Genomic DNA, 144179 nt, shown 5'->3' with positions numbered 1-144179 from the left:
AGGTCTGGAACTACTCCACCAGCTCCAAGTGGTGGGAGCACCTGGTCATGGGGGAGTGGGACAATGACCAATGGCCGTGGAACTTCTGCATGAGCCCCGAGACACCAGGACACCCGGATGCGGCATGCCCTCCCCATGGAGAAGAGGGTTGCAATAGCTGTCTGGAAGCTGGCAACTCCAGACAGCTACCACTCCGTGGGCCATCAGTTTGGCATAGGCAAGGCCACAGTCAGAGCTGTTGTGATGGAGGTAAGGAGGCCCAGGCATGCACCCACTGTGTGTGGGGGGGGAGGGGGCCCTGAGGGGGGCAGGGTGCACTCTGCACACCTTCACAGGCACCCATGTCCCCTCCCTGCAGGTGATGCGTGCACTCAACGTCCTGCTGCTGCAAAGGGTCATCCGAGTCAGGGACCAGGACATGGCCGTCACGGGATTCACCACCATGGGGTTCCTGAACTGCTTTGGGGCCCTCGATGGGACCTACATACCCATCCGCGCCCCAGACCACAGTGGCTGGCGCTATATCAACAGGAAGGGCTACCAGTCCATGGTCCTGCAGGCCACAGTGGACAGCCGCGGCCACTTCCAGGATGCATATGTGGGCTGGCCTGGCTGCACCCATTATGCTCACGTGTTCTGCAATTTGGGCCTATGCCGCTGGCAGGAGGCAGGGATCTACATCCCTCAGAGGGAGATCCCTCTGGGGGACACCACTGTGCCCCTCTGCCTTCTGGCAGATGCAGCCTACCCACTCCAGCCCTGGCTTATGTGGCCATACATGGGCCACCTCGACGCCAGCCAGAAGCGCTACAATGCCCGACTGAACCATGCCCGGCAGGTGGTCGAGTGGGCCTTCGGGCACCTCAAGGGCTGGTGGCAGTGCCTCCTGGCTCACCTGGATGTGGGCTTCCCAAACATCCTCCCAGGGTGTGGGTGCCTGCTGCATTCTCCACAACCTGATGGAAAGCAAAGGGGAGGCCTTCATGCAGGCCTGGGTGCTTGAGGCCAAATGGACTACCCACAGCCAGCCACCACCCCTAGCCGCCAGGCCCACCAGGAGGGGATCCAGGTCCAGGAGTACTTTGATCGGGGGTAGGGGGGGCAGTAAGTGCCATCCGGACCATCCCTGGTGGGCCCCCTGCACACCACCTGCTCACTGTCCCTACGAAAAGCACACGTAACATGGCGAGTTGTGGAAAAATAAAACTGATCACTTGTTAAACAACCAAAAAGCTCACCACTGAGTATGGAACATAACAAACACCACTATAACTAACTATGTATATTGGTGGAGGGTAACTACATACACGGGGAGGGGGGGGTAACTATTTACATGGGAGGGGACGTAGACCAGCCAGCTATTGGCCCATCACTCTGGGGCAGGGGTGGACCAGCACACCCCCGCCCCGCCGCATGTCTGGGTCGCTGGGCCCGCCTCAGCCAGGGTCCCCAGTGAGGCTGGCTGGGGGGGCCGAGAGGATGGGGAGATATGGCCAGGGTGGGTCCTTGGCCTGGTCATCGGCCCCAGTGGGCTCCTGCCCTGAGGGGCTGGCAGGCGGGGCAACTAGTGGGATGTTGGGTGGGGCAGCAGGGAGGGCAGCACGGAGGACAAAGGGTGGGGGCAGCTAGTCCACCAGCTCCTCAAAGGTGGCGGCCACCTGGGTGAAGGTGGCCATGAAATCCCACCAGGCCTGCTGGCACCAGGCAGCCTCCCACTCATCGAAGTGGAGCCTCCGCTCCATGACGTCCACCTGACACCAGAGGACAGCAGCCACCTTGGGGTCCTGGTGGGGGCAGGCCCATCCTGGCACTGGCAGTGCCCTTGGGCAATCACGGTCCAGGAATCTGAGGTGGGGGGTGGGGGGTTGGGTGCAGCACTGTCTGAGGGTGAGGGTGCTGGTGGCCATGGTGCTGTCCCTGGGCCGTGGTCTGCCAGGGCCCTGTCTCTGGGGGTCTGCTGGGGGTGTGGGGGGGACCCTGGTCATGTACGGTGCCCCGCCCCATGCCCTGGAGGTGTGTGCCCTGTGGGGTACGTACCTGACAGTCCACCTCCATGGTCAGGGGAGGCCCGTCCGCTGGATGCGAGGCTGGAGCTGTGGGGGTTGGCGGGGGGGGGGGGGGGGCGGAATGTCCAGCACCACCTCCTGCTCCTCGCTGGACTACTCAGATGGTGTGACAGATGGTCCCCGCTCCAGCCCTGAGGCTGCGGAACTGAGCTCCGGTCCTGACTCCAGCTCCATGTCCTGCTGGGGCTCCTCGGCTGCAGTGTTGAGGAATGCTGGGGGGGCGGGGGGGCAAGAGGAGGTGTCCCATGGCCCAGGATGGCCCTGAGCTCCTGGTAATAGGGGCAAGTGGCGAGGGGAGCCCCAAACCGGCTGGCCAAGTCCCGCACCTGGATGTAACCCTGCCCCAACTCCTTGACCTTACTCCTGACATGGTCAGGAGTGCAGGCAGGGTGACCCCAGGTGCTCAGGCCCTCATCCTGGATCTCATTTCTGCGTGGGGAGAGGAATCAATGCGGAGGAAGCTGCTAGTCAGCAAGTGAAATGTGAACATTTATGAAAAGATTTTGTGGGAGGATGAGCACAAAAGGTTAGGCCTGGATAAAAGTAAAGGAGCTCTGGCAGAGCCATCGAAAAGTCCGAGAGGCCAATGGGCAACCTGGGTCATTGCCCAAGATGTGTCAATACTACAAGCAGCTGGCTATCATTCTTGCGAGGGACCAACCACAGTCCCAACTCTTAACTGGGACTCTTCAGGAAGCCATACTCAGAACTCCCGTGAGAGCTGAGAGGGGAGCAGGAGGTGGATGCCAATGAAGAGGATGCCGCCAACAGTCATCAGCAGACACCCACTGAAGCTGATCCTGCCCACCTGGAGCTTTTTGTCGACCTTGAGCTGTCCCCTCCCATCAACACCTGAAGCTCTGCAGTCCACCAATGATGTAGAGGGATCTTCTGGTGAGTAATTTTTTAGAATGCTATAAGCGGGGTGCAGCTGGATTTAGGTATATTTTTACCTCTGTGGAGCACATTTTTTTAAACTGCTACAAGCGCATTGAGGCTCAAGGGGAGTGGGTCTATGCCCTTTAGAATAGCTTTTTAATATTTCTGGGGATGGAGTGCTTATCTGTTTTTTTGGAGCTCTCCATAAAGGTCTCAGCATTTTATTCTTCACACAAGGTTTTTGGGAAGATCCGACTTATTGTGGCTTCCACAATAGCACACTTTGCAACCAGTAAGTAATCTGGTATCATGGCACCACACATATTCTGGCAAATTTTCCGGCCCTGTGCTTACACAGGATGAGCATATTTTCTTTCACATGCTCAGTTACTCTTAAGAGGCTTGATGTCTCTTTGTACAACCTAGAAGCAGCACAGGAATTTTTATTAGAGTTTTGTGCACTACTTCCTTGCCATTTACATTTCCCAGGCCTGCGCTGGTGCACCATGTGGCTGGTGGGTTCTCAGTCTCCCCACTCCGTGCAGCTGGCAGGTTCTCCTGGCCTTCTCCTCTCGCATTACACTGCTGGCTTTTTCCTTGCACAGGACTGATGAGGAGCCATTGAGAAAGATTTTTTTCTGTGTTTTCCAGTTTACAGGGATCAGCCCCTGCCAGTCCACCATGCGGCTGGTGAGATTGACCCATTCCCCCATCCTGTGGCTGCTGGGTTGTGTGGACCTTGCTCCTGGACATCAGCATGTCCAGCGTGGGCTTTCCCTGCTCTAAATGGCTTTTTCCCTGCACAGGATTGATGAAGAGCTGACAAGCAACCTTTTTTCCACACTTGCAATTTACAGGGATGACCCCCCTCCCAGCCTGCCATGTGGCTGGTGGGATCGACCCTTCCCCCCCCCCCCCCCGCACCATGAGGCTGCTGGGCTGTGCGGACCCTGCTCCTTGACCCTGGCATGCCCAGTGTAGGCTTTCTCTGCTTTAAATGTACAGTTTACAGAGCTTTGGTTAAACTCCATCCCCATTTGTAAGCCATCAAGATCTTACCGTGTCTGCAATGAAATTGTCTGGCTAAGTAACAGCATCTGTGCTGCAGAGGTTGATTCATTGTCATCCTTCAGAAGCCAAAAGTGGCTTGGAAAACAAAAGTTGCAGTGGTTGTCAAACAGAAGTATCTCAAAATAGCAGCTCTGTGGCTTTTCCCAATGCTCGAAAGATCAGCACTATTCTGAGTGTGGTATTCTGGTTCCACTCCCTTTGTCATGAGAAGAGTAACAGAACCTTTGAAATAAGGAATCTCAAAATAATTAATGCAATTTTCCTTGCACAAATTCTGTGAATTATTTCAAGACAAAAAAGCCATCCAAATGTAGCCCTACACAGGAAGGCCAACTGATTTCCAAACAAAAGCTTTCCCAGGTGGGTTTTGGATTGTACTGGGACTTGTTATAAGAATGCAGGAATGCACCCCTTTCAAGGAATGTGACAACACATTCTACTAGAGCTCAGTTCATGTCTATAGCTCTGCTGGAAGATGTCCCCACAGCAGAGATCTGTAGGTTTACGACTTGGTTTTCAGTCCCTGTCTTTGCCAAATGTCATGTCATCTTATTGGCTTACAGAGCTCATGCCATCTTCTGTGATGCACTCTGTTAAACTATCCAGGTCTCACCTCCTCAGTACCCACCTCTTTATTGAGAGATTGCTTGGGAGTCTCCTACAGTCAATTACCAATAGGGAGGTATACTTTTAGAAGAAGGAGATGTTACTACTACGCCTCTTCTGTGCAGTTAGGCTTCATAGTCGAGAGGGAACTGAGTGGTTGTGGGCTTGTATCTCCTGATATGCCCTTGTCCAGAGCATGAGGCACTGCTCACTGCAGGCCCACAAACGCTACTTTCAATCTCTAGTGAAAGGCACAAGGGAACATGGGACCACACTATGGCTGCTGTTGGGGGTAGGCGGTCCCACAAGACTCGTCATTGTTTTTATATAGCAAATTATACTAGTTTTGCAGAGGTGACCAGAAAAGACTTACTTTTATTGGACAGCCGGAAGTCTTCATTCCATCATGCTTCCAGTGGTGACATTTTAAAATAGAGAAAGAGGTAGGTTAATAACTGAAGTGTGAGGGAACACTGATGAATGCCTGCAGATCCTATAGCAGGGAAGTCAGACTGCTACAAAGCTTGTTGCTTGAGACTTTTTTCTTTACATTATTTATCTTGGCAAAGGCACATGCAGCAAAATGTATGTTTGCAAAAAGGACATAGACTGTGGCCACACTTGGCTAAAACTTCAAAATGGCCATATCGAAGAATACCAATGAGGCATTCAGTTGAATATTCAGAGCCTCATTAGCATTCACACGCTTCCGGCTGTGGCTCTTGGAAAGCACCACTTTCGAAAGCGCATAGAGTGTCTACACAGGGGTCCTTTTCCAAAGGACCCCACACGTTTCGAAATCCCCTTATTCCTCTCAGCTGAGGAATAAGGGGATTTCAAAATGTGTAGGGTCCTTTCAAAAAGGACCCCTGTCTGGACAAGCTTTGTGGGAGCAATTTTGAAAATCCGCGCCCAGCAGCATGCTAATGAGGCTCTGAATATGCATTTCAGCGCCTCATTAGTAATCTTCAAAATGGCCATTAGCATGGCCATTTTGAAGTTTTGTGCCAGTGTTGACACAGCCATAGAGTCTTGCATTGGCCAGACGAATTGGATTTGTTCAAAAAAGGTAAACAGTGGAAGAAAGCCTGAAATGCTTGATGTTCAAGAGATTCCCATTAATATACTTGGAGAAATTGTTCAAGAACAGTTTATCCTTATGAAAAATGCTACCCCAAGATGCTGCTAAGGACAGTGGAAGTGTGTGTGATTTCTACCTTGACTATAAGCCAAACTTCCAGTCAACCTCTTGGAGGGAAGAGCTCATTTGGATTGCTATACCTGGTGGCTTATGGCAGTTTCTGACTCTTTCACTGTGAAATCAATTGTATTTTGTTTCTAAAAATTCCTCTCACCAACTCGTCATCTGATGATCAGCTCTGAGGACCAAATTCAGAAATGGGTTGTATGGAGCATAAATTGCAGATTAGTAAGAGTAGCTTTCAGAAAGTACAGCTTGATATAACTTACCCAGTAAGTAGCTGAAGCATCGCTACCAGCTTGGCACAGAGCAGCTGTATAGCCATTCTGCTACTTCAATAGCAGCAGGGATGTTACTATATCTCTATGTGGTGTTAGAGGTGGAGGTGGTGGTTAGCTACGTGGATCAGGTTTGTAGCTCTACATAGTGGTGGATCAACCAGCAGCTCCCTGGCAATGCTCTTACCTTGTCACCAAACTCCTCTGAAGCCCCATGCACTGCCTGCCCACGCTGCAGAAATTAATCATGGCAGTTTGGCTGAGCTGAGTGCTCTTGAGAGCTTGTGCTTCTGTCTGCAGATTCAGCCTGGTCACCAGTCCAATTCCCTAGAGCCTTTTTACAAGAACAGATCCTTTCAGTACATTGTTAGTTACAAAAGACACTATTCACTGCCCATGCAGTGGTCTGTGAACTTTCCCGAGGAAGGAGTCCCTATCTTGGCAGGAATTCAGAGGCTCTTAAGATACAAGGCTTTTGCTGTAATGTTCCCCACTCCCACCGCAAAAGAAGGATTTGCCCCTGGTAGACCTAATCAATCACTTTCACGTTCCAAAAACAATGGGGTGTTTTGAATCCTTTGAAAAATTGTGAAAGGATTTTGGCCTGGATGCTTCAGTCTCTGTCTGGTGAAAAAAAGGCTCTGAAGTTCTGTGAGGGACTTAACTCTTCACCAGACTTTCCTTGCCAATAATATTCTGCCACTGCCACCTTCTGGAAATACATATTGCAGCAGCTGTGAAATCTAAAGTACTTTGTTGTACGTAAGTGGATATTATAACTAGCTGGCAGGCGAACACTCTGTAGAGGTTTACCTACAAAGTTTCTTTTCTGTATAAGACTTTACACAGCTGATGCTGACTTGGCTGTGAGGAGGCTCAGCTGGCCCTCATTTGGTATTTTTCACCCTTGCCATACTGGGGAAGCATCGAGACCTAGGAGAAGTAAAAGCGACAAAGTGCCTCCAGTATGGCCTGGGCAGCCCTAGTTCATTGTCTAGGGCTCATGGAGAGCAGCAAGGACTTTTCCTACCTTCAGCTATAGGGCTAGGAAGCACCACTGTCAGTGTTTCATGTGATTGTTCTCCTGGGCCTCGCTGTACTAGGCTTCCCAATATGCTGTTCCCCTGCCATTTTCTGCAGGTTTGTATTTCACCCAGTACTGTGCCATTCAGATCCCACATCATTATGCATAACACAGCAGCATACTAAAGGCAAACAAGAGGACAGCCAGAGCCAACTGGTCTGTAGGTGCAGAGCCAGCTCGTCTCTAGGTGCTACTGATTTAAAGTTGCATTGTGCTAGCCACTGTACAGACAGGCAAAAAAAAAAGTCTTTGCCCCCACGAGCTAACCATTGAAAAGACAAGCAAGTGAAACACACAAGCAGGGGGAAGGCATTTTAGCACAGGCTAGCTGTACATAAGTATAGTAGGCCCATCTGTGTCAGTAATAACAATAACCACAACTTGTCCTCCTACGAATTATCACATGGCAGTAACCTGTAGGAATCACAGCTGTGGTGAGGTCTAAAGAAACATTTAGAAGGTGGGTACAGGTTGGACCTCCCTGGTCTACTGTCTCTGAACCTGATTGGTCCTGAATGAGGGAGTTTGCTGGACCACTGGAAGTCAATACTAGACACCACGCCCCCCCCCGCCTGGCTCTTTCCAGCCCCCAGCTGCTGTTCCCCTCACCCCTTCCAGTTCTGCTTCTGGCAGTTTGCTAGCCCTCCTGCAGCATCCCCTGGCCTGGCTGCTGGCCACCACCCCTGTTCAGGTTGCTGTCCAGCTGCCATCATCCCCAAGAGGGCTCAAGGCCCCATGCCTTCCGCCACTTGGCTCCCAGCCACCAGGGCTCTATGGTCCAGGAATATTCCATGACCTGCCAGACTCCATATGTTGCCAGACTCCATATGTTGATTGGGATGGGGAATTTTTCCTTTGCATAGCTGGTAGTGCAGGAGAACATGCAGACAAAGTGGTCTAAAAGATGGTAACATTGCTGGCAGAGTGAAGAGCAAGGTTGTGCTAAGGCCAGCTAGGAAGGGCTAAATTGTGAAAGGCCTTGAGGGTAAAGACAAAAACTGTGGCCAGTGCATTGGAGGAGGCGTCAATGGAAGCACCGAAGGAAGGGGGTGGGCATTAAGTTAATCAAAGAGACAGGCCAAGAGGAGGAGCTGAGAGCATATTGACTTGGCTTTTGGATGAGCAAGAGTGAAGACATGAGATAATCAGGATGTGTAAGAAGTTTTGGTGGTGTGAGGGGGTGGGGAGGAGGTAGGAACATGGGAGAGGGTAGGTCAGAAAAGAAGTCTGGGTGAAAGGTGAAGCTCAGATAATAGGCAGGCATGAGTAGCCAGATGGCCATGCTGCTCAACTGTGGTTAAAGAAGTTGGGGTGGGGGGAGGGGCTCAGGAGCTCTGCTTTGGCCACATATAGCTATCCAGCTGTCAGCTAAAACTTTAAGGTGATGCTGGAAAGAGAGGCCAACCTGTGAGGTTGACTAGAAATATACAGTGGTTTTATATTCTAAACTGAGCTGAATGAATTTCGCCAGGTACACATATACCTGGTGCTGTTGCAGGATTCTGACTTACATAAACTGGCTCCTTACAAAGCTTTGTGTTTTAAACATCTTTTAGAGCTTTTTTAATTACTCCAGAAGCCTTCCCTTTGCTGAGACCACTTACCAGCCTCACCTTCTGGACACCTTTAATGTAAATCTCAGCCATCCCTCTTTAGAACAGCCAGTCCCTGCTAGTTAGCAAAACAACATTTTCTGGTGTTGTGGCCTTTTTAAAGCAGCGATGGGCAATAATTTTTGATGAAGGGGTGAGGGGGGGTGCATGCCAAGCTTTTGGAAGGGCCACACTTTTCTATGGAGGGGGTGAAGAGTCTGGGATGGTGGCTGGGTGCAGAAGGAAGCTCAGTATAGAGGACTGGGGCATAGGAGAGGGTTTGGGGACTGAGAGGTGTTTGTGTGAAGGCAGGGTTTGCGACTGGCGTAGTGTGTAGGAAGGAGAAGCAGGCAGGAAAGGATTCTGCTCTATGGGAGGGATGTAGGAGCAAATACAGGGTCTGAGAGGGAGGTGTGAGCTGGGGCGAGAGGGAAGGATGCAGAGTTTGGGTGGTGAGCTGGGGAAGGGGATTGGTGTGCAGGGTCCAGCAGGAGGTATGGATACAGGAGAAGCATCTGGCCTGAGGGAGGAGTGTAGGAGTGTGCAGGGTGTGTGAGGGGGTGGGGTGCCAGAGGCAAGCTCTGGCTGGAGGCGCTTACCTAAGCAGCTTCTGGCCAGCTGCACCCTCAGGCAGGCTGCCCTGCTTGCCAGCAGCCCCAACCTACTGGCTGTTTCATGTGGCTCTCTGCGCTTGGGGGCTGGGGAGAAGACTTTAGGTGCCCCCACACCCAGCAAAATCGCTCAGCTCCCATTGGCTGGTTGGCTTTGAGCAGCACTACTCCGTGCAGCAGGGGCAGACTGCAGGCTGGATTAAAAGGCTTGGGAAGCCAGCTCTGCCCTGTGAGCTGCATCTTGCCTGCGCTTGTTCTAATGCGTTTCACTGGTGGTAGACAGTGTGTTCCTATTTATAGTTTCAAATATTAGCAGACGTGCACACAAAGGCCCTGATGAGCCAGGCTTTTGTTCTCTGGCTGAAGAAACATTGACATAACACAGAATTCTGCTATGATTCTTCCAGACTTTTTCCTATACCCAAGGTCAGAAGGAAGAACTGCATACGTACTGCTGACTCTTAAATGTTCCTCTATTCAAAGCATCGGGAACGCGTTCAATACACTGTAGTATTTCACACCAATGTAGCTGGGCACTCCTGAAGACGACCCATAGGCTAGGGTCTTCTGTTGGGGGAGGGGTTAAAAATTGGCTTGTGAAACACATTTGGCTCCTTTACTGTTAAAGTGCATTGAGTGGAGCTCCCCCGGCACCCCCCACCATTTTCAGCTCACCACACTGGCGTTGGAGGAAGGCTCAGGACCTCTGCTTTGCAGGTTGACGTGGTAGGGGTTTCTGCCCACCAGGGAGGGGGGAAATCTTAGAGTGCACTCATGACCATCTCAGAGGGGTGCAGGGCCTGGGGCACCCCTACCCCATGTGCAGAGCCTGGAGCAACAGTATCCCCACCACTGGCCCCTCTCCACACCCTCTCCCAGGCAATGCCACCCAGAAGATTATGGGGGCCTGGTGCAGTGACAGGAGGGGTCGCTCTCCCTCCCCACCAGCACCACACGGGCAGTGGGAGCCAGAGTGGCCCAGAAGCCTGTTCTGCTCCACTGCACCACCCTCCCGGCCCACCATGCCTTGCTTCTCTGCAGCAGCGTGAAGGAGCAGCGCCCTAGGATTGGGGCCCACTGCCAGCTGAGTGCAGCAAGCTGGGAAAGGAGTGGAGCGGGGTGGAGCAGAGCAAGTTGCCATGCTGCTCTGACTCCTGCCGCTTGCATGATGAGGAAAACCTCCAATGCCCCGTACCAGGGTCCCAGCCACAGGTAATCCCATGGGACCCATCCATCAGATGCATGGGACGGCCACCATGGAATCCCCAAAAGAACAGGGCTTGTCACAACCACCCCAATTCATTCTGTGGCTGGGACAGCTCTGGGTGCAACTGCCCTCACCTGTTTCGGGCTTCAGGAGGAGCAGGTGTGCCTCAGCTCTCAAACCTTGTGAAGATTGTTGTATATGGCTTGGTCGGCCTGTGAGTCTGAGCTACAATAAACATAGCTGTGTTAGACTCAGTATATTTTCTTCAATCTGCAGCTTTCCTTTGGATTAAAAGATCTGCTGCAGGTTTAACTCAGCATCCTGTTTTGGCTTTAAAACTAAGTTCTGAATCGGAATATGTCAAGGCCAGATTTCAGCACGTGTAAAGTGGTGCAGCTCCCCTAATGTCCATGCATTTGTGCCCATTCAGACCAGCTGAGAAGCTTGTCTTCACTGTTGGTTTTAATTTGCATTTTGCTTTTTACTTATACCACTGCATATTAACAAAAACTGAAAAACTAATAAAAAGAAATATTAGCATGAAAGGGAAATAATACTGGGACAACAGTGTGTTTACTTTTTCCTTTAAATAAAATTGTGTTATATTTTAATATTTAATATCAGGATTTACTTTATGTTGAACAATTATAATTCACAATTATTCAAATACATGACAGAAATATTGATATCTTATCCTTTAAAATTACTGCTTCCTTTGAGGAAGTTAGAAAAAAGAGTTCTGACTTAGAACTGATATCTAATATATTTGTCCTGAAAGGTTTAAAACAATGGACAGAGTGCAGAATGCCACAGTATTAATGGGAGGAAGAGCATAAGTAAGAAAGCTTAAACATCAAAAACTCACTAAAGGAAAAGGGATGAACTTTTTCAGGAAAGGTTTCAACTTAAATACTTTTTTTGTTAAATATGCCAAATAATATTCTTGATGCATGGGCTTTACTTCATGTCATTCCAGAGCACCACTTCTTTGGGATCCCTTAATCTGGAGGTGAGATTTGCCTTAAATAGACAACAATAACATAGATAACTTCAGTTTTCAGATGATATTGATATTCTACATATTTTCTCTACAAATTCAAAGAGAGAATAAGCTAATGTAGATATCCAAAATGTTTAATTGATCATTTTCAATTTTTTTCTCTAGCAGTTTTAAAATTACGGAATTTGTTTACAGAAAATTTTAAATAAATCTTTAAAATAACAACAAGGGGTGCTGACAACTATTTTGTAGTTTGGTTTAATGCTTCATTATATAGTGCAACTGAATCTACAACCCTTCCTTGCTGGTAAGAATCCTGAAAAGTCAAGTCATGAAATTCAGTGGAATTAAGTTGGAAGACTTAGTGAATAGCTATGTATGAGAAATACAGTTATTTATTTAAGGTCAAACTTCAACTGTTCCTTAATTAAATAACTGTGGCAGGCACACTGTGAGACACAGATTGATCTTAGAGGAGTTAGTCTGAATCTGTAAAAACAAAGAGGAGTCCTGTAGTGCCTTAAAAGCTAACAGATTTATTAGATAGGACATAAGCTTTCTGGGGTAAAACCCACTTCATCACAGGAACTGTAGTGAAAATACAAAAGCAGGTTATATATGTAAGAAAGCTCGTGCTTCTTCCTTTTGCAGTAAGTTTATTACATATATGCCTAATCAGGCCATTATTTTTTAAGGTGCTATAGGACTCCTCATTGTTTTTACAGATAGTTTTGTGTGTGGTTGGTTGGGTTTTTTGTTTGATTAGAAAAAAAGATAGGCCTTTTAATACTCTTTAAAATGTTTTCCTTCACAAATTCACACCCCCTGTACCTCCTTTCATAGCCTTACAGAACACTGCAGATGGAAATTTCAAAGAAAATATCTGTGCTAAATGTTTGTAGCTTCCTGCCTACAAAGGATAAGTATCTGTCAATAAGAATTGTCAAAAGAATTAATTATGCCCTTTACTGTTCCTCTATAATACATAAAGGTGCCCAGACATTTGTTTATTTTCTTCTGGAATCTGTGCTTGGCTTTACATACAAAAAAGTCAGTTCCTCAATTTCCCCTTTTTTGAGGCTCAATTTTTCAAACTTCACCCTGGCCTCAAGCTCATAAAGTACTTAAAGCCTGGTACACACTCAAGTGGCCATGGCCCATGCTGCTGCTTCACTGTTGTTTTTTCTTGATTTATCCTGATCATAATTTGGGCAATCACACCTACTGATAGAAGCACTGAGGTTGTCTTACCTTTACAATGCACTTTACAACAGGGGTGAGCAAAGTTTTCGCGTTAGGCCCCATTTTCAATCCCTGAAATTAGTAGGGCCCCCTCAACAGCCCCAGAACTGAGCGGAGGTTTCCTGGAAGTGATGTGCCATGCTCCCATGGAGGCCAGGGTGTAGGGTGGGAATGGAGTAGGCCGCAGAGGCTGGGGAAGCCAGCCAAGGCTGTGGGGGGAGACAGGCCAATCACATTGCACCTCCTTATGAAATTTCATGCCTCCCCGCTTTGCGCACTGCTGCACTAGGATGTTCTGGGCATCACATTAAGCAAGGCTCGCACTGCAAGCAATTCTTCACTGCTGACATTTGCCTCAAGATCCTGTGGATGAATTTGTCGTCTTCTGCTTCTCTGCTTGTTGGTGATTATGTTGTGTGAGATATGTCAGAACATTTTTGTGGATGGTATTCTACCAGATCAGTGACAGAAGAAAATTGAGAGGTGAGAGGAATTATCAAGGCTGATCCCCACTCTGACACTCCAAGTACAGATGGTAGGTGCCTACCAGAGACTTAAAAATACCTAGTTTCTATAGGCTTCTGCTTAAAAGTTTCTGAAGGTCCCTGAACTTGGGAGGTAGCTGCCACCACCCAAATGAGAAAACTGCTCTTTAAAACCCAGGAACACACTTAGGATGTCTTATGGGGGTGGGAAGGAACCCCAAGCTCTTAACCCTTAAGAGAGAGCTTGTAAACAAAGAGGAAGAAATGAAGGTGCAGTCTAATAGCTGACCTTTCATTCTTAGGCATGCACGTACACAGACCCTTCTCTAGGACACAGGAATCAAATTGTTGCCTTAAAAAAAGGTGATTTATTAAAAAGACAAAAGATGTATGTGACAAAGTGTACTTGGCTGCTAGATGTTACAGAGCAACTGAAAAAAAAGTAAGTGAAAGCACAGAGAATTACATCCTGGGATTTAGTTTGGGCATTACAGTATACACATAGGTACGTCAGCCAGCCTAAGTCGTCCCACATCAAACCCAAAACAAAAAAAAGAACCTGATCATGTCTGACTAAACATTTCCTTTCTACTTACATACCTGTATGCCCAGATCTCCTTGTGGCCTGGATATTTACTGAATTCCTGAAGCCTGCTCAGATCTAAAAATCTCTATGTCTCTCTCCTCCAGCCAGATAAAAGAATGACTCCTCAGCAGGTAACTGCTTCAATACAAGCATCTCCCATCTCTTCCCATTGGCTCACCTGCCTGTATGCTGACAGAGAACCCTCTGTTTCTGGGTTTAACCATTTACAGGCATTCATTCATGACATGGGTATAGTCACAGATCCTTTCAGAGGTTCCACTCCTTTGAAAACCAAAAGTTTGTCTTTTTACCAGGAAGGTTTGCATAGTGGTCCTTGTATGCATGGATCTGGCTGTAGGAGAATGCTAGGGAAGTAGCCTGATATATATTTGTGCAACTGAATCAACTGGAAAAACAGATTAATTGTAAAAATTGTAAACCTAGAAAAACTTGGAAGAGGACTCAGGGCCAGATGTAATATATTAAATGCTAATTTAAAAAAAGCTAGATTCAATCTGGCGTCTTTTTAACAAAAGACTTCTGAACATTACATTTGTTTGATAAAACCCACATTGCTGTTCTGTCCTTTTTTTTCACCTACAATATTTTTATATGAATACTTTGAACTTACATAGCATTTACTGTGTTCAGGGCCAGACCAGGCCATGGAAGAGACATGATCTAATGGTCTAAACATGGGACTTGGAACCAGATCCCCCTGAATTCTAACGCCTCTTTTGACACTACTCACTCCCTTTTTGGTTTTGGAAAATGTCACCTCTTCTTTCTACCACATTATTTTTCTCCATCCTGCCTCACAAGGGTGTTGTGATAATTAGTTAAGAAGACAAAAAAAGGCATTCTATAATTTAAATAAAGTTTGGAAAGAATAGTCTATTTAAAACAACATATCTGTGTAGACAGGTAGAAGAAAAGAAGTAGACTGGCTTGCTTGAATTGAGGAAAGGCTGAAGAGGATCTCAGATAGGAAAATGCATTGTTCTTCCACCCAAAGTACTTTTTTCAGAAAGCAGGAAAAGAAATATTCTAAGCCCTGAAGTTTATAGCAGTTTTGTGTTTTGAATCACATCAGAACTATGAGAACAGAGAAGTGTGCAAAATATTTATAGACTACCATTTAAAAGTAATTGACTACTTCATCTTCCTTTTCTGTTAAAGCAATTAAATAACAATTAAATAAATAAGAATAAATAATATCTGACATTTACAGCGAGTAAGATCTTATCAACATGTTATTTCCTCTTAAAGGTGGGTTCTCAGGAACTGTTAGCTTAGAACTTTTCAGGTAGCTTATATGAAAACATTAATCAGCCTGTAATGTCCTTAATGTTGAAAAATATACAGTATTTTTGTATATAAAGAACTGATTTAAGTGCTCGTATTAGGGATGTTAATGGTTAAATGGTTAACTGGTAAGCCTTACCCTAAACGGATGAGGCTAATTGGTTTCAGTAAACTGGTAGGGGCAGAGGCCACTGCCACTGACAGGGGAGCTTCAGCTCACCAGGAGCAGCCCTCCTCCCTTGTGGGGCTGGGAGCAGACCCCTGAGCTGCCCACTTTCACCTCCCCGAGTTTAATGGGTAACTGGTTAAACATAATGATAAACCGGTTAACTAATTAAACAGGATTTTACATCACTAGCTTGTATTTTAGGTATATAACTATACACATTAACAAAAAGAGGAACCAAAATTCACTGTCCTTTAAAGTTTACTTTCCAATGCTGGAATTTTAAGAGGAAAAATTAATCTAAATCACAAATTTTACAAAATGTCTCTCTTCTCTTCATGTATACTAATCAGCTCTAAATAACATATGAAAAAAAACACTGCAGAAAACCTTCATGTTACATGGGGCTGCATTCCTGTAGCCTCTCCGTAATCCAAATTTCTGCGTGAGTCAAGGGAGACAGGAACCAGGCTGCAACCTGGTTCCTGGCTCCCCTGGGCTTGCAGGACATGGGAAACTGACCAGCCCACCAGGGCTGGTCAGTTTCCTGGCTCTGGGTAGCTGGTGACATGCCTGTGAAATACCATTAACTTTACAAATTGGTCCCAATTTAGCTTAACTACCTTAGAGATAAAAACAAAAAAGCAGTCCAATATCACTTTAAAGACTAACAAATAAATTTATTAGGTGATGAGCTTTTGTGGGACAGACCCACTTCTTCAGCCTTCTCCACGCATGCCTCTTAAAGTACTTCTCACTTGATTAACCCAGGATGTTGCTACTCAGCTGGGGAAAGCCTCTTCTCTCCAAATAACAAAAGCAAGCCCTTACAGCAGCCTCCTCAGCACTTCCAGGACAGCAGGAGTGCCAGGGTTTGTTTTGCTGCTGTCTGATGCCTGTGACCACAATGGAATTTCTCACCAAGATTTTTTTGTCCTTACTTCTGCTGTGCACCCACCAGCACAGATGTAGCAGGTAAGGGTGGAGGGTCCAGTGTTTTTACTTATCCATCTTTCCCAAGGATACTCTGAGTCCATGAACTGCTGCGGACCTCTGTGCCCTGCTCTTGTTATTAGGAGAGAAGCGGCTTTCCGCAACTGAGCAGCAGCATCCTAGGTTAATCAAGTGAGAAGTACTTTACCATTCCTCCTGTGGTAAGCTGAGGCTCAGTCTGAAGTAGCATATTGTTGCCCAGCAGCAGCAGCCCCCACAATCTCTCCAGCACCCGAGAGACATGCAGGCAGGGCAAGGTGGGGAGCAGGGTCAGCCCTCCTCAGCTCCTGGGCTGCACCTAGTGCCCTTCCTCATACCAAGGAGAGCAGAAATGGCATGCCAGCAGTGCTGCCCCAGGATGCCAAGTCCATTCATGGGTGCTTTTCAGAGGCTTCTTCCAAGCAGACCTTCATCTGTGCACAGCTGGTTGCCAAAAATAACCCCCACAATTACAGGTTGAATCCTAACAAGTGTGGGAGGAGGTGAACTACAAATGCTCCCCCCGGACTTGACTTGCGTTAATATGAAAATGTGTAAGCAAGGGTCTACTGTATACGGAAGTCTTATTGGTGGTCACTTGATAATGAGTAGGATGTCTTCATGTCAACCTCCTATTTGTGAACCCATTGATGGCTGATCAGCTCAACTCTGGAGCCACAGGTCTTATCACAGAAGAGGTAGGTGTTAGTAGCTGTTGAAGGGGCATTGGGCAGTTTTTGATGCTCTTTTCTTCTTCTCCACCTGTTCTCATCTGCACTGTGGTGGGACCTCTCAAATTGTGCCACCTGCTCACGGATTACTGTTCACCACTGGGGATGGTCTTCGGCAAGGTTCTCCCAGGTGTCAACCCCGATGCTGCACTTTTTCATGTGTGCCTCCAGCATGTCCTTATATCACTTCCACTGACCCCCAATGTTCCTCTGTCCTTCCTCCAATTCGGAAAACAGAACGTGTTTTGGGAGGCACTGATCAAACAGCCAAACCACGTGACCAGTCCAACAAACTTGTTGATGAATGATAATGGCTTCAATGCTGGTCATGTCTGACTCTTCCAGGAGTGCGCTTATCCTCCCAAGAGATATTTAGGATTCTCCTGATATTGTTCAAACGCCTTCAAATGATGCATGTATGTTGTCCAGGTTTCACATGCATATGGTAGCGTTGCATGGTTTACAAGGAGCTTTGTCTTGGCATAGATGTCCTGGTTCTCGAAGACCCTTTATCTCAGGCGGGCAAAAGCAGAGCTTGCACGGCTCAGATGATGCTGGATTTCTGGATCAATGTCGACTTTAGTGGAAAGATGACTTCCAAGGTATGGGAAGTGCTCCACATTTTCCAGCAGTTCTCCATTAACTTCAATAGAAGGTGCACGAGATTGTCCCATCGGTGAAGGTTGGTGGAGCACCTTGGTCTTTTTGATGTTCAGTGTGAGGCCAAGATTCTTGTATGCTTCAGTGAAGGCACTTAAGATGGTCTGAAGGTCTGCGGGAGAAAGAGCAACAACCACATTGTCATCCATGTATTGGAGCTCCATGATCAAGGTTGTGGAGGCCCTGCTTTTAGCCTTCAGTCTCCTGAGATTGAAAAGCTTCCCATTGATTCTATAGACAATCTTCACACCATCTGGAAGCTTGTCGTCAATGAGGTGAAGGGTCATGGTGATGAAGATGCAGAACAGTGATGGGGCAATGATGCAGCCTTGCTTAATTCCCATTTTGACCTCAAAGGGGTTGCTTTGGGATCTGTTGTTGCTCAATACTGTGGCAGTCATGTTGTTGTGAAGCAGCCTTAAAAGGCTAATGAATTTATTGGGGCAGCCAATCTTTGAGAGGATGGTCCACATGGCGCTACAACTGACTGAGCCAAATGCTTTGGTCAGGCTGATTAACCTCATATATAAGGCTTAGTTGTGTTGAGGACATTTTTCCTGCGGTGAAGATCATGTCCGCTGTACCTTGGAATGGTCAGAAGCTGCACTGAGATTCTGGGAGCATTTCTTTTGAGAGTGGCAGGAGTCGGTTTGCAAGGATTTGAGCTAAGATTTTTCCTGCTGTTGCCAGGAGGGAGATGCCATGATAGTTTCCAGAGTCCGACTTGTTGTCCTTCTTGAAAAGGCTGACGATTGGTGTGTCTCTGAAATCTTGTGGTATCTGCTCCCTATTCCAGATCTTGAGAATCGGGAGATGGAGCTGTTTGCGGAGCTCTGGCCCACCTTCTTTGAAGACTTTGGTGGAGCTTCCATCTAGTCCGGTTGCCTTGTTGCACTTCATTGCTTTGATGGCAGCTTGGATCTCATTCAAGGTAGGAAGTATTGCAGGGTCATCTCTAGGCAGTTGCTGAGGGACTTGATCAAGGGATTCTAGGACCACGGTGGAGGGGCTGTTCAAGAGCTCATTATAGTGCTCCTTCCAGTGAGAAGGAATGGCTTTGTTGTCTTTCAAGAGTTGGGTACCATCCTTTAATCTCAGGGGATTGATTCTGTGGTTTCTCAGTCCATAGACAGCTTTGGCAGTATTAAAGAAACCCCTTATATTGTTGATGTCTGCAAGACGCTGGAGTTCTCACACCTTCTCAGTCCACCCCTTGTTTTTCAGAGTCTTTGTTTTCTGTTGCACTTCTGCCTCGGCATGTGCTTCTCTCTTTGTTGTTCAATTATTGTCAGTTTGCCAAGCCGTAAAGGTTTTCCTTTTTGCCTCAGTCAAACATTCAATTTCCACACTGTTCTCATCAAACCAGTCCTGATGCTTCCTGCTCTGGTAACCAATGGTTTCTCCACAAGCTCCAATGATGGTATTTTTCAATTGACACCAGTGTTCTTCTACATCTTCAGGGTGTGCTGTCAGCTGTTTCCTCTGGAGCACTATCTGGAAGTCACTTTGTCTGATGGGGTCCTTCAAGCCTTGTACATTAATCTTTCCTCATAGCTGTTTCCTCTGACTTCTCCGTTTGGGGACAATCCTAATCACCATTGTGGATCGAATAAGGCAGATATCGGTCCAGCAGCCATTAGCACGAGTCATTGCGCTGTGAAAAGGACATCACGGTGAACCTGAACATAGATGATGACATAGTCTATGAGGTGCCAGTGCTTCAATCGAGGATGCTACCATGAGGTCTAAAATTTGTTTTTCTGGCGGAACAGGATGTTTGTGATGACTAGCTTGTGTCCCACAAATTTTGTAAGGAGGAGCACTCCACTGGAGTTGCTGTTGCCGACATCTTCTTTCCCAATGACAGTCTGCCAGAGAGCCGTGTCTCTTCTGAGCCCAGGACTGAAATTCCGCAAGAAAATGATCTTGTCTTCTTTGGATATATGTTTCAGAACTATGTCCAGTTGGGTGTAACTTCTCCCTCACATCATCTTCGGCATCTAGAGTTGGTACATAAGCACTGATCATAGAATCATAGAACACTAGAACTGGAAGAGACCTCGAGAGGCCATCGAGTCCAGCCCCCTGCCCCAGTGATGACAGTTGCTTTTTGGTTTTTGGCAAGCTTCCAGCGGAGAGTCATGAGATGCTCACTGATGCCAACAGGGACTTCATATAGGATCTTTGTCAGTTTGTTTTTGATGGCAAATCCTACTCCAGGAATGTTTTTCTTCTGTTGGGGTTCCTTTCCACAAAAATGTGTAGCCAATGCCTTCTCCTCTTGGTCCTTCTTCTGGCCTATGTGCTTCTGCCCAGGCAGCGATATCGATGTCGAATTGTCACAGCTTGTGAGCGATAACTGCTGTGCATCTTTCAGGTTGCTCACTGTCTGGGCTGTCATTAGAGTCCAAATATTCCATGTTCCAAAGTCTAGTGTTCGATTTTGACTGCATGGAGGTGAACCCACTGGACTCGGTTATCCAATCAGGGGGATTGAGGTGGACTATGTTTAGGGTACCTTTTCTAGCCCCCTCCCCATGTGGGGTGAGCACAGTGGATCTTAAATAGGGCTGCTCAATCATGGATGCAGCAGCCAGCCCGTTCTACCACCTCCGTCATCGAAACAGAATGTAAGGAAGTAGACAAGCACAAGTCTACCCCCTCGGCTCCACAGAACTAATGAAGTCAGATCATTATATTAATAATCACCTGCCCTCGTCTGAATTAATGGCACTTAGGTAGTTGACATGAGTAGATGTTGGTACTGTGAAAGACAAAGTTCCTATCAATCAATTACAGGAATCCATCTGTACTCAAGAGAATTAGTAGAAATTGATCATCAGTATTTTTTCAGACTAGTATGGCAAGCACAAAATTGGACAGGATTGATACTTTGTGGAGGTGAAAGCTTTGGTGCAGCATTTCCATAAAGACTTGACTTCTATCACAAAAAGCATCAATTAAGGTTTTACTATTGAAGTAGTGGGTTGCTGGGGCTGTTGTGTGCTGGAACTGTTTTAGTAATGTACCAATGTCAGAAAGATAAGATCTGTGAAGCTCCCATGGCTTAAATGTTTCTCCATCCCTGTGGGTCAGCTAAAGTAGGGCTGAAATTTTGTAAGAAGAGGTTTTCTGGTGAGCTTTCTATTGCTTTCTCCTTCCAGTCATCTCCAAATATCTCAAGAATAGCCTCATAACCTTCCAACTAGTTTTCCTGTGCTTATGCTTCCAGGAGGAACTACAAAATGCAGACTTAAGAAAATTGAAGCTAAGTAAAATCCAAACTTTTTAAAACGACATTAATGTTGTTTTTAAAAGCTCTGTGAGTGTCAATCTCAGTTCAGATGTGAGAAAACAGTACAGACATCCCAAACTGATGCTATGGTCTATAATTATATTTGTACCAATCCGATAACAACTGTGCACTCCAGGATCACAGCCCCCTCAGACTCTCCTGGCCATCCTGCCACCCACAAAAAAAAAGGGGTGGGGGCGGGATTTAGTGATAATAGTCACATAAACCAAAAATCACATCATGTCAGCTTTCTTGTAGTCCCAACAGACCAGTCACTTACCCCAAGTCAGCTGGCACTCTGGATCTCACATCAAAGACAATGCTGGCCGCCGATTCTCTTGTAAACTAATTAAAGGGTTATTAGTCAAGAAAAAGCAATTAGTTATAGAAAGGCTAAAGCAGGTACATTAACAGGTTAGTTAAACTTTGTAAGTCCAAAATGGGAGAAGAGCTATAGCAAGCTGCCAGTTTTCCAAGAGTCTTACCAAAATAATTCTAGGGATCTCCATTTTCTTGTTCAGTTATTCCACTCTGATAGATCCAAACAGGCCAGAGATAGAGGATCTCTCTTTGAATCAGTATATATAAATTCCTTTCACAATCTGCCAAGCATCTGTGCCCACACAGTGACCAATTGCCTTTAATTTTGCACTCCTCTTCATTTCCATTCAATGAGTTATCTGACCACAGGGATATACATAATTAAACACCTACCATTCGATGACACTAGGAATAGATAAGTGAAAACAATTCAAGTAACATTTCATTTATTTTCATGAAATTCTGGCACCTGAATGCATTCTCACACACTTTGATCTAAGTTTATTTCATTATCAGGCACGCATACTACAAATATAATGTAGTATCAATAACAAGGATCTAGATAGGTGAAAAAATATACAATTAACATCTCCTTTAAGCTCTGCAAATCCATAAGTGACTTGGCCTGAACAATATAAGTACATTTAACTCTGTTGATATTCACACACAAGTGAATTGGCCTATTGCTCTGGCCTGATCTGGTCTGTTAGGCTATGTCTATAATAGCAAGTTTTTCTGAAAAAGCCAGGGCTCTTTTGAAAAGTCCCATGGAGAATCTAAACACGAAATGTATTCTTTTAATATTAAATTGGCAGAATGCAGCACTTTTTCTGGCAGTCCTCTTCCTCTCCCAGATGAGGAAGAGCGCCTTTTTCCAAAAGATTCTGTCAGGGGGAGGGGAAAAAGGTGTAGGTGCCCTGGGGGCCTGTCTTTTGAAAGAGCAGTTGAATGTTAGAATTTTTCCCGCACTCTAAAATAATTCAAAAACAGTGCCAGGGATTTGCATTTCAATTTTCAAATGCTGAGTATGAGCACTTGCAACCCCCAAGGTAATTTCTGAAAGAGTTATAAGCAACTGGAAACTCCAGAATAACATGTCAGTGACATCTAATTGATAACCAAAGCATTACTGCCAAAGCAAAAAATGAACTCTTCTGTAAGCCACCTACTGTACTATGATTCATACTGTGAGCTAGTTGTATTTAAAAGGTGTAACGACATCCACAGAAAGCTGAAATAATGACTGAACCAACTTTCCATGCTTTTTCACACTACATAATATATGAATGATCCGAGACAGAAGGACTCAGTTTTACTAGGTCTAAAACATCAGTCAGTAGATACTATCTGATCTTTTAACACTATAGACCAGTGAGTTAAAATAGTTTATCTACCAGTTATACTAGTAAGCGTAACCTACATGCCTGGGTGGCACATGACTCCTGCATTTGGGGAGAGTGGGCTTGAGTTTCAGAAGCTCCCTAGAAGAGGTGTGTGTGTGTGGGGGGGGGGGGAACAGTGGTATTCAGATTATGACTCCAGCTCCTGCGCCACTTTAAGGCCTGCCCCTGCTCAGTTTCCACTCCTGAAGCATTGCCCATGCTCCACCCCACACTCTGCCCCACTTTCACTCACCCCCACACTAGTGCTGCTTGCTGCCGTCTCTTCTGAGCATACTGCCACTTGCACCTCTCTTTGCCTCCACAGCTAAGTGCCCCCTCCCTGCCAGCTCCCTCCCAGGCAGCGAACAGGCATGAATGTCAGATGGCAGGGTGTGGATGGGAAAGAGGCTGGGCGAGGATAGGAAGGCATGGCATGAGAGCTGGACCTCTGGGGGAAGTGGTGGACTTGGGACAGGAAATGGAGCAGCAGGGGCGGAATTACTGAGCAAAAACAGGATTTGGAAGCAGACCTGTGGGTCCCATTTCAGTGGCGGTGCACCAAGGAGGCAAGTCAGCAGCGTGCTTCCAAAGGAAGATGTACTGCACTCTGTTTGGGGAGGCTTAGCCTTCCCTGCCTTATTACACCCACCTCCCAGGCCTGCATGTTGCTGCCCATCTAAAAAGCAGTGCTTTAAACTCTGTTTTTGAAGTTTTCAAAGGACCTCTTTTTAACACCTAATATTACTATGTGTTGTTTTCAGAATCCCATTGCTGTTAAGGTAGCATCTATATTTTAGTAACAGGGTGCTTCTCCAGTTGCCAGTGTCAGTTCCAACCATTTAATGGGGACTTCTCATTAGCCCATAGGTGCCCAAGTTCTTGCTAACCCCCTTTTGGAGATTCATGGCAATGCATGCTTCCCTCTTTCTAAAGAGGCCTGGGCTGGAAGGGGATGTGCAGTAAATCCACAGGGACACTGGAGGAAGGTACTCTTTATGTGAAAGATGAGATAGTCTTCTGCGCCTTTCTGTGGCTGGGTGGTCTTGGTTGCAAGGACTGCATGGAACCAGGCTCTGCTGGAGGCAGTGAGAGATAAAAAGGCATCTTTTAAAAAGTGGAAGTCAAATCCTAGTGATCAAAATAGAAAGGAACATAAACACTGCCAAATTATACGTAAAAATGTAATAAGAAAAGCCAAAAAAGACTTTGAGGAACAGTTAGCCATAAATTCAAAAAACAATAGTAAAATGTTTTTTTAAGTACATTAGAAACAGGAAGCCTGCTAAAAAAGCAGCGGGGCCCCTGGACGATAAAGACATAAAAGGAGCAATCAAGGAAGACAATGCCACTGCGGAAAAACTAAATGATTTCTTCGCTTCAGTCTTCATGGCTGAGGATGTTAGAGAGATTCCCAAATCTGAGCCTTCCTTTATAGGTGACAAATCTGAGAAACTGTCCCAGATTGAAGTATCATTAGAGGAGGTTTTGGAACTAACTGATAAGCTAAAGAGTCACAAATGTCCAGGACTGGATGGTATTCACCCAAGGGTTCTGAAAGAACTCAAATGTGAAATTGCGGAACTCTTAACGGTGGTTTGTAACCTATCCTTTAAATCAGCTTTGGTACCCAATGATCGGAAGACGGTTAATATAACACCAATATTTAAAAAGGGCTCTAAAGGAGACCCTAGCAATTATAGACCGGTAAGTCTAACGTCAGTACCGGGCAAATTAGTAGAAATAATAGTAAAGAATAAAATTGTCAGACACGTAGAAGAACATGATTTGTCGAGCAGAAGTCAACATGGTTTCTGTAAAGGGAAGTCATGTCTTACTAATCTATTAGAGTTCTTTGAAGGGGCTAACAAGCATGCGGACGGGGGGATCAAGTAGACATAGTATACTTAGATTTCCAGAAAGCCTTTGAAACGGGCCCTCACCAAAGGCTCTTATGTAAATTAGGTGGTCATGGGATAGGAGGAAAGATCCTTTCATGGATTGGGAACTGGTTAAAAGACAGGAAACAAAGGGTAGGAATAAATGGTAAATTTTCACAATGGAAGGGGGTAACTAGTGGCGTTCCCCAGGGGTCAGTCCTGGGACCAATCTTGTTCAACTTATTCGTCAATGATCTCGAGAAAGGGGTAAGCAGTGAGGTGGCAAAGTCTGCAGATAACACCAAACTGTTCAGGATAGTCAAAACCAAAGCAGACTGTGAAGAACTTCAAAAAGATCTCAGCAAACTGAGTGATTGGGCAGCAAAATGGCAAATGAAATTTAATGTGGGTAAGTGTAACGTAATGCACATTGGGAAAAATAACCCCAATTATACATACAATATGATGGGGGCAAATTTAGCTACAACAGATCAGGAAAGGGATCTTGGAATTATAGTGGATAGTTCTCTGAAAACATCCACACAGTGTGCAGCGGCAGTCAGTAAAGCAAATAGGATGTTAGGAATAATTAAAAAAGAAATAGAAAATAAGACAAAGAATATCTTACTTCCCCTATATAAAACTATGGTACACCCACATCTTGAGTACTGCGGGCAGATGTGGTCTCCTCACCTGAAAAAAGATATATTGGCGTTAGAAAAGGTTCAGAAAAGGGCAACTAAAATGATTAAGGGTTTGGAACAGGCCCCATATGAGGAGAGGCTAGAGAAACTGGGACTTTTCAGTCTAGAAAAGAGGAGACTGAGGGGCAATATGATGGAGGTACATAAAATCATGAATGGTGTAGAGAAAGTGAATACAGAAAAGTTATTTACTTGTTCCCATAATATAAGAACTAGAGGACACCAAATGAAATTAATGGGTAGCAGGTTCAAAACTAATAAAAGAAAGTTTTTCTTCACACAGCGCACAGTCAACCTGTGGAACTCCTTACCAGAGGACGCTGTGAAGGCCAGGACTCTGTTATAACAGAGTTTAAAAAAAGAGCTCGATAAATATTTGGAGGTTAGGTTCATAGATGGCTATTAGCAAGGGGTAAGGTATGGTGCCCAGCCTTTTGTCGAAGGTGGGAGATGGATGGCAGGAGACAAATGGCTTGATCATTGTCTTCGGTTCACCTCCTGTGGGGCACCTGGCATTGGCTACTGTCAACAGACAGGATACTGGGCTAGATGGACCTTTGGTCTGACCTAGTATGGCCGTTCTTATGTTCTTATGAGGAGGGACACAAAAAGCTGCCTCCAATGAGCATCTGTGCACCCGCTATACAGAGCCTAATGGAGGTTTGCTTATTTGTTTTTCTTCTTTTAAAGAAGTTGTTCTAAGTTTTTGAGAGCCAAAGGGTGCAACAGGGAGTTTGCTTTATTTGGAGCAGTGGGTCTCAACCTATTTCTTTTCCTGTAGCTTCTAAACCCCCACCTCCTGCCCAGAGAACCCTCCAGAGAGTGGGACCCAGAGTGAAACCTGGGTGGGGGACCACCAACAACAGTGTGGTCAGACACCCCATCCGAGGATGCCGGTGGCCAGGCAGTTGCCCTATGCATAGGCCCTCACGATACAGGACTGGCTGCAATTCCAGAGTCCTATGGCACCCCAAGAACCTCCCTGTGTAACAGCCTGGGACCCCAGAACCCTGCAGTTCAGACCCTAGCTACACAGCCGCCCAGAACCTTGATGTGTGGGAAACAGCCAGGACCTCTGGCATGTGGACAGCCATCCACTAGATCCTCGCCCCCCACCATCGTGGTCAGCCACCTGCCAGCTCAATTCACAGACCCACAAGTCTGGGCAGCCTGGACAATGCAGCACGGGGCAGACAGATGGGAACTGGGACCCTGCCCGGGGCCCACTGGTCTTTAGCACAGGGATGGGCTGCAGTTGTGTGCTATTTGGGCTGCATGTGCCTGCCTGTTTAGAAGTATTGATCTGGAGGTTGCCTAATTGGGCTTCACATTAATAGATGGCTTCACCACAAAGTTATAGTTTAAAAATTGTTTTGATGATTGATTGGGATAAGTACACCACTAGTCTTTCAGAAACCTACCCCACTCTCATCCAATTAAGAAAACACACTCAAATGTGTGAACTTTCTGGCCTGTCCACTTGACTCATCCTGTATTCCATTTTTTTGTCTCACCAGGACATATGTCAACAATTTAGCCTGAGGATGTACCTCATTGAGAAAGAGTCCATGCATGTTAGAAAGAGCAAGGATGGTCTTTTAAATAATGTAAGTAAGCACAACTATATTTATATGTAGGTTAATGTACACAACAAAACTAAAATGCCTTAAGAATTTGGAGTGGGTATTAACATCCCCACATCTTCCTCATGAAATGAGTTGATGCTTACTGTGAAAAGGCTTGGGTTTGAAAGGCAGTGCTAGTTGCTTTCTTTCCTTCTGAGGTTTCACCCCTTCCTGATCCCAGGCCTTCTGGGTGGCTCTGTCCAGGAGACATGCACTGATGGGCCAAGCTCAGCAGGGATTTCTGGTCACTATCCCTGCTGGACAGAGCCCCTCCTGACCCCAGCCCCACCTGGCCCTTGGGCCCGCTCCCCAGAGCCAACCTCAGTCTCCTCCCACGTGCCCAAAGAAACTTGTACAGAGCAGGAGCGTTTTGACCCACCTATGTAATAAATAAGGTGTCACCGCCCCGAGCACTTTCACGCCCGCGTCCCCGCGGGAGAATTCCACCTCCACTGTGCTCCATGCACCCCGGATCTTCTGCGCCCCCCGGCGGCCTCTCCCAGGAGACAATAGACTCCGCCCCCTACCGCCAAGGGACGGTGCAAAGGAAGCTCCGCCCCTCGTGACCCGCAGTGCCCTTCCCACTAGCAGTCGGCCTGACGCTGAGTCGCGTGACGTAGGCTGATTCTGTGCGCGAGCGAGGGGGTGGTCGTGGGACGTGCTGCGACGCCGGGCCGTTGGTTTCTATGGAGCAAAGGCTGGCGCAGTTCCGAGCCGCGCGCCGCGCCACCCAACCCGCAGCGTTACCGGGCAAGGCCGCGGCTCCAGCAGCCGGGCGGAGAGTCGAGCCGGAGGCGGGTCTGGGCCCGCGGGACCGTCCTGCCCCGGTGAGGGCTCGGGCCGAGGCTCAGGCCGAGGCTCTGCCCTGCCACGGGCGGCCCGGCCCGGCCCTCCGCTAGGGGGTGGTTCGCGCTCTGAGGCCCTGCAGCGGGGTGAACTCTGAGCAGGGCCTGCGTGTCTGTGGCTCGGCTGGAGCCGGCCCCCCTGCTCCAGGGCTCTGCCGCGGTGCTCCCGCCTAGCCCGGTTGTTTTTCCCTCCCCTCAGGAAGGTGTTGGCGAGCCGGGACCCCCGCAGGACAAGGCTGCCGGTGCCACCGCCCCGTGGGGCGCCCGGACACTCCTGAGCCACGTGGCCTTGTTGAAGTTCCTGCTCTGGCTGGTGCTGCTGGGGCTCGCCGCGGAACTGCACTTCGGGGTGCCCTGCTTTGTCCTGTCGCTTTTCTACTGGCTCTACGCCGGCATGCGCGGCCCCGGCCAGAAGCGGCCTGGGGAGTGGAGTGCTTACTCCGTCTTCAACCCGGGCTGCCAGGCTATCCAGGGGACGCTCACCGCGGAGCAGCTGGAGCGAGAATTGCACTACAGACCTGCGGCCCGGACGTAGTCAGTGGCGCCAGGGACCCGTGGGTGCATGTGTGCGCGTTTCCCGCTCCGGCAGCTGGCGCTACCTTACCTGCTCGTTTCTCTGCTCTTCCCCTGCGCTAAGCCTATAAACACTTGCTCGCGTTTGGCTCAAGCCACTGCTCCGGCTCTTAATGAAATCCGGCAGTGAATCTAGTGCTGCTCTGTACCACTTCGAAACCAATAGTTCTCTCGCAGGCAGGGCTGGGGGCGTGAAACGGGTGGTTCAAAATAAGAATGCACAGATCTGTTCCAGGTGAAGTGCCTTGGGTGACCACTGATTTTATGGCCACTTTTGTAAAGCGATTCCAGTTCTAATTTCTGTTTAAAGCAGTCTGCCCCCTGGGTACTGATACTGATTTGCACATAACTTCATCACTCTAATAAGGTTTCTTGGTATTTCAGAGGATAGGGCTGGTTGTACCTTGTTACCTGCTGCCCCACGGATGAAAGCAGTTAACATATTGAAACTGTCAAGTGTAATGTTAAGTATCCTAATGAAGTATCAATGCCTTGCCTGTCTTTCAGAGTCAGGATGCCATGTACTCTGGGACTAAATTTCACATTAATGCTAATTTATTCTACTGCTGCAGAAATAACCTTCATTCTTCTCCTTCCCCCTTCCCCAGATATTTAACTGTATCATACCTGAAAATATTCAGGGATTTATAATCTGTCCTATTTTCAACAACTTTTTTGGAGGAAACGTTTTTTTATTTCACCACACAAGAGTGGCTGGATCCCACTTTCATGGCATCATTTCTTCTCTTACTAAGGGGAAGTAGGAATGGCTAGTCCCCATCACCTTCCTCCATGTAACAGGGAAGTGCAGGTAATCTACATATCTCCTTACTTCTCTGTTCAGGGAAAAGCTGAAGATCAAGAGGCAGCTGCAGGCATGTCAATGGAGGCAGATGAGATATTGGGTATGTGGCTGCAATGTAGAAAATTCCACTGCAAAAATACTGAATGTTTGTATATTGGGAGAAATTCCACATTACAGGGATGCAAACTCCCCCAGCTCCTGATTGCAATGAATAAGGGCGTTTACATGCCTGGGCACTGTCAGGCTTTCTACACCTTCAGGAGGACAGCACTGTGTTACATTCAAATAATGTTTTCAAGGTTCTGTCTGTCAGAAATCTAACCTGTTTTTTAAATGAAAGTTCAAATTTGGGAAGACAAGGTGCACATATAGGTTCTGGGGAATTTCAAACAGTGCCCTGCTTATTGATAACTAGTAGACATTTATTTAGCTATAGCTAGGCTTTTAACAGTTTGATGAATTATGATTTCTTCTCTCCCTTGTCACTGTAGCAGCCTACTGAAGTGCAATTATTGTTGCTATTTATAAAGGGAATTATGTTAAATGTGGCACAGAATAGGTGATGGTGGGGGCCTACTGCCTTAAGCTGTGTCTGCACTATGAGAAAATTGATTTAACACTGGGTTTTATCATTTTGATTTTGAGCACCTTCACCTTCCCACATTCCTCACAAAATTGACTTACTGCTGGCACACACAAGTAGCTTAAATTGAGTGCTGCAGAAGTGTATTATGGAAACTTGTTCCCTGAGCCCCACTGCATTCTGGCCTATGAGTAGACGTGGGTATGTGCCAACATCGTCCCACACTTCATTCCCTTCTTTCCACTGCCATGTTAAGTATGTTTAAGTAGACAGGGTTACTACACCAAAACGTGAATGGTGTGTGATTAATGGCTCAGGGTGGCTAAAAGAGAGTATATTTTGACAGCCCTGAAAATCATGACTGCCCACAGAGGTGCTTTCTGAATCTTGTATCTGTATTTAGGCCTACCACAAAAGATCCTTATGTCTAAGCAGACAGGGTTGCTACACAAATTCGAATGGTTGATCAGGCTGAAAGACCTCAGACTACAGTCCGGTTTGGACCTAGGAAAGAAGACCCTAAGGACAAGACTATTCCCTGGTGTAAGCCTTACTTCAACAACCGTGGTAACTGTATAGCTAATACATTGCTGTCATGGACATACATATGGCTCAGTGTGGCTACAGGACCCCTGGCTACAGCCAGCCCTGAAAATCATGACTGCCAAGGGAGCCATCCCCCAGGTGGCTGAAAGGCCCTTGGCTACAGTCAGCACCCAAAAATTGTGACTGCCCAGGGAGATGTTCCCTTGGGCAGCTAAAAGACCCCCCGGCTACAGCCAGTCCTGAAAATCGTGACCCTCCCGATGTGCAAGCTGCTTGGCACTTTGTGCCACATGTCCTTTTATTGGTTTGGGGTAAATGTTACAGATTGTGGCGCCTCCAGGGAGAGGGAAGGGAGGGGATGTGGGGATCAGAACAACATGTAAATGGCTGAAAACAAGTTTCTCATAGTACCAGACAAGCATGAGAACTGACAGCCTAGCTCACACATGGTACAGGGGGCCAGCAGCTGGCTCCAGGCAGTGCAGCACAAAAAAAAAAGCCACTAGCAGGAGTATAGACAGACGCACAGACCCCCCCACAGCTGCGCTACCACCAAAGAAAAAGAACATTTTTCAGTCTTTCATGACCCTACAACCACGTGCTTGCAGGTGCTCAATTGTAACAGTCTTCCCCTTGCCTAAGTTCTCCACGCTTCAGAGCAATGGAGTACTGTGGGGCACATATGGGACATGGGTGGAGGCTAGTGAATTTGATTTAAAGAGATGAGGCATCCTCACTACTCGTCATTTGGAATTTTAAATTCAAACTGAATATTACACCTGTCACAGGTTACTTCAATTTTAGGATTTTGATAGTATGTTAATTTCAGTAGTCCATAAATTGAGCTAATGGAATTTAGTGAGAACAGGCACTTTGAAAAAAATCAAGCTAATTTATTTAAAATAGATTATCTCCTAGTATATATGCAGCCTTAGTGTTTAACATTTTGCTATAATAGTTTGAATTATGCAGAAGAGGAATACACTCTTCAACAGAGAAATTTTATATGCCCTCGTGACAAAGGAATGCAAATGAGGGAACCCAACACTACAAATGGAGTGCCAGTTTACAAATCTCACACTTCATTTGCATAATCTCACACGATCACAATGCCAGGAGAGATTTTGGCAAAAAAATCAGCTGTGTAGACAGGGTTTTATCAGGTAAAACCGCCTTCATACCGCTTTTTTTCTCTTTGCAACAGTGACATTAGTATGTTTGTCTCCAAATGTATATAATGATAGGACCAACCCCATAAAATAAAATCCAGCGTTTTCAGTATTGTAATTTATTCCCTTTGTATAACAAGTTGGCTATAGTATAATGACTCTAGTGTCCAAGGCTATGTCTAGAGGGGAGGGATTTGTTGGCAGATTGCAGCCAGACCACAAAAGTGGATCCGCTCTGTTGGCAAAACAGCCACCCAAAAGCATAGCAGACAAGGTTGTGTGGTGTCCTAGAAGCCTCTTCTGTCAACAGAAGGCCTCCTGGAACATCCAGAGCGGCTTTTTGTCAAGAGGCGTTCTTCCTCCTAGTGAATGAGGTACGGCTGTCAACAGAAGTGCTGTGTTCTGTTGACAGTAAGTTGACTGAACACTGCCCCTGGGAGTCTGGACGCTCCATGGAAGTTGTCAACAAAACAGCCATTTTGCCAACAAATCCCTGTATTCTAGAAATAGCCCAGGTTATCAGTGGGAAGGGGATACAGAGAAATGCTTGAAGCATTCTGGTTTGTGGAAGAGTGATGAGTTCGCACTGGCTTAATGAGACAATATTATATAAAGATACCAACCATGCATGTTCTGAACGTCTATTAGTAATTCTCCAGATAGTGATTAGGCTTTTAACAATGGATTGTTTGATTTGATAATTAGAAGACCGATTAGATTTGCATGACATTTTAGAAATTTTTAAAGACTGAGGTGTCAACACGCAGAGAGCAAGTAAAATCTTTTCTGATGTACATTCTTCTATTCAAAACACTAATGTAGATGCTTAGTTTGATTCAGTAAGGGTCCTTATTCAGCATATATTCTAACAAGAGTAGCTGTACCTATGTAGGAGATCAAGAAAGTTATTAACACAGCAGAAGTAGAGCAGGGTTTTTAAGTAGATATTTAAGTCTTTGCTGAGCATTTGTCCACTATCTAAAAAGGCTCTTCTCTTTCTTTGACTTGTAATTTGTGTCTCTCTTAATTCTCAAAAATAATCCACCAAGTACATAAAAAGTAGATGAAAGAAACAAACATGCCAGTAATAAACAGATGTATGTCCAAGCAATTATCTTTCAAGGAAAAGTAAGGAAACTAAGCATCCATTTAATGTGTACTGGGAGGTTATATGGTCTACACATCTTCTATAGTTGCCTCTTTATTTTTACATGCAGAGAAATCACATTCAGATACAAATGAACATTTAAAACATTTAGGAGAGTATATATTCTTTACAGCAGCAAGACTAAGCAAAGCTTTCATTTAAAAACCCTTAGTTACATAATCACTATATGTGCATTTAAAGTCTGGTTTGAAGTCTTGACTGAAACAAATCACAGAATGAGCATATTGCTGCAAGGCACAAAAATAACATTCACGTGGCTCAAATGCAAGTTAAAAAGATTCTGAATCATAGGCAGCAGGCATAAAAGGACAGGAAAAGGATTTATTGAAAATATTGATCAAATGTCTAAATTTTCCAATGGATAAATTAGCCTAAATATTCCCAGAGTTGCATTATCGAGAATCAGGCTTTCATAAGGAATTTTTTTTTCCCCACTAACTTTTTACCATCTACTTGTCACAAAACTAACATGCATTTGCCAGGTGATCTGCACAAAAGATTGAGCTTTTTTAAAAAAGCTCAATTTTATGGCAAATAGGATGCCTGAAAGTTCCCCTGCAGATTTATTTTTTTTCTTATTTGTTCTACTGTAGAAGTATCGGGCGTGCTCCCTGGTATTCTTGGAGGTATTTGGGGGCACTCTCTTTAATAGCAACAGGTAGAGAAGTGGCTGTGGAACTTGGAACGGGTTCTCCATCCCTAACTAAAGCACATGACTCCCATCTGTCATCGTTTTGTGCTAAACACAAATCTCTGCATGCCTGTAATCAATCACTGTTTCTGGACCCTTTCCAGTTTTGCTATGTATCCTCCGAGAAGGCTGAACAGAAAAAAATGCAATTTTTGGGCAGGTATACTACTGGATTAGAGCATGGCATTAAAAAATTGTAGTAACAGGTTTTTATATCCAGCTTTGTAGCTATCCAAACTTTTCTTTTAATGGCTCTTGACTTGTCCACAGTAGGAGCCTGGGTTTTGTCATGAGATATAACAATTAAATGTAGAATCCAGCCATGGGAGTAGTAAAATTATGCCTTTTGCTGTACAGCATCTTGCTTTTGTCCTTTGCCACTTTTACCTATGGTGATGCTCTACTTTTACTTGGCTCACACAGCTTCGCCTTTGATATACAGAAATGGATTGAAATGAAAGTACTTAAAAGCATGTCCTTTGCTGAATTAGCGCCTTTGTTAGGTCTCTGAACTCGTCTAGAGTTGGATGATGGAAAGAAGGGCTGCTCAGCCTTCCATATGAGGAGAGATTGAAAGGATGGACTTGTAGAGTATTGAGAGGATTAAAATAAGAGGCCATGACAAAGGTATGCAGAAGGTATATTGGATACTTCTGTTTACCCTTGCAATAGAAGAGCAATAACCATCAATGAAATTGAAAGGCAACAAATTTAAAACTGATAAAGTGCTCTCTTTTACACACAGTACATAATTAACCGATGAATCTAATTCTCACAAGATAGGATAGAGGCCAAGAGCTTGTATGGTTTAATTGGAATAACCAATTAGTTACTTTTTTTAAAAGTTTTATGTATTATATAATCATACAGTGTAGGCTAACCACTATGTGATGGGAATTAGGAAGAGTTAGCTTCACAAACGTGTATTTAGGTGCGGATGGCCCCAGTTTTGGCTCAAGTGTATGTCACCAAACCCTTGTCTTATTGTCAGGGGGTATGTAAATGTCAAAATTTCCTGAGGCATCTGTGGTTCAGCCTCAGAGCACACATGCTGCCACAGGCTTCCTGGTGTCCATTGGAAATTCATGATCTTCCTGTTACCTAATTCCTGCGCACCTGGAGAGCAGGGGCCAGAGTGTAGCACTGTGGGGCATTATGGGTTACATATGCGACACCTCTGGAGGCTAATGAATTTGATTTTAAGATGTGGCGCTTCCACACTGGCTTTTATTCAAACTTTTAAATTCGAACTTGCTATTATACCCAGCAAGTACTGACAATATTATGATATCGATATTAGTATTCCCTATATTGGGCTACTGATATTTACAATGAAGACAGTCATGTGGTAATGTTGAGCTAACTGCCTGAAATTGGAATTTATCTTGTAGTGTAGACATAGCCTAGGAGAGGGATTCCTGGCTGTGGATCACTAGCAGAGGTAGGTGCCTAACACAGTGAAAGGATCCAGGGTTAGGCTATACCCCTATCATCAGCATCTCCCATTAGAGAGCTTAACTTGCTCCCTACATGCTATTTGTAAATACCAGTTGGAGGTGCCTGTCTCAGACTATTCATTGTGTATCAAACTCAGGTTTTGCAAATCAGAAGTTTTGTGCCTAAGCTTCTGTAGGCATCTGAAAGTTGGGTTTGCTGTATTTAATTTTTTCACTGCATGGCTGTAGATGGTTGATTTATTTGGTCACACAAAGTGTGCTTATCTGTTATCATGCACTATTGATATGAAACTGAAATACAATTAAATGTTAACAGTTTGATTCATGTTAAATTATAAATTCATTTGAGAGTACTTGGTAAAATCTGTAATACAGTGAAGATCTCCACTTCCTTTGCTACTTTCAACTGAGGGAAAAAAAAATCAAATGAATGGGCTTTCCAGCATGTCCTACACAAGCTAAATAGACTTATTTGCAGACAAGCAGTGTTTGAGGGCTAGATTCACAGAGGACATGTGTCCAACTGCCACTTTAGATGTCAGTGGTGTTCACAAACCTTTTCAGCTGCTGTCTAAATTTGTAAATGCCTACATTTCTACTAGTGGCAGCATATGACCCCCGTAAGGCCTGACAAAGCTAAAGGTTTGGGTTCCCCCCCCCAATTCTGTCAAATAAGGTGCATGTCTACTTGCCCAGACCTTGCAAAAGTGAACCAACAGTTTAAGCATTGTAGCTGCCAGGCCTGTTTGTGTGTCATTATACTAAATGGACCACCGAGTAAGGAGGTGGGATATCCAGCTCTGAATCCCTGTTCTGCCTGATTGATTTGAGGTAGGGACATGAATCCAGGGCTCCTGCATTGTAGGTATGTGCCCTAACCACAAAGCTGCTAGAGCTTCTGAAATGGGTCTCTCTCAATGTCTCCTGCTGAAGTTGTTCCACTTCATATGAGATATTTATTGGAGCCAGGCTCTGAAGCTGACGCCTATATGCCAAGAAGGACATGACCTAACCAATCACCAGCCCCCACTCCCCCCAAATTCATTCTCTCATGCTCAATAAATATTTATATACAGCTTCAAGAGGAGAAAATGCAAGGGCTACCCTAAAAACTTAAATAGATCTAGATTAGCTTGACTTATAGCAATCTTACTAACTACTGCAGTGGTGCATTTGCACAGTACCCTCTTTGGATCAGTTGTGTGCATGTGCATCAGGAGCACTTCCGTTGGCCAAAGGACAGAAGTGCTAGGAGCTAAGATCCTGGGCCCTCAGCTCCGTACCAGGACGCCAGTTGCCACACATGGTCCCAGGCTACTGCTGGACTGTAAGGAGACCTAGATTAGATTCTTTCCCTATCTGATGTTGAGCAGAAATTTGAATTCAAGTCTCCCACTGAACTTGTCTTGTAGAAGCTGCTCCATTTTTTTCAGTAAATAATTCATTGAACCAGAGAGAGAATGACTTTATAACCCTGTGATTAAGGCAGGAGACTCAGCTGCACAATTAGGCAGAGGGGAGGGTAAACCAAAAAGGTAAAAAAAAAGGAGAGTGGGCCTCCTTCACCAGAGTGGGCTGCAGCAACCCATGACTCACTGGGGTTACACCAGTGGAGTCTAACCCCCTTCCCCTGCCCACGTGCCTCTTAGGCACCAGAGTCCCATGCTTTCTACTTCTTTCCATCCCTCCCAGCATATTAGGAGTGCTTTGAATTCACTGATTCATACTCCATCCCCCTCTCTCCCAGAATGGGAATGCTGCAACTAAGTTGTTTGTGACGTTCCAGCCCTGGGAGGAAGGAAGAGGACCGCAGATAGTGTGAATCAGTTGACTTGCACTGCTTCTAAAGTGCTGAAATGGAGGGGAAGAGTAGAAAGTATGCGGCTCTAGTGTCCCAGTACACAACAGGCATGTAGGGAACCGAGCAGATGGGGCCCACCAGTGCTCTAAACCAATAGGAGAGAGCTCTCCTATCAGTTTAATTACTCCACCTCCATGAGACAATATCTACGTGAGCTGGAAAAGTTGTCACAGACATAGCAATATCTACATTAAGGGGGGTGGAAGGTTAAGGTTGTTACAAATACATTGCTCATGGCTATAGATTTTTTAAAATCCCTGAGCAAAGTAATTACACTGAGGGCTTGTCTACACTACCGCCCTCCTTCAAAGGAAGGATTGTAAGCAGAGTGTTGGAAGTTTACTAATGAAGTGCTGCGCTGCATACACAGCACTTCATTAAGCAAATTCTCCCTCCCCCCACTGCAACTTCGAAGTACCAGCACACATCTAGCCACGGCTCACCTGCTGGTACTTCGAAGTGCCAGGGCAAATTCCAAGTCCCTTTACTCCTCAAAATTTAAAACTTTGAAGTTGCTGCGCTGGGGTGGTATTTGCTTGATGAAGTGCTGCATATGCAGTGCAGCACTTCATTAGTAAATTCCCAACACTTTACTTACCATCCTTCCTTCGAAGGAGGGTGGTAGGTGGTAGTGTATAGACCTGGCCCAAGCAACCGGAGAACAGGGTATTAAGTTTCTCTTGCTGTTCTCATGCTGGCTCTGACCATCAGATCAGTCACCACGCATTTCCTGAAGGCCGTTTCTACACAGGCCACTTCCTTTGGAAGTGGCATGCTACTACACGGAGTGACAGATGCTAATGAGGCGTGGATGCAAATTCCCCGTGCCTTATTAGCATAACTTCATGTGATTTGGAGTCCAGAAGACTGTTCTTCCAGAGTCCAAAACGCCATGTAGAAGCATGGCCCCGGGGGGCCTTCCAGAAGGAAGTCCTCCTTTCAGAAGCTCCTTCTTCCCAAAAATTTTCGGGAAGAAGGGGCCTCTTGAAGAAGGACTTCCTTCCGGAAGCTCCCCCGGGGCTGTGCTTCTACATGGTGTTTTGGAGTCTGGAAGAACAGTCTTCTGGACTCCAAATCACATGAAGTTATGCTAATAAGGCACGGGGAATTTGCATCCACGCCTCATTAGCGTCTGTCACTCCGTGTATTAGCATGCCACTTGCGAAGGAAGTGGCCTCTGTAGAAATGGCCTTAGACTTCAGCAGGAGTTGAGGACAATTAGTAACTTGAATGGGCCTCTGGACTGGTTTCACTCATTTAGAAAGAATTGGAGTTCACATAAATATTTCCTTTCATCCTGCAACACTGTAAGTGGTGACATTCTTAAAGCTCATTGAAAGCATAAATGTAAATAACTCCCTGCAACTGAAGAAAAGGTATTGTACGGAGCTGTACCCAGTGCTGAAAATGTAGTTGCTGTGTAAACTCTTTAACCCAACTCAACATTTTAGTTCCTGGCATCATGAGTAAAGAGCCTTGAAGATACGGCATGCCAAAAGAAAATGAGACAAGGAAACAAAGTACACTAGAGAACTCCAAGAATTCTGTTATTTCAAAGAGAAGATAATTTGGCAAGATGTGTATTGACTACAATATATCATCTTTTGCAAGTTTGTGCACCCGCAAAGCAGAGCATACTGTTTACAGAAAACATTATCCATTGTTATATTCTGAGATGCAACTCATTACAACTTAATATTTGTGCAGAGCACTGTGTAAAAGCTTAAGGTTCAGGTGTTACACTATCAAAGTCAACGTTAACACAAATGGCACACTTTAACAGTAGTATAGACCCCTCATACACCCATAACATATGCCTTCAAATGAATCTAAAAATAATTCCCACACCTCTGCACTTGATTTTGGGATGCTCTTTTCATTCAGCTTTTGTGACCCAGTGACTGCACCACAAAGAATTATGTTCAAACTCTGCTAACGTATCTTTCCCAGCAAAAGTCCAAACATGGTTTATTGTCAATAGTCATGTTCTGTGTTCTTGTAATTTAATCGGTGGATTTCAGCGAGCCCACCTACAGTAATAAGCCATTGACCCTGTGGTTTGTGACTGGATCAATGTACTGCTTAAGTTTTGGACACCTGGAGGCCTCGTGTACTAACAGGAAGAAACTCTTTAAACTTACTTTAGACATGCTCAATTTGTTCTCTGATGTGCTGATTACATTAGCAGACTGCTTTCCTTAGAAAACTTTATCCAGCTGCCCGCGGCAATGAGCAACAGAAGGTTAAGTCTCTGGGTCCAGGCATTTTTAAGCTGCTTGCTTGGGTATTCAAGGGTCTGCAGGCACCTCCTACAGTTCATTTTGGGCCATATGGGTCATCTGTGTTTTCATCTGCAGAAATCCTAGCTGACTGCGGCTTGGCAAGTGGCAGCATAGACACTGCTGCCCACTGTGCCCCCACTGCTTAGGCTGTTGGCGGGACATTTCAGTGGTTTCATACTGCTATCTCTCTGGACATAAAAATGTTCCAGTCTCCAGCGTTCCCAGCTTTTCCGAAACTCTGTCTGAACCTTACATGAGCAAAGAAGGAAACAAAAGCATTTAATACGGAAATAATAAAAGTCTTGAAACAATCTCAGTTTGGGACAGAAAAAAATACAATGCATCACGTTATTGAAGGATAGTACCAAGGTTTTAAGGCCCCCTTCTGATTATGTCAAATAGTTTCCTTAATTACCTTATCGGTCAATCACACATTATTTCATTAGTAAAATCGTGACAGCACTTACTTCTATAAATAAGCCTGTTTATGCTACACAGTAGGTACCAGCAAGCCTATTCTATTTTACTTGGTTCCAAGCTGTGCTCTGCTGCAGTTTAGAAACTGTTTAACTGTGGTGTGGCCCTATCTGTACTTACAGTTATTTTTTAGCACCAGTGCAGCAAGCAGGCGTTGCACATACCCTCTGTCAGGGAGGAATACATTTTCTTAGTGTAAACACAGCCAGCATATCCAATTCAGGATTTACTGAAGATGCTGCTCCTTATGCCAAAAGGAGAGCCTCTCCTTTGATATAATTACTGCCCCTTCCTGAGAGGCAGCAGTTATGTCAATGAGAGAAGCCCCTTGAGTTAGCACTATCTGCACAGAGAGTTTGGTATAGTTATGTTGCTCAGGGGTGTGGCTTTGAGAAACAGCTCTCATAGACCAGGAGCTAATTTTCCTTTCACATATTATGAGTGCAGACACTTAACAGATCTGAGGTCAATCATCAATTGTACCCATCCCTGTGCAATTCCATGTTCAAGTAGTATTACACCTTTGATGAATGTGGCCCTTTGGATTTTTACATTCATTCCACATGGCAAAGAAATAGCAACCATTTAACTCAGAATTAAAACTTCAAACAGGTTCAGGGATTGCATTAATAAAAGACAAATTGAATGGAAACACTAATCTAAGCTTTGAGCTTCTGATAGGTTCTTGACAACCATAGTGAGTTAAAGAAAAATGCCAGTGATGAGAAATACCATGACAGTGTCCTTCCAACAGTGATACATCAAATATTGAAGGACATTTCACAGTACCTTTGATTATGCTGTGCAGTTATGCATAAGAAGCAATCAGCATAAAATAAACCACTGTGCCTAGTACCTGCATACATCAGTTAAGAATCATGTCTTAAGCCTGTTCATACTACATGGGATCAGAATATGTCATACCCACATGTGGAAGCTTAGCATGCACAAAACTTGCCACCCCACGTCTGTTGTAAAGGGCTAGTTTTCTGTGTTTGAATGAGTCATGTTGTCCTCTAGTGGCTGGGTCACAGAGAAGATAAACATATTAGAGGGGTTAGTTAGAAGAGCTGTTCTCTGAGCAACCAACTGTGCATGTACTGAGTTTTTGGAACCAAAGGAGGAAGTTACCTTGTGCAGTAAGGATGGTTCTTCATGATGTGTATCTCTATGGGTGCTTCACTGTAGGAGTATATGTGCTCCTAAGCCTTTAATTGGCGATTTTTGGTAGCAGTGACCTTTGAGTCCCTGCACGTGCTCTCCTTCCCATGTACTCTGTCTTGAAGATATCTAGCACTGCATGGGTGAAATCCCCTCACTTCCTTCTCTACTGCAGAGCTCGACAGTGACCTCCAAAGTAGAGGGGACGAGGGTGGGTTGTGGAGCAGAGTGGCTCCAGATGTGAGGAACGCAGGAGAATGTTTTTCAAGTAAAGAAAAGAAAGAGGAGAAAATCTAACAGCTAGTCTTCTAAACCCAGGGAAGGGGCAAGCACCCAGACAGGAGAGGAAAGAAACTAAAGCTTTCTTTTTTTAAACTCCGAATGAAGTTAAAAATGGGAAGCATTAACTAATTATCTTAGCCTATAAAGGAGAACAAAGAACTCAAAACAGCTACTCTTTATGCTAATGATAAAGATAAGGACAACTACTTTTTTGTCTTTGCCCATGAAAGTTTATGCTCCAAAATATTTGTTAGTCTGTAAGGTGCCACAGGACTTCTTGTTGTTTTTGTGTTCTCAAAATTAGTTGAGAAGGAAGTGAGGGACTTCCCCACCCACTCTGCTGGATAGCCTCAATGCAGACCACATGGGAGGGAGAGCACATGTTTGGGCTCAATGGACACTGCTACCAAAAATCTCTGATTAGAGGTGCAAAGGTGCACATATAATTACAGTGGAGCACCCATAGGGACACTACTCGAAGAAGAAGGCAATGGTTCCAGTTCCAAATTCCTCATTGAGCCCTGCTAGGTTCAACATAACTGGAAGAAAGGGGAAGTTGATTGTAATGAATCAAGCTAGGAATTGTAGAGCACTGATAAGAGAAGCAAAGGAACACAGGGAGAAATTGATGTCCAGTATTAAATAAGAAATATCTTTCTTACTATTCTTACATATATTAGGATCAATAAATCCTAATGACGACACTGGTCCATTATGTGAAAAATGATCAAATTATCAATAATAGTGAAGAAAGTTCAATAAACATTTCTGTTCTGTATTTTAGAAAAAAATCTCAATGTGATCATATAACACTTTCAATTTTACTAATACCTCAGTAGGATATTAAATAGCAGCTACTGAAGCAAGATATTTCAGCAGGCCTGGATAACTTGTATCCAAAAGTCTTAAAAGAACTGGCTGAGGAGCTTCCACTAGTAATGTTGCTTTTCAATAAATGGCACTGGGTTCCAGAAGACTCGAATAAAAACTTTTGGCAATATTTTAAAAGGGTAAACAGGCTGTTCCTGATAATTATAGGTCTGTCAGTATGACATCGATCCTGAACAAGGTAATGGATTATGTGTGTCGGAATGATTTCAGATTCAATAATAACTTAAAGGACAGAAATATAATTATTCCCTATCAACATAGGGTTAGGGTACAAAAGATGTCAACCTTAATTTTTAATGAGATTACCAGTATGACTGATGAAAGTAACAGTGTTGATGCAATATATCAAGACTTGTGTAAAACATTTGTCTTGGTGCCACAATTAATTTTGATTAACAAACTGTATCAGTATTAACAAGCCAAATACTAAATGGATTAAAACCTACGTAAGTTGCAAAATGTATTTGTTAAGAATGAATGATCATTGAATGAGTGTGCATCTGGGGCTGGGGAAGATGTAGTCATACAAAGATTATTTTTTTTAGTTTTTAACCCTATACTATTTAACATTTTTCTTAATAATGCTGCAGAAAACAAAATCATCACTGCTAAAGTTTGCAGATAGCACAATAAATAAAGAGGGTAAGTCACTGATACAGAGCAATCTGTATTGCTGGGTAAGCTGGGTACAAGATAACAATGTGTGTTTTAAAATGGCTAAATGAGAAACTACATATCTAGGAACAAAGAATGTAGACCTTTCTTACAGAATGGGAGACACTATCCAAGGAAACAGAGACCCTGAACAAAAAAGATTTGGGGGTCATGGTGGATAATCAGCTGACTGAGTTTCCCAGCTTGACACTATGGCCAAAAGGGCTAATATAATGCTTGAATGCATAAACAGGAATCACGGGTAGGTGTAGACAGGCTATTTTACCTCTATATTTGGCAGTGATGCAACTACTGCTGGAATACTGTGTCCAGTTCTGGTGTCCATAATTCAAGAAACATTAATAATTTTAGAGAAAAGTCATGAGAATGATTATAAGGATTAGAAAACATGCTTTATTGTTATATATCAGTGGTTCCCAACCTTTTCACTAGTGCGGCTCCACAGTCATCCCGCCCCACCCCACCCCCACAACCATTCATGGACCCCTAATCACTCCTCCTCCCCCAACCATTTGCAGAACCCCAAAGGCAATTCTAGCCATTATGTACACTTCATTATATCAAAAAAGAAACCACAACATAGATTTTTGGACAGTGATTAATAATGTTATTGGAAGTTACTTAATTTAAAAACAATAATAATATAGTGTAATTTTGCAATTTGTTTAAAACTTGTTTTCTAAAATCATTTTTATATGCCTTTTATATTTTTTTCATGGACTCCCTACAATACTCTCGGACCCCAGGCTGGGAACCACTGGTATAGTTTCAAGGAGCTCACTCTGTGTAGCCCATCAAAAAGGTTAAGTGTGACTTAATTACAATATCTAAATACCTACATGGGAAACAAATATTTAAAAATGGCTCTTTAGTCTAGCGGAGACAGGTATTACACAAGATAATGGCTGGCAGTTGAAGCCAGACAAATTCAGACTGTAAATAAAGTGTACATTTTCAACACTGACAAATTAACCACTAGAACAATGTACCAAGGATTGTGGTGGATTCTCCATTAATGATAATTTTTAAATCAAGAGTGGATGTTTTTCTAAAATATCTGCTCTAGGAAACGTTTTGGGGCATTTTGTGGTTTGTGTTATATGGGAGTTCAGACAAGATGATCTGAATGGTCCATTCTGGCACTGGAATCTATGAATGTATGAAAAGGTTGAATCAAGGAAACTAACAAGACCCTGCCTACAATTACTACTCCAGAATTATGCAGCCAGAATTCCTTCCATGGTCTGTGTGATGAGAAATCACCCTTTAATATCCTCTAACGGATCACTACTGTATGCAGGAAACCTAGAACAAACCTGAACTTGTACAATTAACAGTTCATGTCTATTTTTTATTTCTATTTTCTGTGATGAATGTTGATATGGCATGTTGGAATTGTTCTGGTTTCTCTCTTACCTCATTGTTGATGAAGCAGTAGAGAATCGCCACCATTAGTCCCTGCAATCCAACAAGACAACAGAACAGCAGTCAGAAAAACAGCCCCCAGAAATGCTCCAAATTTTGCTAAGCAAACCTGCAGGAGGAGAGAGAGTCTCTCATTCTGAACAGAAATACTCCATAATTAGAAATGTGTGTTTATTGCTCTCCTCTGAGAAGAGTCTTGATGGACCCAAACGGCTCTCACAGGACAGGCACATTTTCAGGTTTCCCCAACCCTTGCTTCTTAAAACCCTCACCTCTCCCTGACCACAAATTAGTAATACTCCATACATCAGCACTTCAAGTGGACACCGAAATCAAGGGTTGTAGCTGGCAGGAAGTTTAGAATAATAGTCACCCACTACAAATGGAGAGAGTCCTATAAAATGGTCACATGTGAAACACAGCTGAAAAAGAATCACCACAGATCTACCCACATCTTTTCCATCTGTATTGCTTACCTACCTCCATGCACCTTTATAAGCTTACAGATGTGGCTTTCAAGGGTCAGATTTCTAAAGAGGCATCACAGCAAACATACTTTGGTCAGGGCGAGTGACACTATTACACTTTTACAGGAAACGCCGGACAATTTCTGTTTTTAGGTCTCAAATATAAAATAAATTAGCATACAGATGCAAAGGCAAGACACTGCTGGAGATGTAGGAAGCACTGAAGAAGACAGTGTGTGGCATACCAGAAATGCGACTCCAATCACCGGTTTTAACCCTCTGGCAAACATACTTCTCTAAAGCTGAATTAGGACATACATTTAGGGAACCTAATACACTCATTCCTCACAATTGGTTCCCAACTTTCTGCTTGTAGGAGAAAACTCATAAGAGGGAAACTAAATTACCATTAAATACACTTTAAAGTCTCTTATTGGTTCCCAGTGCTCCTACATTGGGGAAGGAGTGGCAGCATGTGGTGCTGCTTTTGAAAGGTAAGTAAACCTTGGGTTGCAGGGGTGTGTTGGAGAGGGTTAAGGGCTGGGGTGCAGTTTGGGGCCATGAGCGGATGGGAGGGTTAAAACCTGGTGGTGGCTCCAGTGGAGGAGGTGGCGGCTCGTTCCCTGGGGCTGCACCAGTGGTACCTGGGGGTGGGAGGTGCGGTGGGCCAGGGAGTTTCGGGGACTGGGCTGGGGTGGGTGTTGGGAGTGGGCCAGGCCGGGCAGTGCATGGGGAGCTGCAGGCTGAGGGGAGAGTTCAGAGTGGAAAGGGCTAGGCTGGGGCATACTGCAGGCCAGGGGAGTGTGGGGAGCAAGTCGGGCTGGGCCGGAGGGTTTGGGGGGAGCTACAGGCTGCAGGGTATGGGGGGAGCTGCAGGCCGGGGGGAGGGTTTTGGGAGCGGGCTGGGGTGAAGGGTGTCAAGGCAGCTGCAGAGCATGGCTGGAGGCACCTGACCGCATGGCTGTGGGCACCCCGCCGTGCGGCTGGAGCCACTTTGCAGCTTGCTGCTGCCCCACCATGTGGCAGGGGCCACTTTGATGTGTGCAGCTAGAGGTACCAGCGGCTCCTCCGGGCTGCATCAGTGATAAGTCAATCCTTAACTTACCTGGCGCAGGGCGGTTAGGAGACCAGGCCAGGTGGGTGTTGGGAGCAGGCCAGGTCATGGGATGGGGAGAGGGGGGAGTTCAGGCTGTGGCAGTTGGGGCCACAGAGCCAATGGGCAGGAGAGGGGTCAGTCAGGCTGTGGTGGGTTGCAGCCCTGGGGAGGGGGTAAGGCTCGTATTAGTGGGGGGAGTTCACTAGTCTAGTGAACAAAGGTAAGTATATGTGGCTCTCGTTTAAGTGAGTACTCATAAATAAAGTACTCCTTTAACGAGGGATGAGTGTAATATGGCCTCCAGCAGCATTTAACATATAAAACTGGGTTAAGTATGTGTTTCCTGGGCATTACCTGGAAAGAGGTGAAGGAGAGTTCACAAAGGAGCTTTACAAAGCGTAGCATTCCTCTGGCATGCTCATCAGTAACAAAGGCAAAAATGACCTCATGGGTTCCCAGCAGCGGGATCAGAGTCAATGTAGACTTGGCCAATCTAAAGTAATAAAGAAAAGGAAGACACAGCATAGTGGCTACTGATGTACCATAGATATCTGCAAGTCAGGATTCCTCAGTTCCATTTCTAATTTATTGAGTGAGCTGATGGCCTCAGGCAAAGTTTTTAATCACAGCATGCCTCAGTTTCCCCATCTGAAAAATGAAGATAATGCTTCTGCATGATACATGGGATAAAGTCAATTGCTTTTTTTCAGGACTTGTGGAAAGTTGTGGATTGACAGCCATAGAAGACCAAGACCTCTGTTTGTCCAAAGAGCAGGTATAACAAAGGCACTGGCAGTTTTTCCATAAGCTCTGCATCCACGAATGGGCTTCATCTAGCGTCAGTTGTTGTAGAATATCATACTGATGTGAAATGCCTCTTACATACCATGCAATACCTGAAATCTTAAATCTCCAATGGCAATCCATTCATGCTTGCATCTCCTTTTACAAAAGACACAGAAAATGGTAGCTCACCAAATAACCTACCTGCATTTTGTGTCAGTTTTGCACATCAGATTTGCTTGTAGCTTGGAAATGATGATGCATATCACTCTGATAAAGATGAGGAAATTCACCTGGAAAAAAAGAAAGATGTAGCTGACATTATCATTCAGAAGTGTATGTGCAAGATAAGGCATATGGAAGAATACACATTGTGTGCATCAAGGTCTCTATGTATGGGGCTGTGTATTCCATGATTCTAGAGCTGCACAATTTGTTATGGAATTCAGCTCTTGCCCCAGAATCTGTGTTTCTAGCTTTTATAATTGGATCTCTAATATGTAAATTGACAATCCTCAAACAGCTGGAACCTGGAGTTCGAAGTGGTATAAACTGTCCTGTTTATCTCCGTGCCCTGTGGTCTCCACAATTCAGCAACTGAGGAATGCATCGTTTTTCTAACGTAGCATGGAATTTGTCATTTTGCCATAGCCAGGTATCTGGTACAGAGCTTTCTACTTCCCTGCTCTGATCTACCCGCAGCTGCTTTTTGCTTTGTCGTTTTCCTCACAGGAGGGAGTAAATTGGCGTACAGTGCTTGTTCCCTGCTCTGTTCCATGAAGTCAAACAGCAGGGGCTGGGGAGTCACAGCCCAAATCCAGCTCATAGCAAGAGATCGGGGGAGCCTGAAGGGTAGATTAAGTCAGCTTGGCTGGTTGGAGAGCAATGCCTTAGCTGATGCTCAGGTTACAAGGGAATGAGCTGCTGAAGACACTATGAAAGTCTTTCCTCTGGAGCACAAGGAAAAGGACATTCTGTGAGGGTCACTTAGATTGTGTCATGGCACCAGGCTTGGAAAGCCAAGGAATTTGACTGGGATACTTAGAAACCATCTCAAACACCACATCCTGAACAATAGCTATTGTCAAAAATAATCAGCAATGTATTTTACATCAGATATGCTGAACTCTGAGCCATAATTATATGCACTGTGTAAGGACAGAGGAACAGGAATGGAAGGTGACAAGTATCAGAGAGGTAGCCGAGTTAGTCTGTCTCTTCGAAAACAATAAGAAGTCCTGTGGCACCTTATACACTTACAGATATTTTGGAACATGAGCTTTTGTGGGCAAAGGGTCTTTGCTCCAAAATATCTGTTAGTCTATAAGGTACCACAGGACTTCTTGTTGTTTTAGGAATGGAAGGGTAATTTGTGGTGACAGAAAAGTCACTGTTGCTGCAGAATTTGTTGCCAATATTTTTGAGCACACTTAAACTTCCTCTATATTTAAACCAGTTCATGATAAGCATTGAACATGAGTCTGATTATTTTCTAATTTGTATTCTAGAAGCCCAGCATGACAGTACTTGTAGCAGGTGGTCAAATTAAAACAGAGTAACATAATTGTGGTGTTTCTTTGCCGGAAACAGAATTGGTTTCACATGATCATATTGCTGAACTGAAGTGAGAACCAGAAACTCCCCAGTTTTCCTATTGGACAGTAGTCAATGGGCATCACTCTTATATCTTTCATACTCTCACATTTTCTCTGAGCCATTAATCCATCCACCATAAAGTCTCTTAGCTTTGGCTCCCCCGCCCCCAGTAGTTTTCTCCCCACTGTGACATGTGAAGACCAGACTTGCTGTATGGTAGCTTTGTTACTAAGCATACCCTCCAGCATCAGCCTCTCTAGTCTCTCCATTGGTTTCATTACATGTATGCTGAATCTTCTAGTCACTCACCCCAATAGCAATTAGAATGGGCAGTCTGATGATCAGCCAGTAATTCATGTTATGGTTTCTGGTCCAGCAACTGGGGAGGCAGCATGGAGGTGAAAGATAGAACAAAAAGCTTAGGAATATGCATAAAGTCCTTTTTCTCATCACATTTCAGCAATGTAGATGATAACTAGATACCAAAGACCAATATCATGCTGACATGGAAACAGATGCAGCTACTTGTGATTCTTAGAAACATTTGAATGCTTCACACTAAATTGCAGTACCCAACTAGACACTGTTAACCTGTCTTGCACTCTGATGACTAATCTCTCTGCATAATTTGCTGTAATTGTGAAGACTTACATCATTAAATCCCAGGTCCAAATACGTCCTCTGGCTAGGCAGGAATGTATTTAAAAAAGAAAAATCAAACAGTTTACTGCCTGGCAGCTACCCTAGTCCTTCATTCAATACTTCTCTCTTTATCTTAAAAGTGCCAAAGTCAAATCTTCTTGTGACTTGACTGCTTATGAATATCCTCTAGAAGTGAACTGTGTTGGGTTGGTGAAATTTCTAGCTTCTCTCTCTCTTCTGTCTCTCCATCCCCCACTGCCCAGTGCTAAGATTAAGGATCTATATTTTATAAAAGAGCACCTGTTCATTCACTCCAACCTGGGTATTAAATGGAGATCAGGACAAAGGGTATCGCTAATTTTTTCAGTATAAATATAGGTTTCAGTCCCAAAGATACTTTAGAGAAAGTTATGACCAAGCAAACACAGAGCTCCTAATGTGCATCAACAGGTGTTAATAATTTTATTAATCTCTTATCAAACCATTATATATTATTCAAAATTGCCAGTTGTTATTAAGCCCAACAGATTAAAACATGGTATTTCTATACCACACTGTTTTTGTGATAAGACAAGCCACAAAAAATATAAAAAAATTCCTAACAGTTTTATTACACTTGATTTTTTCCCCCAAAATCTAATCTGCCAAAATCTACAGTAATCTCTTCATCCTACAGTAGCCACTTCCCTTACCCTTGGCATAAGTACATGCCAATTAAATCGGAGGTGTCAGGGTTGATATTTAAAAAAAATAAAAGAGGAGACTTGCAATGAAAAAACTAGCTTCCACTTTAATCATGGAGATCCTAGCAAACAATAAGATGGGCAGTTGCACATAAACGTTATAGTGATGGAGACATTAAAATAAGACATAGAAATAAAGGAAGCAGATAAACTTATGGTACCACAAATGTCCCTATCTGTCAGGTGTACTAGGTCTCTACATCAGAGGGCTTGCTGTTTTTCAGTTATATTTCATTCTGATGCACACAACAAATATTTTTAACCCATTTCATTTGTTCTGTCATCGGACCCTGTTCCGCAATACTTTAGCCACTGGTGAACAGGAAGGGTGTATTTTGAAAAGTCAGTGCAGCTCAACTGGAACCCAGTTTAACAAGTGAACCACTTTATTGACATGCGTGACAGGAAACCAACTTCATGTAGCCTTTAAAATTTAATTTTACATGGATCCTCCTGAGACATGCTGGATAACAGGCCTGTCTGGAAGCAGAGTTTAAATTTCTCTGCGTAGCTGTAGTAGAAACAAAGACAATTTAAAAAAGTTCCTAAGTAATGGCAGAGATTGAGAGATGGCTCTTTACATGAACTTTGCTACATGTACACATGCATTAATTGGTTTCCACAGCATGGATCAGCTTTAACCATTTTAATATTTATATAAATTCAAGCAATAAAAACACTATTAAAATGCAATTAAAGTACCAGCACAATTAAAGTGACCAGAAAATGAAAATGACATCTGTACATGATTTCTTGTCTATTTGTACTTTCAGGAGTTATTACAGTAATAGAAACAACATCTATTGTGACTTGGATCTATTTGCTAGCAAGTTGAGTAAGCTCACTACTTCTCAGATCATATTTATCAACTTTTAGTATTGAGTCCTGAATGGCGAAGTGATTCAGCTAACTGAATACAGCTGTAAACTCTGCTTTTGCATCATAAGTTTGTATTGAAAAAAAAAGAAAGAAAGGCTTCAGTGTATCCTGTCTCCATTTAGTGCAACTTAAGGGCCTCATTTTTTAAAAAATCTGCAACACAGTCACTACATTTTGCATCTGCAATTAATTAGTGGTGCACAGTTAGGTGTGTGGGATGAACGTAGGCACCAGATTTGTGTGTACAGTCCTATAATTAAGAAATATAACTTGTTCTCTCTTCCACCCAAAAATAACTGGAGCCACAAAAAGGGAGAGAAAAAACAGGGGAGCTGAAAATGTCTTCTTTTAATAGATAATTCTTTTTAATGAATGACACTTATTAAGGGAACTTTACAGTTGTAACCACAATTGTAGCAATCCTGGTTGGGCAGAAAGGAGGCAGTTTGCAAACAGACTTCCTGTCCTCGCAAGGTACAATCCTTTATTCTGAGTGGTTACATTCTCAGGATTGCCTAGAACATTGAGCCACTGTAGCTCTGACCTTACTTTTTTCTAGCTATGCCTCATAACTAGGAATATAGTTGAGTCGCAAATGAAATTTACAGTCTTCTGCACCTCTGCAGTAGCAGCACTATAGCAAATGGCATGAAAGATATCCCTAGACACACTAACATATGCCACCCTGAGGCCCAAAGCATAGAAATCTTGCCCTTCAGAGAGGAAACTGCACAAGATGATTTATTAAAGTATTTTACAAATATTTATACAAGGTTTAGAAAACCTAATAAGATGCAAAATTGCCCCTTTTAGGATCCGCTGAAGGCAGCAAGCAACAGTTTTCTTTAATAGCAATCATATGTCAGCTCTGAGCACTGCATAATGCAGAAGGCTCAGGGAGAGCCCTTTGAATACCTTTTCCACACCAATGGAAAGATAAGCCTGGGGAATGCTGGCCATTTAAGTTCTTTAAAGCTATACTGATCATCTGGACAAAACTTGAAACAGAGCATTGGAGCCAAGGTCTTATTAACAATACAGCTCAGACAGCCCTGGAAACAATATGAGAGAATTGCACCTGTCGAGTACATTGCATGAGGAAATGCTGTATAACTTTGAAATACTTGTTTTTTGTTAACTTACACCATAGTAGCTCATTTGAAAAATAATTTTGCAAACTCTAGTATTATTCTAGCCTGGAAAGGAGACAAGTTAGAGGTCACTTGGGCAAGCCATTTTGTATTGAGAAAGACCCAAATAGAAACTGATTCCTGATATCCCATCCCTTGAATATTCAGTCAAAGGGAGACTTGACACAATATTGTGCCTCACTACAGTGAATTTTCACAACTTATTGGTACCTGTCTTGCAAAGTTTAGTGTTTTTTGGGACTGTGCCAGTGGGGTTTGAGCACTGAATGGCAACAGGGCTTGATGGGTAGCACGCAGAATAAAAAATAAATAGCGTAAAAGAGTTTATCAGCATAGAGCATGTTGGCCCTGTGTTATGTTATTTCCATACTCCCAGTCCAGTTCCTATTCGAGAAAAGTGGCTGCTCACCTTTTGCTGGGAGCAATCTTTGGTGAAATTAAACGATGCCACTGATTTTTCAAACTAGCTGCTATGGTGTAAGTTAAGAGAAAACAAGTATTTCCTCATGCAGCGTAGTCAACATGGGCAGTTCTCTGCAATGCAAGGGCAGCCAGAGAACATGGCTGTATTTGATAAAGGACTGAATAATGGAAGCTAAGACAAGAATGGATAAGCAGATCTCTGCTGCAAGACATAAGCTGATCGCTACAGTGGTCAAAAAGGAAAAAACAGAGAACAATGTGGGAAGTTTTTTTAGTTCCTCTGAAGCATCCAAAGGCCACTGCCACAGAGGCTATTACCAGAGGCAGACTATCAAAGATAGTCTCATCAGACATGATGACCTCTACAATGGGTATTGTAGCTGCTTAAAAACAGATACAAATATACTTTGGTTTGATCTGGAGAGGAACAGATAAACTTAGACATACAGAATATTCTGACCAGGAATGAGCTTGTGTGACTTTCAGAAATGTTATGCAACCACGTCATACACAACACAAGCAACTACATGGGATTACAGCACATCAGACACTGCCAAAGCAGTCAAACCAAATCAAAAATGACCCCGCAACACAAACACACACACTCGCCACAAATGAAATATCAGCTAGATATTAGAACTGAACCAACCCCTCATCTTCATAAAGGTACTTGATTATTCCCCAGAGGGCAACAAACAGCATTGGTATACCTGAGAAGAGAGAAGACAAGACAGATACTGACAATCAGACACAGGGAAAAGCAGGAAGGACTAAAACCTCATATGATGAAGAGCAACATAAGCATGAGGGTTGCAGCTCCCATCCAGTGTTCCTACTCATCACTGCTTCAGGTCAGCAATGCTGCTAACTTACCATCCTACTGCTATTTAGTGGCCTATATAAAGTGAGTTAGGTGTATCAGTCTTGCGCCTGGTGGACTGGTGTTTGTGTGGAAAAAAAACCCCTCTAGAACTGGCACTAATTCTCTCTCTTTTTTGGCAGCTTTTATTGAATGGGCCAGGGAGACCAAATTCATGAGCTCCCTCTATGTCAGAGTGTATACAGAGCGGGAGGTGTTTTGTTAGGTAAGCTTGCAGTGCTGTTGTTATGTAGTCCTAAGGGCCATCAATCCAACATCTTTCACTTCCGTTAAATTCTCTCACATTTAGATATGCACTTTAAAAAAGTACATCTGATAATCAGTGCTGGAAATATCCAGAAATAATCCAAAGGTGGGGAGTGGGGAATGTTTCTTTAAACTAGACAGAGATGAAACATTGTGCTAAGAGTGAACAAGGTGTCATATTTCCACTCTCTGTGAATCTGTCCCTCCCTGCATACCCCTTTGGTTTCTTCACCCACACTAGTACCAAGTAAGTGAACCAGGAATGATGTTTGTGTTGCAAATGCAATGATTAGCTATCTTCAGCGTTACCATGAGGGATCACTGCTCTACGTCCATGGGAACAATGATATCCAGTACATTCTGGGAGTAGTGGCATTGGCTTAGTACAATCTTTTGATGGGTAGTATTGTGGAGATACAGGAATGCTGCTCTTGACAGTAAGAGCTGCAGAGGAGGAGAACCCTGGATAAACCATGATAAGGCGGCACAGAGAAACAAATGCTATGCAAGTAGAGAAAACAGACAGTAGGGGCAGGAGACACATGGTGAAGAGATAAGATGGACAAAGCTCTCCAAATCCACAGATATGTACATCCGCAGATGTCAATGCAGATATCTGTGGCTCATCTTTGGAGATACAGATGTGGACACAAACTTCGTATCTGTGCAAGGGTCTAAAGATGGAGCAAGTCCATGGAGAGTATTTAATAATGTGTGGGGAGGAAGAGTAATAAAAGTATTATGATCTGCAGTTGTCTGGAAATCTCAAAACAATATCTGCAATGTGAATTATCATGTAATAATTTTCAGTAGCGTTGCATTGTATCCTCTCTCAGCCATCCAGGAGAGCAGGCTGTTAGAAACAAATGGTCAGTTATCCTCACTCATCAAGGAGGACAGAATGAGAAGTAACAGGCCACACCAGCATGGAACCCTAGAACTAGAGTAATCCTAACAACAATAGGGTAAATTGCTGAATCACCATCACTGGAGGTATTCAATCTGGAGATTGTGCAATCATTTATCAGAACAGGCTAGTGAGAACTGGCCCCACACTCAGACAATAAAGCACCTCCTGGACTATAGGGGAGTGAATTACACTGTACATTAAAGTGTTGCCCTATAACTTCCACATATAGATGCTGTGGACACAAACAGAAGATACCTGGTTTGCAGAAACACAGTCCTTTTCAAACAGGACTGCATTAATGTCAAGTTGGCACTTGTTTGTTTGCAACCATGGAATCCACATAGTGGAAGGTACCATGAATCATGCTAATGTGTGATGCAGTATGTACCCCCCGCTGCCCCCATCTGAAATGTGGGCTATAATGCCCAGGAAGTGGATTAAGCAACTTACTACAGATCACTTTCAACCCCAAATGAGTGTTTGATTCATGGAAGCTATTAAATTAGACTTTGCAGGGAATGAAGGTTGGATTAAAAGTCACCCCTAATATGAAATTTACAAGATGGGACATGAACACTGAGAGCACAAGATATATTTCAGTAAAGGAACAGATGGTTGGACTGATTTGTGCTGTGATTTGTGGAGATCTCCATAGCCTGAAATGCATCATAAATCTCTCTATATTTAATTGCATTACCTGATTTTGGATTCAGTGAGATTCAACTTATTAATTATATATTTTATGATGGCCAAACTACACAGTTTGTCATGGCTGAACAAATCCAGTATTCTAATTAGAAAGTACTAAATGAATAAAAAGTAATATGGTGACTGGCACCTCCTCTTCCTCCCTTGCTACATCTACACTACAGAGATCTTTCAAAAGATGCCCTTCCAGATGTCTTCCAAAAGAACCTCTTTTGAAAGAGTGCATCCACACACACACAAAAAAAAAAAACAGATCAAAAGAGTGATCTGTTCTTTCAAAAGAGTGCCCCCACAGCTCTCACTCTTTCAAAAGAACGGGGCAGGGATCGAAAAATCAGGCCCCATGAAAACTGCTCTTTTGAAAGAAGGGCCCTGCAGAGCATCTACACATGCTTTCTTTACAAAGAAGCTTTAGAAAGTGGGCGCTCTTCCTGAAACTGGAAAGGAAGAGCAATTTCAAAAGGAGCACTGCATTCTTTCAATTTACCTTTGAAAGAACACATTTTGTGTGTAGATGCTCTGTGGGATCTTTTGGAAACAGCCCCCTTCATTCAAAAACTCTTTCAAAAGAACTTGCAAGTGTAGACGTAGCCCCAGTGTCTATGCTGCTATAAAAGTCATGTCCACTGTCACTGCACTTTAATCCAAGGCCATGAGACTTGGTAGTAGGGTGCATATTTATGAGTTTTAATTGATATTGCCAGTACTTTGTGGAAATGCATGCAATACCAACCAAACTTCCAAAGTTCTGTTTCAGAAGAGGTTAGACTCAGTATATAATCTGGGACAGACTTCCAGGGTCGGGAAGGTTGTGAGGGACAGAGTAGTTTATTGTTCTAAAGTCCTAGTCAGGGCATGTCCCCACAACAATGTGTAATTCACATAAATCCTATTTACATCAGACTGTATAATCTGAAGCAATGGCCATGTCTACACTAGCCCCAAACTTCGAAATGGCCACGCAAATGGCCATTCCGAAGTTTACCAATGAAGCGCTGAAATGCATATTCAGCACTTCATTAGCATGCGGGCGGCCGGAGGCACTTCGAAATTGATGTGGCTCGCGGCCGCACGGCTCATCCTGACGGGGCTCCTTTTCGAAAGGACTCCAGCTAGTTCGAAGTCCCCTTATTCCCATGAGCAGTCCTGGAAGGACTTGAAGTCATCCGCCGCTGTTGGTGGTGAGGGAGAGGAGATATGGGTAGGTAAAATGCTGTCCTACTCAGGTTTCCTCTTCATGTTCCTCTGTTGCTTCTTCTGGGTCAGGCTGGCAGGAAGGAAAAGGAAAAGTTGGTCGAGTTGGTTGGTGTATGGCAGGCTTGGGAGGAGGTTGTGTTTATGGCTTTTATTGTACCCAAAGGTCTCAGGATGGCCACAGGGTTCCATCAGTACCAGGAGCATCCAGGGATCTGGGGACCACCATTGCATCAGTACCAGTGAAGGCAGTAGAGGCTGCTTGTGGGAGGAATGCCATGGCATATATGGTGCCAGTTCAAGGTTTTTGTCTTCCTCTGATAGGTACAATGGTACTGAGCGAGCCAGTGTAGTGACTGTCATCAGTGCATGGCGTATAGGAGTAGTATTGGTACCAAAGGGAGAACTAACTTGGATTGCATGGTTAGCAGGGGGTAGTATTGTGAAGGCTGGTACCATTGTTTAGGATGGAATCAGTAGTGGAGCACTGGGAGCTACTGGTACCGAATGCTGGCAGTGGCCAGTACTGACAGTGTTGGGGTAGCCAGTTCCAGTGCCAATTTGGGTTGTGGTGTCCTGTGAATGCTCGATGCATATTTTTTTGGTGCCAGAGCTGGGAAAGTGGCCACATATTTCTTTGGCTGTTCATGGGGGTAGAGAGAGGCTTGTCTTTAGACTTTTCCATTCAGGCCCCGTAGATTATGGGCCTGGTGTCTTGAGGTCTGAAGTGGACTGTGACTACTGTACTGAGGCAGACTTTTTTGCTGGAGAACATTTTTTCTTCGGCCTTTCTCTCTTGGGCGAGGCTGACAGCCTGTACTTTGAGGTAATCTTCTGTTTTGGTGGCCCTTGTTTTGAAGTGGCTGCTGGTGATGACTTTTCCATTAATATCAGTTTTAATTGGAGGTCCCTGGCTTTCAGAGATCTGGAGGAAAATTTTTTTACAGTGGGCCCATTTTTGGGGCACATGTGCCTCACCCAGGCATTGAATGCACTATGAACGGCCATCAGAAACTGGGATGGAGAGAGGACATGCAGAGCACTGTTTAAAGCCTGGGGAGCTTTGCTTGGCTGACAGTGACTGGCACCAATGGGTGCTGAAGAAAAATGAAGAAAGAACGTGGGGGATTTTTGGTTTTAAAAAAGAAAAAAGTTATTAGATGAAAAATGAGATGAATGCGGGCATGAGGACAGTAGGAAAAAATCATGCTAAATGGGAGCTGCTGAGGTTCTGGCTTAAGCCAAAGACGATAGAGAAGGAACCGAGGGATGGTTGATGGCACATGCAGGTTAATGGCTGCTAAAAGCATGAGCCACATCTCTGCCACTGGGGGTACTGCAACTGAAACGTTTCCAGCTTGAAGCGGAGGGTGCCTAAACACCTTGCATGAAGCACTCACTGGGACACTCTTCTCCCTCTCCTTTTTCTCCAATATGTCCACTGGGATCTAGACTCCCAAAGGACATACTGGACAAATCTGAATAACATACCATAACAGCAAATCAACATTTAACAACCATCTAGTCTCAGTTCAGAGGAAAAACTATGGTATCTCTGATGCTACGACTTTTGCAACCACAAGATGACTGCAAATTATATTTAAACGAGATAAAAAGATCAGTGGTATCTTTTATTAGAGTCATAATTACACTTTACATTGCTATCTGCATTGCTACAGATCCAAAAGTAGTTCTCTAAAAAAAGACCTCATAATTTGAATAATACAAGTGTGGCTCAGTTAATTTTTCTTGCTGAACTATATCCATCCACTTTGTGCTCATGAAAGTGAGGGTTTGTAACACTGGGCTGAGTATTCCTTAATTATTTACATTATATGGCCTAGGTGCACCAGTAAATTATCAGGTGCCTTTGTACTAAGTGCTGTAACGTATGAAAGTTTCTTACATATATTTCTATCAATTCACTCTCAGCCTGACCATCCCACCCACCTCAGCTAATCTAGTCTTGAATTCCACCTTATCCTTGGCCTGCACCCAGCTCCACCCCCAACCCATGCCTCTTACTTCAGGCCAGTCAACAAGCATCCCAAAAATCCATCTTTAAAAACTTGTACTTCAAGCTCTTTTCCCCTCTCCTCAGCCATTTCTGGACAAAAAACCCTGGGACAGTACCCTTCCCCTACCAGAAGTCTGGAGGCCTGTCTGTCACAAGTTTGTAACAATAATAACTAATTTAATTAGTTCTACACCAAATTTGGAGCAAGCGATACCTTGCAATAATCTGTATAAGGCTGTACCGTCATGTTGCCTGCAAGTTGATAATGGACTGAAAAAAGTGAGCGCTTCACTTCTGGAAACAAGATCTGTCAAGTGCGATAGGGAATAAGCATGCTAATGGCCTGAGGAATAAATGTCAACTTCCAAATGATGGGGCTGCAACACAATGGGCTTCAGAAGAAAATACTGCAGCTGATGAGAGAGATGCCAAATCCACAAACATTCCATTCAATAAATGCACATCTGGACCCACTGATTCCACTCCCTGTCACACTCAGAGATGTTCAGTCATTCTGGAGAAGTGAAATTCACACCCACTCAGTGCATGGTTTGAGACCTTGTCTATATAAAACAGCTATTTTCCTTTGGGCTCCTGCTAAATGCATGTACTCCAATACCTTGAGGCCAAAGAATAGCATGTCAATTCAGCATTGCTGAAATCAGTTTCCTTGAAACTATTTCAAAATATGTTGCCTTCCAGTTTAATTGACTATTGCCTTGCTTTTGCATTAGTGGAGAAGGTAAACAAAAGTACGGGAAATAAAGGAGGTGGTTAGGGGGAAGAGGGAGGAAAGAGACAAATATCACACACTACTTTCTGATAGAATCATTTCCTGTCCCTTGTTTTCATGTCTTTTTAGCCCTGGTCTACAGTAGGAATTTACTTTGACATAGCTACATCTCTCAGGAGCATGAAAAACCTATACCCCTGAAAGATGCAGTCAAGCTGACCTAACCCCCAATGTAAACAATGTTAGATTGGTGGAAGAATAACCTGGTTACCGTCTCTTAGAGAGGTGGCTATTCATGCTGATGGCAGAATAACTACCATTAGTGCAGGCAATATCTACACTGAAGCACGACAGCAGAGGGGTGCAGTGTTTTCAGTGCAGACATGTTCTTAATCTAAATAAAGACCCTTCTGATATAATTTCCAATTACTCTGTGTAGAGGAAGAAAAAAGAAGTCTTGGTTTCAAAGTCAACCAGAGGACTTAGACACACACAACTTCAGTGTGTCTAAATACTGTAATCTGTTTGGAAAAAGTCTCAAACAAGAAGAGTAATGATAAAAAATGAAGCAGTGTTGTGTATTGCAGGGTTTGCAGCCATGAGTGCAGAATGCCGCCATATTTTTAATAAAACTTTTAATATTCCTGGTTCTACAAAAGTCTTTCACTGGCAGATACAAATTTAAAAAATCAATGGCTAATGGAACAAACACACCTAATTCCTATGTTGAGTTTATACAAGGCTTTGAAAGAAAATGTTCCTCCTGGATCTTTTCCAAAACAGGTATTCCTTGTAATCTAGCTGTTGACACTAACAGCTAGGTCTACCTTCATTTCTTCAGCTTCCTTGTTGTAGGTTTGAGTTGTTGGTTATTCTGAATGGTAGCTTCCCTGCTGCAAAAATAGCTGGACATAAAATTGCTGCAGAAGCTCAGAGAATCTGTATGGCTGTTAATATATCCCTGTTAGTCTTTAATGCTCTAATTGCCTCATTGTGTCATTCTCCCTGCACATAGTAATTATGAGATATTGCTCAGGCATCATCACTTTCCTCCTCTTCCGAATGTAAAAATGTTCCCTGTTCCAGTAGCTGCCGGTGGGTGTATGGGTGGGTTGAAGAGTAATCTGCTGTTCTCAGAGGCTATTTTATACAGTGCTGATGTATGCTGGTCAGAGTGAGTTGGGTTCAATACATGTTCTCTCAGATTCTGAATAAAAGAACAGTGTCTTGCTGCCCTGAATACTGTAACTTAGAATAATGTAGGTACTTTAAAGAAACAAAAAAAACCCATCGATGTGTCGTCACCATGATCACTTTACCTGGCTGGGGCTCCTTTACCCCTACGTGACATGTCTGTTTTGTCTCTTGAAGAACATAAGCACTTTGGGGCTCTTATGTCTGTGGAGCAGTCCACTAATTGTGGGCAGTAAAGGAATAAAGAGCTGCAACATTCTCTTTTTCCACTGCAAATGTAACTGCTGCTTTTGAATCAATATTCCACTGAGCTACAGCTGTGCAGCCTTCTAGATGGATAGGAGTAATTCATTTATCGGCCTTGCCTGTTGCTCAATATGGCCCAAGAGAGTTCCTTTGTTGTTGGTACTGCTTCTGTTCTGTACATAGTATATAATTTTCTAGCAACTTTGCACATAATAGTGACAAGGGAAGATGTGGGCTTTGGCTCACATAGAAGGCAAAATACATAACCTCTGCTTGTGTGAAATCAAAGGCACCATGTTTTGCACAACTCAGACTTCAAACCCATTGGGGTCAAGACTGTCCTGTTCTGTTCTCTTCATATGGAGAAGCTCAAAGACGAGCGATCACACATATGTAAGAAAAAAGTTAGTGTTATGCAGTCAGAAAACAGGACAACTACCACGAGGCTTTTCTGATTGAGCACATGGCTCAACTATAGTTATAACTAATAAAGGGAGAAGCAGTTAATAAACAAATATTCCCAAGTTTGTCACTGAAATTTGATGTGTGAGGTGTGATAAATCTGACCCAAAACAAACACGTTTTTTTACCAGAGCTGGTTGCCTAATTTATTTTCCTCTGCTAATTTGTTCATCGCTTACCATAGGTTCAATGAATTTTTTTATATCAAATTTCAAAGTTGCCGGACAAGAGAGTGCTGGACTACAGAGGTTCAACCTGTAGAGTTTTGTGCAAAGTTCCCACAGTTGTAACAGTAAAGGGACTCCACAAACCAGGTGCCAAAATTGTTGACAGGAAGTTTGGATGAAGCCTCAAAATTCAATACCAAAAACTCTGGCATCGTCAGACATTTTTACAAACTCAAAGATTCACTCAAAAATTAAACAGACAGTAGTAAACTTGAAACACGAGGAAGAACAAACAGGGTTGTGTCATTTTCTTCATGATTTTCATCTTCTGTTCTTGCAAGAGTCTGAACTGCAAGCAAATTTTTTTCAGACGAACTAGCCACCTCCATGTCATTTCTTACATAGAATCTTTGGCATTTTATGGAACATAAATTTCAGTTCTGTTTTGTTTCCTCTGATGAGTTGCATGTCTTACGACAGGAGAGTTTTATAAGGATTTGAGCTATGCATGATTTTAATAACTATTACACAGTGTATAGGTGCTGTTCCTACGCACGGTTAGGTCACATATACATTAGCAAGTTCTTTTGGAAAATCAGGTCTTTTTTGAAAAGAACACATGAAGCAACCACACACAAAATGTGCTCTTTCTATCTGAAATTGAAAGAATGAGACTCTTCTTCCAGAAGCCCTCTTCTGCTCTTGGATCAGGAAGAGCACGTCCTTTTGAAAGCCTCTTTTGAAAAAAGCATGTGTAGACACTACACAGGCCTTTTTTCCAAAAGAGCGGTCTTCATGGCACCAGATTTTTCGGTCCCTGGACCATTCTTATGAAAAGCAGGAGTTGTGTGGATGCTCTCTATCGAAAGAGTGGATTAGTCTTTCAATCCACTTTTCTGTGTGTAGACACGCTCTTTTGAAAGATCTTCCTGAAGGTCATCGTTTGAAAGATTGCTGTAGTGTAGACATGGCCAAGGATGGTAAAGAAAAGGATACGGCAAGACTGATTTTTTGGCTAACACATTACAGCAAGGATTTGTTATTCCTCAAATTTATTTATTCCCATCAACATACTAGAACACTTTCACCTTTCATATATCAATGTATATTCAATACAGATAAATTAAGATGCAATGGATTATTTACATGACTCTTACCAGCAAACTTATTTGCTAGCAGAGTCACAGAAGGCAGATATAGAAAAAAGGGGAATCACACTGTCTTCCCATAGCAGTTGTGAGAGCAAAACAACCTAGCCACTATTAAGATGGAACTTGATAAATTTATGAACAGGAGTTCATAACAATTAAATCAAATTGGGAACAATCAGAGTTGTCAATAAATGGAAAAGGTTCACAGACAAGCGGTTAAAAGCATTAGAACACATGCCTTACCAGTGCCAGGCACAAGAAGCTCAATCTATTTTGTTCAACAAACAGAAATTTAGTTGGAGAGAGAAAGACTCAGAGCTTTAGCATTTCTACTACACACAGCTTGGGATGAAGGGACCTGATTCTTATCCCTCCCATCACAACCCCCAATCCCTCTCATGCAAGAGCACAACAAACATTGAACATTCCTTCTCCCTCTACTTGTTCTACCCATAGGGTAGACCTGACCTACCATTACATTCATTTAGTAATCCCACTAATATTCCACATAGTTCATTCGAACAGCAACTATAAGCCTGCATTGGTGCAAGGAAAGCCACTCACTTGCACTGAGTGGAGTGGCTAGCATTTCCTCCCAAAAGTGCTGGTGTCTTCAAATGACAAACAGCTGTTATATAAAGTAAGATGCTTGATGTGCGGGCTGTTCTTGATTGAGCCGTTCCACCTACCCCACAGCACAATGGTCTTTTACTTTAAGCAACTGGCACATAGTGGTAAAGCACTGTGTGCCTCTCATCCAGTTTACAGGAGTCTGAGTATTAGTACATTTTACAGGGTCTTGGTAAATTTATTGAGTTACATAAATGTTCCATGAAGCCTGTCATAGGTATTTATGAACACTCATTGTTTTCAACTAAAGGCTCTCAGATGAAAACCTAAAGTAGTGTACTATCCATTAAAGGTTTTTAATGCATTGGTTCTGATAGTAGGAACAGAAAAGGAATTGGAAGCAGGATTTGATTTCAACAGTTTTAGAACAGAACATGGTTAGACAGCTTTTCCTATTTCACCTGTCCCAAAGGATCAGAAGACAATCACCACAGTGCCTGTTTATGTGAGTGCACCAGCAACCAGTAAATAATATGAGAAAGAAGACAAAAGACTGACTTACCCCAGCCAATGCAGAGATAAAGCCGAAAAATTCTCTGTTCAGAAAAGACCGACAGGACCAGCAGTGTGTATAGGTACATGCCTTCCACCAACAGCCAGTAGTAGTTTGCGGCCACACAATACTGCATCATCACAAAGACCAGGCGGCAACTGAGTGACTCCTGAGAGCAGATAACACAGGTCAGTTAATGTAGCGAGGTGGTGAATAAAGACAAAACTCCAAAAGTTCTAATCACATGAGCAGAAGAACAAGATTAATTATACACCCCCTCACCTGTCAAGAACTATCTTGATTAGATGGATCACACCTAACCAGTGAGATGACAAAGGGTCAGCTACTATACTTTAAAAAATACAGCACGGGAATTCCAAAGCAGAGAACTATACAGATAAATATTTACCCTTGATTCTTTATGCATCTACTGTTCCATATCTATTGCAATTGGTAGTCTGCCAGTACAGCATAAAAGAAAGGAAGAGAAGAGTAGCTACCAGCTTGTCTCCAGTTACCGAAATCTGTCACTATAAAATTTCAGGTCCACAGGCAACCCCAGGCAACCTCGTATAACTCACATTTTACACAAGTCGGGGGAGCTGGGAACTATGTGGCAGCGCGGGTCAGTTTTCTGGCCCCTGCAGTGGAAGGGAGCTGGGGAGAAGCCGCGATGGTGCAGTTGTCTGTTCCCCAGCTCCCCCAGTTGGGGTAAGCCAGGGAGAAGGCATGCTGCCACAGCTGTCTGCCCGCCTGGCTTCCCCTAGCAAGTTAAGTGCGAGTTCAAATCATGTATATCAGGGGTTTACTGTACTAGTATATTCTATAGATAAGAACTCCACTATTCCAGAAGACACAGTTGACACCACAATGCTGCTAAAGGTACATGAGGTGACACACCAGAGCAATACTGCAGTGATGTATCAAACTGGACTGCAAATTTTCTTGGAAGGGACTGACTGGCAATCCAGGAGGTCATTGCCAATCCTTGCATTTATGTTTCTATATCAGCTTGCCAGTGTACTCCAAAGTCTGCATGTTACAAATCACAAAAAAACCTGATCATCATATGGCATGCATCCATCTGGTCCCAATAAGTGCTTTCCATTCAGTGGAAGGTGAAAAAGGCCCAAGGTTCCTATCACAGCGCTCAAACACAGATTAAAAACCTTTCCTGATTTTACTTTTTCCAGTGCCTTTACCTCATGAACATGTCCCAGAATCACAGTAGTTAAGTATCTAATCCCCTTTAACTTCCAAATCACCTTCTCCCACAACTTGGCTATACTTTACCTACCAACTCTGAAGGGGAAGAGAAAGCAGGTCTCTGGTTTCAGCAATGTCACAGAATATTTGTATTGTCACCACTGGAAATGAGGAGTATGTAGTTAGGGGGAGAGGTACGGACACTTACAAAGACATGGCGGGGGGGAAGCCCTGCTCTTTGTGTTCTGTGTTTGATGGGGACAAACCTCCAATAGGACAAGAAACATGGTCAGGCAGAAATTATTCACTGGTCACAAGGCAGGGATTGCATGACTAGAACTCTATTAAATGTGCTAAGGGACTCGAAGGAAAACCCTGTGCAAATGAAGAAAATAATTCATCCCAACCCCAGTACAAAGTGAAACTATAGAGTTTCTTGCCACTGATGGACCACTGACCTCAGAAACATCATGGCTCCTGTCCCTACCTGATAGGAAATAAGTCCTTCCCACTGGTGCTTATGTGTAGCTGTGCTGTACATCCACTTCAGCACAGAGTCTTTAATGAAGACAGATATAGCACGTAGGATAAAAGAGGTGAAGAGATTCAGGTGAATGTAATTCCTAGTGCAGTGCAGATGCCTGTAACAAGAAAATAAAGTCTGATTCAGTGACCGTGTATCAATGAGGGTGGAAGTGATGGACTCTATTCAAAATCAGTGGATACCCATGCAGATGAGTCACTGGTAACCCATTACTTGCAAATCACTATGGGAATCTCAAACTCTCAGAAGGGCTACATCTGCACGTACCGGGAACGTTGACAGCTGCTACGCAATTTTAGGAATGCCAATTGCGTACCTAAAATCCATTTTGCAGCCATCAACATTGGTCCCTGTCCTCACTGCAAAATGTCGATGGGAGCATTCCTCCCACTGACAGTCCTTTACCCTTGTGGCTCGCTAGGAGTTCCAGGGTCAACACTAACCCCGGAATGCGTCATTTCATGCATGCAAAATGGTGTCCCAGGAGATCAAACCTAACCATTTGATCTTCTGCAGCTAGTGCAGACCTAGCCTTTAAGAAATATTCACCTGGAAAATTTCCGCCCCAAAGGGGGTATTTCAGAACAAGGGAAGTGTGTGAAAAATAAGGGGTTACAACAAAATGCAATTTACAATCTTAGTTACAGTGATTGTACCTGAGTGATATAAAGAACTGGACTCTTTATATAATGTTGCATCTAAACTATTTAAGTGAACCTCCAGCAAAGAAAACAAGAGTACAACAGGGATACTTTGGAAGGGTTTGTGTATTGGTACAAAGCATAGCAGTAGATTATATTAAAATATCTGCTCCCAGAAAGGGTAAATGACCACACACATTATCATTTCAACAATAAGAGAAGACTATATACATCAACAGCATCCTGAGAGGATCACAAACACCTTCCCTGCATCTAAAAGACACGATTTTAACTTTTGCGCTGATGAAAAAAACAATGAAAGATCATCCTCTTTGCAAATTTCAATAGCCAACTAAACAGACAACGAAATTGCTACCTGTCAAAACGTATTATGGGCAGGCAAAGGAAATGGGAGTTCTGCAAATGAAACTTGGCAATGAAGTGCTGTCAATATTTTGCCAAACTTCTCCCACTAATATTTCCTCCCTCAGCTTGTGACAAGTGCTCGTGTAAGAAGCACACATGCTGCAGAAGTGTGAGAAGGGGGAAATCCAGTAATTCGTTTTTCCATCTGAACACAGACATTTTCTCACAAGTACGATCAAGACTGTAGCACTGCCACATGGAAAATTCATGTTAAACTATGCTCTGCTGGAAATGTTTCATGCCTGAAAAATATATTTAGCGTATTACAGAAAAACAGTTGTTCTTAAATCTGATTGAAAATTCATACATCAACTATATATATGGGTTGAATCTCTCTAGTCCAGCACTCCTGGGACTTGCCCAGTACTAATCCAGAGAATTTGCCAGCCCACAGGAGGTCAATATTGTCTATAATATAAGGCGCTATACATATCTCATAGAGCTGGAAGGGACCTTGAGAGGTCATTGAGTCCAGTTCCCTACACTCACAGCGGGATGTATCACCAACTCTGATAGTTTTTTTTTTTAATCTATTTGCTCCAGATCTGTAAGTGCCGCCCTCAAGGCACTCACAACCCTGGGTTTAGCAGGCGAATCACAAACCACTGAGCTATCACTCTCCAACCCCTCCCACTTCCGAAGCAGTATCTGTGTCCACTGCTTACTTGGCTCTTAGGGGGCATTTAGGGATAAATTAGAGCTAAGTAACAGCATAGAATTTTGAGAGTCAGGACTGGTGGCTATAAACAAACTTTATGAGACTGGGAGAAATTATATCTTATACACAAATGAAGAAAATAGCTTGTAAGAAAATACAGTTACTGATTATCTCCATTGTAAGTAGTTTAGGTGCACCATACCGCTTCCATTGATTTCAGTGGAAGGTATGGGCACTATTCTGCTTCCATTGCTAAGCACAGAGGATTTCTACCATTGATTTCAGTGGGTGCAGGACTGAACAGTGTGGCTATATCTACACTAGCATTCCCCGTTTGAAAGAGGCATGCAAAGGAAGGAAATCAAAAAAGCACCTCATTTGTATATTCTTCTTTCTGAAGAGCTTCTTTCGAAAGAAGAAAAGCAATGTTGATGCAACTCCTTCGAAAGTAAACCCCATTTTTGAAAGAACCCTTCTCTCTCAAAAAAAATAGGAAGAAGGGTTATTTTGAAGATGGGGTTTACTTTCGAAAGAGCTGCATCTACACTGCTTTTCTTCTTTTGAAAGATGCTCTTTCGAAAGAATATGTAAATGAGGTGCCAGATATGTAAATCTATACCTCACATGAATTTTCGATTTCCTTCATTTGCATGCCTCTTTCAAAAGAGGAATGCTAGTGTAGATGTAGCCTACTAGTTTGTGAGTACATTGCTCTCTGTTGTCTCGTTGCACCTTAGAATTAACAGAAGGGATGTTCTAACAGAAAGCATCATATACTTAAAGTGGAAAATGTGTGTTATGGAACTGCTGAACCAGGTTTCTACATCCAGTTCTGTAAGCACATAAGGTAGTTAGAAGCTGAAGTTGCAGTCAGAGTCCAAACTACAATGCAGATGTTAATTCTAAGGAAAAAGAAAAAAAATGCTTCCAAACTAGAATTTGTTCTAACAAGTTAAATATATTTTGAATTTTAAAGACTTTAAAATGGACCCTTTTTGGTATTTTTGTGATGTCTCAAACATTGTTGCTATTTGACTTTTCATTTTCTTATGTTACAGTGCTCAAGTTTTATAAATGATTCAAAAGGCAAGTACATTTATCATTTAGCACTTTAACTGTTTTTAATATACTAAAGTTATTTTTTCTAGGATTCACAGTAGAACATAGTGTTCTGCTGATGTGCTTTGAACTGTGTTTGGGAGTTTTGGACACACTCCCTAAGACGATATTGAAAACACTGGCCATTTTGGCACAAATTGCTCTATTTCAATAGCAAAATAAATTGCTCCTCAGAACTACTTCATGGATTCTTGGGAGAAGTCATCTCTGGCAGGGGTGATTTAGTGATAGTTTAACCTGAACCAATGCCTGAAACATGGGAATCACAATAATCCTCCCACAGCATTGACAGAGGTTGAACTTGTCTTTTTAGATTTCCCACAAAATTCAATTAATCTCTAGTCACTTAAGCCCTCTTTGACATGAAAAGAGCAGCGATCAGTCCTATATTCCTCATCTGAAAGAAAGTAAAATACAATAGCCTGGGATCATCTCGCTGCATCTCCTGCACAATGTTATTCTGACTGTCCTGGATTTGCAACTGCTGTGCTCTGTATCCCCAAAAATCAGATAAACCAGGCTAAAACATCAGTGAAATTGCAGCAGGCTTGCATAGTGCATTTATAGAAATATTTTTGATCTAGATCAAGCTCCCAGAATTTTTTGACCAAACCTAAGCAATCTAAAGTATGTTCCAGGATCCTTCCAATGGATTCTCAATCACTAGATTCTGTTAATTTCTACATCTTTCCACAGAATTTGATGGAGCCACACCTGGAGGAAACTAATACACAGAGCCAAACAGACCTAATACACAGAGTTGAATTTCTCTTGAGTGGCCACATGGCTGCTTCCACTCTGATTTCAGTGGCACTGGGATTACCTGAATCCAAGGAGGATGGCAGTCGCTATTACAAGGGCAGAGAATGAAAGAGCATATCCAAAGGTGTAGATGACTGACATGTACAGGAGTTGTTCCTCTGGTGCATCCTGATAGCATCGAAGGAAAGCAAAGAGAGCAACTGTTGGACATGTTTCTCTTTTCCCATCTCCCCATTACTTTCTCTCCAACCTGCCTTTGATGACACCTACTATTTTTCCACACGTTTGTTAAGTATACAGAGGCACACATTACAAATCAGAATATTCCATCTTTCACATTTCTCAAACAAAAATCCCACCACAACTTCCCATTCAAATATATGGGTTTTTTCAGCAAGCCCAGAAGGTCAATAAAATGGGGTTCTCACAGAACAAGTCTGAAGGAAGAAGGGAAGGAACAAATTCCAAACCTAAGGGATATATATTGTCCCTCCTATCTATATTTTCATTCAAACACATCAACTCATCAATTCTGCAAGAGCAAATATAAATTCTGAAACCAGCATTTTCAAGCAGGGCACTGAAAGCTACGCTCCTTAATGCCTTATTTATTGGCCCTTTTCCTACTCAAGTTTGAAAAATCAGGTCCAGATCTTAGAAAGAAAAGATTTTTTGTAAAACACGGAATAGCTAGAAATACGACTGAACTATGATGTTTGAGTTGTGGGGCAGGATTTAGATTCTGTATTTTGATTTTTGTTCATCTCTAAACACAGACTTATTTTTAAGACTCACCCATTTTGTCTCCCCACTTTAGGTTGATGACACAAAAATTCTTGAGCAATGCGTGCTGTGTTGTGCAAAGGAAGACACTCTCCTGGCTTCAGAAATAGGTCAAACCATTCAGAGGGAAACCACACAGCATGTTAGAGTTCAAACTGAGTGCAAAGCAATGGCTGACAAGTTTTGTGGAAGAAGAGTGTTTTAAACGGAAGGATTTGAAGACTGCTTAGTCCACTAGGAGAGACCTTGTCAGAAGTTGTGCCAGGCTATGACCAAGAGATTCAACAATATGAAACATTAATGAAGTCCAAACTGCTGTGTAAAGGACATAATGCCCCATCTCTCGTCTTGGAGGATGTTACATTAAAATGACCCTTAGTGTGATAGCAAAATGCTGTCAGCTTGTGTGGAACCTCACTCCAACATTCCTAGAGTTTTGCATTTGGAGGATGCCCACAACATGATACAGTGGTATTTATGCAAACCAAACCCTTTGTGGCCTGATGCATCTTGTAGTAACTGGGATTAAAATTTTACCTTAACTGTGAGCTCAACTGTATAAAGTACATGAAAGTTCATAAGGGCTACGTCTATACTATCCAAAAACTTCAAAATGGCCATGCAAATGGCCATTTTGAAGTTTACTAATGAAGCAGTGAAATACATATTCAGAGACTCATTAGCATGGGGGCGGCAGCGGCACTTCGAAATTGACGCGGCTCGCAGCCGCACAGCTCATCCAGACAGGGCTCCTTTTTTAAGGGACCCCACCTACTTTGAAGTCCCCTTATTCCCATCTGCTCATAGGAATAAGGGGACTTTGAAGTAGGCAGGGTCCTTTCGAAAAGGAGCCCCGTCTGGATGAGCCGTGCGGCGGCGAGCCGCATCAATTTCGAAGTGCTGTGCCTGCCCCCATGCTAATGAGGCGCTGAATATGTATTTCAGCACTTCATTAGTAAACTTTGAAATGGCCATTTGCATGGCCATTTCAAAGTTTTTGGCTAGTGTAGACACAGCCAAGATGTCACAATAATCTATAACAACATGCACTAATGGGAAAAGATACAAAAAGAAGACAAAGATTGATTTAATCCAAGCAAAAAGGCATACTGATATAACCCAGACTGGGTTAAGACTGTGCCTGCTAAACACAAAAGCATGGAATCAAAAATCAGTGAATCAAAACTTGTGTGTTGGAAACAAGTTAAATTGGTGGACAAAATAACGAGGGGATAGACCGCTTCATCCACTGGATCCTTAAAGAACAACTTGGGATGGGGGGGCAGAAATGGACTAGTGGGGCAAACTTCACCATCACACCCCATCACCGCTTCCTGGGACCCCATGACTTCATCCTGATCCTGAGATATGTCTTGAGCAGAGTGAGTTCAAGAGGAGGACTCAAATGACATTGCCATTCTTACGCACTGCAGCTGAGTCCCAATCATCATCCAAGACGAATACGATCAGACTTTAACACAAGACCAAAATAAAGGCCTGAGCAGGTAACAACAAACAACCATCTAGCCTCAGTATTGGCCATTGCCACATGCTTCAGTGGGAATGAATGGAATAGGTAATCAAGTGATCCATCTCCTATTGCTCATTCCCAGTTTCTGGCAAAACTGAGGCTGGGGACACCATTCTTGGCCACCCTGGCTAATAGTTATTGATGGACCTATCCTTCATGAACTCATCTAAGTTCTAGTTTGATCCCTCTTTCAGTCTTGGCTTTCACAACATTCTCTGACAAGGATTCCATAGTTGACTGAGCACTGTACGAAGAAATACTTCCTTTTGTTTTTAAACCTACTGCCTATTAATTTAATTTGGTGACCTCTGGTTTGTGTCTTCTGAGGAGTTAACAGTTCCTTATTAATTTTTTCCACACCAGTCATGATTTTATAGACCTCTACCTTATCCACCCTTATTCATCTTTCCCAGTTGAAAAGTACTAGTCTTTTTAATCTCTCCTCCTATGGAAACTGTCCCATGCCCCTAATAATTTTTGTTGTCCTTTTCTGAACCTTTTCCAATTCCACTATATCTTTGTTTCATATGGGGGCACCCACATCTTCCTATAATATTCAAGAGGTGGGTGTATCATGGATTTCTATTACAGAGGCAATATAATATTCTCTGTCTATTTACCATAACAATGATTCCCAACATTCTGTTCAATTTTTGATTGCCTCTGCACATTGAGTGGATGTTTTCAGCAAACTATCCACAATTACTCCAAGGTCACTTTCTTGAGTGGCAATAGCTAATTTACATCCCATCATTCTGTATGTTGGGATTATGTTTTCCAGTGTATAATACTAGGCATTTATCAACATTTTAGGTGTAGTTCATCGGGCCCTGCTAGCTTGAAGACATCTATAAGCAATTCTTAACTTGTCCATTTCCTACTTTTGCCTCAGGTCCTACCCTATTTATACTGATGTTTGCTCTGTTTGTCATTCAATCATTATAAACTTTTTTAGTGAAAACTGATATAAAAAAGCATTTAACACTTTAGTCAATGAGAAAAGAAAGGTAACAGAAAACACAGATATGGCCAATGAGCCTACCCTGTCCTTGGTCTTCCTCTTGCTTCTCATGCATTTGTAAAATATTTTCTTCTGACTTTTAATATCTGTAGCCAATTTAATCTCATTTTGGCTGTGTCTACACTACAAATTAACTTCGATGTTAACTTCGAAGTCTACACATGCTTTTCCTTACTCAAAGTTAACATCGAAATAAGGGAGGCTGACTTCAAAGTCACTACTCCATTCCTGGGAATGGCGTAGTGGCTCACTTCGACCTGTAACTTCGAAGTTAATGTGTGTAGATGCTCTGCACTTCTTACTTCAAAGTCCTCCAAGGAGCCCCGCTCCCAGAGGATGGAGACAGTCTGGCCAGCCCAGGAAGGGCTCTATGGTCCCTGCTGGCTGCCTTAAAGGAAGCAGCTCCCTGGCAACCCCAGGCAGGAAGCTGAGAGTGTGCCACAAGCAGGGGCAGCATGAGCTCTGCCCTGGACTGCCCCTGCTCGAAGCACCTGCCACCCTCCGCAGCCCCTACCCACCATGGCTGCACGATAGGACCCCTCCTCCTCCAGGGGCTCCAGAGAAGGGGTCCCAGGAATCACAGGGCACAGGCAAGGGCAGTGCCAGGAGAGGACCCCTGGACAGAGGCAGAGCTGAAGGACCTCCTCGCTCTGTGAGGGGAGGAGGAGGTCCTGCAGCAATTCAGAACTCGCCAGCGCAATGCCAAGGCATTTGACTGGCTGGCCAGTGGTCTTGCCACCCAAGGACACCCTGACCAGCCTGGTAGCAGCATCCAAATCAAAGTAAAGGAGCTGTGCCAGGCATATATCAAGGCCTGTGATGCTACCAGCTGGTCGGGGGCACGGCTTGTCCAGTGCCCCCACTACCAGAAGCTGCACAGGCTCCTGGGGCCGAGGGAGGTGGCCAGCCCGGAGCACGTGGTGGACACCTCTGTTCCCCCCCTTGCGGACAGCCACGAGGAGGCGGGCCCCTCTGTCACCACCAGCCCCCCTGCACGGAGACCAGCCTGCTGAGACCGAGGGCAATGACAGTGGGCTCCAGCGACAGGACCCTTGTCGTCGCCCTCCCCTCCGGAACACTGAGCCAGGCATCATCCAGCCAGGCCTCACCCCAGCCCCAGGAGGTCACAGCCAGTATGTTTGGGGTGAGTGGAACATCGCAAGGGATGGGGATGGGGCCGCTCCTAGAATAGCCCCATAGTCCACACACCTGATGATGGGGGAGGAGAGAGCACGGGCTGATCCTTGCCAAGCGGGAACCCCTAGGCATCCGGGATCTCACAGGCCATTGGGTGGCAGGGAGAGAGGCAGGGGGCAAGGGAGCGGGAGATCCAGCCCCACCCCACCCCCCAAGTCGGGAGCCAGAACTCATGGTCTGTCCCCCTGTCCCCTCCTGTCTCCACAGGTCCCTCGCCAGCCCTGCAGTCCTGAGTGGGCCGTGGTTGCAGAAGGCTGGGAGGCTGCCCCATCATCCCAGCCTGCATAGCCCCACAGCTGTGGATGGGACCCCTGGAGATGGCGGTGGAGGGACGAGGAGGCAGCCGCCAACCAGGTGGTCATGCGGGAGCTGACCAGCATGCTGCGAAAATGGCTGGCGATGGTGTGGGGGCGAGGCTGGCCAACAGCATGGATGTCGTGCTCCAGGCCTTGGCTGGCCACTTCACCCAGCCTCTTGCCCCCTCACCAGCCCATCCCACAGCCACTCCTCCAGCCGCCACCCAACATGAGGTGCACCTGTTGCCAACTGAGCACCTTCAGCTGGCCCGGTAACTGCTGATGGAGGCGGGCGCTCCTGGCCCAGCCCCCATGGCCCCTCCTGTCTACCCCATGGGGGAAGAGCCCGCAGCACCCCCACCCCAGCCCTACCTCCCCGTGGTCCCGGCCCTGTCACAGCACCGCAGGGGATCCTGGTCCTGCAGCAGCAGGGGCGACTGTGGCCGATGTGGCTCCTGCCCCCCTGCGCCTCAAACCAACTGAGACATCCTCCATCCCAGACCCCCTCTCCAGTCCAGTCCAGTCCCCCACCCGAGCCCCCTCCAAGTTTGGTCCCCCATCATGGCCCCCCCTCCAGTCCAGTCCCCCACTCCAGCTCCCTCCCAGTTCAGTCCCCCATCCTGACCCCCTCTCCAGTCCAGTCCCCCACCCCAGGCCCCGCCTCCCCACTGCCAACCAGTCCCCCCATGCACACAAAGGTTTCCACATTCCGTTCAGTATTGTATGTTACTTTATTTCCCCCATTAAAGCTTCCTGTTCCCACCTGAGCCCATGTCCCTGGTGCTTCCTGGTGGGGGGAGGTGTGAAGGGTGCAGGGTGGTGTGGTGTGTGGCTGGGGGCGGGGGTTCAGGGCTGGGTCTGTGTGAAGGCCCGGCACAGGGCATCCCAGACCCTGACCCCATCCTGCTGTGCCTCATGGCACAGGGCAGCGGGTGGCTGCTCATAGCTGGCCCCCCGGTCCGCGGCCCAGCCCTTCATGAAGGGCTCCCGGTGGCCCTCCACAAAGTTGTGGAGGGCACAGCAGGTGGCAATGACCACGGAGATGTTCAGAAGGCTGACATCCAGCCTAGTGAGGAGGCAGCGAAACCTCCCTTTCAGCCTCCCGAACGCCGCTTGACTGTGCCCCTGGCATGGTTGAGGAAACCGTTAAAGATGCCCTGGGCTGGCAGGTTTGGCCAGTATAGGGCTGCATGAGCCACAGGTGCAGCGGGTATGCGGCGTTGGCCATGATACAGGGGAGCATCATGATGTCCTTGAGCGGGAGCTCCCACACGGGGACATACGTGCCCTCCTGCATCCAGCGTCCCAGCCACGAATTCCAGAACACCCAAGCCTCCTGGGCGCTGCCCAGCCACCCCACACACACGTCCAGGAAACGGTCCCTCGAGTCCACCAGGGCTTGGAGTACCACTGAGTGGTACCCCTTCCTGTTTATGTAAGCGCCCCCACTGTGGTCTGGGGCCTGGATCACAACATGTCTCCCATCCAGGGCTCCAAAACAGCTGGGGAAGCCCAGGTCCGCGAACCCAGCAAGGGCGGCGTCCAGGTCCCCCAGGGTCATGACACATTGCAAGAGCACTGTGTTGATGGCTTGGATGACCTCTGGGGGAAGGGGAGGACGTGCATGACCACCGGACTGGGGGCCCCACGCCCCCCTCCCCAGGGTGGGTCCATGATGGGGGCTGGCCATACCTCCTTCAGCACTGCTCTGACAATGACCTTGCCTATGCCAAATTGGTGGCCAGCAGATCTGTGGCTGTCAGGGGTGGCCAGCCACCATAGTGCGATGGCCACCCTCTTCTGTACCAGGAGCACTGGCCGCATACGGGTGTCCCGGTGCTAGAGGACTGGGGCGAGTCAGTGGCAGAGGTCCTCCAATGTCTGCTGGGTCATCCTGAAATTCCTGAGTGACTGCTCATCCCCCCAGTCCTTCAGCACCAGCTGGTCCCATCATTCAGGGCTGGTGGCATATGCCCACCGGCTCCGGCTCGGGGGTGAATGGGGGGAGGGGCAGCATGAGGGTGGTAAGGGCCTCAAGGCTGGGTCTCAAGACAGTGAGCCGCCTGTGCTGCTGGTGCTGCATGGCAAGCAGCACGGCCAGCATACTGAGCAGGATTTTCATGGCATCGTCCTCGTTGATGGCTGAGAGCTGGCATGGTGTCCGGCTGTTCTCCTGTACACATGCTGCTGCTGTCTTCAGGCTGTCAGCCTTGAGCACGTGTGGGCTGTGGGTGCTGGGAGGGACCCTTTAAGGGGTTGGCTGGCTGGGAGCCCAGAAGGGCTTGTCGGCCACGTAACCCCCATGCCTTCATCATTTCCTGTCTCTTTACTTCGAAGTAGGGAGTATTTGAGTGTGGACGTTTAACTTCGAAGTAGGGGAAAGCCTACTTCGAAGTAAGGGATTGTGCATTTTGTGTGTGGACGCTCTACTTCGAAGTTGCTTACAAAGTAATCAACTTTGAAGTTATCTTGTTGTGTAGACACAGCCTTTGTGTCTTTGCCTTTCTAATTTTGTCCCTACATACTTGTGTTCTTTATATTTTTCCTTAGACATGGCTTCCAGTTTTTTGTTTGGGTCACTGAAGGTCTGTCTGGTTAAGCCACGATGGCCTCTTACCCCGCTTCTTTAAAATTTCATGTGCATTTGTATAGTTTGCTTTTGTGCTCTTTGTAATAGCCTTTAAAAACACAACAAAACAAAAACCTACTGAGTCTCCTGGACATTTTTGCTTCCTCAGACTTGCTTCCCACTGGAGTCTACCTACTGAATCTCTGAATTCACTATCTGCCTTTTTGAAGTCCGTTGTCTTTATTCTCCCATTTTCCTCTTAGAATCATAGGCTCTGTAATCTCACGATCATTTTTACTCACGCTGCACTTCAGCTTCAGATTCTAACCAGTTTCTCCTTGTTTATCAAAGTAAATGGCAGAAAGGATTAACAGTTTCAGTTCATTTTAATCATGCAAGCTGTTATTAGCACTACAGGGAAAGAAATTATCTTTGTCCTGACAGTGTTCCCTTGTGGACAAAAAACAAATGAAATCAACATTAAATGTCTTCAACAAAGTGAGTTTACACTACTGTATTTCATCTTTGTGCAGAAAACTGAGGCAATTCAGGGTTGTCTTAAGGCTGTACAACTACTAGCCTGATAATATTCTGTGGAGCACAGTGTTATGCTAAGCTGAATTGGGCATCCGTTTACTGCATCAGCACTGTGCTTGTCTGCCTAATCTCTTACAATGCTTCTATCTACACCAAACACTTTTTAAAGTGAGTTTAAATGGAGAGCCCGAAAATTTTTTACTGCTAGCCTCACAGGGGCCAGCTACAGAAGTCAGGTTGAAAAAGCTGATTTCAGTGGAAATAATACACATGTGGTGACTTATTACAGTTTTCTGGCAAAATCTCTTCTCCTTACCTTGTCTGATGCCTCACATTCAGAGAGGTTCCTCCATGGGAGGGTGGAATTCTCCTTCAGCAGCCACGTGCCCTCAGGAGTGCAGAAGCGGTAAACCTGTCCATGCAGCACTGCCAACAAGGGGGGTAGAACACAGACTTACTAGGAAGAAAAATAGGACAACTTATAGAGCCTAGCATAAGCTCCCCCACTTACCTGCAGTCTTATTACAGCTGTTTTTCACCTTGCTCCTTTATTGTAACAAATCACTTCCATTCATTCATTCTCACAGCTAACTGTGTACAGCTTCCAAAAACAAGAGCGCAAAAAGTTCTCCAAAGAGTGCTCCAACCGTTCAACAGCAGCAACCCACATAGTTTGTAGCTGAAAACAAACCTCTGCCTTCGTAAGGAAAGGGAGTGTATTTCATTAGAAGAAATGGATCTAAACTGAATGCCTGGATTCAAACACCTTAGAAATTTACGAAAGTTTGAGCCTGAATTTATGATGTAAATACATCAATCATAGGTATTCTTATATGCAAGTTCCTGGCAAAGTCTCCCTGTAAGTTGAGCCATTATAAAAGGCAAAGTTGCATTAACAGGAGTGTAAGCAAAATACCCAGCTCTGTTTCAAAGATAAGTGTACATGTGACTTTTATGTTCCTCTCTCTCTTTGCTTATACTAGTCCAAAAATTTGTAACAGGTAAACACTCAAAAAGGTGCATCCTAAAGACAAGCACACAAAAACATGGACGCCTGTCCACTCCTCACCTCTAAAAACTGATCCATAAATCTCTGAGCTGCCCACACATATTTTACTCATATAAAGAGAATAAACCCAACAACAAATCAAGAGCCCTTCAGAGACTCTTAGCAGCCTAATGCTATGGAACGAGATAAGATTAAAAGGCATATGATAAAACAGAACTATACTGAATTAACAAAATAAAATTAAGAAGGAGGGGGAGTTTTCAGACACTCTGCAGTAAAGTAAATTTGGTGTCAGTAAAAGTCTTATCAACATTTCAAACATACTTGTTCATTTTTGGTATACAAACATGCTGGACGCAGACACTTAGCCATTAAACAGGTACAACAGTAGTGAAAATTGCTTCCCAAACACTGTAGCTTGCTAACAGGCCTCAGTCTCAATCTGGATAGCAGTGTGACATGGACAAGTATACTCTAGAAACTGATTTGAGGGGTCAGTTTCTATATTCATTACATTTCATTTTACATAGGTCAAAGAATCTGTTGACTCTTCTTTCACTATCGAGCTGATCCACACTGAACATACATCCCGTTGCCAAAATACCAATCAAGCCAGTTCCCTGCTTGTCAATATTCCAAATTTCTTTATAAAGAACTGTGTTTCTTCCAGAAAGGTGAATGTTTACACCAGAGGGCTGCTCTTCCACAGAAAGTCACTGTGAGGTACCCAAACAACTCCAGCTACATGACTAATGTGGCTAGAATTAACATGCTTTAGGTCAACATACCACTGAGACTATACCACACAAAGGGGGTTGACAGGAGAAACTCTGTCATCAACTTCCCTTTATTCTTCTCATCTGGGGTAAAGTAATGGGATCTACTGGAGAGTGATCTGCAGTCAATGTGGCAGGTCTTCACTAGACCCACAAAAACGACCACCGGTGGATCAGTCTCAGGGCCTCAATCCCTTCTGTAGTGTAGACGTAGCCTATGTTACAGTTTCAGGGCAACTGCACCTATATACCCCCATGTGCCCTCAAGTGCACCCACTTAAAGGTTTCCAGCTCCTAGCTCTCATCTCTCCAGGATGGAGATTCCCTGCATCTCACTCCCTCCTGACGGGGGATTTTAAGGTTGGACAATGCCCTGCCTTACCAGACAATATCTTTAGGTTGCTATGGGGACATCCACAGTGCAGTAAAAATGCAATGGAACCAACCCCCTGTCCCTGGCTCAACTGGCTGTGGCGCATGGAACTAAAAATAACTGCACAGACATTCAGGCTCAGGATACAGCCTGACCTATGACACCAAACTCCATCAAGGTTTCAGAGCCCAGGCTCCAGTGTGAACCTGAACGTTAAGGCTGAAGTTTTATAGTCCTGCAGCCTGAGCCATGTGAGCCCAGGTCAGGAGACCTGGGCTCAGGCTCAGTGCTATGTGGTTGTATTGTGGTATAGATGTACTCTAGAAGTCTAGTGCCTGCACTTTGTTGTTGTCTCTCAGTGCTATGGCTAACACACTGCTGGCAGTTACAAATTACCAAACAAGCCCATTTGTTCTTTATGTATCAGCATTACACTGAAAACACACAGAACAACAAAAAGGATGGGCATGCATAGTAATCATGCCTAACTCCACCACAGGACTCTGGCAGGTGTCAATCCTTCAACTCCACAACTCAGATTTTCTTGCAGTTTACATCAGCAGACAGAACAAAGGCCTCTTGTCAGTTCAAGCTCAGGGTATGTATCCAAACCCGTTTTTTTGTTTTGTTTTGGTCTGTTGTCTCTGAACAATCCAGTCTGAACCAAAATATATATGCTTCCCCAGGAGGCGGTACCTCTTCAGAGGTCTTACAACCCCAGTGATTTTCCTTAATCTTCCCCGACTATTTTTACTTCCTAGAAGAGTAGTAACAGAGAGGAAGCCGTGCTAGTCTATACACTATCAAAACAAAAAGCAGTCAAGTAGCACTTTACAGACTAGCAAAATAGTTTATTAGGTGAGCTTTCGTGGGACAGACCCACTTCTTCAGACCATGGTCTGTCCCACGAAAGCTCACCTAATAAACTATTTTGCTAGTCTTTAAAGTGCTACTTGACAGCTTTTTCCCAGAAGAGCTATAGCAATCCATCCCTCACAGAGGGTATAAGACACCTGGCCTATAATGACATATCAGCCAGTCATATACTCAGTATAACAAGGCCTTCCAAAGACATTGCAGGATGTTACACTGTCTGTCATTTTAGATTTTGGCTGGTGTGGACTTTCAGGAAATAAACTACAACAAGCTGGTGCATGCAGTCTTCTATGGGTCAAAGAGACAGCATGTGTGGGAGGCACGAGGCATTCAAAAACCACATAAATGCAGAAATAGCCTTGTGCTGCAGTGTAACTAAGAGCTCAGAGAGGAAAGAGAGGAGGGTCTCTATGAATCATCTACTTATTGTTTGGTTTTATTTGATGAAAGGATCAGAATTTGAACACCACACTGCTTACAATCATGTTTGCCTTGGACATGGGAGACCAGAAATAGCACAATCTGCACAGATAGCAAGCAGCATTGCTGTGCTGAGGACTGCAATTCATAGTCAGTAGTATAAGTGGAGAAACCGGTCTCCTTATCACAGGATCAGAGTTTGTTAAATTAAACAGTTAGAAAATAAATTATATCAGCATATGATAGAATTGCTGCCACTGGTTATAATTTCTGTGCAGACTCACCCTGCATTCCATTGTTCTAGCCCCTCCTTATCATTTACCTCATTTTACTAGAGGTATTAAGCAAGCAATCAGCAGCCACAGAACCCCCTGGCTGCCAGACTCAAGCACGGACTGTTGCCACCACTTCTGCTACAGAGAGGTTCCATTACCAGTTTGGAGGAGAGTCCAAATTATTTTAAAGCTCTTCATGTTGCCAAATGGGTGACTGAGAAACAGCACAAGCCAAAGCCAGGCTAATTTTGTCTCAGCCATCTTTACAATAATCAGCAAGAGGAACATTAACAAAAAATTTTTTTTAAATGTACTTGGTGCAAATCACAAACAACACAAAAGCCAAATTTCACCCTGGGTTACATGAAAATGGATTCCATTGAAATCAATGGAGGTGCATTTGAAGAAGGACTTAGCTCTCAACATATAAATTTTAAGACAGGGTTGTGGAACCTCTGGCATGCCAGCTAGACATGGCTCCTTGGGGTTAGCAGCCAGCAGGCCACTAGATGGTTTGTCTACCTGAGTGTCTGCAAGCACAGCCACTTGCAGCTCTCACTGGTCATGGTTCGCCATTCCCTGTTAATGGGAGCTGCAGAAAGTGGTGGCTGAGCCTGTATTGCTACCTTCAGCTCTCAATAGTCAGGAACAGTGAATTGCAGCTACTGAGAACTGTGAATGGCTGTGCCTGTGGACACTAAGCTAAACAAATCATCTGGCAGATTGCCAGAAGCTAATCCTGACAAACTGCATCCCACCTGTAGCCCAGAGGTTCCACATCTATTTTAAGTGAACTGTAAATATGGGTGGATCTCCCATACTGAATTGTTTTTATTTTTACCCAGAACACCTGAGGTTTGCCATCTTTAACGGGCACTAAAACATTCCTCCTTGTAAGTGCATTTCAATGGGCACATTTAATGTAGCTTGAAAGTCATTATCTTCTTCACTGACTCATCAAATCCTGAACTCAAGTGTTTATGAAGCTGCCTCTAAACAAAACAGCATTTTTATGCTGGATTCTTTATATTGATTATACTGTCTGGCCTTTTCAACAGTCTATGCACAATCCTGAACTTGAGAAGCAGAAATCAGTTTTAATATATTTTGTTTTAAAATATATTTGCATTTGAAAACTGGTATCTACACAGAACGTGTTAGTAAACATGAATTTAAACAAAAAACTTACAAATTACCTTTAAGATGCTAAAAACTCATCTTTGAATACTACAAAACACTGTCAAGCCATTTACAACATGAGGAGTTAAAATATGGGGTTTTCACTCTGCAATCACAGGCCAAAGGAGGCTACAGAGTCTTAGCATATGTGTACACTATGATGTAAATTCGATTTTATTAAAATAAATTTTATAATGCACGGTTTTATAAATTTGAATTTGACTATCCTCACCTCCCCACAAAGTTAACTTATTGCTGCTGCACTAAACTGCCAAACACTGACTGTTGCAGCAGTGCATTTTGGGAACCTATTCCACAGTTCCCTCAGCCCCATAGCATTCTGAGTATTTTTGCTGGTGCAGTATTGGAAAAAATGCCTCGCAAGTGGTTGTGAGTATGTGATGTCATCTTCCCACATTGCATTGCCCTCATTCTTCTCCTGTGGAAAGCAAATGGCCATTTTTTCAGAGTGAAAGAAGGAAAGATAGGGAATCCCAGGCCAAGGAAAACCAAATAAGCTGGCTTCAGCAGTGGTGTACACCAGGCAGGGGACTGTCATGCTGCCCTGGGATCACCCAGGTGTGTGTGTCATCTTAACTGGCCCTCCAGCCACTCTCCTCACCCCTGAATCCAGAAACATCCACCCTGAAAATATTACAGGAACGGAACATAGCCTGAGGAAAGAGAAGGATAATCAAGTTGAGGAAAGTGCAAACCATAACTACTAAAGCCAACTCCCTCAGTCAGGGGAAAGAAAATAGTTTGTGGTGCAGGATTTTTGGCTTCCCACTTCACTACACAGACATATCCAACACTACTTCCCACTACACTACACAGTGCATGGAGCTCGCCAAATTTCCACATCAGAATGACTCCGTGCACTGGGATCACCCAGGTGTCTGTTATCATCTCAACAGGTCCTCCAGACACTTTTCCTCCCCTTGAAAGCACCCCTACCTGGGCGAACGGTATGGCTTCTACCTGATAAGCCAACTAGCACTCCAGGCATAGGACTGCCATATCCATCTCGCCCACATTCTGTAAGAGGTGTCGTGGTGTGGGGGGTTATCAGCTGAAGGGCCAGCTGAGACGGTCCTTTACGAGTGTTGCTCATGTGGAGGTGTCAGCCCCAATTGACTGACTGTGTGCGTTGTCCCCCCACATTCTATTAGCAGTATGGTGGGGTAGGGAGTTATCAATTGAAGGGCCAGTTGAAACTGTCCCTTCCCTCCCGCAACAGCAAGACCCCAGAAATCTTTGCCATAAGGAGAGACTTCCCCCTGGAGACAGCAAGCCCCTGAAAATCTTCCCTGCTTTTAGAGCCCTCACCACACACAAGCCAGGACATAGTGCTGTCTGCCAGCATGGTTTGCACTGTGCCACAGGCATGTGCTTTTACTGGGTTGGGGGCTTGCCACGAGATGTGGTTGGACATGGAAAGACCCTAACTGCGAGATGCCTGTGTAGGGTGGGGGGCTGCCTCTGTACAAAAGTTAACCACAGAAAAGAAGTTTCTCAGCCTCTCATACAAGCACGACGTCCACAGCCTAGCTGCCACATGCTGCAGTGGGGCAAGGGCTGGCACTGGCACTGAAAAAAAATCTTGGACTCTCCTTCTATATCCTCGTCAGCGAAGAAGCCACCACTCCATGCTGGGGCTATTTTTAATGGTTAGATAATAAAGAAGAACATTTCTCAGCCTCTCATACAAGCATGACCCACAGCCTTGCCACCAGGGACTTCCGGGTGCAGAACTCGAATTCGCAGGTTTCCTGTTACCTAATTCCTGTGCACCTGGACAGCAGGCAAGATGGAAGCGGCCAGAGTGGACAACCCAACCATGAGGCATTGTGGGATACATACAGGACACCTCTGGAGGCTAACAAAGTCAATTGAAAGACATGACATTTCCACACTAGCCTTAATTCCAACTTTTAAATTTGAACTTGAGGCTACGCTGACCCACTTTCCACAGTGTTATATTATCGACTTTAGTGCTCCCTAAAATCAACTTAATGGTATTTACAGTGAAGACAGTGGCACTGTAAAGAAGAGCTAACTGCCTTAAAATTGACTTCATCATGTAGCATAGACATAGCCTTACAAAAGAGGCCCAGGGACTTTTTGTCTTTAATACAACAGACTGGGGGATGCAGCAATTATGAGGCCCAGCATGTAACGATCAGTCTTGAACTGAGCAGCTTGGCACAAAGCTAATTACACTATCTTTTCAGGTTCGACGTAAATGGCCGTATTGTGATTATATAGTATTTAAGTTCAATAAGGGGATGTTTACACTGCAGCTGGGAGCACACTAAAAATAAAAGGGTGGGGAATTTGGCACTGGGGATGGCAGCATGGGCTGGTTTCCTGCATTCAAGCCCAAGCAAACTCCGGGATCTGAACTCAGGAGGCCACTGTGATTGGCCACTCATGCTTCAGAAAGCCAGTGCTAATTTTAGCACACTAGGGCTACGTCTACATGTGCACACTACATCGAAATAGCTTATTTCGATGTAGCGACATCGAAATAGTCTATTTCGATGAATAACGTCTACATGTCCTCCAGGGCTGGCAACATCGACGTTGAACGTCGACGTTGGGCAGCACCACATCGAAATAGGCGCTGCGAGGGAACGTCTACAAGCCAAAGTAGCACACATCGAAATAAGGGTGCCAAGGACAGCTGTAGACAGGGTCACAGGGCGGACTCAACAGCAAGCTGCTCCCTTAAAGGGCCCCTCCCAGACACACTTGCACTAAACAGCACAAGATACACAGAGCCGACAACTAGTTGCAGACCCTGTGCATGCAGCATGGATCCCCAGCTGCAGCAGCAGCAGCCAGAAGCCCTGGGCTAAGGGCTGCTGCACACAGTGACCATAGAGCCCCGCAGGGGCTGGAGAGAGAGCGTCTCTCAACCCCTCAGCTGATGGCCACCATGGAGGACCCCGCTATTTCGATGTTGCGGGACGCGGATCGTCTACACGTTCCCTACTTCGACGTTGAATGTCGAAGTAGGGCGCTATTCCCATCCCCTCATGGGGTTAGCGACTTCGACGTCTCGCCGCCTAACGTCGAAGTTAACTTCGAAATAGCGCCCAACACGTGTAGCCGTGACGGGCGCTATTTCGAAGTTGGCGCCACTACTTCGAAGTAGCGTGCACGTGTAGACACGGCTTAGCTCAAGCATAGTTCACATGAATCTGTCTCCACAGGCTGATAATCACACCTCTGAACTGCAGTGCAGACCCTTCATGTTTAAACTCACACAAAGAATGAGGCATTCTAGAATTATGGACAGGTACTAACACAACATATTACAAACTAAATTTCCCACCCAACTTTACTAACCTCAAGCCTAACTCACTGAAGATTTCCATCCCAGATCCTCAGCGTAAGGTTAGATTTTATTGTCAGTGTATCCCATGTTCTCTGTCTTTCCTCTCACCTGTTTTTCCTGTCTGTCTGTCTGCAAGTCACCTTATGGCTTTGAGTGTACCTCTTCTCCTGTTGAAATGAAACTCTCTCTTTAAACAAAACCCATGGTTAGTTGACTACTCAAGTGCATAGGCTTGGAAGAGCCTGTTGTCACTCATTCACAGCGAGAGTGAAGACAACATCACAGGAGTGGGCATTTGTAGTCACTTGACAGGGACTGTTGGCCCCACTTCATTAAGCTATAACGACAGGCCTCAAGCAGGTTGTGGTGTATGCAATTCAGTTTTTTTGCTGTAAGACCACCAATGCTGATTGAGACCTGTTTTTCCCTAACTCACATCCTTACTCCGATTGTCAGAAAGATGAATACTTTAGCTCTGGAAAAGGAAGATGAGACTGGCAACTAGCCAGCATCATTGTCATTATTTTCATGGGTTGGAGCCATAAAGCTGAATTCTCTCAAACATGCTACCCAAAAGGACTTACCCAATAGGTAATCTTCCTGTCTGTCAGCAAGTTTTCATATTATTTAAAAAAGTGAATTTTCTGATTTGTCCAGGGAAGGAAACTTTACATTTGAATTGTTTTATGCAGCTGGAAAGTGCAAGTTAACATCTCTTCTGCGGAGATAATCCGTCCACTTTTGAGATCAAGTGAACATATCTGAAAGCCTACTACAAACTGTTTATTTTGGTATAAGAGGGGAAGAAAGTGCAGTGAATCTTATGCCCCCCCTTACTTTAAACCATCTTTTAAATTAAATTCCTTTCAGTGAGTGTTTATATAATACAGGCAATCTTACTTCTGTGGAAGCCTAAACCAAAGGAACTTCTGGGACAAATACCCTGTTCCTTCCAAGCCCATAATTTGGACTCTGTTTGATCTCCACTGCTTAAAAAAAAACTATGGGTGCCTCAAATGTGAGAGTTCTGTTTCTACTATGCTATCATGTTGACTCTGGGGTTCCCAAACCTCTGTGGCATACCTCCTGGGGGCAGGGCAGGGACAGAAAAACATTCATGGGAGTGTGGCAGAATTTGGTCCAACTCTACCCAGCCCCCTCCCTGCCCCCAGTTCTGCTTCTCCTCTCGCCTGCAAGCCCAGCTCCCACCTCTGACTATGACTCTGCTACCTGCCTTAGATCCTGACCAGAACTGTGGCTTGGACCATGGTTCTCAACAGCAGCTCCCAAGAATTTGTGGATAGATCCCATTACTGGTAAGGGAGTGCATAACAGAAGGAGTTTGGAGACCACCACCTTGACTGATTACAAGGCCACTGCAGAGCCTGCTGCTCCTAGGCAGCTCACTGAATTACGCGAAAGTTATCTAGGATCATGATAAATTAGGAGACCAAGTGAATCAAACAGCAGGTACTACAAAGCTAGGTATTGATCCTGAACTAAAACCCTGGATGCAAAAATCCACAGACTTCAGGGGAGTTTGGCTCCAGATCTGAATTTTGTGAGCTGGTATTCTCTATAACTACTAAATGTGTGTATCAGCAGCAACTAAAGTATATGGTATTTCATTATAATCTACTTATGCTTTCATTTCAGATAACAATTTAAATCAACAGATTCACAGTCACAGCCGCTAACTTCCCAGCTGCCTGACACAATAAGAAGAGAGGGAACACATTAGCTGTCATGTTGTACTGAGCCCTGGCTATCCTACACCAGGCTGCCGCTAACCTTTGGATGCCCCAGATATATAACAACAGCTGATGTTGTTACCGTGCACATAAGTTGTGTTTGGAACAATCATCTCTGGATGATTTTCTCTTTAAGAGGATTTAGTGCCATTACACAATAACATATTATGACCCCAAAGGACATACAAATGTAAAATAAATTGTAACTAGTTCCAAGCTTGCCAGGTCCACACAGCATTATTGGCAAACGGCCTTAATTTTTTTTGACTTAGTGATACTAAGATGCATAGTCTGTGACATTAACTGGAAGTGGATGCTTTCTCTCAAAGGGGCACTGCTCTCTTCCTTTAATGTTCCTGTGTGATGATACACTGTGGTATGTATTTGCCTTTAGTTGTACCCAAAGACTTTGACTTCCATGCATTCAAACAGTCACAATATCTTCAGTCATGTTTTTATGGTTACCAGGAGCAGCAATTTATACTCTCCATAGCATCTGCCACGGCTACTGTATCACTGCACGCATTGAGAACATAGGAATTGCTATACCAGATCAGTAGCCAATAGTAAATGTTAGAAGAGGATGCAAAACACTCTGCCATTGACAGGAGAAGTTACTTCTTGAGGGCTGGTGGACACTGCAAAGGTACAATCGGAATAGATAATTCATCTCAGACTAGGTCTACACTATGATACAAATCTGATTTTCTGAAAATAAATGTTATGATGCTAGGTTTTATAAATTCAAATTTGAGTATCCTCACCTCCCCATGAAGTCCCCACAAAGTTGACTTAATGCTGCCACTCTGAATCGCCAAACATAGCCTGTTGCAGCAGTGCATTGTGGGAACCTATCACCCAGATCCCTCAGCCCCATAGCATTCTGGGTTTTTTCACTGGTGCAGCATGGGGAAAAAAATGCCCCACAGGTGGTTGTGGGAATGTGATGTCATCTTCCCTGCTTGTTCAGAATGGTATGACTTTTACATTATCAGTCCAGCAGTCCAGGCAGGGGACTATCATACTGCCCTGAGATCACCCAGCCAGCTGTTTCATGTCAACTGGTACTCCAGCCACATTTCCTGACCTTGAAACGAGAAAAACCTCCTAGAAAATATTACAGGAACAGATTTCTGCTTGAGGAACGAGTAGGACAGTAAAGTTAAGGAAAGTGCAACCCATATCAACTAAAGCCAACTGCCTAAGGCAGGAGAAAAGCCTGCACTGAAGGATTTTTGGCTTCCCACTTCACTACACAGACATGTCCAACATGGGCATGGAGCCTGCCAAAAGTCCACATGTCAGAACACCTTTAAGTATGGCTTTTACATTATCAGCCAAGCAGTGCAACAGGCAGGGGACTGTCATACTGCCCTGGGATCACCCAGGTGGCTATGTCATGTCAACTACCATTCCAGCCACTTTTCCCACCTTTGAAATGACAAACATCCTCCCTAAAAATGTTACAGGAACAGATTACAACTTATGATACCCAGCCCCACTCCCCTACAGTCTGCCAGGTGTGTTGAGGGGTGGGCGGGAGAGTAGGCTGAAGGACCAGTTAACATGATCCCTTCAGCAGGCTGCTCTGGTGGGGTTGGGGCGGGGGTGGGGACACACCCTGCAACAGGTGTCATGGGGGTGCCAGTTATCACAAGCTATGATCAATGGCAATGGCCAGCCCGCTAAAACCTTTGCCATGGGGGAAAGGCTTCCTCCTGGCAACAGCCAGCCCATGAAAATCTTTCCTGCCTTTGGAGCCCTCACCATGCGCAAGCCAGGGCATGGTGGTTCTGGCACCACGGTCTGCACTGCTCTGCAGGCATGTGCTTTTACTGGTTCGGAGGCTAGCAGAGCGCAAGACAGACCCCGACTGCACAGCACCTGTGGGGGAGGGGGAGCTGGCCATGTAAAAATGTGAACTGCAGAGAAGTTTCTCAGCTTCTCATTCAAGCATGACCCCCATGGCCTAGCTGCCACATGGTATGGTGGGGCAGGCGCTGGTGCCAGCACTGAAAGAAAAAAAATATCTCAGCCTCTCCTGCTATATTCTGTGCAGTGAAGAGGTTATCACTGTGTACTGGGGTTATATTTTTATGGGTACATGTGATCACCCCACTGATAATAAAGAAATAAGTTTCTCCGCCTCTCATATAAGCATGACCCCCACAGCTAGCCAGGGGCTTCCTGGTGCTGAATTCAAATTCATGGGCTTTCTGTTACCTAACTCCTGCGCATCTGGAGAGCAGCAGAGGTGGAAGCGGCCAGTGAGGACAACCCTGGGACACCTCTGGAGGCTAATAAAGTTGATTTAAAGACATGGCATTTCCACATTAGCCTTAATTTGAACTTCTAAATTAGAACTTAATGCTACATTGAGTCGCTTTCCACAGTGTTCTAATATCAACCTTAGCACTCCCTAAAATCGACCTAATGGCATTTACAGTGAAGACAGTGACATTGTAAAATCAAACTGCCTTAAAATCAACTTTGTCATGTTGTGTAGACATAAGTCTCAGTGTGTGTGAAAAATGACATCCTGAAAACTTAGCTAAGCTGACCTTACCCTCGAAAGAGATCGCGCTAGGTTGAGGGAAGAATTCTTCCATCCATCCATCCAGCTACTATCTCTCTCAGGTCCGAGGATTAACTACAGCAACAGGAGAACCCCTTCCATTGCTACAGTGAATGTCTACACTGAGCCAACACAATTATGCCTCTGTGCTCAGCATTCTAAGCCTAGGCCTATCCTAATTACCCTTGATGGGCTGATCCCCATGCATAAAGTCAAGCATATTCCTAAGGTCTGGCCTTCACTAAAACATTAGGTCAACCCAGAGATGTTACTCAGTAGTGTGAAAAAAATCTACATTCCTCAGCAATCTAAGTGGGATTTGACCTCCAAGGTAGACAGCGCTAGTAAGATTTTTTCTGTTGACTTAGCTACTGCCTCCTGAGGAGGGGGATCAACTATAATGATGGGAAAACCCCTCCCATCACTGTAGCAAGTATCTACACTGAAGTGTTGCTAGTGAAGGCTTAGCTTAAGAATCACGCTTCTCAAACTGCATTTAAACTGTTGTGCTTCTCACTCAGTAATATCAGACCACAAAGAGACTTTTTAGATACCTTCTGGCTACATCTACACCAGCAAGTTTTTTTCAAAAAAGCCAGGGTTCATTTGAAAACTCCTATGGAGTGTCTATGCACAAAATGCATTATTTTGACATTAAATCGGAAGAACACAGCGCCCTTTTTCAGGTGGCCCTCTTCCACTCTTGGATGAGGAAGAGCACCTTTTTGCAAAAGAGTATTTTGGAAAAAAAAAACATGTACCCGGGGGTCCTTTTTTCCAAAGAGCAGTCCTCCATGGCATCAGAGTCTTCAATCTATGGCATTTCCTATCCCTTTCTTTCGAAAAAGTGGCCACAGTAGGAACACCGTAGAAAGAATGGATCAATTTTTCAATATGCTTTTGTGTGTGTGGTCACTATCTCCCTAAAGAACTTCTTTTGAAGCACCACTGTAGTGTAGGCATTGCCTCTGAGCAAAGCTTCATTCGTAACTTCATCTTCTCCATTTTCGCCATCTGTAGAATAGAACATTAGGGCTCCAAACCCAGCAGTTCTGAAGCCTATTTTGGATTTATGGGAATGCATTGTTACATAAGCACAACCAATACGTGTGGTTCAGAGATTATAGACGGGAACTGAAGACTAACCCACTGTTACTTTGCATCTTTTGAAACCTTTTTCCTCCAGGGCAAAGTGTAAAGATGCTAGCCTTCTAGACTGGCAGCACTTTACACTCTCTTAGTAGTGGTGTAAGTGACTATACAAGGCGCAGTGCAGTGAGGAACCAGACAATGGGAATTCAGAATCTGGGTTGCATTTCCAGGTTTCATAGTTAAGTTTTACTACCTTCACCAAATCACTTCATTTCTTTGCTTCCCTTCCTTCCCCCAGCTCCTTTCCATAAATGGGGATAATATGGGGCATAACCAGCAAAGAGGAGGGAAGATGATTGTCAGGCTTAATTTGTGTCTAATGTGCTTTTGCAATCTTCCTGTGCAATAGTCTATGGAAGTTCAAAGTACCGCTATTATTTTCACTCAAATACTCTGCTTTCAGAATAATTCATTTCTACTTACTTGTGAAATATATGAAAGATATGGCACATTCTGATGACTTATTACCCCATAGTACTGTGTTAGATCCTAAATTTCTCTTGCAGTGATAGTTCAAGTGCTGTTAGCAGTCAAATGATAACACGTACAGTCTTAAAGACTGAAAATAAATGGGTTTGCTAGAGGGAAGGAGTTTAATCCTATAAAAAGGTTATTAGATATCCAGAAAAGATTAGAGTTATTGGAAAGAGTTCTAGAGCATCTGAGGGGCATTTAGGTAAAGTAATTGTGAGGTAAATAATGATTCTGTGCATTAGTAAGAAAAAATTTGTAAATAGCTTAAAATATTTAATAACTTTATTAATGATCTGGAAGGGATAAATAGCTGGCATTTGTTATCATCAGAGAAACAATACCAACTTAATATAGGGAAGTCAGAAATAAAGAGAGTAAGAAAAATGATATTCACGTTCGGCAAGACAGCGCTAGGAAGATTTTTTCTGTCAACTAAAGACTTCCAATAATCTTGGTGTAAGGTATATTTTTTAAGGTACCATTTGAAAACTTGATTTGCTCATCAGTACCATCCTGGTAAAAAAGGTGGAACGACATTGTACATGAAGTCTCTGGGGTAGTCATGTTGGTCTGCATGCGCAAAAACAATGTGGAATTGGCACCACAGGACTGTTGACTGTAAGCGAAGTTTTAAGATTCTCCTGCATGGTGTTAAGCACCAGAGGTTCTAAACCCCGCCATCCTGTGCAAACAGAAGCTGGCAGACAAATCTGTGCTTCACAAAGTGCTTCTGCTTAATGTGCATTTAAGCAGCAAACAGAAAGCAGAAAGAGTAGACAAAGAAAGCACAAACAGGTGAAAAAAATAACAGCAGATAATGTCCTTCTACGTACAGATTCTGACTCCTGGTTCTCAGCTAGAAATGTTTCTTTTCTAAGAGCGGAACTAACTCTATAAAAAGAGAAAGACGAACAAACGTCTTAAGGGACACCCCTTTCCCCTTTCTCCATGTAGCATTTATTACAGCTGAAGAGACAAAAGAAGTGAATGATGGACTCTGGGGGAAGGGCCCTGACAAAGAATTTGGTCAGTATGACTGCTGAAAATATGTGGAGGGAAAAAGATTTAAAGCAGAATTAAGTTCAGAACCAGTAAGCATTTTTTTCTTTATTGTCTTCTAACCATTTCTGACTTTAATGCCCTGTTACTTGTACTCATTTAGAAATCTCTGTGTAGTTAATAAGATTGTTTTATTGTTTTCTCCAGGCAAGTGTGCTTGGAAACTCCCTTTGGAGTAACCAACTATTATTCTTCTACAGGAATAATGAATTTAACATATTTGTACTACTATCCAGAATCAGGGTTGGGCAGTCCAAGATAGATGCTTCTGGGAGAAAAAAATCTGATACTGAGAGTATGTTGGGGTCGCGTAGTGATAACTTTTACTGCTGCTAAGAATCACACACAGAGGTAGGAGTGACTTACATGCCGGAGGCTGTCTGTCAGGATTTAGCAATTTAGAGGCATCCCAGATTACACGGCAGAGATGACACAGCTACCCATTACTCTGAATCATACCCTGGTATGTCAAAGCAACCTAGTATGTGGCAATATAAATTATGTGTGATTCTGGACTGTTCAGGTGAATGCCACAGCATGACATCTGATTGCATTTCCCCAGCACAGGATTTTCATCTGAGTCTGAGAAGTCCCGGAAGCTGGTGCAGAGCAAATGCAGCCAGCTCCTGTATTACCACCTTTAAGCCCCAATGTACAATACACTAGTGACAAGCAGCCAGACAAGCCATTATCAGGAACTCCCACTTGTACATAGCCTTGTCTGAATTCACCTATTGACAGAGCTTAGGTCAGATCCCTTAGTTATTCTAAATACACCCATGGCTGGCTTGAAATTAACCAGAAAATGAGCGAGATGTGATGGTCTCCAGTCTCCCTGCCACCTTTCCCCACAGTCCATTGTATACAGAAGCTGAACTTTTTTTAGGGGGGGAAGAGAAAGGGGGCATGTCTTACCTATTATACTTGATTTATGAGAATGGGTAATTATTGAAACAGACTATCAAGGAAGATGGTAAGTTCCTAACATTTGGACTCTTTAGATCAGAATTGGACTTTCTGAAAAGACATACTTAAAGTCATTGGGAGCAATAAAATACAAGAATCACTGAGTAGAATTCCATGGTCTGAGTTTTATAGATGAGACAACAATCATAATGGTCCCAGCCAGGGGAGCCAACAGCCACACCAGGCCCCTGGCAATCTGTGAGGGGAGGCCCTGGCTCCAGCGTAATAGGAGGGGTGGGGCAGAGAGCAGATGGCCCTCCGCTCTGGCAGGACCAAGGTGCCACGATGCACTGCCTGGAGTGCACCATTCGGTTCTAGGGATTGCACTCCAGCAGCAGTTTAAAGTGTTTGGGGTTCTGTGGGTTTCTGCCTCCAAAGACACCTTTGCCAGGGCCACCTGCCGAGGGCAGAGGGCCTGGTCCCACCAGATGTCATTTCCAGTGACAACCTCTTCATGGAGCACTTTCTAACAAACCCTAACATACTGAATCCCAGAAGTTAATGCAAAATGAAGGACCATTAAAACCCTTTCTTCTCAGTCTCTATTTATCTACTGTATGTTACTTGATCTTAACAGCTTCTATCTACATCTTTAGGGTTGTACCTGAAAAATATCACGTTTGGTTCTAGTTACTATATTACCTGATTCTTAGCTCCTGGCTCCTTTTCATTCAGGTATCCACACACAGGCACCCAGTCTAATTAGAACATAATGCTTTTGCTAGGATAGTTTCCCCACCCTCCTCTTCTACCACTTCCTGCAAAGGGAAAATAGCAAAATATTTTGCAATCGGGGTCTACATATGAGTATCCTTGTACTGGAATCTTTTAAATGTCCCAGCCATACGGACAATGATCTTAACCCATATGATGGCTGTGTACATTTAACAGGATGCTGGGAGGTAAACGTTTCATATTTAGGGCTGGAGTTGCCCAGAAAGCACAGGCCCTTACCTGTGCTGGCCCAAGGAAGATACCAAGGGCAGCTAACATTCACATAGGTCCCAGGTAGCCCATCAGGCCAGCAGGCATAGTCATCAAAGGTCCTGTTGCAGAACTTGCCTTCTGCAGAGAGAAATAGAGAATGGGATTGAGCATTGTCCTTGAACCAGAATCACCATGAAGAGCAACCATTGGAAAATGGGAGGAATGAAGGTGAAGCAACTGCACTGCATAAACTGTAAAAGATTTTGTTTTAGGAAAGAGAGGTAAATGCCATTTAGCTCCAACCTACACAAGAATAAAGAGAAAGGACTGCAGCTGTCAGACTGCTCTTTCACTGACTGAACAAATGGGCAGGATGCTTGTAAAGGTAACATGGCAAGGGTCCCATGACAAGGTGCCACAACACCTGCAGCCAGAGGCTTCCACCATGCTTCCCATTTCTTTCACGTAGGCCAGTCCCACGTTGGTTCTCTCAGAAACTCCTACTCACCTTATGAATGCTGTATATAATTTCTGCCTGAGAAATGGTTACTGTCATGATGTTGTGAACTCTGACTAATACATTGCTGAAATGCCCACACAAGTGACCATAGATCATCATTACAGTTTATTCAATACACTAAGGCTACAGCTTCACATTTTTTAAACCGTCAGTTTTGGAGGGCAGCACTCTGAGCATAACAGAGCAAAGGAAGATGAGTGTGTTGCCCTCCCACTACTGCTATCACTATACACCCCATTGTAATAATACAGTCAACAGAGGCAGCTATGGGGAAACGAGTACCATTTGTAAAAACAGTGAGACCTGTGCAGGCCTTTTCAGAGCTTTGCTGTAGAACAGCAGCACTCTAGCTCCCACACTGTGGGTTGTATTGTCAGTGAGTTCCAGCAATTTGCCAAGCAAAAGCTGAACAGAATGCGACCACCCTTGTTTGCAACAGAATGATTCAGCCTAGAGAGACCATGAACTGCATTCTCATTCACACTCAGGGTCCTTCACACCACTCTGACAAGTAAAAGACCCTTAAAGTGGGTGTAAATTAAAGGGACCAAGTATAAAAGGGACATGGCTTAAACGTCCAATGCAGGACTCTCCTTGAAGATCCCCACATAACACCACCTGCTACGACCTATTGTCTGTCTTGGGCTGATCCTCCATATTAAAGGCTGCACAGCACATTGCAGAATACAATGGCTACATCTACACTTCCAAAAATCTTCAAAATGGCCATGCTAATGGCCAAATCAAAGAATACTAATGATGTGCTGAAATGAATATTCAGTGCCTCATTAGCATGCCGCCAGCCATGGCACTTTGCTCACCCGTAGCTTGTCTACACAGGGGTCCTTTTTGAAAGGAGCCTGCTAACATTGAAATCCCCTCATTCCTCTCAGGTGATATTCATTTCAGTGCCTCATTAGTACTCTTTGATTTGGCCACTAGCATGGCCATTTCAAAGTTTTTTGTAAGTGTACACACAGCCAACGGGTGGCACCACCTGTCTTGGAACCAAAGATGAGCCTTAGCACTACAAGATATTTTTGGCCACAAAGATGAATGGATTTATACTTGATTCCTTCCATGCAATCTTCTCTCTCACTGCCTGCATGTAATCCTGTTATACCAGGAAGCAATCCAACACGGGCAGGTGGGCTGAAGAGAATGGAAATAGAGGACTTTCCAGACCATAAGAGTTCCTTGCCACAGTTACTTTATAAAGTAAAAACATCCCATTCCTGCATATCAGGCTTACCTGTCACAAGAGGGGGTGTCTCAGAGAGATACTTCAGGCACTGCAGCTGATATTCTTTCCACTTCTGCACCACTTCGGAGAGGGACCCATGTGCACTCTGTAAGAGAAAGGTCTCAGGTACATTAAAAGCCATACCAGCTGCTTCACAGTCAGCCAGGATAAATAAAAATGCAAGGTGGGTCTAACTCAGCTACAGTGGCAAATACTAGAGCAGTCCTGTCAAGACCCCTATAAAGAGGGAGGTGCAAATAGAGAGTTTCATGGTAAAAAAGCATATGCTGCTGTTGCATGCTCATGTCAGGACAGCCAAGGACACGATCGATGCAAAACACACACACAACTGGAAAACATATTTGTACCTGGACATGGTATGGAGATTTTCCATGGAAAGGGCATGGTCAAAAGTGATGCTCATTCCTGGACTCATTACCTCCAAACAAATATTTTCAATGAGTAGAGATACCAAAAAGCTTCCTTGGAAAAGAACTTTTAATGAACAGTGACCTTCTGTGATCCTGGAATTTAGGCCAAGATACTCGAATGCATTCAGCTTGCACAGTTTAAGTGTTTCTCCAAAGCAGATATTGAACTTTTCCCTTTGCTTCTTGAGGGTGGCATCTTCTCCAACATAAAGTACAACTTTCTTAGTGGGGTAGAAATCCCTTTCTACACATTTTCACAGACACCTACTGCCATCCACCCACAGTCTAAGGAAGAGAAGTTTCTGCATTCGGTCATTGATGATTTATGTAACCACGGTGAAGTCAAACGAATTAAGTAGTTGGTACTTCTGCTGGTTCCAAATGGCCCCATCTCACTGCCTGCATTTTCCCTTGTGATCTTTTTAAAACACCAAACTAATGAAATCTGAATTATGAACATAAGAATTACCATCCTGTAAGTGACCAATGGTCCATTGAGCAGCCTGTCTCAGAACATGGCCCAGCATGGCTGCTTCAAAAAAAGGCATAAAAACCAGCAGCATGAACCTAATTGTACAATACTCTACAATGGGGTGGGGAAAACGTCATTTAATCCCAGCTGTTGATCAGTTTATGCTTTGAAGCATGAGGATTAAATAGCCCTTGTAATTCTATCCTAGCTGCCTAAACTGCCCATTCTGTTTTTTTATTCCTTTATTCTTTTTCTTCCCCTGTGAGGCTCGGAAGAAGCCAAAGGTCTGAAAAGTATCTTTTCAAGGGGTAAACAGAATGAAGAAGCCATATTTAATTAAATAAGTGCTTAAATGGGGCTGGATTCCTTCCATTACACCAATAATTTGAAACATTTAAAATGTTCGTAAAAGAAAAATTTACACATCAAACTCCTGTCTTGAGCAACTAACCCACGCAGAATAGGGGTCACTAATGAGAGCACATCACAACCAAGCTCAGATATACAATCATGACAACACTGCTTTCATTAACATGATTTATTTGAAGTTTGGGAACCTTACTGGCCAGTGCATGATTCCAGGTTCCCCTCTGCTCCTGGATACATTACTAGTAATGTTCATAAAGATCAGAGCTCACAACAAAAAAATAGCAGAACTCTGTATCAGCCTGAGCTACTGATAAGCAAATGAACTACTCTTCTGTAACACATGCTCCAGAAGTCCAAATAAGCTATGCCATCATCATGTTTGTTTGCAAAAATGTTCTCTGGAGGCATGATGAGGAGGGCCCCACCTGCCTAAACACAACATGGACCTTTATTGAGAGAGAGAGAGAATGAGTGTGTAGATTTTACTAGCTGATATAAAGCCTCTTTGGCCGCATCTTGCCAATGCGGTCTGCTCTATCGGTCAGATTTCACCCATAGTCCTGACTGAAGCGTTAGAATTCAAATCACGTGGAATTTTTATTTTATACATGTGTCTATAAACAAACACACAGAAGCCTGGAAGGAGATTACATCCTCTGAAACAAAGGAACAAACAAACAACAACAAAAAACACACATACACCAACCTTTGCCACATATTTGGGTGCCATGACTCTCTCAGTTACAAGGTTAGAAAGTTGTTCACAAGTCAAAGCTTATTTTCTTCAATTGGATTAACTGTTCCTGACTATTTATCAAATAACCTGATGAACAAGTCATTATTAGAATATGGGAGTTTTACAGGTTGTTCATTTTAACCAGTCAATATTCTTCTTGTATGGCTGGCCCTGCAAATCACATGATATAATTTCATCGCTTTCCAGCAGCATGGGACGTGGCTCAGAAATAGCAAAAAAGCAGCACATCCAGGATAAGATTACGGACAATAATCCTTTATCCTACATTTAGTAGTTATCTATAAACAACTCCCCCCAACTCCTGCCAAACATCACAGTAAGCCAGATTAACTCCTTTATAATGAAACAGGTATGGAAATCATTTTTAATTAAAAACTAGCTGTAGTCTGTTACAGAAATCCAAGATTATTCAATTAAGGTTGTAATTTTTTTTCCAGAATACACTAGGTTTGTTTGTTATTTTTTAAAGCCAAAACTATCATTTGGAGGGAAAAGTGTAATTTTTTTTCTAAAGTACATTTCAATGGTCATAAAGAAATAGCCACCTTTGAAAACAGCTGGGGAAACTGAAATCTCTGTCCATCAGTTTTCTCAGAATTAGACATTCTATCTGCACTGATTTCTCATCTTGTGCTAAAGTAACTAGCGTAATTATTAGCAAACAACATGAAAATAATCAGACATTTTCTCTTTGGTAAAGAGGATTCATTTGGGTATTTATTTATTTTTTATTACCAACAGCATGTTGCAAAAAAAATAAAACCCACAAACATAATAGATTGTACAGTGTCATTATTGCTCCACCCACTCAGCTGTTTATAGCCTGGTTTATTTGAATACCACTTCTTGTTACCCAAATGAATACCAAATTAGTCACTGAATGTAAGTTTTATATGTGCCACCTTCCCTTTTACAAAGAGACCTAATACCAGGCAAGTAATAGTCAATATGATTTATATAAAACTGTAGATATTCAATGTAATTAATTACTCAAACGGGAGACACTAAGTTAGTGACTAGATTATTATTATTTGTATAGTGTGTGTATGCAAGACACTTTATAGACAGGTATGATGAGAAGGCCCTGCACCAGAGGTCCTACACTTAAATGGACAATCCATAGGCAGGCGGCAGGCAGTTGTGGCAGGCTACAAGTAAACAAATAGTTTTGTTAAACACAAGTCTTGCAAGTATCATGATTTTCATGACTAGGCAGTTGCCATCTTACAATTACCATTGTCAGTTCTTTCAAAGTACTTAACAGTGAGAGGAGAAGCACCACAAGTTACAAAGCCTCTCTGCAGGAAAGAGGTGTACTAAGGCATGATGATGGAGAAGATGGAGACAGCAGATTAGGTGAAGTTGGTGGGGTTTCAAAGCATATGGGGAGCTGTGTGAGGTGCAAACGGGAGAAACACACAAAGAAGACAGGCAGTGATGCAGCTTGGGTGGCATAAAATGGATTCATGAGAATGAGGAGAGACAGGTGCAGTGAGCCATCCATTGTACTAATATCATTAAGTGCAGCTAGTCTCTAGTGATAAATTATCCCATTCAGAAAAGTCTGAGGAAAGAATTAGTTAGAAATCAGTGACATCTTTACAGGAAATCCTTACTTTGGTCACACTGTCTTAGCAGCTTACACTGCACAACAAAACACTTTTATCATTTTCCTGTATCTTGGAGGCTGCTCTTGTAATACCAGGTAATTTCATCTATTTGACTCCAATGCAATCCTTACTACACAAGAGCTATTCTACAGCACAACAGCCCGAAACTGAAAGGTGCTCAGAAACCTCATTTCTCACTGAGGTGAGGGGGAAGGAGAAGCTGCTCAGAAAGTCACAGAACTCACTTCTTGTCCTGCAGAATGGAGCAGATTATCTCCCAATACCTGATACAGATTAGAAAAATGAGGCCTTTTATCAGTAACCCTATTGAGCTTCCTCCTTTCTTGTCCATGCAGTGTCTGCCCCAGCCTTGTGGGTGAAAACAAAAGTCCTGTGTTGGCCTCAGCTTTCCCAAGCCATTCCATTGTGTCCCAGTTCAGTGTAAGCAACCCCAATATATCTCCACAGGCTTAACTGTTATGATCCAATGGCTGGACACAATTAGAGAAATTCAGAATGGAAATAAAGTGCAGGCCTACCAAAGGTCAGAGGTGGGGAGAGGAAGGAGGTCTGAAGGGAAGCATAGGTGACAATCGTCCCAGGTCCTGGCAATTCAAAGGGGCCCAGGGCTCCAGCTGCCACCACAGTAGCAATAGCTGCCTTCAGAACCCCAACCATTTTAAATCCCTGTCAGAGTGTGGGGTTGCACAATCTGGGCAGCACTGAGGTGAGGGCACTGCCCCTTCCACCCTTAATCCCATTCCTTCCAGGATTGCGGAGCCGGTTGCCCATCCCCCTCAACCTTGCCTAGAGGCCCGAGGAAGCTGTCAACTCTGCTGTAAGGCATACAATTTGAGCAGCGTAATTAGCCATAGGAATTCTCCATCTCTGACAATTTTATATGAAGATTGGATGTTCTTCCAAAAGCTTTGTTCTTGGAATTGTTTTGGGGAAGTTCAATAGCCTGTGTTATACAGGAAGTCAGACTAAATTATCACAGTGGTGCCTTGTAACCAGGAAATCTATCAACTGTAATAACAAAGACTAGGAGCTAGGAACTGCCACATTCTAATCCCGGCACCCAGAGTGACTCCCCAGGTGATTGTAGCACGTAACTTCACTTTCCTGCATCAGTTTCTTTACCTGTGACACAGGAACAATACAGGTTTTGTAGATCCTATACTCATACAGTGCTAATCATTAGCTGTAATATAACTACCTTTATATTCGCAGGTAGTCCGTCGTGTCTGACGATGACGTCTTGAACTTGCACAGGCTCATTGGTTGTGGACTCGCATGTGTCTGAGGAGTCCAAGCTTTGAACGGCATGGGCATTCACAGTGAGGGCAAGGGAAATGTCCTGGCTCTGTTGGTGCGGCTGCTGCTGTTGGTTTCTTCCTCTCACGAGCATCAATGAGGCGTACGCGTCGCTGCTCTTCAAAGTTGTCATACGCGTGTTGTACGAGAGCACGCCAGCCTGTTCGGTCTTTTGCACGCTGCTCTAGCTGATCTGGTTTTAAACCACAATGAGCAATGTTGGCCTTCACGCAGTCTTGCAAGCCCTACCTTCATTCCTTTTGACCTGGGAAAGTTCACCGTAGGGATTCTCAACTCCTCCATTCGTATGATGTGCCCTGTCCAGCGAAGCTGGGCTTTCAGAATCATGGCTTCAGTGTTCGTGGCTCCTGCTCTGACCAAGACTTCCAGGTTCGTAACTCTGTCCAGGCATTGAAAATGCAGTATTGACCTCAGGCTGCACGTGTGGAAGCACTCCAGCAGTTTTATATGTTTTCTGTACAAGGTCCAGGTTTCACAGCCATACAGGAGACTGGTCAGGACTACAGCGTTGTAACTGTTCCTTCAATAAACCCTTATAGTTAGATGGTCAGAAAAACTGGTTCCCAGCAACGTCCAATTTCCAGCCTATTTTGCTCTGGGTCAACACCCCAGCTTGGGCAATTGAGGATCTTATCCAAAAGCCTTTTAGAGATTGCCTCTTTTAAAATCATAACTAGTTTTCGGCTAAAGAATGATGGTTCAGAATAAAGAGTCTAATGAAAGCATCTCTAAATCAGCATAAAGGAAGTGTGTGCATTAGAGAAACTTCCACTCCTTGGAATGCACAATTTGATTGTATTTAAGACAAGATACACGCTTGAATTTACAACACTGAACTTCGTCCTCACTTCATAGACCTAAGGGGGCAGAGGACTGAACCCCAGAAAGTCCTCTGTAAACAGCTATTGCTCTGTATCTACAGCGTGCTAGAATTTCCTCTCTCCAGGGACGACGGTTCTTATGCTTCATTTTGTTCTCAAGTTTGTGTCTTTAGCGGTGACAGTCCTTGAAGCCACTGACCAGACTCAGAAACATCAGCATTAGCACAAGCTTCCCTTAAAGTGTTCCTCTGCCTCAGCCCAGATCTTGACATTGCTTCTTCCAGCATGAAATGGATTTATCCTTTGGCGTTTTTCTGGCTGCAGCTTTTTGGTTAATTGTCACTGGAAGTGTCCATTTTACGGTGGAAATCTGTTACGTGGCTGTGTGCTCAAGAGAATATGGGCGGGGTTCCATGGGTGGAATTAATTTTGTTATATGCACCAAGACACGTGCAGATGTGTGCCACCAATAGAAACACATCCTGCCAGGCACATACTAACCTCTCCTGGGCAGCCGCTCAAGCACTTAGCTTGCAGCCTGGAGCACTGGACAACGCCTCACATCCCTCCCCACATCATTTCATACCGGCCACCCAACCAACTCACACCAGCTGGTAACAGCTTTTAGTAACTACTGGCCTGGAATGGATTAAACCCAGTGGTTTGAGTGCAAGAGTGTCAGAAGGCTATTAGTTCTGAGTCAGTCTTTGGACCCACTTTTCTGTTTCTTTCTCTCTTCTTTAGAGACCCAAAGGTTCTTATTTTTTCCTCTCAATATTTTGAAATCTATATCAGAAAGAGAAATAAAGCTTTTTTGTTTTTTTTTTTTGTTTGTTTTGCAAGCACTGTAGTGACAATCGAGGTAAGGTTGAACCCCAATTTCTCTAATAAAGCAGATTTTACCTCCACATCTTTACCTTACATCAGAATCCCTCAGAATTGGTTTGGGGGCTCCTTTACTGGGGTATAATAGGCCTTGGAAGTCTGAGAAAGAACAGGAAAAAGAGGTAATGACCTGGAGGAAACAATGTCTTCTGAGACAAAGTGTGCAGCGGACACAAAAATTGGAGGGGTGGTAAATGATGAAAAGGACAAGTCACTGAATCAGAGATATGGATCACTTGGCAAAATAGGTAATGTATTTTAATATAGCTAAACGTAAACATCCATCTGGGAGCAATTTCACCTGAAGAGAAGGCAAAGGGGTGACCTGATTACAGTCGATAAGAGTTTACGTGGGGAGCACATATTTAATACTAGGCTCTACAAACGTAATCCAAGAGTTGACAGTTGATGTTAGAGAAATTCAGATGAGAAATAAAGTGTAAATTGTTAGCATTGAGAATAGTTAACCCTTGGAACAATTTGCCATAGATTATGGTGGATTCTCCAAATCGCTGAGTTTTTAAAATCAAGATTGGATGTTTTTCTAGGAATTATTTTGGGGCAGTTTTATGGCCTATGCCATATTGGAAGTCAGACTAGATGATTACAGTGACACCTTCTGGTCTTGGAATCCATGAATATCTGGAAGTGGTATTGGAAGGACAATCACTTTGGCCACTTTGCTGTCATTCATAGAAGTTGTGCAGCAAACTTGACTTTCCTTTTGCATATGGAAGGCGAATCACTGGTCGCCCCGTAGACACAGATAATAAATCCACTATGGACTACCGCAACGAAAATGCAATTCTTTAGCGGTTTTCTTTAGAGTTAAAGAACTACTTTGTCTGAGGTGTATGTTGTCTCTTTATTTTGTGTGATGATACAGAGGTGAATTAAAGGCATTTGTGAGACTTACTGTTGTTTTCCATGCTTCATATGTTTTAAAGCATGATTTAATTTTAGAAATGTTGGGTTTCCATTTATTTCTGGTTATTATGTCCCTTCCTTCCCTAGGTTATGATGTGCCTTAAATTTCCCCCAACACAAACACTTGGCATTATGATGCCCAATTTCAATTTTAACTCCAATTAATGTGGTCTTCTTGATTTAGGCAAGACACAGCATCTCTGTGAGATGAAGTAATTATTATTACCCCGCCTTTGCAACTGCTTCACTGATCAAATGGGCTAGCCTTAATTACGCCTACCAACTCAATTTTACAAGCAACTTGGCTGGCAGCTGGTCATTCTAGATGAAGCCCTCAGAAATAGCAAGCACTGAAATGGCACCCCTTCATTCAGAGAAAAAAAGTCTTTATTGACAGCTTTCAAGAATGTTTTACACAAACATTTCTGGTTCGTTAGTCACTAAGAAAAATGACTGTAGGGACTAGAGAACTACTTTCCCCCCCAATGTTCTCCCTTTTTAAGTTTCTTCCTGTCTCTCTCGGGGAGCCGTAACTGATGAACACATATAGGAAAAAGCACTGCAGGAATTGCTGTGAGATTTCTGCAGCACCCTTCTGCACACACCTGCCATTTGGTCCCTTTGTGAGCAGCAGCAGCTGCTCAGCACTTCTCCAGAATGTAGTCTTTTATTCTCTTCCCTGGAAAACAGCCTCCATGAAATACGCTCTGCCATGGGATCTATTTCCTGGTCCCAAATTAGTTTATGGATCAGGGTCAGCATATCTGGAATTCTAAGACTCAACAAAACCAAAAACATTTCATTTCAGTTTTCAGTATGGCTCTTATGTTGCCCTAACTGGAATGGAAGTTTCAACCAAGTATAAAGAGTTATCCTCCAGCAACCTGTGCATGGAAGGCATCTCCTCTAGTAGGTCAGGTGGGTTAAAAAGGCTTTGTACCATCCTCAGTGACAGATAGGGTTGGGGCAGAGAGCTATCACCGGCAGTCTTTACTCCTGCTCCTTGAAATGTCCATCCTTTCCTAAATGTTGGAGGAGCTCTGCCCACTGGTAACCATGGAAACCAAGAATCAATATGCTTACAACTCAAGTGGACACAGCTTTAGTTTGACAGGCATTGTTCTTTGTTCAAATGTTCTTTCCTCACAGCTGCTTTCAGCTGTTCAGGCAAATGTTCCTACCCAGGACTTAGTGCCTGGGCTAGTTACACATAATAAAGTGACTTTGCTCTTAAAGTGAGGGCACAAAGGAAAACCCCTTTCCTTAGTGGACTTTGGTGGCAAAAAGGCTCAGAAAAAAAATGCAGCCAGAGTCAGGAGAATTCCAAAAGAAGAGACATAACCCCATGATTCTGGCAGAGAGCTAGACAATTCTGTGGAACTCCTCAAAAGGAAACGAGACCATGATGATGCAGATTCACTATAAAAACAGACAAGAAGCAGTCCTGTGGCACCTCAGAGACATGAGCTTTCATGGGTAAAACCCACTTAATCAGATGGCATTTGGAGTGAAAATACAGAACCCAGGGTTTATATAGCAGGGAGCTGGGGTGGGTGGTGGGGAGAGAAAAAAAGGAAGTTATCTGTTAATGAAGTTAGATTATGCTGTCAAGTGCAGCTCAATAACACTATCCACAGACAAGGTTTTTGGAGTACTCTCCCAACACTGTAATTCTTATTTTAAATTAGTTGCACATTTTTACTGGCCCAAGGCTGTAGCGCCAGTAAAACTGTGGAAGAGGCGGGGGTGAGAAATCAGAGCTCTGCTCCAATTCACTTAACCAGGTGGCGAATCAAAGCAGAGATGTAATTTAAGGCTCTCTCTCACACACACAAACACCAGAGGGAGGTGACCGGAGCTCTCTATCAGAAGAAGGGCTGTTGAAACATGAAATCTTTCAAAGGATGGGGAAGGGATGAGGGAGAAAGGAAAAAAGACTGATGATCATATGAGGTGTTTGTAACAGTACAAAGGCGCGGTGATATGCAGAGAGCTGTGAAGCAGAGGTCAGCAGCTTCATGTGGTGCAGAGAGGGAAGGTGTCACCCAATCAAGCAGGATTCTAGGGGTTTTGCTGTGGTGTAGAATGCAGTGAGTCAAGTTAATCCCAGATGACTTCAGTGGGTATACGCCAGGGAAATATCTAACCCAATCCTCACTGAACTAGGCATAGTTAAAGCACCTCAGACATGGACATAGAAAAGTTCTGTGCTAATTAGTTAACTTGTAAAATGAAACAGGGAGGCAAGCCATCGAGACTAAGCAAAACAAGAACAGATAAAGGAAAGTATAATGATGTGCTACAGGCCACCACCTGTTGTAGTTATAAAACTGGAAGATGGTGATGGGTGAGTGGGATTCCTTGAAGACATTCAGGATTCAAGAAGAAAGAGTATCTCCTTTAGAAGACAATAGGTACCTTACCTGCTGCCACGCAGCATATGCCTACAGTGATTTAACAGAACAAGGGCCCTCAGTTTATTAATGCTAGCATTTTACATCCAAGGCCGTGTCTACACTAGCCCCAAACTTTGAAATGGCCATGCAAATAGCCATTTTGAAGTTTACTAATGAAGCGCTGAAATACATATTCAGCGCCTCATTAGCATGCGGGCAGCCGAAATTCGAAATTCGAAATTGACATGGCTCACTGCCACGCGGCTCCTCCAGACGGGGCTCCTTTTCCAAAGGACCCTGGCTACTTCGAAGTCCCCTTATTCCTATGAGCAAATGGGAATAAGGGGACTTCAAAGTAGCTGGGGTCCTTTGGAAAAGGAGCCCCGTCTGGACGAGCCGCGTCAATTTCGAAGTGCCACGGCTGCCCGCATGCTAATGAGGCGCTGAATATGTATTTCAGCACTTCATTAGTAAACTTCGAAATGGCCATTTGCATGGCCATTTCAAAGTTTGGGGCTAGTGTAGACATAGCCCAAGAGTCTCAATCAGTCTAACAAAGTATTAGTGAAGTCTAACAAATACCTTGTAAGGTAAGCAATACCCCCATTTAAACAGATGAAGCAAAAGGATGTGCAGAGCTTAAGTGAATTTGCTCAAGACCGTAGCAGAACTAGGAACAGAAACCAGGTCTCAGGTTTTCACTGTTCTTTCTAGACAGATCTGTCTAGTGATGAGAAAACAAAATAAAAACATACCATGTACCAAAATGGTAACACATCTTTTCCACCCTACATATAAAACCCACATTAAAAAAAAACCCCAAACAGAACACATGAATCTTCAGAGCTGAGTTTCCAATTTTGATAAGAACACTTTATTCTACCTCTGTCATGACTGTTTGCTCAGACATGCTCATAGGAACTTAGTCTCCAATTTAAACAAGTGATTTGAGACAGTAAACGAATAATCATAAAGCTATTTTAAAAAAAATCTCTGCTACATAATTTCATGGCTCCTGCATCTCCTAATCATGACTGATTCCAAGAGAAGAATGTGATTACCTCTCTATAGTTTTTACAGTTCCAGCTGAAAAAAAGCTAGTTATTTCTGTTTTAATTAACCAGGAACACTGTAACTTGGTAGCAACTCGTCATCACATTCAAGGTGCACTCTCCAGTTATCTGATGTATTGATTTTTCCCTATTAACCATCTCTCTCCCAAGTCCACTTATGTAAGCGGTGGCTTTATAAATTTTCAGCTAAGAACACTGCAAAGACAGACTGGAGAACTGAGCCCACAAGAGAACTCTCCAAACTACACTCATCTCAAACTCTTGATTTTATTAATAAGACGTATCCCTTGGGATGTTTCCCCTGTACGCCTTCTCAGTATAACAACAGTGCAGGCTGGGCCTTCCAGCATACATTGACGTGAGTTTATTGTACCTGTCAGCTAAGCAGACTCTTGGCCCAGTTTTCCATATACCACAGCATGCACACAAGATTTCACATTTAGATGCATTCAGTACCTACACTTTACAGGCCAGCATATACATTATACCGTAGTGAATGCAAAACACATACCTACAGTTTCTACACCAGAAAGACTTGATTTGTCAGAGTGAAGACTGTAGCAAACTCAATGATCATAAAAAGACAAAAAGAGACCTTTATGTCAGTTTGCTGCATGGCTTCAATCTGGTCCTCCCAGCCTGAAACACTCTCTTTGAGCTCCTCTCACTGTGTGAAGTGACTTGAAAGGAAGGATAGGCAACTCAGAATGGACCCACCAACTTTCACCACTCTCAGACTTTGCATACAGTAGCTGTGCAACAGCACCATCACCACTAGGAGCACAGGGATTTGTAGGATTTGTGAGACTTACCATCTCTAGGCATTTTACATATAGAAATGCCTCATAATGCCTTTGACAGGTAGATGGGGGTAATATTTCACAGAGGTATACGTGAAAGTACAGAAACAAAGGCATTATCAAAGGTCACACAGAAAGTGGCCTAAGTGGGAATCTGGGAACTATGACTCCCAAGCTCTTATTTTGCATATGTTCCTTAAGAGAAAAATGCAACATCAGTTCCCTGAAGTCACTTTTAGAAGAAAAACCTTTCTGTTTACACAGGCGTTAAATAACTTTTAAACACTCAATTTCAAACGACAAGCCTTAAAATACAACTTCTATCAAGATGCAGATTCCAAGGAAAGCCTTTTGATTTACAGTATAGTTCAAAAATGGGAGAGAAGAAGTGGAATTTGAGATGGTAATCTGTATTTTCTGGAAAGTAAGGTATTAAAATATTGCTCAACAGGAATGATCTGCTAAAGCATATATATCATCATCTCAGTACGGTATACACAGAGGAGAAAGCAAAGAGTGCCTGGGGGAGTGGGAAGCGGAGGGGGACTCCAGCCCCAGCTCTGTCACAGGCTGCCACCTCCAGCCCCGACTCCACTGCTATTTGTGGGGCTGTCAGGAGGCCAGCTTGGCTTATCTTCCTGTCCCAGCTCTCTGATCCAGGAGCATCCCCAGTCTTACTGGAGAAGAGATATTGCAGGACCAGAGAGTGCTGGTTTTAGGAGGTGGAGCCTATAGTTGAATTTTGATATTTACCTAAATTATAGACATAATTGATTTTAGTTGTGCGTCTCAACTGAGTTTTCCCAAACAGCTGCCTTTTTAGAATTCCTCCAAGAATTTGAGGATGATTTTTGTATTCAATTTGACAATTTAATTAGAATTTTGTAGACTTTGCTAAAAGGCTTATTACTTTCAATGAGCAATGTGGGTCTCAAACCTATGAGGGACTTGGGTGGAGGATACCATCTGTTCAACCCTAAAAGCCTGACTAGCTGCCCCAATGGCTATGTCTATACAGAAATTAAAAAAATGCTCAGTACGAAGTAGCAGAGCCTAGATCAACTGATTTGGTTTCACAGAGCTAAACAGAGCAGTTTAAATATTCAACCTCAGACTGAAGCCTGGGATCTACTAACCTCCCTTCTGACCAGATTCCAAACCCTGGGCTCCACCCCAACTGCAAAGCTCTATAAATCTATTTTTAACCCTGCAGCCTGAACCACAGAAGCCACAGTCAACTGACTTTGCAGGCTCTTCTGTGCAGTATAGTCATATCCAGTAAGTCTGTAGTTCTAACACCAACCTTCCTGCCTGACAATGCTTTAGTCAACCTGCTCTGAAACAAGGGCCTCCCAAATCTTTTATTTTGAGGCATAAATCCAGCAAAAGTCACTCCGCAGTTGGCAATGTAGTAACACAGAAACAAACTGACTAGTTGACAACCCCAGCTCCCACAAAACCCTTGTGTGATGTTACTTCCATGACGAATCACCACAACTGCCCCTTAACTAAGCATATGCAATGGTTAGTCAGTAGCATATACAGTCCTGACAATTAATGTGCCAGTTGCATCATCATCCAATAAGAATGCTCACTGTCCCACTGCCAATTGACTCCTGCAAGGTAAGTTCCAGAGCCCATGCCACTTTCCTACGTCCTCTTGCCTCCATTAGGCTATGTCTACACAGGCTTGACAAAACTTTTGTCATTCACAAGTGTTTAATCCCTTTCCTGTGAACGACGGTTTTGCTACAGCAAGTGCATGTGTGAAAGCTGCAAAACTTCCTCATTGGGGGAATAATTATTTTGTTGGCAAAAGTGCCAACAGCATTCTCACAGGCTGACTTTTAGCGACAGGGTTGTGTTGACAAAGCCGTAGTCACTAAAAGCTGCATAATGTAACTACCTTCAATAGTCACAAAATTAAGAAAACTGGGATACAGAGTCAGATCAAGATGGAAAGTGTCCCTTTGTTAACAAACATTACAAGGTTAAATCTAATTAAGCAGATTATTGTGTGCAGCATGTGACTATTGTGAGGGAACTGATTTACAGCCACTGACTTGATCAGCTATATGCCCTTTCTAGTGTATGTTTTGTAACAAAGGTTTTCTATGTTCTTGAACTTTATGAGCATACAGAAGTCAAATGCCATTTGTCAGGCAGAATTATTACAGCTTGCTACAGAGGAGACCCCACAGAACCATCATGTGCACACACACTCTCAAGGAAAAGGACAAAGCACAAAATAAAAGCAAATGGCTATTCAGACAGAAAGCAGATGGGTACTCGGTCTAGTAAACAGAAGATCTTCTAAAGTGGTACTATAGCAGAAAAGGTGGGATGTGTAGGAAGGCCCAGGAGGATGGAAAGAGACTTTTGAGGAGAAAAGGATCCAACTGGGCTAGTGAAAGCAAAAGAGAATGGAGCTTATCCAGACTGAGCCTCCAAATGTTTCCTGAGGTCAGTGGAAGGTAAACACAAAGTGATTCCCTTCCCATAGACTCCCATGTCCACAGTACTATTGGGTGAGGCAATATTTTTATTGGACCAATTCTATTCAACTGACTTTAGTCTAATAAAAGATATATTATCCATCTTGTCTCTCTAATATGCTGGGACCAACACACATACAAACAGCACGCTCTGACTGATTAGCTCTGTGCAAAGCTGCTAAGGGACCAGATCCTGCACCAACATAAAACATGCCCACCACCAACAGGTGCCCTGCAGGGGAGATTCAGAGCACTAGCGCAGTTCCTTGAGGGGGTAGGCTAGCTCCCTCAGGCCGGGGGCACTGTTAGCTGCTCTGAAGATCCTGAATTGGTAATAGCGGCTAGAGGTGTGCTCCTTTACTCCATGCAACTGCTCCCCAGGAGCAAGCCCAGTCTTTCCCCTGACCAGTGAGACTGATTTTATTTGGCGACTCTGCCTTGCTCTGCTAATCTAGTCAGTGCTTCCCTGGGCCCATCACTGTCTGGGCAGAGTAGCAGGATGACTGCAATAACTGTCCTGATCAAAAACTAGGTTGACACTGACTCTCCCTGGCAGAGCTGTTCTGTTTGGAACAGAACCACTTTCTCTACGAACTTCTCCGTATAATTGTGGCCCCTTCCTAAGCTCCCGTGGGGCATTAGGCAGGATTGCATCTTAATCACGGGGCATCAGCTGCATGCCCCTGTTGTGCTGGCTCTGGGTTCCTAATTCTACATCTGTGCATAACAAGAAATTGACGTTAAGAAGTGAGTGACCTTGCAGATCCTTAGACAATAAGTTGAGGTTCTTTTTTAAGTTTGCCTTTCTTTTGGTGGGGGGGAGCACAGAGATTGGAGCGGGGGGGTTTGAAGCCGTTTAGTTCAATGTTACCTTTGTATTGCTTTTCTCCAGAGCCTTCCAGGTCAGTGAGATAGTTCCTTCAGTCAACAGATACGCTTCAACTACTGAACATGCACTCAGAAGGTAACTTTCACCAGAGGACTGAGAGGTGGAGAGACTTGCTCTGCACAGTTCTGGTACAATGTATTCAAGCACAGCAGGCATGTGTGTCTCAACAGATACCCTATGAGGGTTCCTGCTCCTGCACAGAGGACCATTCCTTCTTAATAACACGTTGGTTTCTGAAAGTGTTCAAAAACGAGCTGTCTTTCTTGGGCTCCGGCACCAGGACATCTGGCCCAATTTGTTCTGTGTAGTGCTGCAGTGTCCAATACGCTGTCCGCTTGCCACATGTGGTGAACTGGACAGAGTGGTGCAGCAAAGCAGTTCGTTAGAGCTGCACACGTGGAGCACCCTCCGCCCCTGTGCACACACACCTCACCATTTGGTGGGACAAGTGCATGGTGGCTCCTCCTGTGGCTCACTCAGGGCAGCGGAGGCAGTGAAGCCCGGGGCAGCTGGCAGGGCTCAGCACAGCTCAGGGCGGCTCTGGTGAGTCACCAGCAGTTTGCACATAGGGGGGATGGGGGATGGTACGGTGCCTGGCTCAGGGAGCTGCACTTGGCTGGTGAGGGGGCTGTGATGATTGCTAAATTTTGTTTTGAACACTACTGGTGTAGAGGCAATAACAATAACGGCTTAGTTGAGTCTGGGTGCAGAGGTACAAGCTATACGATTCTGGCAATCAAGATCCCACAAGTCCTCCACATAGCTTCCTGACAAAAGGACAATGCCAGTGACAGACCATGAGAGCCACAGATTGTGAACACATCTGCAGCACATCAATCATAGAGTGTATCGAAGCATGCCCAGAGTTAAGGGCATGGATTTGCAGACTCAGCATTGTGCACTAGGCTTAAAAGAGGACATTAATTTGGCAAACAGCTTGCAGCTGGGCCTTGGGCTGTGCACAGTTTTGTTTTGGCAGGACAGATTAAGTGAAGGACCACCTCCTCTCATTGATGCCCTGGGATGACATGCAGGCATCTTTGTTATCCACCTGGTGAGAACAACTGGGAACATGCTCCAGGTTTCAACTAATTTAGAAGACTAAGCAGGACACTGACCTAGTTTCAGGCATGGAGACAGTACAGTCAGAGGTGCTAGCCCACACAATTTGGTGGATGGCTGTTCACAGGCAAAATGATACATGCAAAACTAATATTAATGGTTCAGAAAGTTCCTTATCCAATACTTTTGTGTGCAAATAATCTGATTCTCATACTTTAAAATTTAAGATCCTTCCTAGTTATTGAGGAATACTAAGATATGAATACGTCATCCTGCTTCTTTCCAAATACAGAAAAGAAATATTAAATACTACTTCTCTTTCTGAATCATGACTGACAATTGTGCCATCCTTCTCTCATAACCAGACAATGCCACTATTAGATTTTTGTTTGTGCCCATATATTTAAAGAATTCCTCGTGTCCTTAACCCTTGTTGCCACAGATTTTAACTAGTCTTTCAGCTTCTATCAGGAATTGTCTGTTTCTTGACTCTTGATTTATACTCATTGCTATGAATTTCCTCATTTTTTTCATTTGCTATCCATTGGCTCTGTAGAATTATTTTAATTGTTCCTTTCCCTTCCCCACTTAACCTGGAAACAACTGATCGACAATTAGTGTGTTTTGTTTTGTTTTTAAACCTAAGACACTTTATTATGAGATTGCAGAATTCTGGAGCACTGAATAAAGCATTCTTGCAACAATGCCCAATTATCAATGACAATTGAATGTTAAATTTTTTCCGCTCATTCAATTTCACTCATTTTTACTCTTCAGTTTTAAATCAGTATTTCACTTGCATTTCCTTCAGTAGATCCAATACTTACTGTCATGTCAATACATGAAAATCTGTGAGCAATAATGTTGTGATACAGGCCCTGCACATGATCTCTGATTCTAGACAAACAAAACCTTCCCTGGCATGGGAGATCTCAGGAAGTCAAATGAAAATTCCTTCCAGCTAGTGAAACCATTTTCAGTGGTACACTGTCAGCAATCTGAAATGTAAAGCAGTTTTCCACTTTGGGGCACGTTTTGGTGGTCACAATGAGAGTGGAGGGGAGTCTCAAATTTTAACAACTGCTATATAGACAAAGAAAATTTTTGTACTTCCCTCTATCTCAGCTCACTTTTTTCTGCCATTTATGCATCTAGTCCCTGTCCTCCTTTTTCATGTGCAGGATGCTAGTCACTCAACAATGATGAAGACAACCATCCCCTCTTGCCCAAGAAAATACTATATTCCTCTTAATATTTCTAGATCTAGTGCAGGTTTAATCAGAAAGTTCCATTTGGTATTATGCTAGCCCATACAGCAAGGCACTTTTAGAACTAAATTGTCAAAATACCCAAAATATTTTATTAACTTTAACAGCAGAAGCCATTAGCACTGTTCACACACAAAAAAACATGCAGTATCAAAACACACCAGCGTCATGTAAGCAGCTCCTATTAATGCTGTGAAACTGGTACAATCATGGAGTCAGCAAGGTATTCAAACACTGATCCACTGGATGACTCTAAGGAAGTTACATCTCTGGGCCTCCTTTCGTCCACATCTACCTACTTGTGGTGTTGGGAATAATATTTAGTATGTGTGTTACGACTATGTCACTGGTGATTGTAAAGTGCTCTGAGATCCTTTCTGAGTGTTACAGACATACAATATATACTACTGAAAGGGATGTGTCCGATAAGTATCAAACAGAAATAAACACCACTTAGTCTAGTCCTGAATGACACTTGCCAACTCTGGCCTCAAGATTTATCCACACTGAGGTGTCTGGAAGACATTTTTGCAATATGAGTGAAAGAACTTACATTTTGTTTGCTTTATTTTAAGCTATTCACATATACAGCTTTTCTCTTCCTCTCATTACTCTGTCTCTCACAAAGCCCATACTTGGGCTTTCAGACTGAGAGCTAGCCAGTTATATTCCCAGATCTATTTGTTATGCTTCACTTCGCTATCACTTGAAGGAAAAATTTTTAGCATTTAATCCTGGAAGAGCCTGGATAATTGTTTATATGGATTAACATTTACAGATTAAGCCATTTGGTTGTAGACACCATCCCAGACCAAACTTTGGGGCCATTTAGATACAGAGATCCTGAACTTCATGGACCAGGCCTAACTCTGAGGATGAAATGCAGGTACAGGTTGAACCTCTCTGGTGCTGAACAAGAGAATGTGCCAGACCACAGGAAGCCAATATTGTCTATCAGCATTGTCAACACTTCCACTGCCTACTGGGGTCTTGGGAGACATTTAGGGGTAAATTACAGCTAAATAATAGCACAGAACATAGAGTCAGGACTGGGGGCTGTACACAAACTTTACGGGACCACAGGAAACTTGGCCACACCCATGACAAGCAGACATCCAGCTAACTAAAAATCATCCTGGACAATGGATGTTGTCAGCCTAAACAGGTTCAACCTGTACTTCATAGATTTCAGATGCTCAACAAGACTTCCAATAGCAACCTGCAGATTGCAACAGGAAGCACTTTCTCCCAAAACTTTTTCCTTTGTGGCAATTCTAGCTGTTCATTGAGTAGCCATGCAATCTCAGCAGTGTAACAAACAACTGTGTGTTTACTTCCAGCAGCTGCTTCTCCTCCAAAAATGTCAGTAAGGGGCAGAGGGAGAGAAGAGTAGTCATAAAGCATACAAAAGGGCCACCTATTCTTATTATTATTATTTGTATTGCAGTAGAGCTCAGGGTACTTACTCAAGGAGTAGAATCCCACTGTACTAGCCACCAAATAACATCCCAAAGGAGATGACCATCATGCCTGGGTACAACTTTAACAAGCACTAGATCACAGTTTCTTCTAACACATGGGTAATGATTTCCAACTATTCTTCCCAGCCCTGCCAATGACTAGCTGTGCTATTTTGGAAGTCACTTAGCCTCTTCAGCTTTCCATAAAGTCAGTACAATTCCTCCAGAGGTAGGAAAGTTAGTTGTCCACGAAGTGCTTGAGATGCTGATTTTTAAGTAAAGTATTACATAAACCAATCCAGGTAGAGTGGGAGAGCTTAGATTAAAGAGGACAAGAAAGAATGCTCAAAAGGTGGATAATGAAGCATTGTGTGCTTATACTGTGCCAGACAGGTTAACGATGATAAGCCAACACTACACTGAAGAAAACAGTCACCACATAAGATAAGGCACTGAACCTTACAGCAAAGCCACAGCCAAGGGGCAAAACAGGGAAAGAGGTGAAGAACTGAGAGGATTTTTCTTCTGAACCACAAAACACTTTTTTTAATATATGTATATATTTGAACATGTATGGCAGGAGTGGAGGCATGTGTGTGGGGTGGGGAACAGCATTTGGAAAAGTGCTTAGCAGTTAGCTGTTACCCTCTTTAGGGGTTTACACTTACAAAAAGGACACTGAATGCTGTATAGGAGATAGAAATATTCAGAGCTTCTTCCCAAGCACAGATATGAAGGTTTTATGGCTCACTAACTGATTTTGTAGAGTATGGGGGGTGGGTGGGAGCAGTCTCACAAAACAAGCCAGGAGCTCTTTCTGCTCTGACTCAGCGAGAGGAAGGCTCGGTGCTCTTTGCTTTGCTCTCTCTAACTGTTGGATGTTTATAAGGCACGTTACCTAGGTAGCGAAGCTCTGAATAGTTACGTAAAGAGCATGACACCACCAGCCTAAAAGGTGTTATCCCATCCTCAGCGTACCAAGGTTTCTTTTCTCTCTTCCCCACCCCCCTCCCCCCGGTCCACAATCCCTTCCCTTCTCTTTAAATGCTGGAGGGAAACACAAAAAACAACATGCTCCCACTAAAGAGCAGTGATAATGTCACCTTGGTGTGTGCATATGTTTTCAGTGTCTAACACATGCCCTCTAACAGGAGGAAACAAGTTTTGCTGAAACATTGTTAATTTAGGCCTAGTTAGGCAAGGGGCATGAAGTAGTGTGTGACTCTTCAGATCTCACCATAACACAAAGCTCAGACTGAGCAAGGATCCTGAGGCTCTCCTTTGAAGTTTGTTTGTAACTATAGGATGGCTGTTCCAGTGGTATTCTCATGAGACCTAGTCCTACGTGAAGCAGGGCATTACATGGAAACTTGGTCTAACAAATGCACCAGTCATGCTCTGTTTCCTGCCTCACATTCTGTACCAATTCCATCTCCTGAAAGGGCACCCATCTTGCTCCCCTGAACATAGTTATAATGGGACAAAGGTGAAAGCATTTGGACAGAAGCTGCAGGAAACAGGAGAGAGAATCAGATTATTTTACTAGCAAACAACCTCCATGACCCCAGTGTTACTATGGAGAAGCCACTTAGATGGAATCCTAGGCAGCTGCTTATTTGGTTATGCCAAATCTCTTACTAAATGTCTGAGCCACTTACAAATGTTACACCTCTGCACCTATCTTCTGGAAAGAGCTTCAGTAGCCACCTCTTAGGGTGCTCTATTACAGTGGTTTTCAACTGGTGTGCCCTGACACACTGGTGTGCTGTGAGACATGTCCAAGTGTGCTGTGAAAAGTTGTCAGTTTCCACTTGCTGCTGTTCTTTGCGCCATTCCTTTCCCACAGTGCATCACATCATCCCCTCAGAGGTTCAATCCTTTCTGTGGTGTGTAATGAAAAAAACATTCTGGCTGAGAGCATATACCCCAAGGAAGAGATTTGGGAGGAGGGACCTGATCTACCAAACATGCTTATTTGCATGAAGGCTGGAGTGACTGATACAGGCCTGACTAGATAAGTCAGTGTGGCTTCCTCAGGCCTGGTGTCCTGCTGCCCTGGGATAGGAGATGCCTGGGCAGCAAAGTGTACCTATCTTGAGATGCTGTAACTCCAGGTGCCTGTTTGTGCCAGGACACAGCTGAAATGTTGTTTTCTGACCCAAATGAGCTGGCAGGGAGCCTGCCCCTCCAACCCTACTTTGGCAAGGGGGGGGGAGGGAGAGAGAGTGGGAGTGCAGGAGCCTATTGGAGCTGTGACACTGTTTAAATGCCACATCCCACTTCCAACAGGCTGGCAAGAAGAGGAGCCTGCTTTAGGGAGCTACATCCCATCCCTTCCCCTGTGAGTAATCAAGTAACCACTGAAATTTTTCGCAGTTACACAATTACTCAACAGCCCATTTGATCTTTGTTTAGCTTGTTGACTACACTATTATTTTGCAAAACTCTCTAGTAAAACCGTAGCCATAGTAAATGTAAGTAAATGTGACGTCTATGAGCAATTGACTCAGCAGAAAAAAGTGGGCGTGCTGTGGAACTGTTTGTCTCATTGAAGTGTGCCATGTCATGGAAAAGGTTGGGAGGCACTGTTCTATTACACTCTTTGCTCCCTTCTCAGAGGGTAGAAGCTGGGCTTGCCACCCTTCCCAAAAGAGTCCTCTGTTGGGCCTGTGAAGAGAGCCGGTCATAAAATGGATGTCCTCTCATCAATCAGTAGATTTAAAAATTTTGGCAATAATTTGAAAGCAGAAATAATACAATTCTGAAAAGCTACAGTGGTGCCTCATGGGAGTAAGTAGTTTGGGTGCTTACTACATAAGTCCCACCTCAGACACAGGCTGGGTTTCCTTTCCCATGGTGCATCACATCGTCCCCTCAGAGGTTCAATCCTTTCTGTGGTGTGTAATGAAAAAAAACATTCTGGCTGAGAGCATATACCCCAAGGAAGAGATTTGGGAGGAGGGACCTGAACTACCAAACATGCTTATTTGCATGAAGGCTGGAGAGACCGATACAGGCCTGACTAGATAAGTCGGTGTGGCTTCCTCAGGCCTGGTGTCCTGCTGCCCTGGGATAGGAGATGCCTGGGCAGCAACGTGTACCTACCTTGAGATGTTGTAATGCAGTGATGTCAAACAGTTTAGCAATTGCCACAGCATCCCCCAGCCAGGCACCCTACCCCACCCTGCCATGCAAACTTCTGGTAACTCACTGGAGCCCCTCCACAAAAGCCGCCCCAAGCCCTGCCACCCTGAGCCACACTAGCTGTCCTGAGCTACACGAGCCCCGCCACCATGAGCCGCGCCACACCCTGCGCCGTCTTAAGCCATGCCGAATCCTGCTACCCCGAGCCATGTGAACTGCCCCAAGCTGTGCCAAGACCTGCTGCCGCGAGCACTGCTACCCCAAGTAGGCTGCAGGAGAAGCTGCCTTGCCACTGCCGTCACGCACTTGTCCCACCAAGTTGTGGGGCACTGCATAGAGGGTGCTCCCCTTATGCAGCTCTAACAGGCCACGTTGGCACACTGCACGGTCCAGTTCACCACATGTGGCAAATGGATGGTGTATTGGACAACGCAGTAATAATATCTTCAGAACATCCCCAGGGATCTTGGGACCACTGTAGCTTAAGAGAGCCATGGGCCCCACCTGTTGTGGCGAGGCTGAAGACAACATTTCCTTTCCTTTCCTCAGTCTCCCAGTTGGAGGATGCAAAATACAATTCTTGAGCTGAATCTTTGTTTTTCTTGCCTTAAAGATTCATGATTTGGCCTTTAGAATGCAGAATTCTCCACAGTACGATCTCTTCCTGTTCAAGGATCATGGTCAGCACTGAAGTCTGACTAAGGCCATGAAACAGATTGCATGCACTTCTTCATCAGACACAGATGTGTGAAGTCCCATTAACTGATATTTAAAGTGGTATCATAACCGACTTTTCATCTGTTTGTTAAGATTGATTAGAATGCAATCAAACCAAAGAGTTTAAACCAAACTCTTAGCTACGTTTATGTGGCTGATCAAGAGATTTCCAGACCTTATTATAGAGCCAAAAGGATAGTTAGTCTAGTGACATCTCAAGATTAGGAAAGGAAATTCCAAGTAGTAATTTTGGCTCCAGTACCAGACTTACTGTGTAGCCCTTGGGAGGAAGATGCTGACTTGTATCTCATGGGGTTTGTGATTGTTGAGAATTCTCAAGGTCTGGAGCGATAATTATTACCATCAAAACATTCTTGTAACAGCAGAAAGAGGACTCTCCACAACTTTGGTGATCTCTGGTCACCACTCTATACTTCCCAGCAGACCAATTTTCTGAAAAGATAAATGCTGCTCTACTAAAACAGAAAAGATACTTGATAGTGCAGTACAGTCACTAAACTTAAGTCTTCCACTGAGATTTACCTTCTCACAATTAGGCAATCCTAGTTCTTTGTTTATGGAGCATCATGCCCAGAAATCAGATGCTCTGAATCTACGCCAGCATGATCTCCATAGAAATACAGTAGCATGCAAAACTCTGTATTTTAGAGGCAGGGCTCACACTCACTCTCTTGAGAGATGATGGAGCTAGAAAGAGAGTAGACAATTTAAGAAGCATGTCCCATGGAGAGGAATGGTAATCTCTCCCCAAACTGAGAGTACTCTACACTAATGACCCTATCATCTGCAGTAACACTTGTACACACATGGATTTTATGGAACAATTAAAGCCTTATATATAACAATGTTTGTGTTAATGTAGAGTATGTCTATACTACAATTTAAGATGAGACTGCAGCATGAGTAGAAATACCCAAGATATCTCAGCTAAAAATTGCAGTGCAGACAGGGAGCCAGGCTAACAACAAGGTGCTAGCATCCTCGGCACGCTTCTACAGATGATGCTCTTGTGACTGCACCAACACTACTATTTTCAGCTATGTTACCCATGCTAGTTTTACCTACACTATGTCTACACATGCTGCAATTGCACCTTAGATTTCAGCGTAGACATAGTGTCAGAAGATGCAATTAAAATTAAATAGGCTATATAAAGACAGTGTTATCAGTCTACGCAAACCATGAAGACATGTTGGATTATCTGCCTTTATTCTTCTTACTATGATGTAACTCTAATCTATTTGTTTTACCACCAAGTTATAGACAGCAGCTGTTTATTGCAGTAGTGCCTTAAAACCTACATCTCACTAAGGACCCATTGTTCAAGGCACAATACAAACACAAAAGTGAATACTGTCCCCACAATCCAGTCTGAAAAAACATTCAAAAAGTGAACAACAGACAATACAAAGAAGAATCTGACAAGATGAGGAAAACAGGAATACATACAGCTGGTTATCCAGGCACTTTGAATTAAGTGTCTGTTGATATTTATCCATCTCCATACTTCTTCAAAACCTTCCCATTTCGCTCATCTAATTCAGTATGCAGTGACTAGCAACCTGGCACTCACCTCTTGGAAACCCAACCAGAAGGGGTGCAGTCTAAATAGTCCTGGCCTTGGCATTAGGCCATGCTCCCAGGACTTTGTCCCTGAAGACCAAGATTCTCCTTCTCTGGGCCCTTCTGGCCCAGTTCTTCATCTGGGCCACGAAGAAGTTCAGATCCCCTGCTGGAGGTTTACATCTCCCACTGGTTGAGGGAGGGGGAATCAAGGCCCATCCCACTACTCTCAGATCTCACCCAGGCACCCTGAGAAGAGTCCCATTTAAAAGTGCCTTCTGTTCAGTGGGACACTTAGCCACAGTGCCCTTCTTCCCCAAAGTCTCCCCTTACCTCACGGCTCTTATCAGGCCCAGAACTCTCTTACCACTGTCCTCTCCGAGACTACTCACCATACAAGGCGCTGCATTTAGCCATTTGGAGTGGAAATCTATCAGCTACGTGAAAAAACTGACACAGATCCAGACAGACATCACCATCCTCTCCAAGTGCAAAAAGATGGATACCATACCCAACGGACTGAAAGTGAAAAACCCATTACCATCAACGTACTACATGGATTACAGCGAGAGACTGTGCCACACACTCTCAAGAATCTGGGGAACCACTGGGTCAGTATCCTGTATAACAAATAGGAAAGGATCAAGAATGACCTCTCTGACCTTGAAACTCTCATCAATAACCAAACTTCCACATGAGCTGCCACATTACAGGACTTGAATAATACAAAACAAAACATCTATAATGAACACTTCTACTCCCTACAAAAGAAAAAGGGACAGCCTCAACTCACCGGATAATATTGTAATATTTCCAACTACAAACTTAGCCTGGCAGAAGAGTCTGTTATGCAAGGGACTCACTTTCTGCCCCACTGCTTCCATGAACTTGATACAACTTTGTGGTGACGGTGAAGCCCTTTTTCACCATCTCTGTCTGAGGGAATACTTTCAACACACCAATGAACATCAAGCTGACCCACTAGATCCCCGCTACCAACACCAAAAACAGAAGAATTCTATGTGGACTCCCTCCATTCGCCCTAATGACAATCTTCCACAACTGTACACAGGCTGACACTGTGCGCAAACACCACCAAGTACACACAATCTCAGACACGTTGAACACAATGCTGTCCAGAGTCTCAAAAATAACTAACATTATAATCAAAACAGCTGACAAAGGGGTGCTGCAGTCATCATGAGTAAGTCAGACGATGAACAGGAGGCAGCTAGACAACTCTGAAGGTCTATTAAGTTAAGTGGGATGGATGTCTGCGGTCACTGCCAATATCAAAGGTGGGGAAATTGTCCTTATAATGTATGAGATAACTGGTATCTTTGTTGAGTCCAAGGTGATAAATATCAAACTTGAAACTAAATTTCAGTTCAGATGTCTCCCTTTGTAATCTGGTGTTAAAATCTCTTTTAGCATGCACACCATTAGGTGCTGAATGCTGTGTCCTGCTAAACTGAAATGCTCACTGACAGGTTTACATGCGTTCAGATTCTAATGTCTGATTTGTGTTCATTCATTCTTTGGCAAAAGTGATTGTCCAATTTATCAAATACACATGGCAGAAGGGCATTGCTGGCACATGATGGCATGCACACGCACACAGAGGAAGTGCAACTAAGGTGACTGAGTCCAGTGATAGTGTCTCCAGTGTAAATACGTGGACAGAACTGGCAACAGGGTTTCTTGCAAAGAAAGCTACTTATAGATCAGCAGAAGAGGGTTATCATGTATATGTTTTTCATCACGTATAGCCTTCAACTCAAACTCCTCCAACACATTATTAACAATCTACAACCTGTACTGGAACATGATGTTTCACTCTCATAGGCACTGAGTGACAGGCCTATTCTTTCCTGCAGAGAGCCACCCAACCTCAAGAAAATTCGCATTAGCAACCACATGTCACACCACAGAAATACTAATCCTGGAACCTTTCCTTGCAACAAACCCCACTGCTAACTCTGTTCACATATTTACACTAGAGACACCATCACCGGACCTAGCTACATCAGTTACAAAATCAGAGGCCCATATTCTGTTACTTCCACTAATGTGATATATACCATCATGTGCCAGCAATACCCCTTGGCCATGTATATTGGACAAACTGGACAATCACTTTGCCAAAGAATGAATGACCACAAAACAGACATTAGGAATCTGAATGCACGTAAACCAGTAAGTGAGCATTTCAACTTCATTCTCAAATTTGATATCTATCACCATGGACTCCATTATCTTAGGCATTACAAGGACTATTTCCCCACCTTTAATATTTGCAGTGATGCCACACATCCCACTTGAATTAATAGACACTTGGGGCTAGTCTACACTCACTCCCTACTTCGAAGGGAGGATGGTAAGTAGGGTGTTGGAAGTTTATTAATGAAGTGCTGCGGTGCATATGCAGCACTTCATTAAGCAAATTCCCCCTGCAGCAACGTCGAAGAGTTACACTTCAAAGTGCTGGCTCACATCTAGCCGTGACTCACCCACCAGTCCTTTGAAGTGCCCGGGTACTTCGAAGACCCTCTACTCCTCAAAATTTTGAGTAAAGGGACTTCAAAGTACCCCAGGCACTTTGAAGTACCAGCACTTCATTAATAAACTCCCAGCACCCTATTTACCATGCTCCCTTCAAACTAGGGAGCTAGCGTAGACAAGCCCTTGGAGAGGTTTTCTTTCCTCTCCCTCCCCTTCATTTCCCCCCATCTAGCTGATCTGTCAGGATTTTTTCTACCTGTTCTTTTTCTCTCAGTTATCAGTTATTCTTCATATCTGAAGTGGGTCTGTCCCATGAAAGCTCATCACCTAATCAGCAATAGTTAGTCTTTAAGGTGCTACAAGACTGCTTTTTTGTTTTGCTGTTGCCCATGGTTCTGCAGTTCCCTTTGTCCAGCCAGAAGCATTATCTAATTTCCTCTGACTCTAGCAAAGACCTGACTCCAGTCTCATCACTGCAGCTAATTTTATAGTAGCCTGCAACCCTCCGACTGGCTGTTTCTGTGCAAAATTACCTTGTGATCCTTAAGTGAATGGCCACGCTCGGGCATGTTAGGGTGAATTGCATGGGCACTTGAACAATGCGGTGAGGTAAATGGGGTGGAGGCAGGGACCCTTTTAAATTGTTATAGGGAAATATGCCTCAGCACAAACAGGCTAAACCACTAACCCCACACCAAGAACTGAGGAACCAAGTGAATTGGGCAAGTCTAAATCAGTCAGCAACGGAATTTACTGAATTGCTTGCAGACTGTGCTATCTGCAGCCTTCCCCCCCATCTAAAAGTGACAAACAGGAAAAACCTATACAGGAAAGATCCATGGCCTCTGACCTAGCAGCCTAGAGCACCAGCTGCATACCTTAAAAGGAAAAAGTAAGCATGAGATGTATGGTTGTGTAAAATGGGGAGGGGGGCTGAGAGGGGCTACAGGCAAAGAGAAGCAGAAGCAACCAGGAGGTGATGTGTCAGGCCTCAGGTGGAGCCAGAAAATGGCAGGACCATAAAGGGGGACAACAACATAAGGAGGGAGAGGAACTCCCGAATCCTGAAAAGACCGGACGCTGTCTGCGACAAGGACTGATCATCCTTCACCGCTCCTCCCACCTGCTCACGAGTTAAACAGAGTAGTGCGTGAATACCTATTGGTACCATGAAGAAATTTGTAACAGTATAGCTTAGATAGCCAGATGCAGTGTTTTGTTGTTTTGTTCCTGTACCTGTTCAGCTGCGTAAGTAAAAGTTAGCATTTGCATTTTTATCTCTGGTTTTCCTTTTAGTATCCTGCCATAGCTTTGTGTATTACTGTGTGCATGTATTTAGTTTCATGAGCCTGTAAGGGTCACGTGTAAGGCTGAGGCAAAGATGCCCCAGAACCCCTGAAAGGGCTTTGACCCAATGACCGGGAAGTTCTGAAAGCAAGCTGCTTCAGCTGGGAAGCGAGGTCTGCTGAACCTCCCTGTACAGTTTGTTTGTTTGTATCTGTATGTATCTGTACATCACACTCTCCTATTAACCCTTAAGTCCTATCCCCTAAAACTCAAAACTCTCACTTCCTGGGGATAGATAACAGCTCTTAGAAATCAGGATAAATAACAGCCAATGAATTTCCCAACCTGTGGGCTGTTTTGGATAACTACTGGCAGTTAGAAAAACCTCAGGGGATGTTTCTCTTTCTTTTGGGGGTAACCCTATTCCTCCTCTTAGTAGTGTGGTGTAAGCCACGGCGACCATAATACCAGTTTCATAATAGCAAAATCAATCCCAACAGTGCGGGTCATCACTGAGACACAGCCCTCCTTTTTTTCCCCAGGTCAGCACTTCACCCACCTCTCACCTCCACCCTTATTTAGGACTTGGAGCACAGCATATTTGCTCCTCGGTTTCATGCACCATCACTCTAGGTGGTTGGGGAGCTTAGCACCACTGTTCCTTTCCTGGGGTGAGTGTGGCAGGACCTTAGCATCTCTAGCAAGGGACTTCTGGGCCTAGTACACCCATGCAGTGACCAAAAAATCAGGCATACCTTAATGTCTAGGTTTGCGTATTTCTATGCCCTTCCCTATAAGTATACACTATAATACTTTACAGTAAATTGTCTCAAACAGTTTATGATTGTGTCTGTGACATATGGCCAAAAAAGGTTACGCATCCTGCAAGATAAATAACACCTTTAGTGATATATTGGTAGATACTGTTTGTAGGTTTTGTATGTTTACATGTATGCATTATTAGAGTTTGCAATGTAATCAAACAGTTCCTGTCTATACTGCATTGTTACTTCAAAGATCAAAAGGAGATCTTAACATTTAAATCAACTGTAAATATGGGGATACTGCTGTATTGATTTCACTTTGAAGTATGTAGCAGATTACCTGCAAATGGTGAAGAACAGGCAATTGACTCATGTTAAGCTGGGTAACTAATGACTGATGATACTTAGGAAATAAAACAACAGTCATGTGGCACTTTAAAGACAAACAAAATAATTTATTAGGTGTGAGCTTTTGTGGGGCAGACCCACTTTTTAGGAAATAGGTCTATTTCAAAGTCTAAAGATGATTGTCTTTTGTCCACCTAAGGACTTCCTACTTTCAACACAAGGCCTGGAATTGTATAAAGGTTGCTTAGATCTTGATCCTTTCTTATCTCAAATCCACTTGATGCTTTAGAAAAGGGACACTTGAGTCACAAGACTAAGATCTACAGTACCATCTGGGTCACCTTGAATATGAACACTGGATTACAACCTATCGACTAATTCTGAAAGAATTCTTTACAGCTACAAAGCTCACCTTCTTCACTATGGAACTGATCTGCTTTGTACTTATGTCTGTGTGTATACTGAACTTTTAAACATTTTTTCTCCTTTTTAATAAATTTTAGTTTTACAGTCATACCCCGAGATACACCCATTCGAGTTATGAGAATTCGACTTTATGAGGAGTTTCATTTAATACCCCTACTTCAGTTTATGAGGCATTTCTTCGCATTTACAAGGACCGATTTGGAGGCTGGCGGCTCTGGTAGGCGAGCAGCGAGGGGATGGAGTCGGCTGCATTGGTCTTGATGAAGAGAGCATGCAGGGGGGCAGCGGCGCCCTGCGGGGGAGCGGCCGTCTGGTGTGGGGAGGTAGACTCGTCAGAGTCCAACAGTAGATCACGCTGCTCTGCGAGATGGGGATGCTGGGTGCGCAGCCCATCCCAGCTCTGCTGCTGCTGCTGCTGCTGCTCACCCCCCAGGCAGGTAGGGGGCTGCCACCGCCTGCCCTGCGCAGCTGTGCCTCGGGTGCCGCTCGCCATCTGTGGTGCTCCCTCCCATTTAGCGCCTGGCTCGCCCGCTGCTGCTGCCTCGGCTGCCACCAGCGGGGCCTCTCCGCCGCACAGCCCTGCACAAGAGAGGCATCGCCCCTCACTAGCCAGGGGCCCCCTGTGCCTGCCTAGCTCCCCACGTGGCCAGCCCCTGGCAGCACCCCCTCCGCACTTAACCTAAGCTGCACTCAGGCCGGGCTGCCTCCCTGTGCCCTGCTCTGCCCTGCCCACCCCCTTGCACTGGATTTAATGGGATTTGGTGTTGTTTTAGCATAAATGGGTGTGCATTTTGGGGCTCAGGAATGCATAACATTTTTTCCCATTGAAATTAATGGTAATTACATTTTCGACTTACGAGAATTCGCCCTAAGAGGGGTTTTTTAGGAACGAATTACCCTCGTAAGGCGGGGGAAGACTGTACTTAATAAGATTTGGCTGTAAGTGTATATTAAGGCCAAATCTGGAATATTCATTAATTTAGGAGGTAATGTGCGCAACCATTTGGAATTGCTAGAACTTTCATAATTAACTTGAGAGTCTCAGAGGGAGCCCAAAGGCAGTGTTGCTTTTAGGGAAACTAAGTTTTGGCTTCAATATACTCAGCATAGAAGCTGTTTTGTGGCTAATAGGGTGGATCTAAGCACTACAATTAACTACCAGCTTTGGAGACCGTCTGCCCCATTCTTTGCAGTTTGGACTAACTGAGGAACCTCAAGGTGGTCTCCCAAGGCCCACAGTCACAGTGTCAGTGGAGTACAAGATCATTTATTCTCACAACTTCCTAGCATTTGCTGTGAGCAATCACCCTAATTAGGACTTGTGTGTATAAATGAAAACCCTGTTTTTCAGGACAGCAAAACAACAGTACAATTCTCAGGCTACATTTAAAACTTGATTTAAACTAATTGGATTGAAATTAAATAAAGCAATGTGTGGTTTACTAACAGAAAACGCTTCGGTTTCCAGACTTGAACAGAATGCAAGGAATGAGTACAATAGCCTATAGTATGGTACCTGGGCATAACTGCCTGAGGTAGTCAAACCTATGGAGAACCTGGAGCTGGCACTTTTCAATTGCTAGCACAAAGATAATGTAACAATCAAGTGCTTTTATCCAGCAGGAGGAGAGGCATTCAAGACAAACCACACCTTAAGGTATGTCTCCCATGCAGAGTTAGTCTGAGCTCACACTCAGGTGTTGCCCCTTCCATTCCCCAGACCCCAAAATCCCTTTTCAACCTAGGCTAACCAGGAAAACAGCTTAGAGTCCAGGTTCCATTTTCATTCAGGCTGGTAATTCACTTGTTTTGTAGTGTGGACACAGCCCTTCCATGCCTTCCCACAATTCCCCCCTCCCACTGCCATGTGCCCAGAAGACAGATAAGTTTTCCCACAGTTCTATGGGAAAGAAACAAAGCAGTCCAACTTACTGAAGCACTAAGAACTATGAGGTCTCTCCCCAGGAGTCCCAGTGACATACAGAGGCAAGTGCAGCACCAGTGTGACAGGAATTCTAGTACGGCCTGGCAAAATGGTTACTCCCACCCAAACACCAAACACCCAGGCTCATTCTGCAATGGAGTCCCTCATGAAATGTCCAAATACCCAGCACAATAACCCCCACCCCGCAGAAACCCTCCAATGACAGCAGGCTCCAGCAAGCAAGATTCCTCCTGGCTGACCTGCTCTTTCCTACCCTCAGCTGTAAGCCACGTTGTGTATATCTTATGTAATAGAGCAATATAACTTGCATGAGCAGAGCTCAACATTAAAATGCTTAAATCAATTTGGAATGTGGGTGGAAGTAAGAATGTTGTGGCAGTAGAGTGGCAGCCAAAAAATAGGGTGGTGTAGCTACCAGTGAGCAATCAATCAAGTAGACTGTGTATGAGCAAGGGATAAACAGTAGCAATGAAACATAACCAATAGCTAGGAGACAGATGTCAATTAATAGTGAAAATCAGAAGCAATCAGTTAATGGTCAATTGCAATAAGACTGTACTTGGCAATCAACAGCTGATAGGTCTCTCGTTCTCTATATTTGTAATTTTTAATTTTTTCCATCCACCATAATTTAGCTATTTGAATTTGTACTGTTCTGAACTTGTGTACTTTGTGCAAATACCATCCTTAACCAGGAGAGCTTAATGAAAGTGAAAGATCAAACTTTGGGGGAGTAGCTCACAAGGCCATCTCATTTTGATTGAGAAGTCTATAGATGCTGCTCTGCAGTTTGAAAAGTAATATCAAACTTTCATAGACAAAAATTGTACCAAACTTCAACAACATAGAAAGAAAATATCCAGGAAAGTAACAAGAGAAAATGTAGAAGTGATAAAAAAGAAAGAGTCACCTTGCTTTTACCAGGGAGAATACCTGCAGCACCAGAATTACAGCCTCTCAAAGAAATGGACTGCTTTATGGATTGCTCCATTTTCATCAGACCACTAAATACTGGACATTTTCCTTACAGAATTGAGCAGAGGCTTTTTCTTTTGATGAGGCAGCAGGGACCAGAGAGATTCAGACTAAGATGCTAAGGTCCACATTTGCAAGTGGTGTCACCTGTTTTCCTTGTTCAGGGTATGTGTGTATGAATACAAAGCTTAAACATGTCATAAGGCAACCCAACCACTTCTGAAAAAAGTTATCACACACTTGATCTATAAATTGATTTTGATTTATTAAAATTCATGATACTCTTTATATCCCACCCAGAGTATTTACATCAGGCATGCAGCAAAGAGTCAAATGCAGCTCAAGTATCAGAGGGGTAGCTGTGTTAGTCTGTATCTGCAAAAACAACAAGAACTCCTGTGGCACCTTCCATACTAACAAATCTGTTTATAGATTTGTTAGTCTATAAGGTGCCGTGGGACTTCTCACTGTTAAATGCAACTCAGAGTTTTATAGTGTAGTCTGCATTTATTATGTGCTTAGCAGAAGCTGTTCCAAACAAGATGGAGTACCACATCAGGATCTATCTTCATTTCAAGATGCAAACCTGTATTTAAAATGAGGGCAGCTGCAATCTACTCTAAAGAATTCAAATTAAGTGTGGCCTCTGGCTTGTGGCATGAAGCAACTTCATTCAATACCTGACTGGACAAGGTATGCATTCTTGTACAGTCATGGAAGGCATTAAAATTGGGCTACGCAGAGAGAGCATCAGGAGTGTAAGTCTTGAAATTAGGTCTTTTCCTGGGCAACAGAGTTAGGTGAAACCTGATGAATTTAATACAACTTTATTTGATGCTGTAGCTCAGCATCACTCACTAACATAATGCTGGATGTCTCAGAGATGCAGTTTTTGTTAGCTATTGAGTGAGTTAGTTTTCCTCACAATGATGAATTCACATAGGAAAAATGATTAAAAACATACCACATCACTTATGGGCGATTGCTCTATATCTGACCTACCAGTCCTCATCCTCAAAGAAAATCTGCACCACACTTTCAAAAGACGAGCATGGGAGTCTAAATTCATAACTTTGCTAGACAGTGTCTATATTCTAACAATCTATAAGCCATTAACCCACTTTTGGTCCTACAACTACCAGGGTTTTAACAGGCCACTTCACGGTGAATAGTCCCTTAGTATAAGTAGCCAGTACACATTCTAAACTCTCTGTACAATTTTGCATTTAGCTGTGACGCTCAGGGTATATCTACACAGCAAAGGAAAACCCACAGCTAGCTTGTGATTGCAGGGCTGTTTCACTGCAGTGTTGACTTCCAGTCTTGAGCTGGAGCTCAAGTTCTAGTGCTTTCCCACCACACAGGGTCCTAGAGTTTAGAAGTGTACATAGCAATGAAATAGCCCATGCAGTCCTCAAGTCTGAGTCAGCTGGCACCAGCCAGCCAATGGGTTTTTCTCTCCTGTACAGGTGTGCCCAGACCTGAAGATGATTTTTGCGAGCCTTGAAAGCTAGTATTTCTCACCAACAAATTTTGGGCCAATAAAAAAAATATTAGCTCACCCACCTTGTCTTCCTAGCAATAAGGCATTTGCTACCATGTAAAGTTACTTGCATTAAGCCTAAGACTAATGGAACGAAAACTTTGCCTCAAGATAACATGCATGGAGACAACCATATTAATAAAGTTTCCCTACCCTAGTCTCTATTAAACCATTGTATGTTTATCAACACTGAACACAAAAAGATATAATACTTTAATTCATTGGACTGGCAACTGAGGACATTGCAGAAGGAAACATTCTCTTTTCCAAGGATTGCCATGAGCAATAAACAAATAAAGATGCTCTGATGTCAGAGATAACAGCTCCAGATAAATAATTAGCTACTTGGAGGACTTACCATCAACACAGCGAATTAAAGCTTTATTTAACTAGTCTGGCTCACAGGAACAGAATGTGATGCAGCACTACTTAAAAACGTATTCAGCCACCAGTAACCAGCCCATGCACATGTCACATCAGACTCAGTTTGCTCAGCCGAACTACACAGCTACTGAATCTACAGCCTCTTCCCAGAGCAGGATGTTTCATCAATCAAAACTCCCATTTCCTCTCAATCATTCAGAAAGAACCTCTACCAATAAAATACACACCTCCTATATATGAGGGCAATCACCATGTAGTACATTGAAGAACCCCACAGAACACACACCTGTCACTTGTTTCCTGCCCACTAGTTCATCTCAGACATGACCATGTCTAACACGTCCAACCTGTGAACAGCTTTAAGAACCTAGAGATTTATACAAACTACTTGTTACTTCTTCCACTCATTTCCCAAATCCGAGAAATAGAATAAGAAACACAGGCCAGGTCATGTGGTAGATTTAGAATTAAATACTGTGCTATTCACAATGACTAGAACTGAGAGCCAGATAGCAACAAGAAGGGGCCATTGCTAGATCTCCATAAGAAACACTGCACATCCTTCTAATCCTAAGGGCACAAGATATTTGGACTTTTAAAAAAATGACAATCGAAACAGTATTTCAGGACATTTCAGAAATGTCTAAAACATAAGTTATAATTTCTCTTTGGATTTACACAAATTAAATTTGTAGTTCTTAAGCACCTGGCTTCAGGCACAAAGATACTGCTAGTAATTTTTTGTAAACTATCTAAAACGTCGCTAAAATATAGTTTGTATAAAATGTGAGATATTGAATATATTAAGGTTCAGCATAACATTTTCAGTCAGCCCTCTTTCAAAATGCCATACACTAGTGGATTTGTCATTTATAAGTACTAATGCCAATAGATTAATATGGACTAAAAATGTTTATATAACATGAAAGCATGTTTAACTCCAAAGAAAATGGCTGGTTTCAAGGAGCAATGTGAATCAGAAACTGGCTCTTTATTTATACGTAGGTAAAAAACAGGACATGGCAATAAAGAATATCAGATACCCCATCTCCCAGAGGATTGATTTAAATCACTAATTTTAGTCATGACATAGGGCAAGCAGGAAACACTGACAAAATCATTGATTTTAATAGTATTTTGTATTTGTACTAAAAAATTCTAATTCTCTCTTGTTGGTAACCATTAATATCTATAGGTTTGTATCTAAAATAGCCTTCATGCTAATCTTTAGCTTCTTTTTGCTAGCTAAGAGGAAATACTATAATTATATTTGGTTATTCAGGCAATTATATAGTCTCAGCGCAGTAACCGTGTTAGTCTGTAACTTCACAAAACAAAAAAGCAGTCTTGTAGCACTTTAAAGACTAACAATATAATTTATTAGGTGATGAGCTTTCATGGGACAGACCAACTTCTTCAAACCTGGCAAATCCTGATGAATGATAACTTAACTGAGACAAAGGTTGCATCTCCATCACGTGCTGCTGCCGGCAGGGTTGTGCAAATGAGGGCACTCAACAATGCAAATGAGGTGCTAATTTACAAATTGTGCACCTCATTTGCATATTCTTTTGTGATTGCTGTCCCAGCAGAGGCATCTGTTGCCACAAAACAAGCCATGTGGATGAGATTCTGTTGACCAAAACCCCCTTGTCAACAGCCGCTTATCCCTCATTTTTGTCAGGGACAAGGGGCTGTTGACAAAAGGGATTTAGTCAACAGAACCCCATCTACATGACTTCTTTTGTGACTACAGAAGCCTCTGTTGGGACAGTGATCATGCGAGAGTATGCAAATGAGGTGCGCCATTCATAAATTAGCACCTCATTTGCATTGAGGAGTGCACTCATTTGCATGACCCTGCCAGCAGCAGCACGCCACGTAGACATAGCCAAAGAGAATTACACAGCTTTAATTACATTCATATACTTACTGTTTATGTTTTTATTTTGTTGGAAAATGATAAATAATGCATTTCTTATTTACTAGATGATGACTAAATTGTGATGTCTCAAGTTGTATTTGTATATTCAAATTCACTTACCCATTGTCAAAAACATTTTATTTAAATTAATCAAAACAACCTGAAATATACTGGATACCTAAGAAGAAAGTATTATTCAAATCATGTTTTGTGTTTAAAACTGAATTATTAAATGCAAGTAAAATTACCTATAATTAGCAAATTGAACTGATTATTTCTGATCATCATGTCCTTAGAGATTTAGAACTAGTATGCCCCATCCTCTCATAACTAGTTTTTATTCATAGAGTGGAACAGGAAAACAAGTCTTCCTGCTTTTTCAACTCTTAACTGGTTTCTGATTTTGCATGGATTTAGCCACTGAACTACAGGCTGAATGTCTCTAGTGCGGTGCCCTTGGGACCTCTGACTGGTGCCAAACGAGAGAATTTGCTGAACCATGGGAAGTCAAGATTGTGTAGTAGCACTACCAACACTTCCACTGCCTACTGGGCTCTTAGGAGACATTTACAGTAAAATTACAGCTAAATAACAGCACAGAACACTGAGAGTCAGGACTGGTGGCTGTAAACAAACTTTATAGGACCAGGGGAAACTTGGCAACACCCACAATAAGTGGATATCTGGCTACCTAAAATCATGCCGTACTATGGTTGTAGCCAGATAAGAGTGTACCAGATTAAAGAGGTTCAACCTGTAGCTGACTATACCCTGTACTTGCAGAAGTGGCTACCACTGTCAAAAGCTTGTTAAGCACCTGGAACCAGCACTTGCTGAAGTGCTGAGACAATGACTTCCATCAGGTCAGTGGTTTGACTGTTCCGTGCCAGCAAACACGTACAGCTTAATGTTATATTCGTATTAAAGATAAGTGATTTTCACAGCTTGTAGGAGACAAGAAAATGTATCCAGCATTGCTCAGGTTCTTAATGTGATTAACTTCGTGGTTCTGGGAAAATAAAAGTGTACAGGCTTCATTCAAATCATTGCTGTGGGGTGGGGCTGGGAGTGAAAGGTTCAGTATGCAGACTGCTCCAGCCCTCTCTCTGACTGCAGCAGCTTGGGACCCGTTGAGAAGTCTCCCTCCATGGCTGCTGCTGCTCCAGGTGGCACACCTGTGGGAGCGCTGCATGTCCCCGCTGGGGCAGGTCCAGATTCATCTGCCCAATGCACATTCCAGCCAGAGTGAGGAATGCAGCAAACTGCGCACACTTCCTTGGCTCTCTGAGAATGCGGAACAGCCAAGAACATCCCTGTATGAATTGGGAAGCAGGGGAGCTGTAGTACCCTCCCCCGCCAACAAAGGGTGTCTGGGGGGAGTGGGGTCAGAGGGTTGGGGAAGTCTCAGATGTAGAGGGTGGGAGGGTATGCCCCAGCCAGCCACTTTCACTTGCCTGCTGATTGTCTCTTTTCCGTATGGTTTTAGGAGAAGCTATCCCAGTCCAGGCACATCCTGTTTTCCTTCCACAACCAAACTCTTACCTTTAATGTATGACAAAAGGAAGCTGCAGGACAAATTTGGTGGTCCCAGCTCTTACCGTTTAGGAGTATCTGAACAAACAGACAAAGCCTATCAAATATATTAGTAGATTTAGGCCTTTAAATACAGCTTGATTTAAAAAAAACAGTATTTAAAATAAAAAAAATACATTTTAAAAATAATTTGTATCCACCCTGCCTTTTCCATACAAGGCTTTTTATCTACATTTCCCCACTGCTACACTGCCAGCACGTAGCTCTACTCATCGTAGCAACTAGGGGTGCACTGTTGTACACCACTCCTCACTAATTATGACATTGGTTATCATTGGACACTAGCACTCTCACTATAGTTAGCATTAGTCAGGCCGCAGGTGGAGAGTTGAAGAAAATGCTAATGTAGATACTGAAGTGTATTAGTCCAATGGGGAGACAGGGCCAGTCAAGACTCTTATTGAGAAGTAGTTTTGGCACAGTTTCCCTGTTCCTGGAGACTCTCCCCTCTCCAGTCCACACACTACAACTCCCTGTTACTGGCTTTTGACCTGCTCATCACTTCAGGGACAAGCCACAAGTAGGAATGTGCCTCAAAATGAAATTCACTTACCCTCAGGGAGAAGTGAAGACACATTACGATTTGTCTACACTCTACAGCTTTTAACAACACAGGTGTGTCATCAAGAGTCGGGTAATGTAAATACTGTTTTTCAGTACACTTTGAACCTCTCTTGTCTGGCACACTCAGGGACTGACCAGAATAAGAGAATTTGCCAGACCACGGGAAGTCAAGATTGTCTAACACATTGTCAACATTTTCACTGCTTACTGGGTTCTTTGAAGACATTTAGGGATAAATTAGAGCTAAATAACAGCACAGAACACTAAGATCCAGGACTGGTGCTGTAAACAAACTTTATGGGACCATGGGAAGGTTGGCCACTCTCATGGTAAATGGTCATCAGGTTAACTAAAATCATGCCAGATTACAGATGTTGCCTGGCAAGAGAATTCCAAATTAGAAAGGTTCAACCTGTACTTTTGCCAACAAAAATATTTCTAATTCCTGAGCGGGTTCACACTGTGCTCCAGCCAGCAGCAAACCATTTACAGTACCACTTGCCATGGCAAAACTTTTGCCTTCTAGTGGGTGGAGGAGAGAGTGGTTAAGCACCTATGAAAAACAGAAGTTGTGTCAGTCAATAAAAAGTGGAAACAAAGCCTAATCCATTTCACCAGGAGGGGAAGTAAATATGACAGAACATGGCAACTCTTGATCAGATACAGAGAATTGTTATTTACACAGAAAATCTCATGTAACATGCAAAAATCCCAGTTGTGTGCACAAGCGTGTCTCAAATCAATCCCCCATACAACTTTTAAAGACCTTCACTGAAAACAGGTGAATGTCAAGATTGAGAGAAGATGATCATAAAACCTACTTCCTACTAGAAACCCATGCTACAGTTAAAGCAGAGATGAATTAGCTAACTTGGTTAGCAAGCTGTTGGATCAGTGTCAGTGTTGGTTTTTAGGAGGATGACCGGCAAGGACTTCTGCACCTGCTATCAGTCACTTCATGGAGCCATACTGGAACTGCAACAGCAAAACGTATCAGTCAGGGATGTGAAAAAAAACCCATTCCCCATGGCTGACATAAGTTTCACCAACAAACTGCTTTGTGTTGCAAGTGTTTTGTTGGCAGGAGAGCCTCTCAGGCTGAAATAGCTAATGCCCACTTGCTGGAGGTGGTTTAATTACATTGACAGCAGAGCTCTCTCTTACCAGCAAAGAGCAGCTGCAAGGGAAACCTTATAGCAGCACAGCTGTAAGTAGTGTGGACAAAGCCTGACTTTGGGGCCAGCCACCTTTCAAAGAAGGGACTTTTTTGTTTTTGCCTTTGATCAAAATATTTTGAGAGCCACATCACAGCCAAAGCTGCTTACACACATGCACAAAGCAGGTCTACAGCAGGTGACAAGTAAATTCTGACTTAAATAAACAAAACAGGTGATGGAATAAACGGTGCCTGATTTTTTTAACAGCTTTGGTTATTCTTTAACCATACAGTTTGACTGTACATTTTGTTGTCACCAGGACATTACATAGTGACCCATTCTCCCTCATATTTAACAAATTGCTTATTATCTTTATATTAAATTATTTCTAAAATTGGTTTGAATGAAGTTAGAATTTATCAACTAATCATAATTTAACACGTTAAAGCTATTATTGCTCACCAAGTTTCCCCTATAAAAGATCTCAAGTGCTTTGCTTAAAGCATAACAAAGTGAAGATTCTGGGCTGGGACTGAGGGGTTCAGTGTGTGGGAGTGGGCTCCAGGCTTAGCCTGGGGCAGGGGTGACAGGGTGGAGTGAGAGGTGCAAAGCCTGGGAGAAAGTTTGCATGCAGGAGGGGGCTTCAAGCTGGAACAGAGTGTTGGGGTGCAGGCTTGTCTTTTGAAAGTGCTGTGCAGGTTTCCTTTGAGGATTAAGGCTGATAGATCATATATACAGTGATTTCTTTGCACAGTGTTCACCCCCAGGCAATATAGTGTTTGTCTTATTTTCCTGTGATCATTCATTCAAGACCGCATTGATTGTCTTGCTTCAGTTGCTATTAAGGCATTAGAAAACTTGTCTCCTCTAACCTACAGAAGTTCGTCCAGTAAAGCTACTACCTCACCCAGTGGTGATCTGGGATGAATATGGCTAGACCACCACAGATGGTAATCCTCTCCTTCCAAACCTAAATACAATTTAAATCATTTTTGTTGCTTACTTAAATTACATCGAAATAGAGCTAGCATTCTTAATCTGAAATAAGAGTATCCTCACAGAGACCAGAGTAACTGGAGCTGTGAATTACAATTTACTTATTTGTTTCAACTCCAGTTTGCTATTCTAGTCCTACAAAACCACTAAAGATTTTCCTCCTACGGATAACAGGGCAGCATATTTCAGAATGACCTTCACCTCCATCCCCCCAGTCATTCCTTAGTAGTCACATTTCAGTCTGTGACCCTGTGCTCAGGCACATCCCAATGCACACAGTTACAAGGAAGATGCTACAGAAAGTGATGGAAAGCCAGCTTAGGACAAGCCAAGGAATTAATGAAAAAAACTTAATTTAGACAAGAAGCAGAGGGGTCAGGTTTCCTGGCTATCCAAAGACTGATGGAAATGAAGTGGTTGTGGCTTCTCCTGAACAACCCCATACCCAATAATTGACAGAGCTGGATTCAGGAGCAGGGGACCATCTGGAGTGCTGGGCTTGGAGACACTGGGTGCTATTTTTCTTGTTAGCGACAAAAGGGAAATTTATCATCTTATATGACCGGGATAAATCATGGAGCACAGCCATGATATAAGCTAAGTATGCAATAAAAATGTGGTATTCAAAAGTTTAACAAGCTGGGGAGCACCATTTGTTCTAGGGCCAGCACCAGGCTGCGATCAGGTGCCACCTGCAGGGAAGCACCCTTGACTCCTTGTGTACCCTCGGACAGGTTAGCAAAGGAACCCCTACCCCCTCACACACACACACACCAGCCAGTCCCCACTGCCACCACGCACAGACTCATGGAACACTAGAACTGGAAGGGACCTGGAGAGTCATCCAATCCAATCCAGTCCAGTCCACTGCCCTCACGGCAGGACCAAGCACCAGCTGCTCCCCGCCCAGCCAGTCCCGGGTCTGAGGCAAGGGCCACAGGAGGAACCGGGAAGAAAATGCACCGAAGTGACGCCCTCGAGAGCCAGGTCCCCGAACTCGGGGTAGGGGGAGCGAGACGCGTGTGAGGGACGAATGCCCCCACCTCGCACCTCCCCGGCGGCTAACCCCGCACGCCTTGCCCAGCTCGAGGGAGGCACCTTGCCCACAGCGCGGAGGGACTCACCTGCCTCACGGGGACCGAGTGCCCCGCGGCCAGGAGCAGCCAGAAGGCGAAGAGGAAAGGAGCCGCCGCGGCGGAGAGGCTCATGTCCCGCACAGCACGCGCGAGCCTGCAGAGAGTGCGCCCCGCGGCACGCGGCGGAGAGCTCCGCAGAGTTGGAAGAACTTCGGCGCCGGCTGGAGCGCGGGGAGTCCTTCCTGGGGGATGAGGCTGGGGGTGCGGGAGGGACCCGGAGCCCACCGCCCGGCCCGGGCTGTGTGGCGCGGAGCGGCTAGTCCTGCTCAGCGCGCCCCTGCGCTCACTCGCCACACAGGAGAGGCGAGCGGGCTCCAGCGGCGACTCTGCTGAAAGAGCCGAGGGGAGGGGCGCAGAGCCCTTAGCCCGCCAGTCCGGCCAATAGCTTGGGGAGGCCGCCCTCAGGCGCGTGGCTGTGGTAGCTTGGGCTGCCCGGCGCGCAACTGAGGAGGGGAGTGTGTGGGTGGAGCGTAGCAAAGCCCCGCCGGTCGTTCGCTTAGCCCCCGGGCTCGTCTTAGTGTACAACAGCCGAATACATTGTTCCTTTAGACCCCGCCCTTTGCCCCGCCTTGTAAACAGACACCCCCCCCCCATGTAGAAATTGCGCCCTCGAGTTGGGTAGATTGGGCCTCACGTTGTACCTGTGTGAGGTCTGAGTTGTTTACAGTGGGTGTATATGGCCAGTGCTGTGCAGACTTCTGTAGGTGTACCTGGACCTATGGCCTACCTCCTACAAAGTCTCAGACACAAACTTGACTTCGAGTGCAGGAGTAGCCCCAGTGCATGTATTTGCAGATTTGAATGTGTAATTACCTAGCAGAAGGGTTGTCTAACTTTCCTACCTGCTTAGATTGAATTTTTGTCATTACCCTTCAGTTTGCATTGACTGGGAAGGCAGAAAAAAACTGCAGTAACTGTGTTTTGAGATATGTTGCACGTGTCCCTCCCCCACTGCAGGTGACTCCCAAATACTTTTGACAAGGAGGGTTTCAAATTCTACCTGAAACACAACAACCCCAAATCTGGCATCATCTCAAGGCTTGGGAGATTGAGTATTGTAGGATATGGCACTGAAAATGTCGCTGAAGGGCATCTGACCCAGAATGCTTGTGATCTTGTTGAATGTACTGAAATGCTCTCCAGTAGAGGAACGCTTAGCAGCATCATAGCATAAGAAGATACAGGATGAAATCCAGAAGGATATTCTCTAAGGAGGCACATAAGTGTTGCTCACCACTTTGCAGTACTGTATGTCTTCCAATCTATTGTGAACTGAAAATGGCAATTTGACAGTTTCCTCCAAAGAGGATGAAAATGAAGGTTACTCATCCTGTGCAGTAGCTGGAGTTCTTCGAGATGCTGTCCCTGTGGGTCCTCCACTTTGAGGTGCACCAGTGTTGCTGTGCCCACTGGCTGTAGATTTGTAGGTAGCAGTGGCCCCTGTCCCCTAGCTGCCCGCGCATACAGGACACAGCCACAAGGTGCATGTAGCACTTATTGTGCACATGTGGGCCGCTGGCTCCTCAGTTTTTCTCTGATCCAGAACCCAAAGAAGGAATCTGAAGCAGAAGGGAGACAGATGGGTGGTGGATCACCCATGGGGACAGCATCTCAAAGAATTCCAGCTACTGCTCAGGGTGAGTAACCTTCCCTTCTTCTTCATGGGTCCCCATGGGTGCTCCACCTTTAAGTGACTACAAAGCAACGTCATTGCTCGGAGATGGGTCCTTCAGATGGTGTCTATATATTGCTAACAGTACAGATCAGCCGAATGCAGTCTGTAAGTCAGCAAACGTTTATATGGCGTAATGCCAAGTAAATGTGTGAGCAAATGACCATGTAGTTGCTCTGCAAATGTCCTCAATGGACACGCCCCAAAGGAATGCTGTAGAGGCAGCCATTGGTTGTGTGGAATGAGCACAAATGCCTGTCAGAGATTCCTTGTTAAACTCACCCTTCGTGCCGAGGCAATTGCTACAAGGAAAGCCACTTCCATAAAAAAGTGTAATAAGGATGTACTGAAATGCTTTCCGGTGGCTATCGGCTCAAAGGGTTTGCCAGGTAGGGCCCTGAGGGCCAAAGTGAAGTCCCGTGCAGGCGTAGGTTCTTTAATTGGTGGGAACATGTTGTGGAGGCCCTTAAAGAACCACTTGACTGATGAGTGGGTGAAGACCGAGTGGTCTTGGATAGGTGGGTGGAAAGACAACATGGCTGCCAGGTGGACTCTAATCATATTGAGGAATAGGTTTGTTTGCTGAAGGTGAAGTAGGTAAGTGAGTATATGTAGGATTCCCATGTGCATGGGATCCCATAGTTGGGAGGGGCACCAACCTATGAAGCTTTGCTATTTTTGTGAGTAAGTCTTTCTCATTGCAGGTTGCCTACTGTTTTCACGGATTATATGGACTTGAGGTGGACAGTGAAGCTCTGAACCTGACAGCAACCAGGAACCACATGTGGAGGTGAAGATGATTGATGGGCGGGTGGGGAATGGACCTGCTGTATTGGGTTAAGAGCGAGGAGATGGGAGGAAGCTGATATGGGGAGCATCTGGACAGATGTAGAAGTTTGGAGAACCAGATATGTCTGGGACATTTGGCTGCTAGTAATATGACCCAAGCCCTGTTCCGCTTTATCTTGATCACAACTCTCTGGATGAGAGGAATTGGTGGGAATGCATACGCTAAAGGTGCATTCCATGTGATGTTGAAGGCACGAGCCAGTGAATTACAGCCTAGTCCATGTCTGAAGTAATAGTGGAAGCAGCCTGTGTTGGCACTTGCAGCAAAAAGATCCACAAACCACCAGCTGCAGAAGAGGTGGTAAATGGTGGATCTGTTGATTTCACCTTCATGGTCAAGAGGGAAATTGCAGCTGAGACCGTCCACAAGTAGACTGTCCCAGCCTGGTATGTAGGCCATCACAAGGTGGATTTTGTGAGGAATACACCACTTCCACACTTACACTGCTTCTTAGCAGAGTTGTTGAGAGTGTACTCTGCCCTATTTGTTAATGTAGTACATTGTTGCAGTAACGTCCATCATTATGAGGACTGTGCTGTTGGTTATCTGCATGGTGAAATGCGTGCAGGCACTGCTCTGAGCTCCAGGGGGTTGATGTGCTTGAGCCGTTTGTCTGTTGACCATGTGTCCTGAACCACTTGGCCCCTTATGTGGGCACCCCAGCCTAGAAATGAAACATCCATTGTAATTGTGATAGTTGGAGAGGCTCTTCAGAAAGGCAACCCCCTTGCATACGCTCTGTAGCTGCATCCACCAATTGAGAGAGTCCCTGATGGCAGCTGGGACACTCAGTGTTTTGTTCAGCAGATGAACATGGTGCCTGAACACTGCTGTGAGCCAGGCCTGTATTGGTCTCATCAAGAGGCATGCATAGGGTACGATAGAGATTGCTGCTGCCAAGTGGCCAAGGAGACATAGACATTGCCTGGCAGTTACTCTGGGACTGACCTGCGGCGAGGATGAGGTCTTGGATTGCCTGTAGTCTGTGTAGACTGGGCAGTGAGGCTGTGGCTCTCTGGCAATTCAAAAGTGCCCCTATGAACTTGAGTGTGCGAGTTGGTGTCAGGGTGCACGTTGGCAGGTTTATGCATAGACCCAGATCAGAGAATAGTGTTCTGGTCAAAGCGGTTGCCTGTTGGTTCTGAGCTAAAGAGTATCCCCTTATTGCACAGTCATCTAGGTGGGGAAAGATGGTTATTCCCTTTGTTCTTAGAAGTGCGGTGACCACTGCTAGAACCTTTGAGAAGACCCTTGGTGCTGTGCATAGCCCAAAGGGCAGCACCCTGTATTGGAAGTGTCATTTCACTATCACAAATCTGAGGAATCATCTGTGTGATGGGTGGATGACAATGTGAAAATAAGCATCCTGGAGGTTGAAAGTGGACAACCAATCCCCTTTCTGTAGTTCAGGGTGATCATGGCTAATGTTAACATCTTGAATTTTTGACAAAGTACATACCGGTTTAGATTTCTGAGATCTAGTAAGGGTCTCCCACCCCCTGTTTTCTTCTGTGTGAAGAAGTAGCATGAATAGAAGCCTCCTCCCCTGTGCTCAGTGGGTACCTCTTCTATGGCACCCAGCTGTAGAAGATGTTATGCCTCTTGCATGAGCACAGACTCAAGACAGGGGTCCCTGTAAAGAGAGGGGGATAGTGGTTGGGGTTGGGAGATGAATGGGATGATGTAACAGGTGTGTACAATCTCTAAGACCCACTTGTCAGTGGTGATGGCTTGCCATGCAGGGTAGAATGCTGCTAACCTTGAGCCGAAGGTGGTGCGTGGCTCAGCCTCGAGCCCACAAGCTATGGTGGCCATCTGATTCTCAGCAAAATCTTCAAAACGACTAACAGGCCAGAGTCTGCTGGGTCAGAGACTGATCTGTGGTTTATCTCCTCTTAAGTTGTTTCGGACATCATCTGTTATCATGTGTCTGTTATTGAATGGAGATGTAACTAAATTTTCTGTTTTGTTTCCATCTTGCAGCAACTGTTTGGATGCCCAGGTTAGGCAAGGTGACTCTTGAGTCTTTGAAGGAGTAAAGTGTCTTATTTGTGGTCTCTGCAAAGAGTCGAGACATTTTGAAAGGAAGGTCTTCAACTGGACATCCCTGGGAAACCCAGACAGTTGTAGCCAGGACACCCACCTCATGAGCTCTGCTGCTGCTAGTAATCTAGCAGTGGTGTCTGCTGCATCCAGTGCTGATTGTAAGGCTGTCCTTGAAATGAGAGAACCCTCACCCATGAGGGCTTTGCATTGATTTCTCGTTATCTGGAATTGTTTTAATAAAGGTATGAAGTTGAAGACGTATTTTGCAAGGAAAGACATGTAATTGGCAGTGCAAAATTTTAGGCTGGCTGATGAGTACGACTTTTTTCCCATAGCATCCAGCCTTTTCCACTCTTTTTTTCTCAGGGTGAATCTGGAGTTCTGCTGCCTACCCCTCTGATTTATGGCCCCTACTATTAGAGAGTTAGAGAGGGGGCGGGGAAAGAGGAATTCAGGCCTTTGAGGCCACATACTACTTTCAATCCAGACTTTTTGACGTGGGTGGAATGGAGGCTGGGATGTTCCACAGAAACCTGACTGGATCCAGGAGGGCTTCATTAATTGGTATTCCCACATGGCTCTGGGTGTAGGATGTTAGTCAGCTTGTAATGTATATCCCTTGGAGTCAAGAGGGATATCTCTAGCCTATCTGAAAGCCTCCTGAAGAGGTCTTGAAAATTCCTGGGGTCATCACCCAACAGTTGAGCCTGTGGAGGAGGAGGAGGGAGAGAATTGTGATGGAAGTGAAGAATTCAACCAATTATCTCCCCTACTGTAAGCACCATAGTCCTCAGCCTTTGAAATCTCAGACTTGTCCAGTGACTGTATACTAGGGGTCAAGGTCTGTTCATCGGTGGAGGTTAAGATAACAGCTGGGGAAGGGGCTGCTGATGAAAGACTGCCCACGGATCCCAGTATGACCAGCTGGGTGGCATGGGTGGTGGCACCCACTGCTGTTGCCATGGTTTTAGTTGCACTGGCTAGGATGAAGATTTTGTCCCATTTTCTGAGGTAAAATGTCATCGTCTGAGTCAGAGAACCTTGATGAATCAGAAGCTGGAGTGGCTGAATGAAAAAGCCTCAAACTGTGTAGAGAGACCTTGCTGAGGAGCGGAGTACCCAGTACTGAGTTGACTGAAAGCTCATCTGCGGTAGTGTACTGCAGTATAAATGGCAGACAGGGCATCGGTGCTGTCCCCCACCCACTGTCAGTGCCAGGAGCACAGTAATGGCTTAAGGTGCATTTAGCACTTTTGTGCACTTTTCTCGTACTGGGTTGTCAGCACTAACAGCTGATGGCACCGTGCAGAAGCCATTGTGCACTTTTTCTTAGCTGGCTTATTCTGTGGTGCTGGGAAGGGGGCTGAATTGAAACACCAGACTGTCTTTCCATTTGAGAAGGGGCACACCCTCTCCTTATATCGCCTTTTGGCAAAGCACTCACAGCTTTGACAGTGTGGTACTTGGAACTGGTCAGTTTCATCATCAGGGAAACAGACCGCAAGGAACTATGGGACCTCTTGTTTGTTCCAGGGGTTTTTTCCCCTTATCTGGAGGGCTTGTCCACATCAAAGCCCTATCAGTAGTCTCAACAACCCCCTGTGGGCTATGCTTGAGGGGGGAATCATTGTGAGCTTCCATAGGTCTTAGCACTTGCTCCATCTGCCAGATATGGAGCTGTTGTTGCCTTGCTCTTCTAGAGTGTTTTGTTAATCTTTTCCGTATGCAACTGAAATGGATAGGCCACAAGAGGAGGACTTTTTAAAACCTGAGCATGAGTGAAATTGACTAGATAGGGCTGTGCTATAAAACAGAGCCATTGGAAGTAGCTAAAGCCGCTTGAGAGAAACGACATCTGTGTTTTTCTCCATTGTGTCATTTTCCTTGTGTTGCTGAGATGTTTACTGAAGGTAGATTATAGGATTTCTGCTTCTGATTTTTTTTTCAGTTGACTGAGATAAGGGAACTGCTCTTGTGACTGAAGTTGGCAACAGTCAGAGAAGAACTGAAGAGCCAGCTGCCAGCACATGCACAGTACATACTACAGGCATCTCATGCCTGTGCCCTATGCGTGCAGACAGCTGGTAGTGGGGGACACTGCTACCTACAAATGTACCGTCAGTGAGTTCAGCAGCGCCCACAGGGACCCTCGAAGAAGAATTTGGGGTGCTTTGTAGGAATGTCCTGAACTGGTGAGTGCAGTGAGGCTCAGTCAGCTGGGCTTGGGTCCATCCATAAGAGCTTGTGAACTTAACTAGCATCTTTCCTTTTCTCAGAGGTCAATTATCCAAGCGAGATACCAGGGACACATGGGAAGCTAGTGAGATGCCATCTGCATTCCAGAATGTCTACTGATAAGGTCCTGGACAACAGTTTATCATATCCTATGGGCACTTGTCGGTAGACTTGCTCTTGAAAGAGTGTTGGTAGCAAAATCATAAGGGGGAGGATGAATTTTGAGACCTCCTATGATTAGATGGGGTTTTGTACAATCTCAATTCTGACTCCAAAGAAGAGTATGAGTAGTTGGTGGGTTCTAGAGGTGCAGTGCCAGACTATGTAAAATGGATTGATGATTGAGATCTGTAATTCAGGGTGGTGGTACAGGGAGAAGCATGGGAGGCTTATGCAGGAGGGATACCAGACCATTAGGCTGCAGCTGCACACAGGTCTTGCTCATGGTTGGTACTGACATTTGCTGCACCAAAGCCAG

The 144179-nt window shown here is 44.2% G+C and overlaps 2 protein-coding genes and 1 long non-coding RNA gene across 4 annotated transcripts; 1 reads left to right on the top strand and 2 right to left on the bottom strand.

Annotated features, from left to right (window-relative positions):
- Positions 1–22877: 22877 nt before the first annotated feature.
- LOC142011025 (uncharacterized) lies at positions 22878–27425 on the bottom strand. The gene is made up of 3 exons (XR_012644945.1): positions 27326–27425; positions 25246–25310; positions 22878–23813 (listed from the first exon to the last, which is right to left on the bottom strand). It is a non-coding gene; the product is annotated as an uncharacterized LOC142011025 (long non-coding RNA).
- A 117-nt stretch (positions 27426–27542) lies between these two features.
- SAYSD1 (SAYSVFN motif domain containing 1) lies at positions 27543–31888 on the top strand. 2 transcript variants are annotated; one of them, XR_012644944.1, is made up of 3 exons: positions 27543–27773; positions 27991–29269; positions 30156–31888. XR_012644944.1 is itself a non-coding variant. In XM_074989801.1 (2 exons), exons 1-2 carry the CDS (start codon positions 27633–27635, stop codon positions 28324–28326), a joined length of 477 nt encoding a protein of 158 aa, XP_074845902.1. In that variant the 5' UTR covers positions 27543–27632; the 3' UTR covers positions 28327–31888. The 2 variants fall into 2 exon arrangements, 1 of the variants encoding a protein (XP_074845902.1); XM_074989801.1 differs by having other exon boundaries at positions 27991–31888.
- Positions 31889–39006: 7118 nt separating this feature from the next.
- On the bottom strand, positions 39007–136970 carry GLP1R (glucagon like peptide 1 receptor). Its single transcript, XM_074988403.1, has 13 exons — positions 136887–136970; positions 94866–94962; positions 93121–93231; positions 76255–76364; positions 68066–68172; positions 64342–64495; positions 62658–62817; positions 52267–52327; positions 48089–48158; positions 46388–46476; positions 45755–45893; positions 43829–43870; positions 39007–39174 (listed from the first exon to the last, which is right to left on the bottom strand). Exons 1-13 carry the CDS (start codon positions 136968–136970, stop codon positions 39007–39009), a joined length of 1392 nt encoding a protein of 463 aa, XP_074844504.1.
- Between the last annotated feature and the right edge of the window lie 7209 nt (positions 136971–144179).

The sequence above is a fragment of the Carettochelys insculpta genome, chromosome 3 (genome assembly GCF_033958435.1).
Source record: "Carettochelys insculpta isolate YL-2023 chromosome 3, ASM3395843v1, whole genome shotgun sequence".
Taxonomy (NCBI): domain Eukaryota; kingdom Metazoa; phylum Chordata; order Testudines; family Carettochelyidae; genus Carettochelys; species Carettochelys insculpta.
Note: the sequence above shows the minus strand (reverse complement) of the source record. Positions and strands in the feature narration are given on the sequence as shown.

What these genes read in the sequence shown, in the direction of transcription:
- SAYSD1 (XM_074989801.1), top strand. Translation starts at nt 27,633, where the DNA reads ATGGAGCAAAGGCTGGCGCAGTTCCGAGCCGCGCGCCGCGCCACCCAA. An exon ending in CGCGGGACCGTCCTGCCCCG is followed by an intron (nt 27,774 to 27,990) that starts GTGAGGGCTCGG and finishes CCCTCCCCTCAG; the next exon opens with GAAGGTGTTGGCGAGCCGGG.
- GLP1R (XM_074988403.1), bottom strand. Translation starts at nt 136,970, where the DNA reads ATGAGCCTCTCCGCCGCGGCGGCTCCTTTCCTCTTCGCCTTCTGGCTG. An exon ending in AATGTGAGGCATCAGACAAG is followed by an intron (nt 68,173 to 76,254) that starts GTAAGGAGAAGA and finishes CGATGCTATCAG; the next exon opens with GATGCACCAGAGGAACAACT. An exon ending in AAAACTGACACAAAATGCAG is followed by an intron (nt 45,894 to 46,387) that starts GTAGGTTATTTG and finishes TTATTACTTTAG; the next exon opens with ATTGGCCAAGTCTACATTGA.